This window comes from Protomyctophum parallelum (genome assembly GCF_964188405.1).
Source record: "Protomyctophum parallelum genome assembly, chromosome: 11".
NCBI lineage: Eukaryota > Metazoa > Chordata > Actinopteri > Myctophiformes > Myctophidae > Protomyctophum > Protomyctophum parallelum.
The window spans coordinates 39,664,363-39,808,541 of NC_139707.1; the positions used below are offsets into that span (position 1 = coordinate 39,664,363).

Below are 144,179 nucleotides of genomic sequence, written 5' to 3' on the forward strand. Positions count from 1 at the left end.
TTAGAGGTGTAATTGGCTACTGTCCCCATAGTGTTGATAATGATATAGCTCTCCTACCTAGCTACAGTATGCCTCATATATATATATACCGCCATGGTCCATCTCGCTCACGCTCCCCCGATACCCTCCCCAGCTCCCCACCAGCCTTAGATAACAACAGTATATGTTTTAGATTAGACGTTCAGTATCTTTTTGCTGCATGATGTGTGTGATGCTTTCACGTCCTAGATCATACCAAGACCTCCAATCAAGGATAAAATGTCCATCAAGGTAAGAGACAGTCGGCCCCCAGAGCAAAATAAAGACGTCGACCAAATAGTCAGTGTTACTGTAAAACGGCACTGATGGATGTCCCAATCAATGTTGTGCGCCAAACCATTCTACGGCCATATCGTCCCAGATCACACGCAGGGTAGAGGAAACCAGAAAGTGACAGTGTGGTGCGTTAAAGCAAGGGAAATGTACTGTATGTTGTTTTTGAAGTCGCAGAACGCACAAAACAATGCCTGTGCCATAATTACCAGTGTGTGTTCAGAGGCTCACTAATAGCCCAGCTGTGTCTGAGAGCATCTCGTGGGACACAGTCTCTGCCTTGGAAACGGTTCTCTAACCTGGCAACCGTGCAACGACGCCCCCTCCAACAGGCCTCCTCCATCCCAGAGTTCTGTTCGTACGTTATAGTCATTGCATCAGCTCTATAGCGCTCGCCATACCCCCACAGGACCTACACCATCCACCACATCCCATCTCGCTCTGTCTTTCTCGCTCTCGCCGAAACGACCCTTCCCGTACTCCCTCCCTCTCCCTCCTGACCACCGTGTCCGCCTTCTCCTCCCCTCCTGACCGCAGATTTACGTGAGGGCTCAGTTCGAGTACGATCCCTCCCGGGACGAGCTCATCCCTTGCAAGGAAGCCGGCATTCGCTTCCAGGTGGGTGACATCATTCAGATCATCTCCAAGGACGACCACAACTGGTGGCAGGGCAAGCTGGAGAACACGAAGAACGGCACGGCGGGTCTCATCCCCTCCCCAGAGCTCCAAGAGTGGCAAGTGAACACACACACACACACACGCACACGCACACAGAGAGAGAGAGAGATAACAAGCTGGTTGTGAAACACATCTTGTAGGTCCATAACGACTGCAACCGATGCCAGATTGCCTCCCCTGATCACTTGACAATGAAAATGACAAAAAATGATTTAGGTCAATAACTCTTCTGGAATGCTCTGCCCCAAAAAAACATCTTATCTACAATACATAACAAAATTACTCTAAAAGAAATTGCCAAGTACATTAAACTGTGATTTGTGAATTTGTTCTTTTGATGTTATAATGTAGATTTTTTTGTTCTTTGTTTTCTCAGGCGTGTGGCTTGTATAGCCATGGAGAAGACCAAACAGGAACAGCAGGCCAGCTGTACCTGGTTTGGCAAGAAGAAGAAGCAGTATAAAGACAAGTATCTGGCCAAGCACAACGCAGGTACACCACATGCACATACACACACATGCATGTATGCATGGGGTAGCACAGTAAACAGGTACACCACATGCACATACACAGTAAACCTGGCTTATGACCAGATATCTCTCATAGCTAAAGGGAGGATTCACCTTTGGTTGAGCGGCAGATATTTTGGTTTCTCAGACCTGGTAGTTCCACATGCATGTAAAAAAACAGTTTGTTCCAAAGGTTTCAGTGATGTCTCATCATGGCATCCATGATTTGACACAAACTTGTCCATGCATGCATGAAGGCATGCAGACAAGGGTGGGTACTGGCATTGTGCGTGCGTGTGTGCGTAACAGGACCTAATGCCATACATACAGCTAGCCCAATAGCAGTTCCACCTTCACGCCAGGAATAACTGACACACGTGTGCAGTGTGCACAGGAGCACATGGAGAGTAGCAGGGATGTCATCCAGGGACAAACAGTAAATATGGATGCTTAGGGCACATAACACATGGGCTCTAATTCCTGACAGCGAGTCCCTGGTTCAATTCCTGCCTGGCCAGAAGGACCTCCCTTACTCTTCAATAAAGGCTCAGAAAAGCCCCGAAAATGGCCCAGGCTGGCCTATAGGGGCCTAGGGGCACCTAGCCTGGCAGCGTCTCGTGGGTTTGAGTCCCGATCCCGACGACCCTTGCTGCGTTGCGTGTCTTCTCCCCATCTCTCTCCCCGTTTCCTGTCAACCTAATATATATATCTATCAACTAAGGCAAAAAGCCCCAAAAGTATCTTTAATTATTTTTTAGAAAAGCCCCCAAAATGTACAAATACAAAAAATAACAGTAATATAGCAATACTGAATAATAATAATAATAATAATAATAAGAAAGAAGATTCATTGAGACCACATCTGTTTGTGCAGTACATGCAGGCACATGAAATGCGTGTGCGTGTGTGTGCGTGCGTGTGTGTGTGCGCGCGTGTGCGCGCATTGCCATGTTTGCCAAAATACTTTTATCTCAAGGTATACCCATCACTAAGTGAAACGTGAGGCTTGAAATAGAGGCCCAGGCCAGCTTAAGTAATAGGTACCAGCTGTGGACAGTACGTTCTTTCTGTGACTGCAGTATCCATGTTTGGCCGTAGATGGCAGCACCTAGCACATCACCACGTCGTGAACACCACTGCTGCCCTTCTGTGTGAGCAGGGGAGGCCAAAGCAATGTGTCGGTCTGTCGGAGAGACCTGGACAGTCACTGCTGGTCTGTGGCAGCAGCTCAAATGACCACAGGCGGTCAGGGAAAGATAATTAGGGGGTGGGGGGGAGGGGGTGTAAGGTTTAAAAGAAGTTCAGGGGTGTGTGAGAGACGTAGGCTTGGACGTGGTTGCCGTTGGTAAGCAACAAGCAAGAGGAATGAGGGGTGAGAGGGAGGGGGGGTGTGGTTTATGGCGAGGGCTTCTGAGTTTGGCTACTCAGGCCTGTGTGCACTGACTGGAACACTCCTGATCCATACCATGTGCAACCTTGTGTGTTTTTGTGTGTTGTATTAGCTGGGAAAGCTTCTACACACTATACACTACAGCGTGTTGGCAGTACAGCCTGTCTGCATATCACTAGACTTTCCACACTCTTTAAGTTTCAGGCGGCCTTCGGCACTTGTTCTAAGATTAGCACCCTGAGTGACCAGCAGCCCAGGGGGCAAGGTTTCTTCACAGGAGTGACCATAAACTTAAAACAGCCCACTTAGACACTTAGAGCTGTCTTCGTGCCTGCCTGCACATAACCTATTAGTATGGCGTTCACACACACTACAGGACCTTTACAGGCCCTTATTCAGCAGAAAGAAAGAAAGGGGGAATGTTTGGTATCAATTGTTTTTCCCACTGGATTTCCTATATTATTTAATTGTATAAAGATGTTGTGCACATGCAGCTTTTCTTTCCCCCCTCCAAGGGATTATGGGAATTGAGTGTTGCACTGAGCACAGCTGGATTGGGGGGTTTACGGTATTTTAAGACCTCTCCTGCTCCCCAATCGATATGCGGGCGTTGAGGGGTCGGGGGGGTCGGGGGGATTGTGTGTCTGTGCATGCACGACGTGTGTGCATGTATAATATTAGCATGCCTAATATCAGGTTTGTATGCATGTCAACTGTTTGCTCAGCAGGCCATAGAGAGCCTTCACATCCGTCAATGGACATTTAAAGCTATACTTTACTATTTAGCATGTAATAATATAACGTGCATCTCTGCATCTAGCCATTGGTGATTAATAGTAGCACTGTAACTCAATATCACATCTATATCGAAGCTGTTGGGTGGAGGCCTTGTCCAAAACTGTAACTTTTCAGGAAATGATCAAATCAAATAAAGAATAACCTTTGTTCCAATGGATCCAAAGTAATTCCTATTTAGTCACAAGCTCTTGTTAATATCGGTACTTTAATTAGTTAAATTGGCTGCTTTTGGTTGACAGACAGTCTTGTACAATGAAGTAGGACACTAATTTGAGGGAAAAAAACATAAAAAGTTGAAAATATGCATTATGGAGATAGGTTTCTGCCCAAAAGCAATGATATAATCTATTTTGCAAGCATGTGTTTGTTCACTGTAGTTGATCTAGTTTCATCTGATAAACTGCATAGATAAACCGAACATTTATGTGTCTCACTTCCTGTCCACATGGGGTGACACAGTCCATGTCATGAGACATTCTGACACAGAGGTCCCATCATCCCACCTTCATACGCTCACAATCTATCAACGGAACAACGTGGTCTATTATTTAAGCGGGTTCACTCGTACATGCTCAGATCTCTCACCGCTACAACAGATGCTAGTTTACGTCCACGACTAAACTCCCCCCAGCCTCCTAGTAGCATGTACAGTACGTACAGTAGGCCTTCACTATGTCAGCATGTCACGCTGCGCAGGTTCATACAGTAGTAGGAACGGCCTTCAGTCTCTCCAGACTGAAGTATGACTGTGTTAGGCTCAGTCTTATAGTGGTTGTGTGTGTTATGCTTGCATAGGCGTGTTCTGGGAGCAGAGCCACGCTATCACATAAAGGAAAGGAAAGGTACTATGTTTACCCAGGGTAACTGGACTAAGCTCAAGAACTAGTTTACAGCCAGGCCCTGCTCATAGAACATTTCATGGTAGAGGTTCAATGCCTTAACATACCAATGCATAATATCACTGCAATATTTGTTTGTTTGTTTTGTTTAATTGCACTGAGTGTCCCGACTGAACCATTGTCGGTGTTGTGGAGTGTCGCATGGCCACTCACACTAATGTATGTTTGCTGTGTTTGTGCAATTAATGTATGGTAATTCTGCTGTTGTAACTGGACCATGTTATGACCCCTCCCCCTGTCCATCTCTCTCGCTTTCCTATCAAACGGCCTCTCTGCATGTAAGTAACAAACTGTGATGGGACTCTAATGCTTATTTGCTTCTTCCTTCTTTATCTAAACACATGTAACAGATAACACACTTCGCATCATGCATTGTCTCACACTTCTATTCTAGCCTATCACTCTCTTTCTCTTTCTATCTCATTCCATTTTGTTTAACACCCTCTAGGCCTTTCAGCTGTCACTGCCACCGTTTCAGTTTTGTTCTGTTGTCATTTACCCAGAATAACTAACTGAAACCATATGGCAGTTTGCAGTATGTGTTTGTTCATAAATCATAATACTTGTGTGTTGTCATCCTCCTAATGTGATTAATTCTAATTTGTCTGGTCAATTGCGCTCAGTAATTCCCCAAAATGGACAGTATTACAAACGGCAGTAGCAATGACAACTCTTCAGTTGTGATATTACTGTAATTAGTCAAATGGCAGCCATTTTTGTCTTGCCTCATAATCGCAAAATGTGCACGTGTCCTCTTGAGTATGACATAAGAGCAAGATGGCTACTGTGGATGGTCAATGGCATTCGCTGACGTGCTCAATTTAGTATATGAACTGAATACAGAGCGCAAACTTTGTAAAAGCCACTTGAACGTCACATTGCATTTACTGTATGCTTTAGCGACGGCCAGATGGTCAGTAAGCCGGCTATCACTGATAGCGTCGACTGTTACACGAGAGAACACAGTGACTTGTGGGTATTGTATTTCACATGTCAGCCCCCTTCATCCTAGCCAGACTCTTATCTGGGGTTCATGTTACGGGGGCTGAGCACACATTGTGCAGACATCCAAGGGCCGAAGGGAGTGTAGTATTCTTGCTCCCTAAATTGACCTCTTGGCTTGCTTTACACCTGCGCTCCATGTGCACCGCAGCCACCATTCATTCTCTCCTCTCCCACCTTACCTTACTGAATGGATCTCTATAATGAATTCAACTTGCACTTTACACATAGTATTTATACGTATTCTTTGTTGAAGGTTTGTTTGTTGCAGCGGCTACTAATGGAATTATACTTTTGATCAAATACCTCAAATACCTCCTGCACAGGAATGTATGTATTCATGCCATGGACTGAACTCTCGGTCCTTCGCTTGGTTGGATTACTCCCTATCGTGGCCCATATCGGCTCAGTCGAAGAAATCAAGTCTTCTGAACTGTACAGCCACATTTCACTTTGTCACAGACATTACGGCCCTTTACCAACTGTCCGTATGATACAGAAACCATTCAAAGTTTTGACGATAAACCTGACATCCGTCAGTTCATCTAAGCTAGTCTCGCGTAACCAGACGATCAGAAAAGAAATGTAAATGTAATAAAACAGCAGGGAGAGAATGGTTGCTTTCAAACCCAATGTCCACTGCTTTGAAAACGAATCATAATATCACAAATATGAGGGAATGCCATGAGGTCTTTGCATTAGTTCTGCAATGCAGTTTTGTTTTCTTTTTCCCATTCGGCCCCTACGGTGAATTTAGATGTCACAGTAGGCTGAGATCTCCAATTGTCTCTGCTACACAAGCCTATTGTCACCCAGGTGTGTCTGACACTCCTCTAGTAGACCATGTAATACTTTGTCATACGACCTTTTCGTTCACCTAATCAGTTATGTTTGGTGATCGATATGGTCATACAACAACGTATACATTTGTCTTTAGCGATTTGTAGAACCACCTCACAGTGCCGTTGTCTTAGCCGTCTCCCCAGGTTGTCTCACTGTCTCTCTCTCTCTCTCTCTCCCCCTGGTCTCTCTCCCTACAGTGTTTGACCAACTAGACCTCGTCACATACGAGGAGGTGGTGAAGCTCCCTGCTTTCAAGAGGAAAACACTAGTCTTATTAGGTGAGTATGAGTACAGGTGAAAGACTAATATCAACCACTAATCTAAAACTGAAGGTCTCCTCATTCATCAAAAGGACTGTCTGTCAGAGACGAAAGCATGTTTTTGATCCCCTCCAATAAATGGCTTTCCGAAATGATGTAATTCGTGCCAGCCAACTATGGACTTTAATGTTTGTTCAGGGTGGTGATTGACATTGTAAGTCTAATGTGAGGTTGAAGTTGAATGGGCTTGCATGGGATGGGCGTTAATGAACATACATACATCTCTGAATATCAAAATGTTTAATCAAGCATCTTAACAACTGCTCTAAATTGAAACACCCCTTTAAGCGGTTAACACGTGGTATGTATTTGCTCATAATGGCACTAGAACAAAGGCTATGCATACATAAAGGGATACCGCCTGAGGAAGAGCTGGAAATATGTTGCACTGTAATATTCCAAGACGTTTTCATGTATATGGCCTTTATACTTGCTTTATTTGTTTTAGTGCTATTGGCAATTAAACAACACTTCTCTGTATTATTCTACCTACGGTATGTGGCATTCTGGTTGCCCTTCCTCCCCACCGTTTGTGGGATACAATGTTAATGGATACACATGGGAACTGGTAGTAGAGTGAAGAGAATACACTATGGACAGTCTGATACTGTCTGTCTGTCTGTCTGTCTGTCTGTCTGTCTGTCTGTCTGTCTGTCTGTCTGTCTGTCTGTCTGTCTGTCTGTCTGTCTGTCTGTCTGTCTGTCTGTCTGTCTGTCTGTCTGTCTGTCTGTCTGATACTTCCTCAGGTGCCCATGGAGTGGGCAGGAGACACATCAAGAACACACTCATCACCAAACACCCTGACAGATTCGCCTACCCCATCCCTCGTAAGACACACAAACACAGATAAACACACTGAAGTCACACTCACACACCTATGAACACGCACAAACCGTACAAAAAGTACTTGGAGATAACTGTATTACCAATGCAAAGACTTTAGGTTGGTGCTTCATATAGGGGACTGGGTTTCCAAAGCAGTGGGCATAGGTTTGTCAGTTGAGGTTTTCTCTGCATTACATTTAAACTTCCCTACAGGTATCGGCATATTAAGCACGCACACACACATGCACACACACACTGCATATAAGTATGCACTATGTCCGCAATGTGCAAGGTGTTATTTCTCCACGCGGAGGATCGCTGAAGTGTTGTTCCTGAGCTGATCCAGGGTCAGTTCAATAGTTCCACTTAACGAAGTGTTGTTCCTGAGCTGATCCAGGGTCAGTTTTTACCTGAATAGTTCCACCACGTTCTCTCTCCTGTCGCTCACCGTTCCTCCCAACTCGCGTGTCTCGTCTCTCTCTCAGACACGACCAGGCCTCCCAAGAAGGACGAGGAGAACGGGAAGAACTACTACTTCGTGTCCCACGACCAGATGATGCAGGACATCAGCAACAACGAGTACCTGGAGTACGGCAGCCACGAGGACGCCATGTACGGCACGCGGCTGGAGACCATCCGCAAGATCCACGAGCAGGGACTCATATCCATCCTGGACGTAGAGCCTCAGGTAGAAATGGTGTTAGCATTACGTTATGCTTTAGCTATTGAAAAATAGCAGATCTACAAGCTCATAGCGCGCCACCGAGTGGCGCGCTACGAGTTTGTAGGTCTGCTATTTTTGAAAAATCGAAGAACGACTGACATGGACGTTTTTAGAATCTGATCTCAGGTCAGAATGGGTTTTTTTTTTTTTTTTAAGATATTTTTTTGCGGCTTACGCCTTTTATTGATTTTTGAAGGGACAGACAGTAGGCTGACAGGAAACGGGAGAGAGATGGGGGGATGACATGCAGTAAAGGCCGTGTCGGGTCCGGGAGTCGAACCCGCGGCACACTGCGACTGGATTACCAGTCCGGTGCCCAGACCGTTACGCTACGGCCTGGGCCATCAGAACCGATATATACCGATATATATATATATATCAATAACCCAAAAAAAATGGAGTTAGGTGGTTTCTTCCGGACAGTAACATTATGTTATTTGTATTTGTAGAATATAGATAAAAGCTATTGTTAACAAAATATTCAATATTAAAAGTGGTTAAAAGATGCACAGCATTTACTCTTTGTGGAGTGCTGTTTATGAACACCTGTGTGTGTGTGTGTGTGTGTGTGTGTGTGTGTGTGTGTGTGTGTGTGTGTGTGTGTGTGTGTGTGTGTGTGTGTGTGTGTGTGTGTGTGTGTGTGTGTGTGTGTGTGTGTGTGTGTGTGTGTGTGTGTGTGTGTGTGTGTGTGTGTGTGTGTGTGTGTGTGGGGTACAGTGGTTCCCAAAGTGGGGTCCGGGTACCCCCACGGGTCCTTGAGGCAGTTCCAGGGGGTCCCCGGCTAAATGATAGTTTAGAACCCTTATAGGTCTGTAAGTTACTGTAACTACGGGGGTCCGTAGACTAATGCATGTCAAACTGGGGGGTCCTTGAAATAAAACGGGTTGAGAATCACTTCTAGAGACGTGAAAATGTTCTCTTATGGGGGGGTCCCTGGCATACCTTTTTCAAATGGAGGTCCGTGGGCTAATTAGTGTCAATTTGGGGGTCCTTGACCTGAACACGTTTGGGCAACCACTGCTGTAGTGTAATGGGGTGCCTTTGCGTCTTGATGTCGCTGTGTTTGCCACACTGAAATATGATAAATATGATCTCCCTCATCAGGCACTGAAGGTTCTGCGGACGGCAGAGTTTGCCCCATACGTCGTGTTCATTGCCGCACCAACCATCACACCAGGCATCAATGAGGTATGATTACGGACACCACAAATACACACGCGCAATACGTTTTTCAATGGTGTACGTCTAACCGCACCAGCAGATGCTTCTTATAGATTTGTGAATAATAAGCAGTCGCACATGCTGTGTACAATCTCTTTCCACTGTACTGCAAGCTCTTTGTTTATTGCAATTTTAAAATATTCAAAGTCATTTACGTGATGTCATCAAGCATGTGTGTGTGCCAGCAGAGCCCGCTCTCTCTCTCTCTCTCTCTCTCTCTCTCTCTCTCTCTCTCTCTCTCTCCCCCCTTGCCTCTCTTATCCATCTCTGTGCTTGTTTACTTTGCATGCTGCATGTGTTTGGTTTTTTTGGCATTCCTCTCAGATGCCCAGGTGGTGTCGAAAGCTGCCAGTGAGTACGAAACAGAATAGACATAATTCCCATTGCTGTCCATTGAATGCACGGTCGTAGTCGTTAGTTAGCGTTGTCTGCTCAGCTTTCCCAGTCGTGTTTCTTATTCACCTCCTTTGGCTGAGGAAGCGTTTCTATTTTAGTCTGAAGCCCCTCAGCCATGCACCACCCTCAGTCCCTCCAGCTCTCTGTCCTTCCCCCAACAGGTTTTCCATCCCAAGGACCCCCAAATAGCCACACAGCCTCATTGTGCATTGTAAACTGGATTCAAATAAAACATAGCCGATCTATAACCTCGCATTGCCTTGCACCGCAATGTGCTTTTGTACTATTTATTTTTAAGTGTTTGGAAAAATTTTGAAGAAATGTATGACAATGGTAATTCTTAGATTGTCCTCTCCAATTGACCACCTGGCGCCCCCCAGTGGCCCCTACTCTGAAAACCACCACCTCCCGCCAACCTTCTTTTCCTGCCTTCTCTTCCCCCACAGGACGAGTCCCTCCAGCGACTGCAGAAGGAGTCTGAGATCCTCCAGAAGACCTACGCCCACTACTTTGACCAGACCATCATCAACAACGAGATCGACGAGACCATCCGGCACCTGGAGGAGGCCATCGATCTGGTGTGCACCACTGGCCAGTGGGTGCCCGTCTCCTGGGTCTACTGAGCTACCGACACCCAGGCCTGCTCCGCTTCAACTTCAACTACCAACACCCAGGCCTGCTCCGCTTCAACTTCCACTCATCCACTCACTACCAACATCCAGGCCTGCTCCGCTTCAACTTCCACTCATCCACTCACTACCAACATCCAGGCCTGCTCCGCTTCAACTTCCACTCATCTGACTACCAACACCCAGGCCTGCTCCGCTTCAACTTCCACTCATCTGAGTTACCAACACCCAGGCCTGCTCCGCTTCAACCTCCACTCATCTGAGTTACCAACACCCAGGCCTGCTCCGCTTCAACTTCCACTCATCTGAGTTACCAACACCCAGGCCTGCTCCGCTTCAACTTCCACTCATCTGAGCTACCAACACCCAGGCCTGCTCCGCTTCAACTTCCACTCATCTGAGTTGTCAAGCTCCAACTTGCCCTCCTTCGAACTTCCCCCCTTTCTCCATTTCCTACTCTCTCCATCCAGAGATACGTTAAAAGAAAATCAATAATAATAATAATAATACCGTGATTACTCTGATAAATGGAGAAGAGAGGAAGAAAAAGCACCTCAACCGATCAGAAACATCTCTCTCACTCTGTCTCGCCCACACTGCACTTGACCTTCAACAGCCAATCAAAACCCTCGGTGTACTGCGCAAAGAACTTGGAGCAGCCATGTCGAAATCTCCTCTGGGAGCTGCGCCAAAAACACCCACAGCGGGCCAATCAAATCTCCTCTGGGCGCTGCGCCAAACACCCGCAGCGGGCCAATCAAGACTCTGCCCTTACAGACTACCTAGACGTAGTGTTATATAAAAACAAAAGTGAAACAAAGCAATGAATATCGTCATGTTTGTGATAGCTAGCAAGGCGACATTTTTGTAGTTGTTTTGTTTTAAAGAGACAGTACTGTGTCCTCCCTTGCGTGTCACCCCCCCCCCCCCCATCCCCCCCTCCACACACACACACACACACACACACACACACACATACACACACATCGCAATGTAGTCCTGTTGGGTGTTGTAGTTCTTAAGCACCTGTAGCTCCCTAGAACAACACTGTTGGTGGGTACTCTCTCTCTCTCTCTCTCTCTCTCTAGCCAGACTGAAGAAAAGCGCACAAACACTGCAGTGTCTCCCGTCACCCTTATTATTTATTGATTCCTTCCCTTTTTGGTAGCAGTCTTATCTGGATGAGCCTATCTTGTTATCCGTTAATTTAATATCTTTCTTATCCCTTGTAATGGTACAGTAACAGTCGCCACAGCTACACACACACACACACACACACACACACACACACACACACACACACACACACACACACACACACAGACACACACTGTTCTACCAGGTACTGTCTCTTCTAATTTCTTAAAACGTTTTAGAGGTTTGAATGAGGTCACCAATATGTGCATGTGAACATTCGCAAGCTTCCATGCCATGTCAGTCAGTGTTGCCCCTCCCTCTCCCTCTGTGAAACCTCCAGAAGAGAAAAGAAAGAAGAAGAAGAAAAATAAAAAACACATTCCACACGTTTGGAAGACTGAACTCGATTGAGGGAAGCTCGGACGCTAACCAACAACTACTACTACTACTACAGCAGCAGCAACAACACAGCCGGACATTGTCTTGACACCTCTATGCACATCCCTTTGCATTTTGGGCGACATTTGTAAACCACCAATTTATATAATGATCGACCATGTAGTGAGATGTGTTTGTAAAAAAGAAAAAAGAAAAAAGAAGAAGAACATTTCTCAAATTCTGAATTGTCATATTCAAAAAAAAAAAAGATGAAGATCAGGGAGAAAGGGATTCCACCTTTTTCCTCATTTGCCATTTCAGAAAATGTTGTTGTCCGAGAGTATTAATGTTTTCAATTCTGTTTAAATCAATGAAAGGTAAAAATGATGATTTTTATTCTGCAACTGTGTAGCTGTTTGGAAAGGGGGTGTGCACACTACATTTTGCAAAGTGATAACTTTGCAAATGAAGAGACAGTTTGTGCATCTGAATAACCGTGTATATGAATCTGACAGATTGACAGACTCCCCTTGTGTAAATGACTCTGCAATGATAAAAGTTATTCAGTATGAACAATTTTTTTAAATATATTTACTTTTATGTGTTGGAAAATTAAACAGGTTGAGGCTCCTTTCTTCCTCCTCTGCACACACGCATGCATGCGCACGCACGCATGCATGCATGCACGCACACACACACACACACACACTGGTGTTCATAAACAGCACTTCACAAAGAGTAAATGCTGTACATCTTTTAACCACTTAATATTGAATATTTTGTTAACAATTGCTTTTATCTATATTCTACAAATACAAATAAGTTGAAATAACATAATGTTACTGTCAGGAATAAACCACCTAACTCCATTATTTTTAGGTTATTGATATAGATCTATATATATATATATATATATATTCCCATAAATTAATGCTATTGAACAACCTTTACGACTGTGTGTCGGTTAAAAAATGTAAATTTGGAACCAATGGAAAGTGTTTCGGCGAAAACCTAATTCCATTTGAGCTGGATGTTTTTTTTTTCATTTCCTGAAAAATGAACATTTTGGAGTTAGGTGGTTTCTAACAGACAGCTTGACAAAACACAGTTTGACTGTGTTTTGTCTGTCTCCGCCCACGACCTGGTAAAAAGGACTAGTTTGGTAAAAATCACACAAGCTCCGTTACGACAAGGTAACAGTCACAAGGGCGTTTTCTTCTCTTCTTTTTTTTAACTAACCGGCATTAAATTTGTAAAGTAAATACTAGGGATGGGGAAACACAAAATAAGATTAATGAATTAGCACAGCGTGTAAGCAACGTTACAAAGTTACTGTGTAACAACTGAAAGTTAACAGTCAGTATGGTGACAAAGTAAAGCATGTGGCGAGGGGAAGCCGAGCCATATAGGCCTACAATTGAAAACACAGGACAACAGGGAGTAACTCTGGCAAAAGAAACATGCAAATAGGTTCTAGCAGGGGGCCCAGGGACATCTGCATGTGCAACTGAGGCCATATCTGATGCACTTGTCTTACACCTTCCAGTACATGCACTTGATGCACTCACATTTGGTCAGCTCCTAACAACTCTCCACAATAGGCACACATATTTGCCTGAAAAGGAATCTTTGAAATGTTTAATCGTTTTAGAAATATAGTGCTTTCAAATTTGAGAAATGTACAATGGGGCTCAATGGCAGACATTGGCAAGTCAAAAACTCACTTTCACCTAAAAACTCCATTCACACTTTTCATAATTCAGCTTACTGTGGAGACACATGCTGGAACTTTTTACTTTTAAATGTTTTGTAGTTTCGGAGTTATTGTGGGCTCGCCACAGCGAGCACACACTAGTTACTCTCAGTTTATATTTATTCTTTATTCCAATTTCCGCCTACTAAGTCTTACTACTTCCACATACTTTATGCTAGAAATGTAGTTCAAACGTCAAACTGTTCAGCTCTTTGCAGTTATTATTGCTCCAATTAGAATTTTTACAAAGTTTTATACTTTTTAACTTTTTTTTACATTCTTTATAATGAGAGTCGATGGAAGAGTTAACTTTTTTGAGCTCTTATTACTCCGTCATACTTTCACTTTGAAACTTCATTCAAACTTTATAATGTTCATCTATCTTTGAACTTTCATTGGTGAAAAAGTTGTTTTGAAAAAGTTTATACTTTTTAAAATATTTAACTTTATTTATAGTTTTTTCCTCCCATTGACAATGTATGGGATTTATCTCTAAATCAACCTCACTTTTGCAGCCTCATTACTCTGGCATACTTTGTCGTAGAAACGTGCTCACACGACTCTGGACCTTCTCGTGGTTCAAAATCAAAAATTCAAAAAACGATGGGCTATAACCCATCGTTTTTTTAAATTTAATTTTTTTTTTAAATCCTCAAAAATGATGAAAAACGGCGTGCTATAGTATGCCCTACGATATAGCCCATGGTCCAAAATGATGAAAAACGAGGATTAAAAAAGAAATTCAAAAAACGATGGGCTATAACCCATCGTTTTTTTTTAATTTTTTTTCAAATCCTCAAAAATGATGAAAAACAGCGTGCTACAGTACTATAGTATGCCGTACGATATAGGCTATAGCTCATATCCTCGTGGTGTATAGCGGTGTATATGAGAATTGGTGTTGCGGAGGATGAGAGCATTCCTCACATCCTCCGCAACACAATGCATTCTCTATGGCAATAGCACAAAATTTGGCATGCTACTAGTCCTACATACTTACACCTAGCAACCCCATTCTAGCCTACTTAGGTTCATCTTACGGTGGACATGTTTGCCTGAAAAGGAATCTTTGAAATGTTTCATAGTTTTAGAAATATAGTGCTTTCAAATTTACAATGGGGCTCAATGGCAAAAATGATGAAAAACGGCGTGCTATAGTATGCCGTACGATATGGTCCAAATTGATGAAAAACGAGGTTAATTTTTTTTTTCAAAAAACGATGGGCTATAACCCATCGTTTTTTTATTATTATTATTTTTCCAAATCCTCAAAAATGATGAAAAACGGCGTGCTATAGTATGCCGTACGTCGTACGATATGGGCTATAGCCCATGGTCCAATATGATGAAAAACGAGGATTAAAAAAAAAAAAAAAAAACGCTGGGCTATAACCCATCGTTTTTCTTTTTTTTTTTTTTTTTTTCAAATCCTCAAAAATGATGAAAAACGGCGTGCTATAGTATGCCGTACGATATGGGCTATAGCCCATGGTCCAAAATGATGAAAAACGAGGATTTCTTTTTTTTTCAAATCCTCAAAAATGATGAAAAACGGCGTGCTATAGTATGCCGTACGATATGGGCTATAGCCCATGGTCCAAAATGATGAAAAACGAGGATTAAAAAAAAAATCAAAAAACGATGGGGTATAACCCATCGTTTTTTTCATTTTTTCATTTTTTTCAAATCCTCAAAAATGATGAAAAACGGCGTGCTATCGTATGATCGTATGGGCTATAGCCCATGGTCCAAAATGATGACGTTCTCTCTACCGCAACATACTTAAAAGTATAGCGGTGTATGAGAATGGGTGTTGCGGAGGATGAGAAACATTAACATTGTGCTATAGGAGCAATGGGACTTGAACATAGAATGTCCGTACAGAGAGACTGATCATTAGACCATTGCACCATCAGTCAGACACACAGTGAACATCTCCTGGTAATTGTGTGTGTTAGCCCTCAGTTGGTAAAGTTGAAACACTCCAGCATTATAAAGCTATAGGAGAACAGGGATTTGAACATTTAGAGATGTATTAACTGAAGGCTCACAGCCTCAGCCTGATAACCTCAAAAGTCTCATATCTCCCCTGAGCCATAGGCAGTTGCTTTGGCTTAGTGGTTAAGATGTTGGCCTTCAGTGCAGGGGACCTGTGTTCGATTCCTGGGTGTTACACTCTGATGAACGTGAGTCTATGTTCAACTCTTGATTCTTTCAACTTTACTATCTGAAGGCTAACATACAAAAGATCGCTTCAACAGTACAAAGAGGCAGATGTTACTGAGTGATGTTGTAGTAGGGGCTATTCAGCACAGAGAGTTCATGTTCAAATCCCACTCTTCCTAAAGTTTAATGCTAGTTATTGAGCTTCATTTACTGCTATTCTAGCAGTGGCTCACAGCCTCAGCCTGACTACCTCAAAACTCTAATTGTCGTAGTGGTTAAGATGTTGGCTTTCGACGTGGGAGACCAGGGTTCGATTCCCGGCTATTACACTATCATACAAAAGAAGACCTCAACAACAGCGCTAAGAAACATCTGATTAATATGAGTCTGTGTTATTTAAACTTTACTGAAGGCTAACGCACAAAAGATCACTTCAAAATTACCAGGAGACTTTGCCTGAGAGTGTCTGACTGATGGTGCAGTGGTCTAATCATCAGGCTTTCAGTACAGACATTCCATGTTCAAGTCCTGTTCCTCCTACAGCTCAATGCTGCAGTAATTTGAACTTTTCAAGGCTTGAATAAAAAATTAAAACTCAAAAGCACCAGGAGACATCTGCTGAATGCCCCAAGGTGCCTTGTGGGGCGGCAGTGGCTCAGGGGTAGAGTGCCTGGATGGTAACCGTAAGGTTGCCAGTTCAAACCCGGGCTCCCCCAGAGTTACTGTCAAAGTGTCCTTGAGCAAGACACTGAACCCCTAATTGCTCCCGATGTGCTAGTTGGTGCCTTGCATGGTTTCCGCTGCCATCGGTGTATGAATGGGTGAATGTAATGCACAATCTCTGTAAAGCACCTTGGATAAAGGCGCGTAGCGCCTTTATCCAAGGTGCTTTACAGAGATTGTGCATGCACCATTTACCATTTATGTTAAATTGGACATTTTCATGGTAAAAGGTTAGCTGGACAGGGTTCTTTCAGACATAAGCCCCAACCATTACATCTCAGGAAACAGGGGGAGAGAGCACCGTCTCCCGATGGTCCTCCAGCACCTTGATGTCATGACATGGGACTTGAACCTGCCAACTGTCTGTAGCAGAGGCAACGGGTCAAGCGCTCCACACCATTGAGCCAAGGCACCTTTGGGCAATCAGTAGATGTCTCCTGGTGCTTTTGAGTTTTTATTTTTTATTCAAGCCTTGAAAAGTTCAAATTACTGCAGCATTGAGCTGTAGGAGGAACAGGACTTGAACATGGAATGTCTGTACTGAAAGCCTGATGATTAGACCACTGCACCATCAGTCAGACACTCTCAGGCAAAGTCTCCTGGTAATTTTGAAGTGATCTTTTGTGCGTTAGCCTTCAGTAAAGTTTAAATAACACAGACTCATATTAATCAGATGTTTCTTAGCGCTGTTGTTGAGGTCTTCTTTTGTATGATAGTGTAACAGCCGGGAATCGAACCCTGGTCTCCCACGTGGAAAGCCAACATCTTAACCACTACGACAATTAGAGTTTTGAGGTAGGCAGGCTGAGGCTGTGAGCCACTGCTAGAATAGCAGTAAATGAAGCTCAATAACTAGCATTACACTTTAGGAAGTGTGGGATTTGAACAACTCTCTGTGCTGAATAGCCCCTACTACACCATCACTCAGTAACATCTGCCTCTTTGTACTGTTGAAGCGATCATTTGTATGTTAGCCTTCAGATAGTAAAGTTGAAAGAATCAAGAGTTGAACATAGACTCACGTTCATCAGAGTGTAACACCCAGTAATCGAACACAGGTCCCCTGCACTGAAGGCCAACATCTTAACCACTAAGCCAAAGCAACTGCCTATGGCTGAGCCATAGGCAGTTGCTTTTTTCATTTTTTCATTTTTTTCAAATCCTCAAAAATGATGAAAAACGGCGTGTTATAGTATGCCGTACGATATGGGCTATAGCCCATTGTCCAAAATGATAAAAAACGAGGATACATTTTTTTTATCAAAAATTAAAAAAACGATGGGCTATAACCCATCGTTTTTTTCATTTTTTCACTTTTTTTCAAATCCTCAAAAATGATGAAAAACGCCGTGCTATAGTATGCCGTACGATGTGGGCTATAGCCCATGGTCCAAAATGATGAAAAACGAGGATAAAAAAATTAATTCAAAAATTCAAAAAACGATGGGCTATAACCCATCGGTTTTTTCATTTTTTCATTTTTTTCAAATCCTCAAAAATGATGAAAAACGGCGTGCTATCGTATGATCGTATGGGCTATAGCCCATGGTCCAAAATGATGACGTTCTCTCTACCGCAACATACTTAAAAGTATAGCGGTGTATGAGAATGGGTGTTGCGGAGGATGAGAAACATTAACATTGTGCTATAGGAGCAATGGGACTTGAACATAGAATGTCCGTACAGAGAGACTGATCATTAGACCATTGCACCATCAGTCAGACACACAGTGAACATCTCCTGGTAATTGTGTGTGTTAGCCCTCAGTTGGTAAAGTTGAAACACTCCAGCATTATAAAGCTATAGGAGAACAGGGATTTGAACATTTAGAGATGTATTAACTGAAGGCTCACAGCCTCAGCCTGATAACCTCAAAAGTCTCATATCTCCCCTGAGCCATAGGCAGTTGCTTTGGCTTAGTGGTTAAGATGTTGGCCTTCAGTGCAGGGGACCTGTGTTCGATTCCTGGGTGTTACACTCTGATGAACGTGAGTCTATGTTCAACTCTTGATTCTTTCAACTTTACTATCTGAAGGCTAACATACAAAAGATCGCTTCAACAGTACAAAGAGGCAGATGTTACTGAGTGATGTTGTAGTAGTGGCTATTCAGCACAGAGAGTTCATGTTCAAATCCCACTCTTCCTAAAGTTTAATGCTAGTTATTGAGCTTCATTTACTGCTATTCTAGCAGTGGCTCACAGCCTCAGCCTGACTACCTCAAAAATCTAATTGTCGTAGTGGTTAAGATGTTGGCTTTCCACGTGGGAGACCAGGGTTCGATTCCCGGCTATTACACTATCATACAAAAGAAGACCTCAACAACAGCGCTAAGAAACATCTGATTAATATGAGTCTGTGTTATTTAAACTTTACTGAAGGCTAACGCACAAAAGATCACTTCAAAATTACCAGGAGACTTTGCCTGAGAGTGTCTGACTGATGGTGCAGTGGTCTAATCATCAGGCTTTCAGTACAGACATTCCATGTTCAAGTCCTGTTCCTCCTACAGCTCAATGCTGCAGTAATTTGAACTTTTCAAGGCTTGAATAAAAAATAAAAACTCAAAAGCACCAGGAGACATCTGCTGAATGCCCCAAGGTGCCTTGTGGGGCGGCAGTGGCTCAGGGGTAGAGTGCCTGGATGGTAACCGTAAGGTTGCCAGTTCAAACCCGGGCTCCCCCAGAGTTACTGTCAAAGTGTCTTTGAGCAAGACACTGAACCCCTAATTGCTCCCGATGTGCTAGTTGGTGCCTTGCATGGTTTCCGCTGCCATCGGTGTATGAATGGGTGAATGTAATGCACAATCTCTGTAAAGCACCTTGGATAAAGGCGCTACGCGCCTTTATCCAAGGTGCTTTACAGAGATTGTGCATGCACCATTTACCATTTATGTTAAATTGGACATTTTCATGGTAAAAGGTTAGCTGGACAGGGTTCTTTCAGACATAAGCCCCAACCATTACATCTCAGGAAACAGGGGGAGAGAGCACCGTCTCCCGATGGTCCTCCAGCACCTTGATGTCATGACATGGGACTTGAACCTGCCAACTGTCTGTAGCAGAGGCAACGGGTCAAGCGCTCCACACCATTGAGCCAAGGCACCTTTGGGCAATCAGTAGATGTCTCCTGGTGCTTTTGAGTTTTTATTTTTTATTCAAGCCTTGAAAAGTTCAAATTACTGCAGCATTGAGCTGTAGGAGGAACAGGACTTGAACATGGAATGTCTGTACTGAAAGCCTGATGATTAGACCACTGCACCATCAGTCAGACACTCTCAGGCAAAGTCTCCTGGTAATTTTGAAGTGATCTTTTGTGCGTTAGCCTTCAGTAAAGTTTAAATAACACAGACTCATATTAATCAGATGTTTCTTAGCGCTGTTGTTGAGGTCTTCTTTTGTATGATAGTGTAACAGCCGGGAATCGAACCCTGGTCTCCCACGTGGAAAGCCAACATCTTAACCACTACGACAATTAGAGTTTTGAGGTAGGCAGGCTGAGGCTGTGAGCCACTGCTAGAATAGCAGTAAATGAAGCTCAATAACTAGCATTACACTTTAGGAAGTGTGGGATTTGAACAACTCTCTGTGCTGAATAGCCCCTACTACACCATCACTCAGTAACATCTGCCTCTTTGTACTGTTGAAGCGATCATTTGTATGTTAGCCTTCAGATAGTAAAGTTGAAAGAATCAAGAGTTGAACATAGACTCACGTTCATCAGAGTGTAACACCCAGTAATCGAACACAGGTCCCCTGCACTGAAGGCCAACATCTTAACCACTAAGCCAAAGCAACTGCCTATGGCTGAGCCATAGGCAGTTGCTTTTTTCATTTTTTCATTTTTTTCAAATCCTCAAAAATGATGAAAAACGGCGTGCTATAGTATGCCGTACGATATGGGCTATAGCCCATTGTCCAAAATGATAAAAAACGAGGATACATTTTTTTTATCAAAAATTTAAAAAACGATGGGCTATAACCCATCGTTTTTTTCATTTTTTCACTTTTTTTCAAATCCTCAAAAATGATGAAAAACGCCGTGCTATAGTATGCCGTACGATGTGGGCTATAGCCCATGGTCCAAAATGATGAAAAACGAGGATAAAAAAATTAATTCAAAAATTCAAAAAACGATGGGCTATAACCCATCGTTTTTTTCATTTTTTCATTTTTTTCAAATCCTCAAAAATGATGAAAAACGGCGTGCTGTCGTATGATCGTATGGGCTATAGCCCATGGTCCAAAATGATGACGTTCTCTCTACCGCAACATACTTAAAAGTATAGCGGTGTATGAGAATGGGTGTTGCGGAGGATGAGAAACATTAACATTGTGCTATAGGAGCAATGGGACTTGAACATAGAATGTCCGTACAGAGAGACTGATCATTAGACCATTGCACCATCAGTCAGACACACAGTGAACATCTCCTGGTAATTGTGTGTGTTAGCCCTCAGTTGGTAAAGTTGAAACACTCCAGCATTATAAAGCTATAGGAGAACAGGGATTTGAACATTTAGAGATGTATTAACTGAAGGCTCACAGCCTCAGCCTGATAACCTCAAAAGTCTCATATCTCCCCTGAGCCATAGGCAGTTGCTTTGGCTTAGTGGTTAAGATGTTGGCCTTCAGTGCAGGGGACCTGTGTTCGATTCCTGGGTGTTACACTCTGATGAACGTGAGTCTATGTTCAACTCTTGATTCTTTCAACTTTACTATCTGAAGGCTAACATACAAAAGATCGCTTCAACAGTACAAAGAGGCAGATGTTACTGAGTGATGTTGTAGTAGGGGCTATTCAGCACAGAGAGTTCATGTTCAAATCCCACTCTTCCTAAAGTTTAATGCTAGTTATTGAGCTTCATTTACTGCTATTCTAGCAGTGGCTCACAGCCTCAGCCTGACTACCTCAAAACTCTAATTGTCGTAGTGGTTAAGATGTTGGCTTTCGACGTGGGAGACCAGGGTTCGATTCCCGGCTATTACACTATCATACAAAAGAAGACCTCAACAACAGCGCTAAGAAACATCTGATTAATATGAGTCTGTGTTATTTAAACTTTACTGAAGGCTAACGCACAAAAGATCACTTCAAAATTACCAGGAGACTTTGCCTGAGAGTGTCTGACTGATGGTGCAGTGGTCTAATCATCAGGCTTTCAGTACAGACATTCCATGTTCAAGTCCTGTTCCTCCTACAGCTCAATGCTGCAGTAATTTGAACTTTTCAAGGCTTGAATAAAAAATAAAAACTCAAAAGCACCAGGAGACATCTGCTGAATGCCCCAAGGTGCCTTGTGGGGCGGCAGTGGCTCAGGGGTAGAGTGCCTGGATGGTAACCGTAAGGTTGCCAGTTCAAACCCGGGCTCCCCCAGAGTTACTGTCAAAGTGTCCTTGAGCAAGACACTGAACCCCTAATTGCTCCCGATGTGCTAGTTGGTGCCTTGCATGGTTTCTGCTGCCATCGGTGTATGAATGGGTGAATGTAATGCACAATCTCTGTAAAGCACCTTGGATAAAGGCGCGTAGCGCCTTTATCCAAGGTGCTTTACAGAGATTGTGCATGCACCATTTACCATTTATGTTAAATTGGACATTTTCATGGTAAAAGGTTAGCTGGACAGGGTTCTTTCAGACATAAGCCCCAACCATTACATCTCAGGAAACAGGGGGAGAGAGCACCGTCTCCCGATGGTCCTCCAGCACCTTGATGTCATGACATGGGACTTGAACCTGCCAACTGTCTGTAGCAGAGGCAACGGGTCAAGCGCTCCACACCATTGAGCCAAGGCACCTTTGGGCAATCAGTAGATGTCTCCTGGTGCTTTTGAGTTTTAATTTTTTATTCAAGCCTTGAAAAGTTCAAATTACTGCAGCATTGAGCTGTAGGAGGAACAGGACTTGAACATGGAATGTCTGTACTGAAAGCCTGATGATTAGACCACTGCACCATCAGTCAGACACTCTCAGGCAAAGTCTCCTGGTAATTTTGAAGTGATCTTTTGTGCGTTAGCCTTCAGTAAAGTTTAAATAACACAGACTCATATTAATCAGATGTTTCTTAGCGCTGTTGTTGAGGTCTTCTTTTGTATGATAGTGTAACAGCCGGGAATCGAACCCTGGTCTCCCACGTGGAAAGCCAACATCTTAACCACTACGACAATTAGAGTTTTGAGGTAGGCAGGCTGAGGCTGTGAGCCACTGCTAGAATAGCAGTAAATGAAGCTCAATAACTAGCATTACACTTTAGGAAGTGTGGGATTTGAACAACTCTCTGTGCTGAATAGCCCCTACTACACCATCACTCAGTAACATCTGCCTCTTTGTACTGTTGAAGCGATCATTTGTATGTTAGCCTTCAGATAGTAAAGTTGAAAGAATCAAGAGTTGAACATAGACTCACGTTCATCAGAGTGTAACACCCAGTAATCGAACACAGGTCCCCTGCACTGAAGGCCAACATCTTAACCACTAAGCCAAAGCAACTGCCTATGGCTGAGCCATAGGCAGTTGCTTTTTTCATTTTTTCATTTTTTTCAAATCCTCAAAAATGATGAAAAACGGCGTGTTATAGTATGCCGTACGATATGGGCTATAGCCCATTGTCCAAAATGATAAAAAACGAGGATACATTTTTTTTATCAAAAATTAAAAAAACGATGGGCTATAACCCATCGTTTTTTTCATTTTTTCACTTTTTTTCAAATCCTCAAAAATGATGAAAAACGGCGTGCTATAGTATGCCGTACGATATGGGCTATAGCCCATGGTCAAAAATGATGAAAAAAGAGGATATTATTTTTTTCAAAAATTAAAAAAACAATGGGCTATAACCCATTGTTTTTTTCATTTTTTTATTTTTTCCAAATCCTCAAAAATGATGAAAAACGGCGTGCTACAGTATAGTATGCCGTACGATATGGGCTATAGCCCATATCCTTGCGGTGTATAGCGGTGTATGAGAATGGGTGTTGCGCAACACAATGCATTCTCTATGGCAATAGCACAAACTTTGGCATGCTACTAGTCCTACATACTTACACCTAGCAACCCCATTCTAGCCTACTTAGGTTCATCTTACGGTGGACATGTTTGCCTGAAAAGGAATCTTTGAAATGTTTCATAGTTTTAGAAATATAGTGCTTTCAAATTTGAGACATTTAACATGGGGCTCAATGGCAGCTCTATAGGCACGTCAAAAGTCACTTTCACCTAGAAACTCCATTCACACTTTTTATTATTCAGCTTACTGTGGAGACACATGCTGGAACTTTTTTTTATTTTTATGTTTTGTAGTTTATGAGTTATTTAACTTAAACGCCCAATGCATTCTCTATGGCAATAGCACAAAATTTGGCATGCTACTAGTCCTACATACTTACACCTAGCAACCCCATTCTAGCCTACTTAGGTTCATCTTACGGTGGACATGTTTGCCTGAAAAGGAATCTTTGAAATGTTTAATAGTTTTAGAAATATAGTGCTTTCAAATTTGAGACATTTAACATGGGGCTCAATGGCAGCTCTATAGGCACGTCAAAAGTCACTTTCACCTAGAAACTCCATTCACACTTTTTATTATTCAGCTTACTGTGGAGACACATGCTGGAACTTTTTTTTATTTTTATGTTTTGTAGTTTATGAGTTATTTAACTTAAACGCCCAATGCATTCTCAATGGCAATAGCACAAGATTTGGCATGCTACTAGTCCTACATACTTACACCTAGCAACCCCATTCTAGCCTACTTAGGTTCATCTTACGGTGGACATGTTTGCCTGAAAAGGAATCTTTGAAATGTTTCATAGTTTTAGAAATATAGTGCTTTCAAATTTGAGACATTTAACATGGGGCTCAATGGCAGCTCTATAGGCACGTCAAAAGTCACTTTCACCTAGAAACTCCATTCACACTTTTTATTATTCAGCTTACTGTGGAGACACATGCTGGAACTTTTTTTTATTTTTATGTTTTGTAGTTTATGAGTTATTTAACTTAAACGCCCAATGCATTCTCTATGGCAATAGCACAACATTTGGCATGCTACTAGTCCTACATACTTACACCTAGCAACCCCATTCTAGCCTACTTAGGTTCATCTTACGGTGGACATGTTTGCCTGAAAAGGAATCTTTGAAATGTTTCATAGTTTTAGAAATATAGTGCTTTCAAATTTGAGACATTTAACATGGGGCTCAATGGCAGCTCTATAGGCACGTCAAAAGTCACTTTCACCTAGAAACTCCATTCACACTTTTTATTATTCAGCTTACTGTGGAGACACATGCTGGAACTTTTTACTTTGAAATGTTTTATAGTTTTTGAGTTATTTAACTTAAACGCCCAATGCATTATAGTCTGTGGCAATAGCACAAACTTTGGCATGCTACTAGTCCTACATAAAAATTATGAAAAATGATGGGCTATAACCCATCGTTTTTTTCATTTTTTTAAAAATCCTCAAAAATGATGAAAAACGGCGTGCTATAGTATGCCGTACGGTATGGGCTATAGCCCATGGTCAAAAATGATGAAAAACGAGGATAAAAAAAATTCAAAAATTCAAAAAACGATGGGCTATATATAACCCATGTTTTTTTTTTTTTTTCATTTTTTTCAAATCCTCAAAAATGATGAAAAACGGCGTGCTATAGTATGCCGTACGATATGGGCTATAGCCCATATCCTCGCGGTGTATAGCGGTGTATGAGAATGGGTGTTGCGGAGGATGAGAGGCATTCCTCTCATCCTCCGCAACACCCATTCTCATACACCCATCCCCAATGCATTCTCTATGGCAATAGCACAAACTTTGGCATGCTACTAGTCCTACATACTTACACCTAGCAACCCCATTCTAGCCTAATTAGGTTCATCTTACGGTGGACATGGTTGCCTGAAAAGGAATCTTTGAAATGTTTCATAGTTTTAGAAATATAGTGCTTTCAAATTTGAGACATTTAACATGGGGCTCAATGGCAGCTCTATAGGCACGTCAAAAGTCACTTTCACCTAGAAACTCCATTCACACTTTTTATTATTCAGCTTACTGTGGAGACACATGCTGGAACTTTTTTTTATTTTTATGTTTTGTAGTTTATGAGTTATTTAACTTAAACGCCCAATGCATTCTCTATGGCAATAGCACAACATTTGGCATGCTACTAGTCCTACATACTTACACCTAGCAACCCCATTCTAGCCTACTTAGGTTCATCTTACGGTGGACATGTTTGCCTGAAAAGGAATCTTTGACATGTTTCATCGTTTTAGAAATATAGTGCTTTAAAATTTGAGAAATGTACAATGGGGCCCAGCTATTGGCACGTCAAAAAATCACTTTCACCTAGAAACTCCATTCACACTTTTTATTATTCAGCTTACTGTGGAGACACATGCTGGAACTTTTTACTTGGAAATGTTTTGTAGTTTCTGAGTTATTATCATTCTCAATGGCAATAGCACAAACTTTGGCATGCTATTAGTCCTACATACTTATACCTAGAAACCCATGGTGTAAGTATAGGACTAGGCTCTTGGAGTAGTAGCATGGACTAGTAGCATGGAGTATGTAGGACTAGTAGCAAGCCAAGTTTGTGCTATTACCATTGAGAATGCATTGGGTGTTTAAGTTAATTAACTCAGAAACTACAAAAGAAATTCAAAGTAAAACGTTCCAGCATGTGTGTCCACATTAAGCTGAATTATAAAAAGTGTGAATGGAGTTTCTAAATGAATGTGATTTTTTTGACGTGCCTAAACCTGCCATTGACCCCATTATACATTTCTCAAATTTGAAAGCACTATATTTCTAAAACTATGAAACATTTCAAAGATTCCTTTTCAGGCAAACATGTCCACCGTAAGATGAACCTAAGTAGGCTAGAATGGGGTTGCTAGGTGTAAGTATGTAGGACTATTAACATGCCAAAGTTTGTGCTATTGCCATTGAGAATGCATTGGGCGTTTAAGTTAAATAAGTCAGAAACTAGAAAACATTTCAAAGTAAAAAGTTCCAGCATGCGTCGAAAATCTAAAACGCCAACGGCATGTCGTCAAAAACCATGAACCATAGTGTCGTTTTCTTCATGATTTTCATCATCTTTTTTAATCGTCGAAAAGCATGAAAAACGACATATATGTCGTCAAAAACCATGAACTATAGTATGTCAAAATCTGCCATTGACCCCCATTCTAATTGTCTCATTTGAAAGCACTATATATTTATAAAACTATGAAACATTTCAAAGATACATTTTCAGTCTTTCTAAAAAATATATTTAGAAAATGGTAGAATACTTCCTTCCATTCCCCTCCAAATCAATAAGGCAAAGATATGATTGCTATAAACTACCATAAAGCAGTGGTTCATGTCAAGGACCTCCAAATTGACACTAATTAGCCCGCAGAGGCGCAGACCCCCATAAGAGATAAGATGTTTGTTCCATTTGCACACTTTCAGAGTTAGACTCATAAGGGTCCATTTGTTTCCAAACTATCGTTTAGCTGGGGACCCCCTGGAACTCCATCAAGGACCACTGGGGGTCCCCAGACCCCACTTTGGGAACCACTGCCATAAAGAGCATAATGTAAAAGCAGGCAAAAAAAAATCAATGTTTTCAGTGGCATTTATAGGTCACCGATGAAGAAGCTCAACATCTCTCCAAAGCCAAAAGGACTCACTTAGCAGTCATGTCAAAGTTCAACAGCAGTCTTTTTATTTAGAAAAATAGATAATGTAAGAAGCTATGAGACCAAGCAACATAGATTCGTGCTCCTCGGAGCACTCCGCCAGGTCAGGTATAGGTTATTGTGGGCCAGCAATGTTCGGAATTCAGTCATTATAAATGTAGGTGGCATCTGTAGAAGTCGAGGGATTAATGTTGATGAAGTTGCACAGACACTCACAATATGTTGATTTGTGGGATGTGGTTGCAATGTTTTCACAGCAACCAGACACTGCATTCATGATTTGCGGTATTCTGTACAAAATGAGCCACTGCCAATCGAGATTGAATATCTGTAAGAGTATGATAAAAAAAAAAGTATTTTGCTAAAATGAGCCTTCTGGTGGCAATATAACAGGCTGATCTGAAAGATCTGGGGCAGATTTCTCTGGCATCCGAGGATGCATGTGCAGTTTCACATCGATCAGGTCAACGGTGCCGGAGATGAGCTGTTCACAGACGGACACAAGGACGGACAGACAGAGGGCAAAACATGGTCTCTGCTAAAGAGTGATTATTAATGTTATTACATTGTTGCTAACAAACATCTTTAGCTAAACAGCATGTCAGTACGGGTTTAGATATACTGCATATACATAATAAGACATAATAATCAAAGTGATGAGAATGATGCAGTTCATACAATGTCTACAAGAGGGCTGAAGTGCTTTGGCACTAATATGGCCACTAATATCCACAACCCCATATGAAAATCACAACTTCACTATAGTGGTAATGACAGATCTATCATTGTGTAGGAAAGGCATTCCATCCATAGGAGGCAAATGCAATGAAAAAGTCCCTCCATTGCATCCCAGCACATACACGCTTTCCATGAGGAGTACACATGAGCTGCATGCAATAAGAAGATTAACGTGTCCATGAGAAGCTGCAGAACCTCCATTTACAGTTGCGTTGAACGAATCCAAACGTGGGGAAGAGACAGACATCTGTTTGGGAGATAATGACCGGTTGCAACCGCTCTTATCCTCTTTGCATTACACATAGATGTGAGTGCAGAAATGAAATACCTTATCAAAGACTACGCAATGCTACATAGTACATACTGTATGTTACATAACATTAATTAAATCTACTTTCATTTGAGGAAAATTTAAGGTACATTTTCATCATATCATCAGTAGTCTATAGCTCAGACCAATGCGTCTATAAATATAGAAACTAATTCTGTCAAACATACCCAGTACTCTATACTGTACAGCTCGGCACAGTGTTTTATGAACCTAGAAGAAAAGTAATAAGTAGCTATGATCTCTCAAATCTATGAATGTTAGGTTCTATAAATACTATGCGTAATTTCCTTGTCTCAATAATTCATTTTTCTATCAGAGTCTTTACATAATAAAATCTTCTCAATTGCCTAACTGAAGTTACATTATAGTTTTTTTTCCCTTGCCTATTCTTTAAAAGAGAAAAAAACCCAAATTCCTCTTTCTTGGCAGGGTAGACTTGCGTCAATAGCCAGATCTTGAATCAGTGCTTATTTGAATCAGATTATCATACATGTTCTGCATCCAGTAGCATTGTAAAAAAGCTAAAAAAAGACAAATTAGCATTAGCCAGCACTGTTTCCACAATAGAGCGTATGCGTGTGACATCATCGTCAAACCAGGAAGTTATGCAGGAACGCCTACTGAGTGGAAAAAAAACTGCTTTCTGGCCTTGACAGCCCAGAAATCCACACAGAGAAGTCCTGTCTGATTGCATTAAACAACGTTAAACACTGTTAAACTCACTTTGCATGTTGCTTTGCCACTCTATTTGCCACTTGATGTGCCATTCACTTTAAGCATGCGCATACACCTCTATTCTCATGTGACAGAAACATAAACAACCATTTCCAAGTGACCAACAAACCCCCAGATGAGCCACACTATAAAGCAGCACAGTAGTGATTGGTTTGCTCGCATTTCCAGCCGTCCAGCCCCTCCAAATAGCTGTCCGTCGAGGTCCAGCAGAGTTCCGTTGCGGAGGCTTTCCGTCCCGTTCCCCAGCTCCTCTCTGAGGAGCTGCTCCTGCTGGAGCAGCTTGGAGATGAGGCTATTGAAGCGGTTCTCTGTGGTGGGGATAATCTCAGAGGAGGGTGTGGTCAGGTTAAGCTCTCCGGGGTCCACGCACGTGCCGTTCCATTTGTTGAAGACGACCTCGGCGAGGTCCAGGCCCGCCACGGAGGAGGGCGAGGCGCAGGGTATGTCCCGCACGAGCTTGTAGTTCTCCATCCAGTCCTTCAGCCACTCGAGAGAACAGTCACACTCCCAGGGGTTCCTGAAGAGATAGAGGCGCCCCAGGAAGTAGATTGGCTGGAAAACCGGGAAGGGAAGGATGGTGAGGTTGTTGCTGTTCAGATGGAGGGTTATCAGGCTGGTCAGGTTCTCGAAAGAGCCCTCCTCGATGAAAAGTATCCGGTTCCTGTCCAGGTAGAGGACCTCCAGCTCCGCCAGGTTACAGAACCAGTGCTTAGACACATTGAGCAGCAGGTTGCCCCCCAGGTTGAGCGTCTTGAGGCGGGTCAGGCCTTGAAAAGCAACCCGTGGCAGGTTAACCAAAACATTGTCATTGAGATAGAATTGCTCTAGCTGCCCCAGGTCTTGGAAGGAATGCTCATGGATGGTCATGATAAGGTTCTCCTGGAGGTTCAGGTACCTGGACAAATGCGAGAAGGGAAATAAAGACACGGGCAGAGTTCAATGGAACTATAAACAAATGAGTTTGACTGTAGAAGAAACATTTTTTTAATGCCGCATTCTGGCTATACACACATTCCATTCTCTGTGTCACCTACTTGAGTCTCATAAGGCCCAATAAGGAGTTGTATGCAACTGCCTCTATCTTGTTCCTCTCCAGGTAGATATGGGTGAGGTTCTCCATTCCCCTGAAAGTCCCAGGGATCCTGCGGAACATGTTCTGGACACTTAATAGCTCCTTGAGTGCAAATTGCTCGAGGAAGAGGCGGTCAGGGAGGCTAAACAGGTTACACTGAGAGAAGTCCACCTTCACAAGCTTCTTCAGCCCTTGGAAGGTGCGTGTGTGGAGGTAGCTGATGTAGTCATTATGGGCAAACGTCAACTCCACCAAATTTGACAGGCCCTGCAAGATAAAAGTTGGGATATTGTGTAATTGCATAGGGCATTTTGAGTCTCACACATAATACCATAATATACCACCTGGAGTGGTAAAAGAAAATTCCCATATATAATTTCCCATTTTTCTCTGGCCATCAAATCTCAACAGAGTGGATATAATGTGGCGAGACAGCAAATGTAGTATTCTTAATCTGGGGCTAATCTATATCTGGTGTAAATTCAGACCTTGAAGGCTCCTGGTGTAATAAAGGAGATGTTGTTGTGGTCCAGGGTGAGTTTCTTGAGCGAGGGCAACGTTCCGAAAGCCCTTTCCGACAGGAACTTGAGACTGTTTTTGTCCAGGTTGATGGAAGAGGCCTCGCAGGGAAACTCTCTGGGCAGTTCACTCAGGCTCAATCGGTCACACAGCACACCGCAGCTCTTCTCCTGGGTGCAGGTGCATGAGGCTGGACACGCACGCACACATGCCCACAGTGTCAACGCAGCCTGGGGCAGCAGGCACAGCAAGGAGACTGAAAGGAAGAGACAAGGGATCAAAGTCATACGATTTGTCACACGTTACCGCAGTGAAATTTGTTCTCCGCATCTGACCCATCTCTTGGAGCGGTGAGCCGCAGCCAAGGAGCGGTGAGCTGCAGCCGTGCCGAGCTCGGGAATAATTTGATTAGTAGATTTGACGCCCCAAACCAACCCTTTGATGCGGAGTGCCAAGCATTTTTACAGTCTTTGGTATGACCCGGCCGGGGATCGAACCCCCGGCCTCCCAGTCTCAGGGCGGACACTCTAACCCAGGGTTCCCCAATACATTTTCCTCAAGGGCCATATTTTGACTAGCGTACCAGGCTGGGGGCCGAGTCTGCACGCGCGAGGTCGAGGTGTTGCCCTGAAAATTCATTTTCAGGGCAAGACACCATTTGAAAAGGATGCCCAGTTTGACATGCATAGGCTACTGACCCCCATTTAATGCCATCATATGGGATGAATTATGTCCTGGCCATATATGGAGCGTGTCTTGAGTGTCCAGGGTTTGATGAGGTCAGATCAACATATGGAATGTCAGAACAGGTCAGCTCCATATATGGAGTTAAGCGTTTGAAGTCAGATGTAGAGTTGCTGGCCTGCTTCATATATGCAGATCTAGTTAGATGAGGTCAGTGTCGTGATCTTCATAATGGGATGGCCATATATGGTGGTGCGACGTGTCACGAGGCATGATGTTACAAGGCGTGACCATATATCGTGATGTGACATATATCGTGATGTGACTGACGGACGGGAGACGCAGGTTTCCATAGTAAATGTGACTACAGTCGCAATAATTACCTGTATACTTCGTCAAGAATCGTCATACAATCTACAAGGTGAAAATGCACTGTGAACTAACTATTTGAGCTATTTTTGAATGATTTTGAAAATATTTCTACTAGCAGCTGGAGGGCATAGTGGAGTAATGATTTGATGTCTGATCACGTTGACTGGCGGGGTTGATGGGCTATTTTCAGGGTCAACGGTCTATTTCCCAGCTGCTAAACGTGGTGAAATGATGGTGTGATTAAGAAAGAACAGCTTACACTAGAGATTAGCCCAACAACAATAGCCATTGTCTGCACCTGGGATTTCATCCTTCAGTCGTTTCATGTTAACACTGGAGTTGGGAGCCCTGCCTTTTAATTTGATCAATCTCTCAATCTCTCTAGACATGAGCCCTCATTTCAGTCACATTTTAATCTTAATATTTTCTTCCAACAGAGACATGTTTATTTGGTTCTGGTCAACGATAACAGTGGTGGGGAAATGGTGCAAACAATTAATTCCAAGGATCAGCGAAGCATTACCATCAGTATATGGAACATAACACTTTATTTTTCATGGGGAACTTTACTTTGCCACATTCCCTGACCCTCAACAAAATGTAAAACCAAACCTTTGTCTCACAGCCTTAAGAACCTTTTCTCCATTTAGGCCTGAGGCAGTCTTGCAGTTGACAAAAGAGCATCTGTTGAAAAGCAGTGTGGATTGATACTAACCAGTGAAAGCAATGAGAGTCATCCCTGTAGCCTCTCATCTGGGACATGCCAGGATTAAAGGAGATCTGGAATGACATAAAGCACAGTGGCACTTCTGATTAACTGTGACAATAATTGTGAATTATCTAAATGTATTAAAAGGGCCTTTTGCTTGGGAATCACAAGTTCTAGCCAAGGCCCATGATGTAGAATTTCAGTAACATGGGAAGTTCGCACTGCCACTTGCTATTGTAAATATTACTAACCCTTTTAATAGTGGTAAATTCATTATGAAACCTTACATTATGCAATAAATGATCTGCGCAATCAAATCAGAATTAAAATTATGTAAACAACTTCTGAAGCTAAAAACATGTATGAACGAGGCTCTACAATACATGGACACAAGAGTGGGCACTACGGAGGAATAGGGCACCCCCACCTCGATTGGCTATTTTGTCCAAAAATGTTAAAAAGATATTTGAAAACTGGTCTAAAATAATAGTATACATGTGAACATGCACATTACATCATTAGCAGACATAATTTTATCCTTCAACTTCTTGTTTATGATGCAAAATGACTGGATATACAGGTTTTATAGCAAATTGTAGAAATATTAGACCTAAATTGTCGAATGTTAAGCATTCTAATCATATATACTTTACTTTCATTATCCAAATATTTTACATTTTGGGAAAACATTGCAAACACATCCTTCCTTAGTGCCCACAATACCTACAGAAAAATATATTATAATATATTGGTTTTTCTACTATGAGTGTAGCACTGAATCTAGTTTTATTTTACGCAGAACCTCTTCTCAGGTTGTTTGATGACAAAACCACCCAGGATCTAATGCTAAACTGAAGTATTGAGGGAAAGCACTGCAAAGCAGAATGCCTGCAACACTGCAGATTAAAAGGGCTTCAAAACAGTTTAATTGTAAAATCACAAAATGAAAGAGAAATTGAGAAACATGCGCTTACCTGTAGATCATACCTGACAATTGTGTCCATGTGTTACAAAAGTCAATGTCCAAATGTGTCCGTCACAACTCACTCTTCACAGCATAACTGAACAAGCTCACTGGATGTGTGATTGACACAATTTTCATGTGCGAGAGAAAAGTGTGCGCTTCAGCTACTGTATGAGCAGTTGGTTTAGGGTCAGGGTCGAGGCTGTTTCATCATTAACACACACACACACACACACACACACTTTCAAAAAAGCCATCTCTTAATGGTAGCCAAATCCCCTGGATGGAGAGATGAAGGGAGATGGGCGGTTGCCGGGATTAAAGGCGTAAAGCAGCACTCGGATCAAGGAAAACACCAGAGGCAGGCCTGGAACTAAAACACACAGTACTCAGATTACTGTGCCATCCAACACACACACACACACACACACACACACACACACACAGTTCTCTTGGAAATGTTTGAGGAGCCAAACAAAAATATTTTTTACTCTTACTGCATACCTGTACACAAAACATAACGATAAAGGCCATACACATTCATTTTGACCCTGACAAACATGGACAGAGGGAACTATGGATCGAGGATCGAAAAGTACATCGACAGTTTGTCAATAACGAGATGAGAGTGGTAGTAGTTGAAAGCAGTATCTAGGCCACGGTTAACATTATTGCAGCCATCATCTCTCTAGATTGACTGAACATATTGGGCTATAATCTTGTTTAAATGCCATGAAATGGACATCTTGGCAACTCTGGGTGTAAAACATTACCATAAGTAAAAAGAAAATACACAAAATAATCACATGTGATTATAGGGTTTTGCAGTGTACAAACAAGTCCAAAATAAATCAGTCAGGAAAGAATGGCCCCACTTTTTGATACAGACACATTAAATTATGCAACTGATGTTAAATGGTTTTCAGGGATTATGAGTCCTACTCAACACAGTGGTGCAAGCAAAAAATAAAAAGATTTGTGTTTACTATAAACCAGGTGGGGGAACACACTGTTGTGGCACACATACCGGGAGAGGCCCGCTCTTCATGCTGAAAAAGAATACTTGCCATGTATATTTTACCAATATATATTTAATGGCCTCTTACAGAACACCCTATTCAATCCCCCTCACACTTCTTCACGGGTTCTCAATCAGCAGTGGTTACATTTAAGCAATTGTTTTACGGCAAAAGGTGCAGAGCATCAATATCAATTGATCATGTGATTTTGCTCCTGGCAAAATAAAACCATAGACAGTTGGGTTTACAAATGAAATCTTTATATATTTTCAAAACAACAAATCTAAGCCAAATTAGATTTTGCTGCCTATCCACCATGCAGCCACAGAAGGCATCAGCGTGCCTGCTACATCAGTGTCCTTTGCACATCTACAGTAAACATGCTTGATTTTTCCAGATACTTTTGCATTCAAACTTTATTTTGGTAAAATCATACAATAAACGCACAGCTGAGTATTTCCCATGCAGTGCATTAGCCTCTAAGCTAGTACAGAAAGCAAAGTCTACATCTACAGAGCTCTGGGTTCTCCTTTTAAGCATGGAGCAAGTCTTGGGCAGAGCTCTGCCTTGCACAGCCTGTGCAGTGCACAGAGCTCACTTCATCCCACACAGCAGTACAGGGCTGCCATATATATATCACCATTGCAGTGGAGACCTGCTCCATACCCAGGGAGAAATCAAGAGATGCCATATATGCAAATGCAACAATAGAGAATAAACCACATGTTTGTTTCTTAAAGATTGCCATGTGCCAGACATTCACTGGAGAAAAATAATTATCAGGTCAAATTAGAGTAAAGAATCATAAACTATGCACACACTTGGAGAATCCGAACACTTCTGCACTGATACGCTTAGGAAATTTGCTCTTTTGACAACTTTATTCCAAACCTTGGCATGTTTGTTCCAACCATTCCAAATTTGACGGCCAATTGGGAATCTAATAGATGCTTGGCCCTGAGGAGGCCTTGAAACAGCTGTGGATATTATTTACTGAGTCCAATGCGTCTTAAACATTAAAAAGCTCACACTACCCCGAAATATATAAATTTCACGCATACAGGTGACATTCAACATTCAAGTGCCAGTGTTTTTGTACTGTCTTTTGGTCAAGTTTCTGAAACTTCCAAAGAATCACTTTGAGGCTTACAAAAATAAATATTTGTCAAAAATGCTTAATAAATTACACAAAACTAGCAGCAAAAGTAGAATCTAGAAATCTGTGTGCAAATGGCTAAATTCCCCAACTGCTAAATCCCCTGGTCCCAAATAAATCCTGGTCTAACGTTGAGAACCCTTCCCCTTTGTAAACAAGCTGCGTTTTTCACAATCTCCTCACACACAATATTTGGAAGCTTAAGGACACATATCCAAGACATCTATATAAAACTCTAGATGTGCAATAAAATAACTTCTGTAAAACTCGATGGGCACGACGTACAAGGGCCTACAGACCTAAATCAAGTAGCACCATTCAATCTCAAAGTTCTCAAACACTGTCAGTGCATCCGCTTTTAGTTCAATTTCTAAAAAAGTTTTCAAGGCACAACACACCTGAGGAGAAACACTGAGCACTCAAGGTTGAAATGCCCAACTCCCTCCTCCTCTCATTGGCTGCTCCTCTTTCAGAGGAAAAGCCTGGTCTGGCTAAATTGAGCCAGAGCAATTTTTTTATACAAGTCTGAGCAGATGAACCCCCAGAGGAGTTGACAGTACTCGTGTCCTCATTAGGAAGTGGACACTCTCGCCTATCTTTGGCCACCTCCACAGTTAGAATGTGCAGCAATAGAACCCAAAGCCACTGACAAATGGTGCACTGTAAACTGCGCCCCACGCCTAGTCCCCCCTCCCCCCACCCCCCTCCCTCCCTCCCTCCCCATAACCCCAGTGGTCGGAGTGCTGATCTGCTCTGCTCCGGCCTTTGCTGTTTGCTGAACTGATAAACCTCAGTGATCATTCTAATGTCTGTCTCTTAAAGATGAACCATGCCTCCAACGCAGCTTGAAAAGAGAAAACGTTTGTAATTAAGTTAAGCCTCAGTTCACGTCTTTTCTCCTTGACCAAAAAACAAAACACTAGCATGCGTAGAATACCGTATGGGCCTTGCGGTTAATGGTAGAATCGGCAAACGCTAACACCCCGCTATGCCCTCCCGATGCCGCCGATGCTGTGGTCCTTATGCAGCCATTTTGAACTTCACTTTCAACATGGCAGGCATTTTTTGTTTTGATACCTATTTGTAAAGAAACATTTCATAAAAATCAAAAAACTGACTCAGTTTTTCAATTGTGCATGTATGCACTTAAAATGTCTCAAGTAAAAATAAAAACAAAAAACACCGCCCACTTAATGTAGCTAGCACTTTGTTAACATACTAGCTGCCGTAACACTGTCAAGTCAATTGGGAAATGTGGAGTAACAAGTTCCAGCATCGATTATTCTTGTTTAAACCTCAGCGAGTGTTGGCACTGAGCTTAATGACTTTGTTGATTAAGATCACAATAGGAATGGCTATTTCAAAGACTACCATGTCCATAAAAGGAGCCTGTCCAGGATAGAGTGAGCGAAAAAACCAAAACAAACAAAAACAAAACAAAACAAAAAAACAGTAAACAAACTCTTTTGTCCCTTAAGTTTAGATTATGGTTTCTTCACTGAGAATTGTCCCCAATGGAATCAGACAGTGATGGCTCCGTTAGCTGTTTGACTGTAGAAAAAGGCTACATGATGTCCCTGCAATAAATTTGAAGTTCAAATGGAATCATGCCTCGCACGAGCCACAACACCCCAGTGTTTGCCAAGGTTTGATTAAGTACAAGCTGATTTTACATTTCTAATGCTTTTCACCAAATAACAAAATAACAATACTACCAAATTCAGAGCTCTTGGCCAAGTTCATTTGGTGAAATGACAACATAGATTTCCTGTTTAAATTCAAAAGGCACAGTACATTAACATACAAGTGATCCTCAGGTTATTCAATTAGTTGTTGGTTTTTTCCCCCCAGAAAGACAAAAAAAAAAAAAAAGTATAGTATTTCTTTTACAATAAGTCCGAGGTTGCTATCGGACAACGCATGTCAGCATCCATGCTCACTCTCTATAATGAGGTGTGCAAATCTCTGCAGTCTCCAGTGGGTTCGCGCGTGCATGTGACGTTCCTTTGCATCGCGCTGCACTTCTGTTTTGTAAGAAGTCATGGGCAGAGAATCAGGGTTGGTAATGTACTGTGTGTCAGTGAAGCTACACAGGGGTAGGGGGGATTGTTATTGTCTGGCTAAAGTTAACATGTGGTTTCCATGGGGTTGGCATAGCAACCTATTCCTATGGCGACTAGTTGCCCCACCAGTCCTGCCCCACACTTCCAGAGTGGCTGTAGTTTCCACCGTAGCCATCATTGCCGTAAAAGTTGCCGCCACCACCACCAAAGCCACCTCCACCTGAGAAGAAAAGGGACAGAAGTCAGTCGTCAACCCAGGAAGTGATGGGGTTGTTAGACCCTCAAAAAATGCAGGCAAAAATCATTGATTGAGAGTGTTAAAATGCTTATGTGATGAAATATGCAGGGTTTTTATGTGATGTGTGGTGAAATTGCTAAATATGCGCAAACAATATCGCATAATCACGGTTTTCTAGAGGGTCTAGTTAAATGAGTAGATTGAACCGATGCCTCTCTCTCTTTGGGCAGCTGACTGGACTGTGTGAACCGAACAATTCGGACATCTGGTTCAAGTCTTACCTCCACCAAATCCTCCACGGCTTCCTCCATGGCCACTGGATGGGCGCGCGCCGCCACGCCCACCACCGCCACCAAAGCTACTGGGACCTCCTCCAGACGTCTGACGGTAGTCTCTGGCTCCGAAACCACCCGAGAATCTACTATAAAATAAAAAAATACAATTTTATATATAAATATATACCAATGCTTCTCCAGGCAGGCACACATATCTATGTGCCAGTAATTACAAGTAAAAACATTAACAGGCAGGTACCTCTTGGAGCGCCCACGGGTGGTGCACTTATGCTGGTGCTCGTAGGCGAGACTCTCAAGCCACGAGGGAACCTCCTGCTTAGCCTCAACCAGGATGTCCAGCAAATCTTTGGTTATGTTGCTGTTTTTGTCGTTAAAGAACGACGTGGCCAGACCTACAGACATCAATAATTGGGCAATAGTAATGAGACTTTAACAGAAGGACAAAAAAATAGTTTCAAAAGTTGTCAAATCTATTAATAAAGCTATGCTTAAGACTAAATACAAAGAAAGGTGTTCCTTACCAAGGTTGCCCACACGTCCCGTACGGCCGATACGGTGAACGTACTCCTCAATGTCACTGGGCAGGTCGAAGTTAATAACATGTTTCACATTGGAGATGTCCAGACCTCTGGCAGCCACCTAGACAAGGAGATAAAGGAATATATAAAATCATGGTCTGGCTCTGAGACAAGAATGGGAACACTGCTTTTGTGTGGCATTACTTACAGCTGTGGCCACCAGGATGGGGCACCGTCCAGAGCGGAACTGATGCAGAGCCTCCTCTCGGTCTCTCTGGGAGCGGTCTCCATGGATACTGGTGCAGGCATAGCCCTCCCGGTAGAGGAAGTCCTCCAGGGAATCTGCACCCTTCTTGGTTTCCACGAACACCAACGTCAGGGATTCTTTAACTACAGGCAGGCAGAGAGAAGAGCAAGTGTGAACCACTTGAGACGCAGCCACAGCACTGCAAATGCTGCTTGATTACATACAAGAGATGGAAGCAGGAACATAACAAAGTCCTCATACTACAATGCCAGCTGCTGGGAGCCCATGGAGGAAAATAAAATGGCAACTGAAATTGTAGAGTGGGTGCAAAATAAAAAAGCTTTGCATTGACTGACAACCATTAACCTTACTTTAATATACCTTTACAAGCCATTATTTATTATTATATTATATCCATTATAGCAAATATTTGTATATATGAATGACTGTACCCTCACATGGCATCTTTTAAGCTACTTAATCATTAAATATACAGTTAGACATATACATTAATGGCCATCAGAAAAGCTTGAGAAAAAGATGGGAGAGCAGAAGTGGGATGGGCCATTCAAACTTAGTCAAAGCACCCCTGTGACCGCAGCCCAAAACAATGTACATCTCCCAATACATTACAGCAGTGTGGCATAAGTCCCATGGTGTGACTTTGTTTTTTTTTGGCTTTCGCCTTTATTTTATATATTTTTTATAGAGGGACAGACAGTAGGCTGACAGGAAATGGGGAGAGAGATGGGGGAGTGACATGCAGTAAAGGCCGTCGGGATCGGGAGTCGAACCCCCGGCACACTGCCAGACTCGGACTACCGGCCTGGACCGCTGAGCCACAGCCCATGGTGTCACTTTATCTGTGAGCTAGTAATTGGTTGAGACCAGATAGCTCTGGGGGTCGCAGTTTGAGTGGATGTTGAACAGACCCGGTTTTGATGTGGGGAAATTGTGAATGGCGACACTGACAAAGCTAGCCATCTCCAGCAGTCAGTTACCATGGCGATACCTAACGAGTGCTTTAGCCAGGCTGCCCATATCATATCACGTATAAAAAAAAAGGCTGCACCAATATCCGTCTAAATAAAAGCACTGTTGGGAACTGGAGACATCCCAAGCAACTAATGGCAGATTTTCTGAACTTTAAATACGGGTAGCTATGTGGTCCTGAATCTACACTGTTTAATGACAGTATCCTGTTTACTGAGAACTAGCAATATCCATGCCACTATCCAATCTGTAACAGCCATCTAATAGAAACCTGGGCTAAATGGTTTACATTTCAATTTCTGCAAAACAGAAAGCTATATATGCAGACTACATTGATTCACGCGACTGCACTACACCCGTCTTCTCATTTTCAGAACCTCGATGCACAGACTGCCTGACTGAAGCATTTTAAAAATGTGTCAGTCAACAGTCTGTCTCAAGAGACTAGTAATCACTGGTTCTAGGTCCTAATAACGCAAATGAGAAGGTAGAGGGCACAAAACAAAAACTGAGCAGGCATTTTAGTTGGGGAGCAGGGAGTGAATTGTGGAATGTGATATTTCTGTCTTGTGGGTCAGTCATAAGTACAGTATGCTCATACATACCAGGTTTCTCTGGGGCATCTGGAACAGGTTCCGGAACATCAGCGGGAATGACTACCGGTAGATAAAACCAAACAGTCAAGTAAACTTTAGGGGCTACTCAATAAAACTGTAACAGCTTTGATAGATGCAAATGAGAAGAATCCCCTTAAAAACACGACCCAAATGAGAAGAAACCCCTTAAAAAAACTTTGATTAATTATGTCTAGTAAACAGGACAGCTCTTTGCTGTTGGGTTCTAGTCAATTAACCCATTCTTTACCGGGCACCCATTTTGGTGTCAGCATCATGTCATGCTTTAGCTATTTAAAAATAGCAGACCTACAAGCTCATATCGCGCCACCGAGTGGCGCGATACGAGCTAGTAGGTCTGCTATTTTTGAAAAATCAAAGAGCGACTGACATTTTTAGAATCTGATCTCAGGTCAGAATGGGTTCATCAGACCCAGTGTTTGTCTGGCGGAAACCTCGTATGAATCTGATCTCAGGTCAGAATGGGTTAACTTATTTACATTGATGTACATATACACATGTCAATATTAGCTTAGCATAGGCCACACTGACCAAAACTGGATTACATGCTAAGACAAGGTCTTTATTTGTTGAAAGGATTCTGTCATGTTTGTCTCACCTGTGGCATTTAGAAGGTCTAAAAGGAAGGACCTTTTATCACTTTCCTCCACCCAGACCACCTTCTGGGTGATATTTTCAGAAGTGGAGCCAACACGACCTACAGCCAGGAAAATGTAGTCCTCAAGGAAATCACGTGCCAAGATCTAAGTCAACAAACAAAATCAAGGTTTTCAATTAACCCGGTAACGGTGCAATGCATGTCTGTCCGACTGCCTATGTTAAGAAATTGTTAAGAAATTATTCAATTAAACTTAACAGTTAATTCATCAAAAATACTGTGGTTCTATCATGGGGTGGTTTTCTGCGCACGTGTGTGGCCGAGGAACGCATGTGGGCTGGTAAAGAAACCACCCCGGTACCGCACCCCGGTAGCCACAGAAACGCCTATGCTTTTGCATTTGATGTGACGGACTAGTCGGTGCACATTTTAATTTTATTCCTCATAAGATGCCATTGCCTGGCCCTGTATCTCAAATGGTAAATTGTAGATTTTTACTTTACTTTTAAAACATCGATTATCAAGTAACCGGCTAAATGTCCGATAAGGTTATCAATTAATTAATCGATAATCGACATGCCTATTCTCAAGATACACTAGATAATTAATAGAAGGATTATTTGCCCATCTATGTACCTGGATCTCCTTGGGGAAGGTGGCACTGAACATCATGGTCTGGCGCATGCCTTTAGGTGGCATTGTATCCTGCTCCACGATACGTCTGATTTGGGGCTCAAAGCCCATGTCCAACATACGGTCAGCCTCATCCAGCACAAGGTAGCTGCAGGGAATTACACAAACAATATATTAAGACCCAGACACTGGACTACATATTTGATTGCGCAGGTGTAATGTAGACTTAAAAGAAATGCTGAACTGATGGCCTAACTAGCCCCAGACCGATGTGGCTCGTCTCCTAGCAGTATAAGCACATTTTGATGAAAGACCTAGACCCACTTGCAGTAATCCAGACCGATCTTGCCCCTCTCCATCATGTCCACCAGACGCCCTGGTGTAGCCACCAGTAGGTGGCAGCCCCTTTCCAGGTCCCTGATCTGTTGGCCAATATCAGCGCCACCATACACCACACAGGGACGCACCTTGGAGCGATAGGCAAACTAAAGAATGGGGAGGGAAAAGAAACATATTTAGGTTTTAAGCTACACACACCCGTTATGACAAACTGTTTGTGCATAGTGTCAGGCAGCACCCATTCTGAACGGGAACCCATTTTGGTGTTGGCATCATGTTATGCTTTAGCTATTGAAAAATAGCAGATCTACAAGCTCATAGCTACGAGCTTGTAGGTCTGCTATTTTTTGAAAAATCGAAGAACGACTGACATTTTTTAGAATCTGATCTCAGGTCAGAATGGGTTAATCAGACCAGTGTGTGTCCAGTGGAAACCTCGTATGAATCTGATCTCAGGTCAGAATGGGTTAGCTTAGTGTCAGGCAGCAGTATACTTAGCTTACCTTTCTCGCCTCATCGTAGATCTGCAAGGCCAACTCTCTGGTAGGAGCCAGAACCAGGGCGAGGGGGTATTGCTTACGGCGGCCATACTTTCCATTCTCCTGGAGATTAAGAGGGAAAAATTGCGTCAAAACGATATCATCGGAAGACAAATGAAGGATAATGCGTTTAATAACAGATTAATTTCCGTACACCACTGTTCTTCTGCGCGGCTTCTCCAGGCCCATCACAGTAGATCTGACTCAGCACTGGTAGCAGGAACGCAGCAGTCTTACCAGAGCCTGAAATACAGCATGGGATGAGTCCATTAATTATTCAAACACCACCTAAATATAAAACACTAACAAGTAATTACTACGGCACAGGAATTGTTCCAACAGACATATTTTGGTATCCATACAGTGTGTATAGAAAAGCACCTAGAGGCTGAGCTTAATACCATGCCTACTAGCCTGTGACCCAAGCAATGAATCCACATGCCACATGCCACATTTAATATAGCAGGTGAATTAGTACCAGCTAGAGCCCTGCACGGGCCTAAAATATAGGCCCGTGCCCGGCCCGGGGCCCGTGGAGTTAAGGCCCGTCCGGCCCTAAGCCCGTTGGTAAAGTTCAGAAACGGCCCGGGCCCTGCCCGGAAGCCCGACATTTTTATTTAATATTTCAAGCATGCGTGCCGCCGCCGCGGTCGCTCTATTGGTGCACGGACGCAGCAGCTACTGACTCACAGCTGCACTATATCGCTCTGATAAACCCACATTAAGGAACAAGAAGTCAATAACACAGACGTCACACTAAGAAGTAGCCTACTTAAATATAGTTTTATACAGTAGCTGCTGCACGTGCACTGTCAATCAGCGCAAGGCGTTGTGAGCTTGCAGATAGGCTATCGCGGACTCACGCTGCATTATAAAACCCAGAGTAGACGGACAATAATAAGGACAATAATAAGAACACTTACGTTTTGTATCTGCAGTTTCTGCAATGTACAAATCCAACTTTGTTTAGTGTGGTAATAATGCTCCCGCAGTATTTAATGTTTTTTTTGCGGACCTCCTGAGATGAATTCTGCCAGAGAGCCGTAGCCTATAGGCTACTTATACTCGGTGTGTGTGTGTGTGTGTGTGCGTGTGTGTGTGTACAGCTGCGCTGCACAATAATTAGGAGAGAGAGAGGACGAGAGTTTATAAGCGCGGAGCGAGAGAGATATAATGTAAAATACGTTGTTTCAAAGTCTTTATAGTTTTGACCAGATTTTTGTGCGCTTGCCTTGTGGCTTGTGAGTGTGTGCGGACACTGAGGAGGAGTTATTGTCACGTCACTATGGAGCATGTTGCCACGCTGCTGAAGCAAGTCCAGTCTGGGTGAAATTCACATCGGAAAATTAATATAACGGCGCGTGAGCCCGCCCGGCCCTGGGCCCGTTGGGCAGTGACAAAGTCGGCCCGGGCCCGGCCCGTTTTGGTGGGCCGGGCCGGGCCCAGTTGGTACCCGACGGGCTTGCAGGTCTCTAGTACCAGCAAGTGAAAAATCATGAATGTGACAAGAGACTTTCTTGTATCAGGTATACAACGAGAAGGTATGCATCATGTTTACAAGTCTAACTCACCAGTCTGGGCACAAGCCATCAGGTCCCTCTTACTCTTGATGATGGGGATGGCATGTTTCTGGACCGGAGTGGGCCGAGTGTACTTTGTCAGATTTATGTTGCTCATGACGATCTCCCCCATGTCCAGATCATGGAACTAAATCATAAGCACAAACATACATCAGTATAACAGACTTATCGTTCCACGTCAGTGTTCACCCTACATGCACCCAATGCTGCTCCTGAAATAGGACAGTCGCTGTTGGTTTTTATTTATAATTTTACAAAGAAGGAAAGGAGAGGGCTCTGCTTCATATCCAGGTCAATTCACACCTGTAAGTAAAGCATAAACAAGAAACTTTGCACTTACCCGATAAGATTAGAACAATTATAATGAACGCAATGTAGACAAAGATTAAGCAAGCAATGCCGATTAAGTATTAGCATTAGTTAAAGGAAAATAGTCCTGCCTTGTCATGCAAGTATCACACAGTAACACATGATTCCCTCACAGATGTTAACCTATGGTTACTTGGCTAGGGATAGGGTTAAACAAACATCATAAACGTAAGATATTATTAGTGTGGTTGCCTATCTAAATTACATATTGTGATGTCACTGTATATTTTACAATCGTATGAGTGCAAAAAAGTGTATCCTGTGGGATTATATATATAGGCAAGGGGTGTTATCATCGTCCAATCAGAGGAGAGAAAAAAGACCAATAACAATAGTCTTTCGGCAATTACAAAAGTGTACTTTCAGAAATCTTGAGACCACTCATAACGGACATGTGCATTGTGCACTGCTCATTACTGTACTTGGACCTCAAGGGCACTTCTGGTGCTGGCAGAAACCACCCAGAGGGGTGTGCTTCTGCAAGTGTCTGTAAAAAAACAACATGAAAGCTAAACTTCACCTGTGCTGCTACCTACACCTCTATCCTCGATTAAACATTGCACTTAGATCAAACCCACCAAGGAATAAAGCGATAGTACTGGAAATGTATCTTTTCAAAATAATTAGAATGCGCAAGGCTGAGTGCACTAGTGCAGGCAGACTTACACTTTCTATGTGTGGCGGGCAGTTGTTTCCAGTGGCCTCCACAGGAATGTCATCATAATTCTCAAAGTTAATCCCAGTGTTGCTCCCGGTGAACAGCTCACTGGAGGGGGAAATGCATATTCACAAAGAAATGTAAGGCCGAAACGCTGATCAGGAAAATGTGTATATATACCATATAAATATCCTATATATACACATTTTCCTGATCAGCATTTTGGCCGTACTTTTCCAGGCGCTCATTGGGTCCTGTGGGTTTGGACCAATCCTCTTCATCTCTGGAGTCCTCCTGCCAGCGGCTGTTTCCCCCACCACCAAAGCCCCCACGCTGGTAACTACAATGCACACAAAAGAAAACACAGTCAACACATGCAATAAAATAAATAAATACAATCTACAGTTTTTAATCAAGTAATTCGCCATTTGCTCAAAGAGGATTCAATTAATTCATAGGAGTAACCACAATCTTGACTCACCTTCCTCTGTTACTTGTCCCACGGTCACTGAAGAAGGCAGACTTTCCCCTATCGTTTCGTCCCCCAAAGCTGTTATAGGCAGCATCCCTCTGAGCTCCGCCTCCTCCCCAGCCACTTTCACCACCTCCAAACGCTGGTATGGAACAGAGAGACAATCAAGGAGCAGCAAAAGAAAAAGCCAGCCCCAAATTTATATTCTTACCTATGACAGAGCATTGCGGTCCCCCTTCCGAGTAGAACTTCACTTTCGTTCAAATCATCCAGCGGTTATTTCGTCTTAGCTGACAGGCAGCAATTGCAGCGAACTGTCAATGTACATAAATTGTCTAAACTACCCTTAATAAAAGTACAAAATCACAGCCGTGTGAAGGACCTGGGGTGGTCCGTGGAACTTGCCCGGTTTTGGCGAGCCGCCCCGTGTCCGAAACGGTCGAGAAATGATAGTTACCGTGTGGGGGTCCCTCTACTGTACTGTACCACCCCAAATTATCATTTAATATATGTGTGTTAGGCTGCGCAACAGTGACACTTGGTTGTGAAAACTAACCAAATGCTATTTTGTGCTCGGACAGCCAGGCAGGCAGGGACAGACCCGTCTATAGAAAAAATAGCTACTGGGGGGTTAGGGTAAAATAATCCATTGTCCATCTAAATCTATGCTACTACTATGGCTACAGTTACAGAGTGGCACAGAAGGCCTCCCCACCTGCATTTTGCATTGGCTGATTAAACGAGCCGCCGCCCCCGTTACCACGGCCGTTACCTCTATCAGTGCGAGGGGGTCCACCACGCCCATTCGTGCGGTTGTCGTGGAACCCGTTGGCTACTCCATTGCTGCGTCCGTCAAATCCAGGTGAATCTTTGGAAAGAGGAGAGAACATAATGAAAAGGGGAGAAGAGTTGTATGAGAGTGTAGAGCTGGTGTGTCAGAAGAAGGGGATACTTTATTGCCCTCAGGGCTGGATTTAGAATGTATTTATCCGTTGGCTAGTGACTACACACAAGTTGACAACTCTAGAATAAAACTGAAGCTAAAGCTCAGCAGAATGATAAGGTTCCTTCCCTATCAAGACATGAGTGACATGTTTCCCATGTTCTCAATGGATCTTTCACCACAAATTAATAAATGCTGTATAATCCAAAAGGCAGGCAGGCAGACGCACACGCAGACACCTAGTTCCCTTAAAGACAAATTAGAAGAATTTGATGGCCTCGCTTAAAAGTCACCATTCAATCAGAGGTATGGTTATTGTCTCCGCCAGGCCGAAAGCGTGGCCGAGACAGTTTTCGCCCCCGTCTGTCCGTGTGGCCTTCCGTCTGTGAGCAGCTAATCTCCGGCACAATTGGACGTCTTGACACGCAACTTTGAATGTACACTGCCTGGAGGCCATAAGTCATAAATTACACGATTTCTCTGCCTTAGACTCTAAGGCAGAGAAATCGTGGAAAATCGTGTGCACAGCTGGGCAGATCGTTGTGGTAATTGTCCCTCTAAGGCTTAGAGGGACAATTACCACAACGATCTGCCCAGCTGTGCACACTGGCTGTATCATCGTTCCCATCATTGGCCACACTGTTATCAGCATGGGCTGGTAGGGGACAATAGACAGTTAGCATCACCAAGGTGAGGCTTGCCTAGTAACAGACTACGCCACAGCAGCATCAGGGGACATTCCCGGGCAAACACATCTAGGCTTAGTTTTGCCTGAACACTGGTTAAGAGGATGGGACCAGGCAGGCATGATGAGGCTGTTCTCAGGTCTGTGATAAGATGATCTAATGTGATCTGTCGGCTAACACATAGGTGCATTCACTGCAGTGCCGACTACAAGTGCACACACAAACACACACAAAGGAAAACACCTTGTAACAGGCACACAACCCAAATGCTTTAAACTGAGCAATGGCGGATCAAAGGCTAACAGGCATTGATAGGCAGCATCTCAAATGACTCCACAACGAACCAGATCATCAAGATTAGACTAGCTCATTCCGTATTCACACTATGCACTGAGGGGGAATAGTTACAAAAGGCATTCCAGAATCACTGCTTCTGCCGGTTATCAATTGGATTCTAGTACAAGAGAAGGGCTAGTTCTACAGTCCAAGCACTTGAAATCAAGCATTTGACAAATGCTAATGTTTCCTGGTCAGTCTGGTTTTGTGCCAGATTCATTCCAATATTTGTTCAAACCAAATAAAACATCTCCTCCAGCCTCAAATTGTGTCCTGTATGTCTAACATTATGCATCTGCCATGGGCAGATAAAACCCATGGGTGGTTCAGAGTGTAACCTGATAAGTGAGAAATGCCTGTGCTGGCATAGGATACAACCTGGCAACAGTTGTAAAACAGTGCTGTGAATTTCTACATTCCTATGATCTGATCAATTATTTCCACAAATAAAAAATTTGAAGTGGTTGAAGAATGGACATGGCTAATAATCACTAGACCAATACCGTCCAAATGCCGATATTGTGACTAACTGTCATTAGTAAGACAGGCATACTATTGGTGCAATGCAGAACCTTCAAAGCACCATGCATCACAAGCAACTAGAAATGCAAGCTTCAACTATGACTGCATTAGACCAAAGTTCCCATACACAAGTATGTAGCCAGCACAAAGCATTTCGTCTACTCACTCATCTAGGCCCAGCCACTTCTATATACTAGGATGAACTGAATCGGTGGCATGACATGCAGGTACATTAAGGTATACCACTATATCTGTTTGGCCAGCCCCCACTGTAGGCATGGTAAAAGGCAAGCTCCTGAGAGGCCAGTCTTGGGTAACCTAAGTAAAGGTAAGGATACAGGCTATAAAAAAACTGTTGTGATTATTGACTAATGCAGTATGGGTGTTGAGGTCGACTAATAAAGGTTTTTACCGGTCCTACAGTCATCCCGTCCAGGAGTATAGTTATGTCTATATTATCTTTGCTCGTGCTCTACCTGCCATAGCTGTGGGTACTGCTTAGAAACACTTCAGAAACATGAACATTTAGTTGTGTGAAAAACGTTCCTGTTGCGTACAATTAACTCATAGACCTCCAGTGCTGTCCGCTACCGCATACAGCACTGTTTCGAAATTTAACAAAAAAAGCAGGTTTAAAGATGCGCTTATGGCGGTGGACAGTGGGGAAATCCAGAAAACAGCCACGCTGAAGCAAGAAATTGGATAATAGCAAAACGATTCTGAATCAATAAAACCCTCAAAAACACAAACCATGTTCCTGGTGCTCCTGGCTTTCAATAAAAACACGTAAAATAAATATAAGTCCTTCTCTCGGCAGTGAATGAGTTCAATAATTAATCCATATTAAAGTGTCAGAGTCCCCTCCAAAAAAAACAAGTTGTAAATGCATATTAAAACTTCATGCATCAGTAATTACTGGCAAATTTTAAGTGGCCTTTAAAATGTTCTTTTTGTGATGACACTCTGGTAACGCTTACATTTAACTTCCTGTTATGTCTAGCATCCTCGCAAAGATAAGCTCATTAATTAACCATGAGACCGTTGTCAAGCTTACATGTAAAGTGTGTGTGTGTATATAAACTAGTCCTTTCCCAATTCACATTGGCTTTTCTGGTGTGTAAATGGCTATTTCATGCATTTGGGAATGCAGGATGCCCTCGGCGAAAGCAGACAGAAGGGACTTACAGAGGTTTACTGGTGCCACAGAATAACCGCACTGTCTACCAGTGGAATAAGCATTTCCTGCTGTGGAATAAGAAAACAGCAAATGGGGAAAAAAGACAGTGTGTAATAGCACAAAGACAGTCAGTACTATGATATTAAAAGTGAAATTTGTGATTGTCGCCAAAGAATTGTATGATATCTCACGAATACTCACACATCTCACTTTAATCTCGATAAGATCAAAGCAAAACTACTTGGGTGTACAGCGCATGCAACAACCAAGACGGGTGGTTGAATAATTTTGGGTATCCCTATGCCTTTATTAGAGCAACAACCTACCACTTCTTGTCCTCTCAATCGAGCCATCATAACTGCCACTCTGAAATCAATTAAGTCAACATCTCCCAAAGAAATCGAATGTTACACTGCTTTAGGCCAATGAATATTGGCCACCTTTCAAAATTTCATTGGTCAACTGAATGTGAGCAACAAGGCCATATCCGGTTCAAGTCTATGCACCCACCACTTGTCCTACTTTACCTGTGCCTATGCAAGCTATGATGCGCAGGCACAAAAAACAAAAGTGGTTTACGTTCCATGTCTGACACAATAACTCAATTTACTCATTCGGCAGTCTTTAGCTCAACAGCAAAGGCAGTGCATCATCCAAAACATGTCAATATGAAGGCACTTCCATTTGCAAGGACAATTTATTGAGTCAAACAAAATCTCAAACCATTTTCTTGACATGGTCTTACATCTGAAGGAGGAATGCCTGAGCATTCGTTCAAGAACAATGTCAACAATGTGACATTTAATAGTTTCTCTTATTGCTACTTTGCTTCACTGTAGACAGAATATAAAGCTACAAGTTAACTATTGTTGATGGTGTGAATATGGCTGTCTGGCAAGATATTAGAGATAAAGCTCACCATTTCTGGAAGCATCTTTGTTCCTCAAGTGAGGTGGAATGTAACGCCCTGGGTTGAGAAAAGAAAACATTTAGTGTTGCATACTGTTCAGCAATATCAAAACAATTGTGTGTGTGTGTGTGTGTGTGTGTGTGTGTGTACAGAAAACAGAGGGTTATATGCTAGATAAAAAATACAATATAACATGAATAATTTATCAAATTCTGTATTATGTTCTGGTTGACAGAACATTTAAGTTGAGAGCAAATGAGGAGAATGTTTACTGGGCATATTTTAATGTATTCCACTTATATCACTTGTAAAGCAAAGACTAGTTCAATACTTACTGCCAGTTCCTCCACCCTGTCCGTCAGCAGAGTTCAAGTCTAGGACAGCAAGCTAGAGAAAAGGAGCCATTTTAGAAAAGTGTTAATTTATTTTGAGCTGCAATGTGTTGGTTCAGAATGACCACATTAACTCAAAACATTAAACAGTGCCGTTTAAATAGCTGGTTAAATGGTTCTTTCAGCTAAACGTATAGTCATGTTATACATTTTTACCCATCAACCAGTTCCAATCATATATTGTTTTGCTTTATTAGTAGGATCAACCATCGCAGATGAATAGGCTTTTGCTGTCTGCATCAAGTAGGCCTAACTATATTACATCTAATCACGTGCCACCTATTTTCTACTATCCCAGACTTGACAGAATGAGTACAAACAAAATTGTTCACACCGACGGGGGAAAAAAGATCAACCAGCGAGCTAAACATAATAGATACCTTCCATTAGCACAAAAACTGTATAGGCCTAAATATATTACTTATTGTCACGCCGGCATGGGGCCAAAGAGGAACTAAATTCGCCGCAACGTTTTTTTCCTGCGCCACGTTTCATGCTCATATGGGCCTAGTAATACCAGAATCTACCTAGGATAAGTCAGCAACGTCACAAACAGTCGGACGCTACTAGTGTAGCCTGTAGCTGAAGCAGGCCTGACGGGACTGTCTGGAGCTCTTCCAACATGAGAATTACGTTACTGACGAATCCTTGCATATGTACTTTAAGGCCTAGCTAAATTATGCTAAGCGAACGCCGGCCGGTATCCAAATGCTCGCGAACGAGACATTAACCCGCTGTGTTTACTATTATTTATTTTTTGAACGAGATACCAACAAACAAACTTATGTGGGATTCGCTGTTTTTAAGTTAAAATGAATCAAATCGCCCATTTGGTTTTTCGACCCAATATCTAGTAAACCAGCTATAATGAGCTCCGCCATCACAAGCTTTTCGACGGCGACACAAGCGCCACCATTTTACCAGTTTACCTTAAAGGTTAATTTTTAAACTTCGCCGCGTGACAAAAACAAACACAATTAATACAACAATAATTTAAAAAGAAAGTTCAATACGTTTACTGTCCAATTATAATAATGCTTGTGCGACCAAGCAATAAGCCGTTAGCCACCACAGCTAGCGGCTTAGCAGCTAGCAAAGCCTCACGACAAGTCGCCTGAGATATAATTTCTTCCGCCGGTTTAAAATGAGTTGTTTTAAAGAGTTATACAAGTTCATATGCAACAGCAAATATAGATTGGAATAAAGTACTGTACTGTGTCGAGCTGTTGAGCTGAATCCCCCTTCTGGCTGTCTTGACCGAGGTGGAATGAAAGACCCAACGCTTGGTTACCGCGAGATAACCCACGCTACACTAAGTTCCAGGCCAAATATCGCGATAGGTTCGTTTTGCAAGGCCAACCTTTCACAGTACACCTTTCAGGCCAAGTTGGCCAACGCAGAAAATACAAGGACTTTTGCAGCTGTTAGATACTGTCTGTAACTGTATGTTGATTTGAACCCAACTTCATGTTTACATGACACATGGATAAAATGAAAGCTCCACATCACTAACTAAATCCTGAAAACACGTATTTCCAGGCCTGTTCCTGCGGCATTAGATTAGAGCTATGGACCAGAGCAAGGCCATGCAGTAGATTGGACAAAACAAAATCATGTACATTTAAAAAATATACTGTATAACAGTATATCCTAAAGTAATAATAATTAAATACCAGAATAAGGTATTTATCACAGTGAGTGACCTGTCTAGATCTAGAACAGTGCTTCTCAAACCACTGCTGTCAAGGACCCCCACATTGATAATTAGGCTGCAGACCCTGATTTGAAAATATTTTGTGCCAGTGAACCCAAGAGAAGATTTTTGTTTAAATAGATATACATTTTTAGCACAGAATTGCTGGCATTATCCGAATGGCCATTCTTATAGGCTTGGCTACATAATCTCTTCTGGCCTGTCTACAGAAATGTATAACTTATTTTGCTGGGGACCCTATGGAAGTCGAAAAACCACTAGTCTAAAATCATGACACCAAACACACCAGCCCATGCACGCAGCACGTGCACACAATTCCTGCTTCCACTGGGCTGCTTGGAAACTGGACAAGACACCTGGTGTGGCTTCACTGGCTTCTGATCGGTTTCAAATGTCCTTAGCCAAAGCTTTACACAGGCCATGTGTATGCAGTGCATTAAAGTCATTTGGGGGGTGGGGTGGGGGGGATGCTATGGTGACCATATGTCACAGGGATCAAGTATACCAGAGGTAATTGGATGGTGGCTTCGGATGCCAACCAGTCTGTGAGGCTCATAATCTCCTAACTCAATTCAATCCATGTACCATCCTATATCATGCAATTGAAGATACAGTTGTTGCCAAACAATCAAATATGGGTGTGAGGCTGTGAGCGGAAGTCAATGTTTCTGAACTTGAAGATCAAGCCCACAACAGATTCATGAGCAAGACTCATCATGCATGGCCCGGGTTTTTTCCTCTCTCTGACTCACCATGAATCACTGAGCATGCAGTGGGAGTATAGTATATTTTATGACGTCATTACTGATTTGACACTGGTATAGTTACACTGTAGTGTACGTGCTTTCAGTATAGGCTACACACCTACTGTATGGAGCCATATTAACACCTGCCTTCTCCAAGAATGTTGTCCAACTGGTTTCTAGTCCCTCCCTGTCCAGCTAACTGTTATATAAGGTGGAAGAGTGTGCCAATCAGCAGAGAGTGCTGGTACCCACACCGGCAAGGCAACCCATGACATTGGACAATGTTGTCGGTGTGGATCTTCTTGTTGCTGGAGTTTAGTGGGCTTTATTTGGATATTTCTAGTTTTTCTAATGCACAACAACATCTTTTCAATTTATGTCTAATTATTATCATCTGTTGTTTTGTTTTTATAGCTTCATTGATGCTTTTGAGGAATGACTTATGGTCCCACCTGCTGGACAAAACAAGACATAATACAACAGATATGTATTCACTTATATGCTGTCATTATATTTGCTGTATTCATTCAATGCCCTCTGTACATTGACACGCTTTATGTTAAATGCTGATCTTCCTTTTCCAGGAGCACTTGGCACCTGCCCACAGAGCCAAAACTACTAGTAACTGGTGTACTGACCATGGTATTACTGTGCTTAACTGACCAGCCAACTGGCTGTTATCAAAGCAAACCTGGGCCTCCATAACATAACATAACATAACATAACATAACATAACATAACATAACATAACATAACATAACATAACATAACATAACTGCTGATCACCTCCATGCCATGCCATGTCCCATTGATGAAATAATTTTTAGTGGTCTCGTAAAATATTCTAATATTTTGAGATAGGATTTTTTGCTGTAAACCATAATCAACCAGATTAAAACAAAAAAAGGTTTTAAACACTTTATGCACAATGAATTGAGAATATATGAAAGTTTCACCTTTTGAATTATATTACGGAAGAAAATGAACTTTTACGCAAGATTCTAATTAATTGAGATGGAGCATAGCCTAGAGAGGACTTAGAATACACACATCGGCAGGTGGGTGCTGCAGGGCTAAAGAGACTTCAGTTAAAAGATAATGGTATACAAAATGGTATGGTACGAAAACACTTCTTTATTTCTTAGTCTGAATAACAAAGACGTTTTTTTGTACCATTATATCTTTATATGGTGTGCAGGCTCCATCCATCTTCCATCTTTTAACTACTTATAGCTACAGCTAACACAATAAAGGTGGGAGCACTTTGGTATAGGTTGCATTGCACATTAGATAAAGTGCAAACAGAGTATCAAATGTCAGGTTCAACCACAGTCCACAAGGTTAACTTTCCCAGGTAAAATGACAGGTCATGTCTTGTTCAACAGTTGGATAGTAGCCAGGTGGAAGCTGTAAGGAAACATGGTGGTCTTGCCCTTCTTCTTCTTTCATGTATCGACGTTGCTGTCATAAAAAGTGTGGCTTTGCGTCACTGAGCTGGACATATCACATACTAGAGCGGTGTCCGTGGGGCCTCTACAGCGGTGCCCATTGGGCACTGGCCTACTTGGAACGATGCAAATTGGAAATGCATGCCCCACCCAGATATGTGTCCCTTTTATGTCCATATATGGAGTTCTTTGTCAGACATGCCCAAATATGGAGTCAATTATGGTAAGCCTCTTTAAGTTGCCTGGCCGCAGTCGGGTCGGGGTACAGTTTGTGGACAACAGTCCGGCATGAGCGGAAGTTTGCCAAGCTTCCGTGTGCGTCACGGAAGGGGATGTTTGGTAGGCCAATCAGAGGCAATGTAAATATTTGTTTTTTCATGCCAATAAAGCTCCTTTGGATTGATCGATAAGTCCCGGAAAAGACGCGCTATGATTGGCCAGTAGTCACTTGAGCGGCAGCGAGAGACATGGAGGAGAAGCATGAGTGACGTCACTTGGGCAGCGACGCAGCGTGCCTTCCGCACTTCCGCTTGACTTCCGCCTTCGTTGGAGACATAGTCACTGTGTTTAACACAAACATTGAATGCCACTGACAATGAGCTTTGAGTGTTTGTGTAAACACAAACATTGAAGACGAAGGTGAGGACACAAATTGTGATTGGCCGGAATGAGATGATGTATGATAATAAGAGCGCCCCTCACTTCACAGTTCACACAGGTGTGATTATTTTAATATCTATGGGGTGGTGCCTGTGTCTTGATGATGCGCTGAGCTGGAGGTGGGAGGGTCACATTATGGAGTGAGACATTCATGGGTCATTGACTGTGAGGTGGGGTTGAAAAACTGAAGAGGTGTTACCAGCAACCTTTTTAAACAATGCCAATGTCAACCCACCACTGAGAGCTCAGCAGCAGGACCCCCCTTTCTCAATCCAGACCCCTGTTATCCGAATACACAAGTCTGACTGGTTTGAAAAAGGTGTCACTAAAGAGAAGGCAAAAGGCACGCATATCCTGTCCTGCTGGGCTGGGTGCATTTTGGTACAAAAAGAATACAAAATAAATAGGCCTACTATGAGAGCAGCATTCTGGTGTGCAGATTTTCTTGTTATTTCTCAGCAGTTTCTCAACTCTGTGAATCCAGCTTGCCTTACAACTTGCAAAATGTTAAAGTGAAAGTATAGTATCGGTGGAACTTATTTATCTATCTATCTGTAAATACACCATGTCTCTGTCTGTCTGACCCACGGTTATCCAGAACCGCCACAAAAAGGCCTCTGCCCGGGATCTGGACATGGGCTCCGCCGGCATATATATATACTGTATATGGAGCTGGCCTTACCTGTCTGTCTGTGTGTAATCCACGTAACTCGAGAACCGTTCGCCCCACCGACTTCAAATTCGACACACGCGTGCCATACCACCGCAGGAGGTGCATTGCCCAGTGTCAAGTCGGTCGAACCCACGGTTGTCCAGAACTGCACCAAAAAGGCCTCTGTTCAGGCTCTGGACAGGGCCCCTGCCCAGGGTCCATATATGGAGCTGGCCTGTTTTGACATAATTCTGACGTCTGCATTGCTCTGGTCTGCATATACTCCATATTTGGGCATGCCTGACAAAGAAACTCCATATATGGGCATAAAAGGGACAGGGAGGGGCATTCTTTTCCAACTTGCATCGTTCCAAGTATGCCAGTGCCCAACATGCATCGCTGTAGAGGCTCCAATGCATAATATCTGGGTGGGGCATTCATTTCCAACTTGCATCGTTCCAAGTTGGCCAGTGCTCAACGGGCACCGCTGTAGAGGCCCAACGGGCATCGCCCTAGTTTATTTAAAATAAGGTGTATTATTTAGTTATCAAAAGTAGGCTATTCAGTATTCAGGGGTTATTAAACTAACTAGTGACTACATATCCGTAAATCATCTGTCAAGAATGTCATAGATCTAGATTTAACAGCAAATTGGACAAAATGTCAAAATCCTTTTTAGCATTATGCCATGTACCGTCTGTAGTCTGTACTGTTTGCAACTGTCAAGTAATAAACAGACAGAGTATACTCTTGCCTACATTTCCCATGACACCCCTGGCGTGTTCCCCCGGAAGAAAACAGACGCTTGTTCCTTACACTTCCTCTTTCCGTCAACGGATTTTAGGTATGGGAGCTTCGGCCTAATTCTCTTTACAATATCTCATCTAAATCATGTTAATTTAAGGTCCATCCATCCAAAATCACCACTAGATCATACAAAACAAAGTCAGAAGAGTACGGCTCAATTACTATTTAAAGATCACGTTCTTGTTTTGATATCTATAATTTGTGTGGAACTCCGTGATGATGACATGGCGTAGTACGATCAGTGTGAACTTTGTGAAGTGATCGCAACAAGACCGGCAGTAGGGCTATTCATGATAAACCTTTCCCTTCAAACGTATCTTATATATGTTTTGACAATATCCGATATTAATGCTTTAAAGCGATTACTTTAAATGTGTGCCCTTTATTAGCCAGATTTGCTGCGGCAATGCTAACATTAGCATGCTAATCAAGCAGTGAATCACGCTTCATGCCAGTTCTTCTCACCGGCTTTATTTTTATTAACATAATTACGTAAAGGTAGGTAGATAGTCTTATCTGTCTTAAGGAAACAAAATGTAATAAAAAGGAGGCCACTGAGAGTTGGTGTGATTCGCAGCCTGACTAGCATAGTGCCAATGTTGGCGTCGGTATAAGTGCATCGGATGTTGGTCAACTAAACCAATGTATATGTCTGATAGACAATAGATTTGACACCACCGTGACGAATTATGATGTCAGGATTGAGTGATGCAGTCTTATCTTATACTGTGACATACTTAAACTAACTTACATGTCTTTTGCTTTAGGACACAATGGGTCGTGTGATCAGGGGACAGAGAAAAGGTGCAGGCTCTGTATTCAGAGCTCACGTGAAGCACAGAAAAGGTGCTGCTAAACTCCGTCACATTGACTTTGCTGAACGTCATGGATACATCAAGGGGATCGTGAAGGTAACACTAAATGCACACAGAAACAACTTAATTTAACTCATGCAGACAGACCTGAGCTTGTCTTCATGCCAGTATCGTAGGGTATTTATCCTTGTTATTTATCTGCCCCTCCCACAGGATATCATCCATGACCCTGGCCGTGGCGCTCCCCTAGCCAAGGTGACGTTCCGTGACCCCTACCGCTTCAAGAAGAGGACAGAGCTCTTCATTGCGGCCGAGGGCATCCACACTGGACAGTTCATTTACTGTGGCAAGAAGGGTAAGGGCCTAAACCGCAGACAGACATTGTTTCACTAGGTTTGTGTATGCTCAAAGATGGCATCTATCCTAGTCAATGTTTTCCCTGTCATCTCAAAGAAACACCAAATATGTTTGATTTAGAAGGATTAGAGTGACAATTAGACCATCCCATTTGGCACTACGAGAGGCAAAATGGTACACCATTCCTACAAATGTGGGCGCCGCTGCCGTCTGATGGCAAATTTAGCAAATGTCCTATGTTTACTGGTGCTATAGACCGTGAGGGAGTGATTTGTCTCCCTGGGAAGCAAACAAATAAATCTTGAGAAGATTGTGTCTCTTGTAATGAATAACGATTAGGTTAGATTTAGTATAGTGACAATGGGGCATGAATAGACTCCAACCTGCTGCTGGTCTCATCCCACTTGTTCATCCCACAGCTCAGCTTAACATTGGCAATGTCCTGCCTGTTGGTGTGATGCCTGAGGGTACCATCGTCTGCTGCCTGGAGGAGAAGCCAGGTGACAGGGGCAAGCTGGCAAGGGCATCCGGAAACTACGCCACAGTCATCTCCCACAACCCAGAGACCAAGAAATCCAGGGTCAAGCTTCCCTCTGGCTCCAAGAAAGTCATTGGCTCTGCCAACAGAGCTGTTGTTGGTAAGGACCATTACTTTGAATTTTATTTGAATTGTCATCGGCATGGGTGGGCTGAGCGATATGAAATAATCGTGATATTGATTTAATGTCAAACTTCTCATTCACCTCGATTACGATTAATGAACAATAAAAAACAAAGGAAAATGGAAGATCGATCTACAAATACAGGATTATGTGGTGAATCATACTGATTTAGTAAATTATGAAAAATCTATTAAAACAATTGACAATTCTGTGTGTGTAAGATGAGTGAAAACGGCTTATCGATTAACCTAGATCAGAAAGATTAGTTTCTGTTTAATATTTATATATTTTCGGTATAGTAGTGTAGTAATGCTACCTAAATGACAGGATGGTGAAGGGCTGGAGTGGCATATGTCAGTGGTGCATAGTCCTGTTGTGTGCTTTGTGAGTAATGGTTGTGCCTCGTCTTCACCAGGTGTGGTTGCTGGCGGTGGACGTATTGACAAGCCCATCCTGAAGGCTGGTCGTGCTTACCACAAGTACAAGGCCAAGAGGAACTGCTGGCCTCGTGTCCGTGGTGTGGCCATGAACGTAAGTGGACATACATTTCTAGTGTACATGTCAATGAGTACAATAAAAACGAATTATGCAACATTACTGCAATTCTCAGGCTAAACATGGAATTAGACTTTTCTTCATTTGAGGATGTTCAGTCCAAGTACATTAGTTTGTTATAGAATTCCCTTTAACTAACCTTGTGCATCATGATGTGCTCTTCCCTGTGCAGCCTGTTGAGCATCCCTTCGGTGGTGGTAACCATCAACATATTGGTAAGCCCTCAACCATCAGGAGGGACGCACCTGCTGGTCGCAAGGTCGGTCTTATTGCTGCCCGTCGTACAGGCAGACTGCGTGGAACAAAGACTGTCCAGGATAAGGAGAACTAATTGTGATTCTAAGAACTATTTGTGTTTCTTGTTAATAAAAAGTTCTAAAAGAACCTGAAGTGTTGGGCTCTTCTGTTCCACCACATACATCAAGGTCATGTGAGGAAATGTTACCCTTTAACCATAGCAGTTTAACCAGTGTCAATGTGGCATAGTTTTTCTTTTTATAATGACCTGTGTGAAGTGAGGGGTGCTCTTATCATACATCTCGTTCTGGCCAATCACAATTTGTGTGTTTACACAAACCCGGAAAGCTGGGCATAGGAGGGGCTAGCACCCCTCAAAAATGAAATGCAAATTTGATTTTCTAATGTAAGGATACATGTCTAAGTTAATGTTGGTTCAGTAGCTTTTCATTACACACTGAATATCCATGCTTCAACGGTGGTGTTTTGGCTGGGTTCCAACTTTTATGTGGAGAGATTTCAGGAGTCAACATACATTGTTCAATCTCATTAGTAGCATTTTCCAGAGCAACATCCTGCTGAAATTAGCCAGAATGTAAAATTATTGCCACAGGGCTCCTGTGGTCATGACATTCCTGGAAATATTTTGCAGTTTGGGGGGGGGGGGGGGACTATTTCCAGTCGTGGAAAAGGTTTGGAATTTATCTGGGAAGGATATTAGGATATAGTCCACTTGCCAGAATGTTGAACCCATGTTAGAAATGTCGAGTTTGGGTCCCCAGCATTTAGAAACTGCCGGATGCTAACTTGCATATGTTGGGCAATTTTCATGACTGGCATGTGACTACGGCAAAATTTAATCATGCTTTAAGTAGCATGTGATGTGTCAAACTAGGGGGTTTTCATGATTCTGAATCTAAGCATTAGTTTTGCACAAAAAACACTTGTTGGGCTAAAAACAGCTATAGACATTTAGTTAACATTTTCCAAAACGGCATACACAAAATATGTAAAGTCATTCTCTGCCAAATGTGCACTGGATGTGACAGATCTACAAGCTCACAAGGTGGTGGAATGGAATTATACCATGCTTTATTTGCTACACTGCCTGTCTGGGCATTGCACATAGTAAGGGACTCATTGCACTTAATGATTGTTATATAGGCCTGGAAATTGGATTAAATATTCTGGAAATTCATTGGTAATGTGTGGGAACTCTGTTGCCAGTTTATCTGTTGTAATAAAGCCCTGGCAGCAGTACACCAGACCATCCAGAATGTGGCTGGCCTACAACTGCCACCGCACACATCATGGAACAGTATCTTACTGGAACTACACATGATTACACAATCAAGGCCTAGTATCCTATTGCATCTTACTAATGGTAATTACATTGATTTACATGTTTACTGCTTAGGAAAAGTATGTTGGGCAGAGACCATGAATCTCTAGTTTTTGAGTGGTGCAACCACTCCTACAACCAGGAATGTCCGTGTGTATCATGTGTGTATCAGTCAAGAGCACGAGTGGTGTGCGCATGCATGAAATTGGAACGACAGAAGTATGTGACATGGCTGCCACCTGCTGGACGCAAATCCAACTGCTGACTGTCTAGGTTCATTGATATCCATAATAAAGCTAATCTGACGGAGCAGAGAGAGAGAGGAGGGGGGGGGGGGGGGGTAGGGGAGTTGCAACACTCGGTTCACACAGGTGTGATTTTTCATTTACAAGCTCAACCTGTCCATTTTATAAATACAGACTAAATTTGATCTAATGGAGCTCGTTTCCAGCCGACAGCAACGATGGTGTGGTTTATAGAATACAGGAAAGGACAAATCACATTGCATGTATCCATCCCAAGTGACCCTTAAACAAATGACACATGATCACATGGTGTCCATTGACTTTAATTTAAAAGTATATTGATGCATATCCCTTTGCCAGCCCATATCATGAACTTCACAGTCCTCAATCCATTATAAAACAGCACCTCACAGCAACTCATACTTCACCCTGTTACCATGTCAACGTAATATGAATGCACTTTGTGATGAAATATGATTAGAAACTAAAAAATGAGATTCTGCAAATGGAAACCTGCTCTGATTTGCTGCATGCATCGGTACAAATGAGACGCAGTCAAGATTCCATGTTCTTTATTTGCTAAGGGCGCAATGCTTTTTTTTTTGTTATATTTCTGTGCACAAAAAAACCTCACAAAGTGAAAGTTCACATCGCGACTGTAGCTCCAGAATTCAACGTCACACCATGGCCAAAACAAAAGTCGGCAAAAAACAGGGCGCAGAACTCTGTACAGTCAATATCTTCTTTAAAAATAACACAAGGACAAAAATGTTCCTCTTAAATCAAATTCTATTTTTTTTAGTGAAATACAACAAAATAAATTCTATAAAATAAGAGCAAAATATTTAAATATAATACGGTGGGCAGAATATTTTCATTTGCAGGAGTATTTGGTATGTTTTTTGACAAAAAATAATAAAATGAAATCCAAAAAATACACGCATTCAAGTTACCAATTAAATACAGTATTTACTGATGGTTACCTTTTTACTCCTACAGAATTACACGTCAGCTCAAGTTGCAACATGACTAACCAGCCGCTATTCTTATGGTACAACCCTGCTGTGTAACCAATTCTCCATTGAGGGAGAGGGAGTCTCGAGACACTGTAACCCTGGGTTAAAGTTGAGACGCCCTGACTGGCCAGCTCCATGGCAGAATGGAAGACGACGGGCAAGAAGTCTGTCTAAGACTAGGGCCTATGGGAGACAGAAAAGCAAACCACACAGTCTATTCATACACCAGGTAGTCTGGTGTAGCAATTCTGTTGCATAATGTGTTTTTCATTTTTCAGAATTCCTATCAATGAAAACGAAGCTGTCTAGCCCACCAAAAACTGACTGCCGAATGTGAAGTTGTAGGATCATAATAATGTGCAATTGAAAAGCCACTTAGTCATACATTGGTTCAAAGTATCGCCCTCAATGTTCAAGGGGTAGATGAATTTAAATAATAATAAAAAAAAAGATTAAGTCCCCTCTGGAGCTGTGGATTAGGAACGACAGCTGTAGGTTGTTATGAACACAAGTCTTCCCTTGGGCTACACTATTCTGGTGAGAAGCCATGCTAAATGTTACAGCATATTAACTAGAGCTTCAAAAGGATTGAATTACCAGAAAAAAAAAAAAAAGGAAAAAAAGAGAAAGGCAATGAGTTTCAGAACAATGTTGCATCACCGCTTTTTCACATCAACCAAACACCATAAAAGTTCACCCAACCATTCCACGTCTCACACTAAAACCAACCACAGCGCTGTGAGTTGATTTGGCATGGGTCATAAGGTTGCCAAGGAGTTTAATAATATTATAATTATGATAATAACAATGCGTCCTCCTACAGTTGAATGACCAGTAACCGTCCAATGGCAGACCAAACCTCACTGCTGAGCATGGGTGATAAACAAAAGGGAGTTTTTTGTCTTCTTACATTTTTTTTCTTTTTTGTTTGTTTGTTTATAGTATCCATTTTGTTTTTCCATCAGATCTGCTAGATCTCCCAACAGCAAACCAGACACAGTTATGCTACTGGGGATTTGAATAGTCAAAGACATTAACATACTATGTACACCTTTTCATCATGTAGACAAGCGCATCAGCATCGTCAGGTCTGGGTAAAATTGTTCTCGTTCGCTCTTATCCACTCCCCCGCCTCTGCAGACACCAACAGGCCCCAGTCAGAAGGGCTAGGCATCCCCAGGCCAGGGAAGAGCGCCTCCCCAGGTTGACTAGCAGGCTGATGGAGGAGAGACTCCCAGAGGTGGCCTAGAGAGGGGCTGGGAGGCATAGCTCTGCCCTGCCCTGGGGGGCCAGCGAGAGAAAGCAAGTGTCCCGATGAGGAGCTCTGTCAACCGGAGGATAAGGAGGGAGAGCAGGACGATGGAGGCTCGAGGCACAGCAGAGGAGTGGGGGTGGGACAGGGACGTTTACTCCTTAGGTGGGCCAGGCGCTGGGGTGGAGGTGGAGGTGGAGGCAGGGGCAGGGGCGACCTCCTCGGTGCTCTCCCAGTTCTCTTGTGCTCGTGGGCCTGGTCCAGGAGTAGGGCCAGGGCCTGGGGTCTGGGTCTGGGTCGGGCCTGGCGCTGGCGCAGTAGCAGGCCCAGGGCGCTGAGGGTTGTTCATGTGCTGGGCAGCAGGCCCCGTGTAAGGCTGCCCATGGGGGTGGTTGTTCTGCTGAGGAGAATAAAAACAAACGAGAATCAGCCAAAGACTAAATTTAATTTTTATTCTCATTTATTTATTTTTGTAATTCTCTGCATCGAACTGGGAACCCAGATTATCCCATGTCTGTACACTACAAAGAGGCTCATCACACCAATCCAAGCTCTTTAAACATTATTGCTATAGAAATCATCCCTAAAACGGTGAGAGGCGGCGACAGACAGAGAGAGAAAACTTCTGGATTAAAGCCACAAACTTCCCAGGTCTCGATGACAAAATCAAAATTTCTCCTTTTCTCTAAAGGGGTTTCCTCTTCCTCACACACTTTTCACTTCTGTGGTGTTACATCTCAGGGGATCTGTCTCTTACATTTTATTTATTTTTTATTTTATATTTTGTATTGGTATTTTGGTCATGTTTCATGAATTTTGAAAATATTGTGCACATAATTATGTTATGATGCATGTATGACATTTGATTGTTCTGACATTGATTGTTCTCCAAGTGTTTTCAATCATGATCGTTAACCTGTGGTCGCTATATAATGACGTCATGACATTGTACGCGTAGGTCTTTTTTTAATGCTCTTTGCCGAGCTTATGCAGTTTAAATAAAAGCTTTTTTACTTGACTGTAACAGAGTGCCTTCGACCTCTCTTTGTATTACCATCTGCATCTTCTTTGTAAACTTTGTATAGCACCTTTCATGACATTGACAGCAATGAAGGAAAAATAAAATGTTTTGAGTCTACCTGCTGAAACGGAGTGGTTCCTCCAGGAGAGTGTGGGTAGAGAGAGGTGTCCTCTGGTGGGGAGGAGTCCTGGTCTTCAGGTGCTTCTTGGTCATCAGGCTCCTGGGAGTTGTACGAGATTGGTTATCCACTACATATTATGAAAATCGACTTTACAATCCTTTACACACACACACACACACACACAAAAAATGACCACTGTGAATGATGTGGAAGTGTGTCTCTAGTCTGAAATGCATTGTGACTTTGTGAGTGCTTTCACGTTTTATTTTATTTACCTGTGCAAGTGTGAAAAGTCATATCAAATTAACGAGGTATTGTTTTGTGTTGGTGTATTTTTTAATGATGGAGATGGATATCCACATTGGTTCTACATAGACAGGAACAGTAGAATGCAATACAATGTTCTCTGTTCAAATCAAACATCCTCTACAGACTATGTGGGCTCAGGTCTCGATGTCATATTGCTAAGTCTTTCTGGGTAATTATGTATGCTGCTGTCACACATTTCAGTATCTAGTAATGAACACCGTACAACATGGCATAAAGACAAATGGAAAAAGGTTTACCACATTTGACTGGGACAAGCTGACATTACGTTCTGCAAGATGTAATGGTCAACCATTGACTCTAATGACTAAGCACCATCCTTTTTCTGCCTTCTCTGCTGCTTTCTGTTCTAGCTCATTGCAATCAATTGGATATAGTTTGAAGTTCATTGGCAAGGAATTTTCAATTAATATTTAACATTACAGACAAGAAGAACTTAAGCATAACCAACCAACCTAGTAAAAAGTGGTTAAAATCTTGTCGTCTATCTTGAGATCCCTCAAAACTCATACGTGAAGTCGTGAACATTATTCTTAGGTAGTCAATTTCAAGGTGATCACATCAGCGGTTTACTTGTTGACAGATCGACAAAGAAGCATTTCAAGAGTGTGCAGTATTATATTACCGGTAAGTGAATGTGAAGATATTAGCTAGCATAAAAGACTCCAGAACAAAACTCCTGCAGTATTTCTAGCTTCAATTTGAAATAAAGATGAATTGATCCTAGCTCATCTTTAGCTATAGCCAAGGCTTCGAGTTTTCGATCAGTTGTGCAGGTTGTTGGCTACACTGGTTTGAGTGTGTTGGGGAGGCAGAACAATCAACATGGATTCTTTGGACCACAATAGGACATGAAATAAACTAAAAAGTCTCCTCACTTGTCCCGAGCTTTAGAAATACTACTTCTTATGGCGCTTAAAATAAATTGTACATTAGCCATCATGTTTATCAGAGTTAGGGGAACAATGACTGGCTATCTTTCTTTCATGTTGCTATACTAGTGGACAAGGAGAGAGGACGTAGGATGGCAGAACAGTGGCAGAGGAAGCTTGCTGCTGGGGTATATGAGTCTTACAGTGTGATGCTGCTGTCCTGTCCTCTCCCCTGGCAAAAGCTGCTGTGGCAAGGATGATTTCTGCATCGCGGCACCTTCTTCAGACACCACCTCGTGCTTCGTTAAGTGACACTATTTTTGAAATGGCAGTTAATATTGCATATCCACAGGTGTCAATTAGACGCTACAAGTCTGTCTGGTTTAGTTATCAAATTTTTACGTCGACCAATATTATGAATAGCGGCAATTATACTGTCAATTACGAGCAGAATCAATCAGGTTACAAACAATATCAGAGCTTTGCAACAAAAAACAAGGTCAACCTAAAATTATAAGACTAAGTAAAACTTATCAATTGTACACATCTAGGGGGGCCAATAAACTGTAAATAAAAGTGTCGAAAACTCAAAGCCCTATCTATAGCAAAAAGTACTTAATTTAGGAAATCAATGTTTCTAGACGTAACCTCAACTCATTCATTTTGTTACTTAGCTGTTCAACACTCCAATCACAAGACTCATTATGATGATAAAAGACAACACATTAGAGAAAGCGGGGGGAAATAAATCAATCAAAATATGTCTACTCAAAATATGTCGGGACTATATTGGCGAGAAATAAATGCGAACAAACTCAATTTATTGTTATGCATGCAATAGTGACATGCAAGAATAAAGTTCCGTATTGCTTTGAATGCATCTTTATAATCATAATCAGGTTAAAGGTTAATCTTGGATGTCACTGTAAAATAGGTGGCGTGGGAGCACACACTGTGTCTGTGTTCGATGGTGTGGCCTCAGACAAGACCATTACCTCCTCAGGACAGAGCTCGCAGGCCTTGGCCAGTGTCATGCGCGCGCTGTGGGAACGCTCCAGGAAGTAGCCATTGGACGTCTCGTTGCTCTGGACGGGAGGGGACCAGTTGTTGTAGGTGTACTGGGGGTTCCCCGTGTATGGCCTCCTTTCCAACTCGTCCCCTAGCCACTCCACTGCCCATGTCCACTTGCGCTTCAGGTCGCCATTACTCTGCAGATCAACAGACACAGACACAGACACACACACACGTTATTGCAAATCCTATCACTTTGGAAAGGCTGCAACCAGAAAGTAAGTAAACCTGGTGCTGCTAGCATTGCCGGTGCATAACAAATAAAAAGGATTGTCAATATTTATTCACACAATGTTCATTTTGCCCTTAACCCATTTTGGGGCGGTAACCCCTTTAGGTGTTTTAAACATTACGTTGTAATTTAGCTATTGAAAAATAACAGATCTACAAGCTCATAGCTTGTAGGTCTGCTATTTTAGAAAAATCGTGAAAATATTTATTTCAGAAAACTGGAGGATTTAGAAGAATTTTTAAAAACTTCGAGGTCAGGCCTAAATGGGTCAAGTCATAATCAGGAGTGGAAAACCCCACTCCAGCTCGATGCAAGAGCAATATGGCCGACACGTGAACATGGACAACTTGCTGCCTCTGTGAAGAGTTATGTGCACCTGTAGGATCTGGTAGGCCACAGAACAGTTGCTGAAGAGAGCCACCATGCACTTTATACACTGGTAGGCCCGCTTCTGGTAGTGGTTCTTGGAGCGCTGTATGGTGTCGAAAAGCCCATCTCGGTCATCGGGGATACCCTTGAGGACATTGTGTATTCTGCACAAGCAGAGAGAGAGAGAGAGAGAGAAAGGAGAGATTAATAATGAATCACAGTCAGGACTGTGGACATTTGACGACGGCACCTGATGAACCACTGATCCACCAAACAAGCACACACGCATATATACACACCTGTGTGTCTGCCAGGAGTCCTCTATGAGCAAAATCTGTAGCAGCAGGTCCAGGTAAGGCCTCAGCTCATAGGTGTAGGAGTATGCCACCTGAACCAAAAACATACCATGTCACAAGGTCTTGCGGGCAATAAAGACGGTATGCACTGACTATGCACTACACAGGGTCAAAGTTTTACTGTGTATTATTATTTGTTTGCATACTGTGTCCAATATTTGATTAATGTCTTCTATTATGTCTAGTATATTTGTATGTGCCTTTTATTTCATTGTTAATGGTACAAGATACCGGGGTTGTGGCTCTTTCAGATCGGGAACTCTGGGGGGAGGGAGGGGTAAAAAAAAAAAGTTCAAAAAATGTTGTATGCTATTTTCATATGTGACTTGAAAAATGTATAAATAAACTGATAAAAGTGTAGAATAGAGGCATTCAACATAATGTAACCTTTATTTTACATTCTAGGTTAAGGTGGCAGAGTAGGACATGGCCAGTGTAGGACATTTACAGTTTTTCTGTAATTTAATTTATGAATTTGACATGATTTACAGTAATCTACAATATTATATATGGTTTTGCTTACAGAACTACTCAGTTTATAATCTCAGTCAAGATGACATCCAGACAGTGTATTACTAGTTTTAAACTTAATCATCACGCTAAAATATGTATCTGAAAACATTATACCGTAGGTTAGAAATAAGCCACAAGCTTTGCTGCCCGTCTCTCTGTGACTTGTAAACTAACAAATTCAATGCACGCGTCGCACACGTTGCAGGACTACGTCCCATACCCTAAAAAACACACAGCTTTCCGTTTCAGAGTGAAACGTCAAAATAAAATGCTCCAAAAACCCCATTGCACCCCGTCTTTAAAATGTAATAACTCGAGTCGTCACTATACCTGCCAGAGCAGTTCACTGAGAACGGTGGAAGAGAACTGTGGGTTCTCCCAGCAGCTGAAACGCAGCAGCTTGACCGTCTCCTCGGAGTTACTGCAGTCCTCAATGATCTTCTTTACATAGCTGGTCCTCACAAACAGGATCTCTGCTACCAGCTGCTGAACGGGCATCACCGGCGCCGCTAGGTTGGTGTCACCGTATGGATTGGGGAGTGGGGGGTTACCTAGAGAGAGATAGATAAGACAAGTGCAGAGGAAAGGGAGTAGAGAGTGGACAGCATGAGTGGTTTTCGTGCAGTTTATTCGACCCATAAATAAAAGTCTTGGTCGCAACTCTGGAAGCCCTCAGCTCCAAGCTCTGCCTACATGGCAGTACAAGCTCAGAGTGGCTGGTTTTGTCAGTCACTTGGATCCTGAGCAAGGATGGAAATCCTCATTGGGCGTTCCTTGATCTATGCACTCCTTTTCCAAAATGTCTAGGGCAGAGATACCCACACTTCTTTTGACTTGAGAGCTGCTACTTTCAAAATGACAAGCTCAACTAGATTTACCCACCCAAAAAATATTATCCAATTGCTGAAAATAGTTAAACAATGTCCCCGAGTGGCTTTGGAATAGTGGCAATGGCATTACATACAGTATAAGACTAATGCACTTGAAATTGGAAATACAGAGGGAACATTTTTAATTGGTAGGGTTTTCTTGCATACAACTTTGTAATGCAACTGACGTTTGTGATACAATACTTGAAAACAAAGTATTGCGTTGTGGGTTTGAGCCAACAGGCCCTGTACTTAATACAAGTTGCAGATTATTTATTAATTTTTACATTTAAATAATATATTTTTAGGGCATGATCTACCTGCACAGCCTTTGTGATCTACTGGTAGATCACGACCTTTTGGGCACCCCTGGTCTAGGGCAACTAACATTAGCTCCAGTTTGTGTCAAATTTCATAATGGACCAAAAACAGACAACGGAATTATACCATTGATGGAGGACTGCATGCGCGAGGAGACGTCACAGCAGCGCACTAGCTGGGAGACCACAGTGTAGAGTTTGCCCAGCTCCGCGTACTGGTACTTAATGGGAGGACCGGGGCCCTCGTCCAGAGCCACCAACATGAACGTGGCAGGAACACTCAACTTAAGAAGCTGCGTCTTCTCGGCCAGGCCTGTATGAGGGAAGATAGTGAAACACAAAGCAAATCATTGAGTGTGGAAAGTCTGTTCTGGTTCTAACGATTTCTCATACACCGTAGACCAAGGGGAGAACGAGGCCGACTAAGATGAAGAGCAGATGAGCGTGACAGGCGAGAGTGTGTGTGTACACGTTTGTGGAGCCCTTACCCAGATTGGCATACATGACAAAGAGGTTGAAGTACTGCTGCAGGTGACGTCCGTGCTCCGACACCTCTCTCCTGAGAAGGTTGAGTACCGCTCTCAACAGGTGGTCACTCAGACTCAGGTTATCGCAGCCCTGATACACAAACACATGAGAAACATGCATCACAAACATAGCCCAAATGGGCTGACCTCATCACAATTGTGATGACGGCAATGGCTGTTTTTTAGCCCAAGGAGTGTTTATTTGTGCAAAACTAATGCTTGGAATGGATTCAGAATCATGAAAACCCCCTAGTTTGACATGCAACGTGCTACTTAAAGCAGAATGAATTAGGTCATTTTGCCTTAACAGGTTGTTGATGGTGGCCATATGGATTTGGGGCTCATGAATTTTGCCCACATTTTTGCGAGGTACATGGGGGCTCAATTTGTTTCTCAGTGGTGGCTCTCCGCAGTCACGGAAGTATCAGATACGACCCCACTAACATGGCATACGAGTCGACATTCAAATGCATATTCTAATTTTATTCCAAGCCATATGAGTCATAATTGCAAGATGCAGCACGGAAACGGCCTTATAGCAACAGCTGTAACCAATAAGCTCAAGAGTTATTATTGGCAATGTGACGAATGCCATTTATAGATGATGAAATATGTGCGTTATGTTAGGTGATGTGCTCTGATCTCAGTCCCATATCCACAAGCGTCATCCAAACTGTCAACATTGTAATTAGACATCACCACAGATCAGAGCACGGGGATTTGAGTTTAACCAAACCCGCAATAATAATCTAGGTGCAATCGGAAGGAACCTGGAACAAACCTGAGCCGCGGGTCCGGGCGAGGCAGTGGGGGAGGGACAGGGGCCGTCTTGCAGGGAGAAGTGTGCGATGAAGACGATGAGCTTGGCAAACGCGCCCCGAACCTCAGCACTGGGGCACTCCAGCAGGTACTCTGAGAAGCGGTTGGCGTAGGCAAACAGGACGTTGTGTGCAAACCAGTAGCGTACATTCTTACTGTGTCTCAGCAGGACGCAGAGGGCATCATACCTAGAAGACCACAGATGGGAGTGTCACAAAGACATTTACAACCAAGTCTAAAGTATAGTGACAAAAACGCCTCAACCGGTTAGATATAACTCACCAGTCACTGGCGGGACCCCGCACTACTTTCTTGGTGTGAAAGCCTGTGCTGAAGAGGAACCTAGCAGCCAGCTGAACACTTATCATAGCTATCTCCTCTGCCTCTGGCAGAAGATGGTCTTGTCCTAATGAAAACAAGACACCGACAACACACGTTATTCAGCGACACATATAGTGGGATGCTCCCCCTCTTAATAAACTGTTAAAAATGAAACCATTAGCACCATTAGCATCAAAAAATGTCAGCTCTTCTTCTCACTCTCCCCTGTCAATCATCACTTGTATCTATCAGTATCAATGAAGGCAGAAAAGCCTAAAACAAATCTTAAAAAATAAATAAAAAGAGAATAAAGTTTTCACTTTACAGTTTATATCCAGCATAATTCTAGCACTGAAATTATCATTTCACACAATATGTCTGTGGCCACATTCAAAAGCCCATTTGAGCATTTTCCCCAAGACACATTGTCCTCCTCAACGCTTGCGATGTCCTACCAAAACAATTTTTTGTAGGGAATAAACTGGGCTAAATTAAAGCGGAAAACACAGAATGCACTTCACAGCAATATTTTAACTAGCACAAATCCAAGTAAGGAAATTAAGGAATGTCTCCTTTCCGAAATGCAACCAAGCCAAACTCTTATAACAGCTCATGGACATTTCTCTGTTTTCTACATTAACCAGTGAATCTCTACAAGGATGAAGCTTCCTTCTAATTTGACTCGGAGAAAGATGAATCGGTTGGCTCTGGAGGGAAACCAATCCACATCGTCAAATGTAATGTTTCAGACATACAGTGGAACAGGGTTTTACAATCTCATCCTCTGGAAAGGTGGGACATTTTTACTTAATTTCGCTGCTTCTAAATTAAGAGGCATTTGTATACGCTACATACTGGAGAGAGAGAGAATAAAAAGAAATGCGGGCAGATTGTATATTTCTCACGATCCACTGTGAACCGATTGTTCAGAATTACTCACACTTCCAGGGGTAGATTTTAGAGTTCTCAAACTACGCCCGAACCCGACCAGACGTTTTCGGGCCGGGGCGGTCCTAAAATCTATGCTAATTAATTAGGGCCGGGCCTTAATTTTCAGGCCCATTGAGAACTCCAGTAGATCTTCCTTGTACATCTATACTATATTTACAATACCCATTAATGCCACCGTTGATACACCTTTAATGCACTTTGAATATATTTAAACTACACCCGTTAATAGTTCACCTACCACACAAATCCTAGACAGTCTACCTCAATCTCCTTTCTGGTACTTTATTCCATGCATTGCTACCTGCTAACTCCTCATTGTTCTTTACATGCAGCTGTATTATTTGCGTTTCATAACCGCAGACAAATTAATCTCTTGTGGGAACAATAAAGGTCTTTCTATCTAGGCGTTTACAGGAGCACCATGTTTGTCTATAAGGCCCTGGTGATAACAGGCTTTTTCCACACACTACATTTTTGATGAGCTTACACATTTAATCCCAACCCGAGAGCTTTTACACGATTACAGCGCCCCATCGTTTATTTCCCTGTGAAGCACCGTAGGTTCGTGGCTCCATTAATAATGTACGGGCACATATTAACGATAAACGCAGATGTAGGGGAAAAGTGCAGTGCACAGAAGCTTGTGTTTACCATGGCTCTCTTCCAGGTCCCTGCCTAAGCAGGTTACTTCGGCTAGCAACTCTATGAAACATTACTCCATCACCCAGGCAAATAACAGCGGTCCCAGATTGACAACACAATGATGAATTGACGTTGGGGCTACTGAAATATCTATCAAATAATCCCATAAATTCAAGAAGGGTCTGTTGGTTATTATAAGAGGTATAAATGAGTGTGAATGGGTCATATATGCACACACACACACACACACGCACACACACACACACACACACACACACACACACACACACACACACACACACACACACACACAGCTCTATGTACCTGGAGGGGGGTTTAAATAGACACTGTTACAGGTCAGGAGTTTCTTAATGAACTGGAAATATTCCAGGCTGTATTGCATTCGGTTGTGCATGAACTGGACGTTCTGCTTGCGCACGCTGCACTCGATGACACACGGCATCTTGACTTGGTGCGGCTTGCTGGACGAGATGGTCAGCTCCTTGATGTACTTGATCATTTCGATGTCCAGGGAGTCCATTCGCTCATAGAACAGGATGTAAGCGTTCCACCAGCGCTTCTGGCGGCGGTACGACATGCGCTTCATCATGTGGTCGAACACCTCGCCCATGTACTCGCCGCCGAAGCACTGGTTCTTCATCTCCTCCTCGTCGTCCATCTTGCACTCCGTCACGTCGCCGTCGTCGAACTTGTACCAGCGGTTGCGCTCGCCGTCGCCGCCGTTGCGCTGGATGATGTACGAGTAGTAGTGGCCGCCGCTGGCCTGGCCCGAGTGCACCAGCACACCCACCAGGCGGTACTTGGAACTGCCGGGCGGCGTGGGCTCCGACGGCTCGTTCTGCTGGATCACCTGGTTCTCCGGGTGAACGTCGTCGCCCTCCAGCTTGGCCACGCCGGCCACCGTGTACGGCTCCATGTCCAGCTCACGCGGGAACTCGAAATAGTCGTTGAATTTAATGGCGCACTCTCGCTCCCAGTCGTAGTCGAAGCGCTTGAGCTGGATGGCCAGCACGGGTGGAAGCTTCTTGATCAGCAGTCGCTTCACCGTGTCCACCTTGAGGAAAAGAAAAAAGAAAGAAAAAAAGCGTTACATTCCAGACAAGACTTTGCAGTGGGTCCCCATGAATAAATCACCTAAAACAAGTTGACTGAAACATGGGATAGTGCTTAATGGCTTTTCTACCCTTTATTAGTTTTCCTTTGTGGCAGTTTGTGTTTGTCAATTTTCTCCCTCTGTGCTTTATGGCTATACCTAATGTTTTATGCATTGTCAATTTTTATTATAAACTCGAATGACATATCACCTAGCCATAAAATGTGACACATCTTTTCTTCCTTTAATCACCAGACTACAGGATAAAACAGTACGGACAAGAAATGCAGTTGAGGTTTCTATCCTGGTCTCAGGAGGACTGGCACTGGGTGGGACCCAAAGAGGACGTGGTGCTTCGAGTTCTCACCTTCTTGTTGCACTTCTCACAGTGGTAAGCGTTGGCTCCCTCCAGAAGGTCACCTTTGACGTACTGCTCCATAGAGTCCAGCAGATTCTGGTGGTTTCTGATGTCTACATTCAGAGTGGTGAATGACTCTTCACACTCGTACCTGGGCAAACAAAATATTTGAGTTATATCCGTTACCTTTTAAGCTGTCTGTCTGCCACGATTCTTTTCCACCCTAAAACATGATCATCAGGTTATAATATAATGAGGAAGAACTTTTTCCAAAAAGTGTACAGTATTTGTTAAAAACATGCTTTTATGTGGACACGCCCACCAGTTCATTAAGTATGTCTGGTTTGCCTGGTGGGTGGTGATGTGTGGTGATCCACCTGAACTGAAGCCGCACCCACAGCTGTAGTTGTATGATAAAGGGGGAGGGGTTAGGGGAGGGGCTGATAGTGTTATGTCACTATATTACTGTTTACTTCATTGGACCGTTTGACTGTCAAGGGTTCAGCCTCCAGGAAGAAACCCTAAATACAAAGTTAATACACCATTGCACATAAAAACAACTCCAGGGTGTCTAATGAAGTACTGTCACCTCATAGACACATGAAAAACTGGAAAAATACAAAAATTGTGGCACTCCATCTTTAACTCTGAATGTGAGACGGTGACTGGCAGTGTGGTGTTCGGGGGGTCTCTCACCTATGGGGGCAACCCTGACAGATCTTCTGGTCGGCGAAGGAGCCTCCCAGGACCTTGCTGAGCATGGCGGGGTGACCCAGGGCCTTCAGGGCCTCGTCCAGACTGTCCACCAGGGAGTTGAAGAACTCCAGGGCGTCGTGCTGCTCCCTCAGGTTCACCGGCTCACCCCATAACCTGGAGGGGCATCAAAGTAGAAAATATAGCATTGCTGTTAGAGATGTCCCAATACTGTATCGGTATCGGAAAAGTATCGGATCGGCTCTTATTTGGTCATATCGGTATCTGCAAATATGCCAGTGTAACCACAGATCCGACACAGGGGTAAGCGGTTGACACTATGGCATGGCAAGTAAATAAAGTGTTGGGTCATGTGGAGTTTGCTTTCGAGTTGCCCAAACTGCTTGTGCACATTTTAACTGTATAACACAACACGACATTTTAGCTAGATAGCTATAAACACTATTCCCAGTCGGTGGACTTCAAAAGAAGATATTTCTTTATTATTATATATATTATTCTCTGGTATCGGTATCGGTATCAGTTAACACAGAAATTGTGGTATCGGGATCGGATCGTAAAGGGAAAAAAGTGTATCGGGACATCCCTAATTGCTGTGTGCCGTAATCTAATAAAGTATTTTAAAAACAGTGACCCAATTCAGAACAGATCCCAGAGTAGTCCCTCAAATACCTGAACTGTTTCCAGAATCCTCTCGGGACATAGTACTGCAGCCTGGAGGCAGCTAGGTGGCCAAAGATGACCTGTAGGTGTCGCAGGACGCCAATGTTGTACTCCTTTCTGTCCTCCGACTTGCCGGAGGGTTTGTCGTCAAACTGATGGTGGTAGCTGAACACCTCGTCGCGGGGGTCCACGTTACTCTGTGGAGGTTAACGCGCATGGAGAGATTTAGTCGAGCTGCGGTTACCTAATATAGACCATATCTATTTCATAATCATGTAGCTCTAAGTGGGAATTTAGCCAAAGAATGGTAATGGTTCTTGGCAAACACAGCTGGAGTCAGTCTGAAAATGGATGATTGTTTGTTGTCTTAACCACATGTATGAATTCCTACACACACACACACACTCTACCTCATTCTCCTGCTTCTCGTCACCAGACATTTCATCGTCCACATCGGTGCCCGTGCCCTCGATGGCCAGGATGCCATTGCGGATGGGAGGGATCATGTACAGCTGCTGGATGACAGAGTTCATGTAGCACGTGGCCCCGGCGTTCTTCAGACCTACAAAGCCTTTGTTGGGCCGCGGCCCCACTGGGGGCAAGTACTCCCACTCCGTTAGTGTCTCACAGCCTGCAAGCAGGGCAGGGGGAAAGGAAGGAAACAAAGTTAAGATGCAGAGGCGCAAAATCACTGCAGTGTGACCTTTTTTAAATCACAGCACTCCGTGGCAATACAGTTGACATGTAGCTTATAGCCAGGGAGATTAACGTCAGCTACCAGATAAATTCCTACTCACTACTGGTCTACTCAACCAGCTGACTTTGGCAGGTAACTAAACACCGTTCAAAAGCCATGCTTCCTTTTTTAAAGTCCCATTTGGACTTGTGAAAACCAGCCACTAGTGAATTAAGTGCCTGTGCAGATAAAAATATAATAATAATAAATAATAAAAATATAATAATAGTCAAAGCAATCTAGGGAAAGAAATGGATAAGTGGCACAATGCCTAAGTACCTAATTATTCAATTAAAACCATACCTAAGTAGTACATGTCTGTGAGGGTGTCGACAATCTGCTTGAGGTTGCGGACACAGCCTACAGCCAGGGCCACCAGCAGCTCGAAGCCAGCGTTGATGGAGGCGGGACTGCTGCACACGGGTATGGCCTGCTCAGTAGGGAACTCTCCACTCTTCATGTACTGAAGGTAGACGTTAGACGCCGGGAAGATGAAGTCATCAATCAGCTCCTGGAAAGAGGTAAAGACACAAGACACACAGGATGAGTCTAAACATAAAAGGAGTCATAGGTGCCGTCACAATATTTGACATTAAATTTTTGGGCCTTTCTCGGCCCCACCTCTCTTCCTGTGTTTTAGGATTCAAGATGGCCGCAGCACCAGGAGGGGGTGGGGCAGAGGTGAGCGGGCGGGGTCGACATATGACCTTACTGGGCTGCATTCATGACACCTGACTTGTGTCTGAACACAGCTTTGATGGATGTGTTCTGCCCCCCTCCACCCCATCAAACTAAATGTTTGGTCAAACCATATGGGGTTCCATTGGAAATGCATTGGAGCGGCCATTAAACACAGACACAAGACAAACGCAAGACGGGTGTCTTGAATTTGTGCATGCAGCCCAGTAAGGACACCCCCTCCTGGTGCTGCGGCCATCTTGGATCCTAAAACACAGGGAGAGAGGTGGGGCCGAGAAAGGCCCTTATTATACATATTTCTTCCTTTAATAACCAGACTACTGGATGAAACGGTACGGACAAGAAATGCAGTTGGGTTTTCTATCCTGGTCTCAGGAGGATTTGTTACTACTTGTACAATACCTTGATGAGGTTAGCTCCTCCCTTCTCACACCCGATGTAGTACTTCTTCTCTGGGGTCTGGAAGGCCAGCAGCTCCTTGGTGACGCCGATGTGGCCCTCCAGAATGGTGTCCTCCACGCCCGTCTCCCCTGTCCTTTTCACCTCATCCTGTGTGACATTAATCAACGTCAATATCCGTCACCACAGAGTGGCATTAGCCAAATCATTGCCGGTGTGATCCGGAGAAACGTCATTAGAGATTAGGAGAGGTATTGACCGTGGCCCATCCAGGTTTCTTGCACCATTTAGAAAGTAAAATTTAAGACACAAATAAATGACGCAACTTGCAAAACAATGTCTTCCTATATTGAAATTGGCTAATGGGTGGGTGGGCCGGCGAAAAGAAAGCAGGGGCTCGCAACTCACTTTATGATGCGGGTGGGCCGGCGAGCCAGTGGGGAGGCCAGAGACCACCGTGGCCCATGGCCATCACCATTACTCAGAATTGGATGCACAATAGTTTTATTTTTTTAACCTTCTCAGGGTTCTCAACGATACCTGATAATACAACAAATATATACGTATACATAAATCTGTATGAGCACACCTGAAGGTAACAAACACTAGTAGTGGGAAAAGATGGATTTAACATAGCTTTGACCTCAGTACTGTATATCATGACATTAATTGAAGTTTTTCCATGAGCAGAACTAAAAAGCCTATGGGTGCTTTGTCACTTGTCAAGAAAAGAAAATACAAATATAATATAGCCTGCAGATATAAAGTAATAGGAATGCCCCAATACTATACTAGGGACTTTCTGAGAAGGGCACTTCTCATTGAGTGAGGTTTTTAGTGTGTAAAAAGTTAAAAACCTCAGTAAAATTAACTACTGAGGTAGCCATGGTTCACATGACGCTCGTACTTTTGATTATTCATGAATCATGACAAAGCAAAGTTCTTTGTTTACCCAGGGAAGTGGACTAAGCCAAGGACTTGTTCACAGCTCATAGAACATTTCATGGTAGGGGTTCAATGCCTTGCTCAAGGGCACTTCAGCGGTGGTAATTTTAACGTGCCGGTCCGGGGATGCGAACTGGCGACCTTCCGGTATCAAGACCGCTCCGCAAACCGTTCGGCCACCGCTGCCCCAGAAACATGACAGTCATGTTTCAGGGCTACTACTGAGGTTGCAGAGTGTATGGGACGCGAGTATTGTTTTACTACGGAGAGGAGAGGGGTGGCAGTGTGCACCGTGCGCGGACGCTGTTGTAAATCACAAATGAAGAGACTCTCTTTGAAAATGTTTTTATGACATAATGACTTGATGACTCTCAGCCGTTCACAGTCACTCGATCTGTCCCAGACAGTAGCTACCAGTCAGGGGGCAGAAAAGGGCAAGGGGCAACAGTCTGTTATGATGCGTTAGCATGAAGCTAACAGCTACCGCATCATAACCAGAGCCTTATATATAGCATAACAGACTGTTGCAACATTTTCTTCAGAGGAAAATCAAATGTCTTCATCTAAAACTTTAAAATAAAAGTCCACGAGTAGGGCTACACCACACCATGAAAAGACACCACTGTGTCCATTTCTGTTAACCGGTACTTCACTGTGCTCTGTGCGCGCTGCTGCATGCAGGGCAGTGCAGCGCAGACACCCATCACGGGCAGGAGCAGGGAGCGCTTGATTTGTTCATAAACTATTCTTTTGCCCACCCACCCCCAGCATACCCATAGTATGGGCTTTATAGCCTACTGACAAAACGGGCGGAGCCGAGAACAAAACAAACAAATGCCCATCCTTGTAATGCTGCTCGCTGCGGCTTCTAGACAGAAAACCTTTATTATTAGCGGTCTCTCAGTGTCGAATATTATAAACTGATAAAATTATTATGCACAGAATGTTTATGGCTTTCATTTCCCCATGAGCCTTAAAAACCTCATCAAATTTAATACCTACGGTCAGATTTGGTCAAAGTTAAGACAAATTAAGACCTTAAATTCACTATCCTTTATTTAAGACTTTTAAAGGACCCGCGGGGACCCTGCCATCTTACCCGGATTCGCTTGAGCCAGTCGATCTCGTTGTTGAGCAGCACCTCTGCATTAGGCAGGTTGATGTTGCTGTTGTAGGCGTAGTTCAGAAGATGTCGGAGCAAGGTGAAGTAGTCACCTGCATGCTTGGCACGCTCCTTTGCTGTGCTCTAGACGGACAGACACACACACACACACACACACACACACACACACACACACAGAGAAGACAAAAATACATTCAGTTGTGTAGTGCTGGAAGCAGTGGAAAAACTTTAAAATGTGGATGTTTAGAGGACATGTCTCCATGCCTAAGACAACTAAAAAGAGTGTGGAAATGCAGTACCCTAAAAACACAGGCAAAGCCCCAGCAGCTCTACAGCAACTCACCCCTAGCACAGTGAAGAGGAGTGTGATGAAGAAAAGGAGGGGTCGGTGTCCCATACAACACCTGGTGGCCATGAGGAAGAACTGTTCCTGGGCCATCTGACGCACAGACCTGGTGGTGAATGCACACACGGTACCAAACGTCACTCAAATCCGAGCTAAGTGGGTCTACACAGAGGACGAGGAATTCATTTTGCCTGTTGCAGCGGCTGGTAGAGAAAGAAAAACAAAACACGCCGCTATTCTTGTACATACTTGCTGTGGCAGTGCAGCAGCAGGTCTATGATGAAGGTTTGCCAGGCCTTCTCCTTGCTGAGCGTGTCCAGAGCCGTGGGCATGAGGGCGAAGCAGAGTGTCATCACCTCCAGGGCCTCGCAACACACCTGCTCGTCCTCGCCATCTGGCTCCTTAGCCGCATTCGTCTGAAAAGGAGGCGCACAAGAGACTCTTAATAACACGTTGTTGCCAATCAATCTGCGGAACCCAGGGTGACAAGAGGAACAGGAGCGGCGTGTTCCATTTTGTTGCCTTTCATCCAGTGAATGGCGGTAAATGAAAATCACAGGTCAACACATTAAACCATGTGTGATTCCACTGGCTCAGGTGCTAATTAGTCATCTCGGCATGCTTACAATCAAAGCGCTTTATTCTGCACACATAATTACCACTTCAGAATGAGCCGATGGCAGGCAACAAAACATATATGGAAAGGGTACCATGCCACAATGTTCTTAAATGTAATTTGCACGTCTAATTCTATCACTTATAATAACAGTAATACACGTTTGTGTCATCTGTATATAGGTACTTAGTTGGTTTCATTGGCAGATGAAAGCAATAATAGATGCGTTTGAATTCTTACCTTCTCATAGATTTTGCTGATTTCTTCATTGGAGCTGAATACAAGTTGTACTGTACCACAGCCCGACGCCCATACTATCTTCTGTACCGCCCGGATCACACAGATGTCTGGGATGTACTTCGACGCCTGGAAGAAGTTCTAGAGGACAGAACAGCCACATGAAAGCTATGCCATTGTACTGTCTATGTAACCTCTTAACCACTAAGCCAAAGGGAATCCTGGGTAGCAACTCTGCTCTACACAAATACGTTTTCGTGAACTCGTATTGTACTTTCCTTACCAATACTCCAAGCATTGCCATGTTCCTATTCTGATATGAAAGCATTTTACATGAATTTATGTTGACATACTGTTTCAATAGATATGAAATAGATTCTGAACCCTAACCAGGCTTCGAGTCCTCACCCACTTATTTTCACTCTGGACTGATATTAAGTGCTGAGCATGTAAGTGGCTCTAAAGTGGCTTCTCCCACTTGTGCAGTTTCGCAACATTACAATGTAGTTTTCCATTTCATCCATGTATGAAAGAAGCTATTTAGCTCACATATTTACTTGTACAGGATACACACATTATCCTACATAAAGGTTTATCCTTCTAGAATAACTTGTCAATGCTATCAGCGTTCAATATGCTAGGTTAAGCTCTACAATAACCGTGGCTTCCAGATTGCCCTCTATAAAACACATCGGGTACCCTCTCTCTCGTCTCACCTCGTCAGAGATCTGTTGGGCTAGGCGGATGGCTACGTTGCGCAGCATGCATTCTGAGGCGGGGTTGGGGATGTTCTGCAGGGCACTCTGGAGGACCAGGGCCTGGTCGTGAGTGGCCTGGTTAATCTAGGAGATAATAGGAGAGAGCATGCAAACTTGTCAACAAGAAGTCCGTCTAAAAGAGTCTGTCAGTCAGTCGGTCCATCTCAAACAACATATCTCAAGAAGAAGGCTGGATTGTCATTCTCAAAATGTAATGGCCTGATTGCCACAAAAAGTACTGTGAGTGCACTTGCATCCAGTGTCTGTAGCCAAAATATCAAATTAACAATTTTCCATGTAGCCCAACACAACAGAGAGCACAGCACAGTAGGTTTGCAATGGTTCAACCTGAGTTTGGGGTAAGGAGCCTCTAGAGCAGTGGTTCCCAAGCTGTGATGCGTGCACCGGTTGTGGTGCACGGACGCCTTCTAGGGGTGCGTGACATGAAAAGGCTAAATGGTGGCGTTATGGTTTTATTTTAAATATATTAATTTAACATATTATGCCAATATATGGCAAGCATATGCAGAATATAGCCTATGCTGCGATATATGCCATATATGTGGATAAATAGGAAATGTATGTCTCTGTATAGCTTATGCAATTTATATTTCCATGCGTGGGGGTACGTCAGCTAGGTCAGGAGGTAACAGGGGGTGCATGGCCAAAAAGGTTAGGGAACCACTGTTCTAGAGCAAGGGTAAACCATGTATTTGTACCACCCGCCCATACGCCTTTAGCCTAAATATGTAATATTTTGTACATGTATGTAATATATGGTTCGGGAATTTCTTGATCCAGCTCTCGATTGCATCTTTGGCCACCGACCGTGGTGTTTTTCTTTGGTAACTGGTCTGGTTTGTCCGTCCGTGAGAATGATCTTCCCCGCTACGAGAGAGCTGCTCGGTAAGGTTACATCGCAATCTAAATGTAACTCTGCGTCCGCAAGGGTACAGATGGAAGTCATGGAACCAAATGGACCCGTGGTCCATGTATTTGTACCGCCCACTCGTAGTGTACTATTAAAGTAAACCGTTAATGAACAGGCACAACAGCTCAAATCAGTTTGGGTGCCTCAGCCTCTGCATGCAAGGGCTTGTGTGATATGTGTTGTCTTGTACTGCTGCTTGTTGGAGGCGGACCTGTCAGCTTTGTCTGTGCGTGAGAGAGAGAGAGAGAGAGAGAGAGAGAGAGAGAGAGAGAGAGAGAGAGAGAGAGAGAAGTGTAATGGCCGTCCTCTTCACGTTGGTCGCGACAACCTCCCTTTTTATTTTTCTTGGTTGCCAATGTGTGACTCCAATGGCACCTTCCCACATTGGGTCGCGACCCATAGTTTGAGAACTATGCCATCAGGGCTTTTCACCTCCTTTTTTGTTTTACATTTCAGATAACAACAACATGATTTATGAGGGACTCAAACCGGTTCTACAAGGTATGCGTCTGCAACGAATTGTGTATGTGGTCTAACCGGTGAGACGGGGACGTTGCCCTCGGCGTTGGGCTGGCAGGCCTCGGCCACGGCCTTCACGTGACCGAAGCCGACGGCGGTGAGCAGCAGCTTGGCGATCTTCAGCGCGTTGAGGTAGGCGCCGCGCCGCGTCTCCATGTCGGCAGACGGCAGGAAGTTGTTCCTGGTGAGCATGCTCAGCACCAGGGGCAGCCCGCCGCTCTTCAGGAAGTTGTACTGGAAGTCGCTGGCCTCCTCGCCCAGCGTGGAGCTGGCAGGCATCAGCAGGGCATACACAACCTGGGAGAAACAGTAGTTGGGGGAGGGGTTATTGAGAAGTCCATTTTCAGGACATAAACGACACAGGAGGTTGATAGTTGAATTGTGTAACCCGCATTTTAATCAAATATCCTACGCTGCCGAGATTGTTGTATTACCTTTAGAGCATACGCTGAATTATTTGGGCTTTTGATCCGTGAAAATCCGGCGAAAAAAGTTCTTTGTTTGTTATGAACCGATCGCACCACAAGACCCTCCTCCATGAGGAGTTGTAGTCCGTTCATTTGCATTGGCCTCAATTTCCCAGAAGCCCTAGCAGCCCACAGCATGTGTTGATTTCCGGTTTCGTTGTCAAAACGAAACCATCTAGTCTCTAGCTCCGCGGCAAAGACAGTTTCTTTTTATTTATTACAATACGGCGGATTAAACACATAAAACAAAAGGCAGGAATGGTGTAAAAAGCACACGCATCGTACCCTGGATTAAACAATTTGCGGCAGTCAAACTGTTAAGGAAGTTTAGAAAGGCAGAACCAACCTGACAATCAATATTGATGTTTTTGGGCCACAAATGTTCTTTTTGGTTCTTTATTTTCTTTTAGACATATTGTTTAATGAACTAAACTGACGTGAAGACACACTGAGACCCACCTCGATGAGGTAGAGCACTTGTGAGGGCGAGGGGCCAAAAAAGCGGGAGTCCAGTGTTGGGCTGAGGCTGTTCTCTCCCAGCTTGGCATGATCCAGACACACTGCACGCAGGTTCTCCACTGTAGTATTATCTGCACACACACACACACACACACACACACAATTATAATGAATTGCATTTTTATAGCGCTTTTCCAACTGCTCAAAGCGCTTCACAATGGTTTATTGATTCACACATTGGGAGGTGAAGCGGCGAACAGTCACTTCCCACATTCACACACCAATGGTGGCGAGCTCACACCGACAAACTCATTGGAGGCAATGTAGGGTTCATTGTCTTGCCCAAGGACACTTCGACATGTGGACAGGAGGAGCCGGGATACGGAACCACCGACCCAGGGATCAATGGACGACCTGCTCTACCTCCTGAGCCACAGCCACCCCAACATACACATAGATAGTGAGCTTCACAAAGTATTTGTGTGTGGGTGGTGCTTAGTATAACCGAGTGCATGAGTGCGTACCAGGGGGCATGAGCTTCATGAGTACCCGAGCTCCGTCTCGGAGCAGAGGCATGTTGAGGTTACAGCCCAGGTCAGCCACCTGCCACAGGAAGGAGATGTAGCGCAGGTGCAGCGACATGATCTGGAAAATATGGCAGGGTTATGCCACTGCTGTTCACACCCCACTCTCCCCCCACCACGCCCCTCCCCGAACCCAGACAAAAGCACTACTAACACACTGCTAACTCAGATACGTGTTTATCCGCATGCGCGTTTAACACATTCTGGGTGGGAACCCCTGTTTTAAGGATTATGTTTTACTTCTATTGAAAAATAGCAGATCTACGAGATTGTAGGTCTGCTATTTTAGAAAAGTCGTGAAAATGTGGGGCATTTCTTCTTTCACAGCGAACGTTTTTTAACTCAAATCTTTGCTTCCGGGTGGTCACTGGAACTACATATTCTCAGATGGGGGTCGGTGAGCAATCACATACATACATACATTTCTGGGGTCCTTGACATGAAATATTGAGCACCACTGATATAGACACATAGGTATTTCAGAAAACTGTCAAGATTTCTTTTAATTTCGACACCAGGGCCTAAATGGGTTTAAACTTACCACACCGGGCAGGCAGCTCTCGACCTCAGGGTTGGGTCCATCGCTGTAGTGGTTGCCGTGGTTGCCAGGAGAGCCAGTGGAGGAATCGGAGGAGCTGTCCGGGCTGGAGGGCATGTTGGCGCTCACCTGGGTCAGCTTGGCTGTGATCAACTACACACAAACAGGACTACCATCACTCTGTGTGTCAACTTGCATTCGAGCTGGATCAAGTACTGTATGTGCATTTTTTTTTTACAGTTTTCTGCATTATTTGTTTGCAGCGACCAGGAGAAGTCTGTAAAACCTCGAACAGCACTGTGTTTGCGATCACTTTTCACCCATTTCTAGCCATCATCATGTATTTACAAAATACGATAAGAAAAACGTAACTCTTACAATGTAATGCCCAATCAAGTCACCTTCATTTGTTCCTTCACACACACAGTTAAAATGTGTAGAGAACACGTGTCATTACATCAGTCTCACCGTTTTATCCTTCAAATTGAGCTGTCCAATCAACTTCCTGTCGTCGGCTGGATCAACCACCTCCCCGCCAATGAAGAGCTCTATCTTGGTGTGCGTGGCGTTGGCCTTGATCCGGGTGAGGATGCCGCGTCTCACCGAGCCAATGGTGTCGTTGGTGTGAGACCAGATGTCCAGGTCGTCCACCTGACGTCCCTGGTTGGGGAAACGCACAATCAATGTGATGTGCTTCCCCCGGAAAGCCCTGGAAGAAGAGAGAGGGGACAGAAAACAGTGGGATTAACGTTTGTTTGGAGAGGAATCGCATGAATTTACCAACTACAATATATATGAACAACAGTTGTTGTCTTGGTGCTATTGGCAGAAAGTAGTGATGCACCGAATATTCGTCTGCAGAAAATATTCGGCAGAAAATGGCTAAAAAAGCATTTTCGGCCTATTCGGTTTCGGCCCAAATAGGCAGAAAATATATCACCGAATAGTGTATGCAATTAATGTATTCAAAAGAGCTGAATAAATGTTTTATGGACCCATAATAGTGATTATTATTTAAGTTAAGTTAAGTTTTACCATAACTAATAATTTATTTCCCCATAAATCAGGTAGCTTTAAGGTACGGCCATGACAGCAATGGTAGGAAAAAAGATATAAAATATTAATCATATTCGGTATTCGGCCAACTGTTTCCTATACTCGGTATTCGGTTTCGGCCAAGAATTTCCCTTTCGGTGCATTCCTAGCAGAAAGACATACATATTTGCATGAAATAATTAGTATGTCACATAAAGTCGGGGTGGTAAAATATTGTTTTTGAGTAAAATGGCATCAGTCTTGCCCTTATACCTGGACATGGGCAGTATCGTCCTCTCCTCGTGGTAGTCGCTGTCACACTCGTTGATGTACTCCTTGAGCACGGTGAGCACTCGGACCATGCGGATGGCCTCCTGGCGTGCACAGTTGATGCTGTCCTTGTCCCCGTCCAGAACACACAGGGTGTCATAGGATGCCTTCAGACGGTCAAAACACGACTGGATGAAGTCCTCATGGATCTCCACCTGCGGGGCAAATAAATGCATCATTCGAGACAGGAATTATTTCATTATGTCAAATGAGTGGAGACATCTTTTTATCTGCCTAATTTTGAACCCAGTGGATAACAGGGCAAGAGGACAAAAAGGGAAGAAGCTGATTATCTAAAAGAGACAAATTAGTCTCTCCCACCTGATTGACTTGTAGTTTTGGTCCCAGGTTGGTGTAGATCTCTTTCAGCAGGTCTATGGCTCGGCTGGCGATGTCGTCGCTTCCTTGAATGACCACCTGGGGGTGTGCAGATGGAATAACAGTAGATATTAATAATGGTGCTTTGGCCCTAGTCTGCATTATCGTCTGTCTGTGGAGTGTATGCGTGTGGCTCTGGAGCAATGACTCATCATCCATATCCTTATTATAAGCCACTCAGGACACAAGAGGGAGAACACCGAGGCAGAAGACAATGTGTTTCACAATATAGGCCAGCAACAACACAGGCCTCGGCATAGTGAGAGAGAGCACCGAGGCACTGAACAGCTTAATAGATTATGGAATATATCACTGAAATTAATGATAGCTAAAGCTAAACTTGTATTTACAGCAACGGCAAAAAAATAAATAAAAAACAGTTGCAGGAGATGGAACAGATTCAAAGATATCAAATATACATCTGGAGTAGGCCCTGTATAACCACCGTGTTACATGGTTGGCCACAGTACAGCTCATTTGATTCCGTTCTTTATTCAAGCACATGCACACAAGAGGGGGAGATAATCTCTCATTTTGCTTCCAGCGGAGATCATGATAATTCGGACATATTTGAAAACCCTCAGTCAGTCACTATGGCACACCAAAAGCCAGGAGGACAGAAGAGACAACGTTATCGGCCTTGTAGGGCACCACAGCCACCATGTAGGACACGAGCCAGCAACAGAAAAGTCTCCAACAGCGCTATTGATTACCTTTTCAATTAATTGACCAATTGAAAAAAGTGCATTATTATTTTGACGTTAAAAAAAACATATACATATATATCAACAAATGAATTAAAGGACCACTTCACCACTTTTCAACCTATCTTCATATACTAGGTCCTCACTAATCATGAAAAAAATGGCGCAATTTTTTTCTACTCTGTCTGTGTCTCATAGGAGGGCTGTGGGCATTTCAGAAACCATCTTCCAGTGACATCATCGATGGGGAATACAAGCTAATAGAAACTGCAGGCCTTCTAGGCCTGAAAAGTTGCAATGCAAAAAAAAAATTGTTTAAAAAAGAAATCTGCCTAATGTCACTGGAAGACGGTTTCTAAACTGCCCACAGCCCTCCTATGAGACTGAGTAGAAAAGAATCGTGCCATTTTATCATGATTATTAGTGAGGACCTATTATATGAAGATAGGTTGAAAAGTGGTGAAGTGGTCCTTTAACCACTTAATGTACACTAGGTAATAAAATCAAGTGTAAAGTACAGACAACCAGCAGGAGAGGAAATGGCAACATCGGCCATTAAGGAGAACTGCAGGGGAAATGGCTCTTCCTTACTGGCCTCATCATTTAAAAAAACAGATGCTTGCTGCCTGGTTTCTACACGTACAAGAACGGCGAATATGTAGGTCAGAGAGAAACATCAAACAGAAATTCTCAACAAGCATAGCAGCTCTCCTTCTCCGTTGCATAGTATACTGTATATTACAGTACATGCCAAATATAAAACCATTACTTCCAGCAGCTCCCGAGATGATGAGGCAAGCATGTGATCAGTAGCAGGATGACTCTAAATGCCTCATCTGTGGTGTTAAAGCTTGATCTTTTGGCTTCATGAAAAACGTGAAACATTTCAGTCCCTTACCCTCCAGAGATAGTCCAGGCCTATTAGTTCCAGGTCATCCATCATGTAGGCCCTGCGCTTGGCCACCAGCTTGCCCTCCCTGCAGTTGACGGCTTTGAAGAACCTCTCGAAGCACTTCATGCCATTCTCCGTTAGCAGAGACGGGTCGAGCTGCAGAACGTTGTTCTCAAAGAAGTCCTTGTTGATATCCGGATCGAGGTCTGGCTCGTCGCCCATCAGCTTAGAGTACCTGTCGGGGGAAAAATCGGAAAACCTTACGTCAGGACAGGGATTGACCAACTAGATCAATTGATCGATGTTTTAAGGGCCTTGCAAACGTGAAGCGAGGAACGCAGGCGTTGTTGCCTGGATCAACACCGGTCTCCTCCAGGTCTGCTGAAGAGAGGCACAACAACGCAAGCATACAAAAAAGCTAAACCGAATCCAGGTCTGGTGAGTCGCGGGCACGTAACGAGCACGCGCGCAAATAATTCACGGGACCGCGCTCACGAAAATACGCTTGCGTTGTCGCACCACGACTACTCCGAGCAAAATCACAGGTCTCATTGAAAATGAACTAAAAGGCCCTTTTGCAAGGCCCTTTGTGATAGCAATTCAAGTGAGCGTTTGGGAGAAGATGGTAGAAGTCGACAGTACCATTTGAAGCAGGCCTCACGGTCACAAAGATACACCGCGTTTTCAGCCAAACATTTCCAGATCTGTTTGGCCTGTGGGGCACACAGCCACAACTGACCGTCCTTCAGTAGGAACCTGTCGAAAAACATACCAAGGACACACATCAACTCACATTCGCAAGCTTAAAAAAAAAAAAAAAAATCAGCAATCTTCTGATATAAGAATGATCAGATGACAAATTAAATAACTTGGTTAACTGGATGGAACAGTGTGTGTGAACTGTGAAGAGAGTAAAAAAAATTCTGTACCTCAGGAAGTTTAGGCGCTCCTGTACTTCCTGGACATGGCTGTAGCGGCTCCCAGTCCTCACCGTCTGAGGATCAAACTCCGCCTGTTCTGCTACATTAACATAGACGGAGAGACCGTTAGGCTAATCGGTCCACTTGGATGTACTGCAAAACCGTAGACATTAGCAATACAACTGTGTGCCTGGTGATCTTTTTATTTTTTTTCACGATTTTGCAACCCAGTTTTTTCACCCAGTGCCAATTATCTAATGTAATCCTGGGCGCTACACTTCCTCTGCCAACCTGGGGGGGCAGCGGACTGACCTCATGCCTCCTTCTATGCATGAGGAGTCTAAGCTGCTTCTTTTCACCTGACAGGGGGGAATTTCCCTGGCCGGATGTAGCGCGTGGAAGGAACACGTTATTCCGACCAGTTCCTTTCCCCTCCATCAGGCGCCCCGGCTGGCCAGGGGGAGGTAGTTTTAGAGACCAGGATTACTGCATGTTTTTGTGCGCCCCCAGCACCCACAGCGTCTCCAGCGGGAATCGAACCCAGGACCTTCTAGCTGTGAGGTGACAGCACTACCGACTGTGCCACCGTGCCCCCAGTACCTGGTGATCTTTGTCGTGCCATGGCGGCCTTACCTTTGGAGAATTGCCTCATAGTCTCCATGTAGGCAGAGAGGTTCTCCGCCACCAGGGTGACCAGAGCGTGGTTATGCTGCAGTTGGTTAATCAGGTCGTGGCGGTAGAAGACGTGAGGACTCCTCTGGGTTTGGCTGGAGAGAGAAAGAGAGAAGAATGGTTGAAGGTGAAAGAAATAAACATGTAGAGGGGAAGTGAGAATCTGTGATGGGTCAAGGCATCTTGCCATTACGTCATATTTTTTTATACAGTTTATGTTAAATTTAAACCAGAGTGGGATTTCTTGTTCTGAATCTGACAAAGCATGAAGAAAGCAGCTTTGGTATTCCATGTGTGCGTGCGCGCGTGTGTGTGAATATATATGTGTGGAGCATGTCTAACAACAAGGGCACAAAGATTTTTTTGTTAATCATGAAAGGACATTTCCTGTTTTATTCCATGTGATATTCATAAAGTATGTTTGGCCTTAGAGTAGTCCAAGAAACAAGACACGTCTCATGACTCATCACTATCAATAAGTGAGAGTCATACCGGGAACAGCTGTTTCAAATGACCCGTGACGATTAGTTTGGTTACTAAATAATGTATTTTTCCTGTTCTTCGAGGGGCGCTAGCCCCTCCTATGATCAGCTTTTGGTGTGTGTGTGTCTGCAGACTTTGTACTACACAAACATGAAATGCCATTGACAATGAATTGTGTAAACACAAACATTTATGACAAAGGTGAGGACGCCAAATTGTGATTAACCGGAATGAGATGATGTATGATGTTGTACGTGCACCTCACTTCACACAGGTGTGATTTCTTTATTATTATCGACAACGGCTACATTGTGCTCCTCAGAAGAGTACTACAAAACACTGAATATCATATGGGGAAAAAGTGAAATATCCTTTAAGCTGCCGAATTAGCAAAATGTCAGTAAGCGTGCTCGAGTAACATTCCCCCAAACTTTGCCTCAGTGATTGGAGCTGAAAGGAGCTGGCATCAAGGAAAATCAGGCTCCATCTCAAAGAGATTATACCATGCAGCGTGGACTGGTAGATCAAATAATCTTGTATGTGCGCTGAACGAGGAGTCAGTGTCATCTGAGATTAAGCCCGAAAGAGGATTGCTAAAGCAGATTCATGATAAAAGGTGGCATGAACACGTTGTGTAAATAAGAGTAGACCCCTGAATTAGCTTACAACTTACCCCACTAAGATCGTTTGTATGTTAATTGGCATTTTCTTTCTGAAAAAACAACAAGTATGTATGCTACATATTTTTGCTATATTGACTAGAAAATCACCAAATCAGTAAAACAAATTTGTAACAGCTGTAACACTGATCAGTCAAAGCCGTTAATTGCTGTTATTTTGCATTGGCGTGAATATGGTAAACGTAGGTCACTACAGACCAGACTATTGACAACAACGCTTATTTATCACGAGTTGACATGCCTCAGCGGCACTCAAAATGTGACTAAAATGGCAGTGATGTCAGTTGGTCAAATATGTGAAAAATGAAGGCCGAGCTGTATTTTTGTTTTCTTTAGGGACGTACAAGCTCTATGTGCAAAGAACATGCCATGCTGAGCTAAATACAATGGTAGTATTATCCTGAACTGTATATACTGTAATGATTATGGTAGAACAACCCCCCCCCCCCCCCCCCCCCACCACAGTTTATACATATCAGAACCCACCTTTCAATGTCTGCTTAAGCAGTCCCCTCTCTCTGCTTTATTCAACCACTCGCTTCTACATACTGAATGAAGTAGGTTCCACTCTAGGACATTTACCTAAGGTTCTGCGGAGCTTCTCCAAACAGGCTGCAGATCTCCCTGATCTGCTTGAGAGCAGGGATCACCCACTTGTCGTTGGTGCGCAACTCCTCTATGAAGCGGTCTATCCATTGGATCTTCTGGGTGTCTCTGTCCTGTTAAGTGAAATTAATAATATCAACACCTCAATTGTCCATATTACCTCGTTTTGAAGAAATAATCCAGCATTTAAGGTGAGAACGTTCTCTGTTCCCAATAAAGACATTTCAACACAAATGTTTGGCTGAAAATCCAATACACATAACGCGCACTACATCGTCAGTTGTGTGTTTTTGACCGGCTCAGACTTAAATAATTATTTATTAAGTATTACTCCTTTTGCACACTGACATGTAATTAATAATTGGGAGCAGGTGAGTAGATTTCAATATAATGCGCATTTTAAATTTATTTATTTAGTCTTAATATACTCATGTGGGATTTGTCCGTTTATTATTGTCAATTAATTTTAATTAATGCATTTTTTTGTGCATTTTTGTTTTAATTAAATAAATAAAACAGAAACATCCCTAAGCATCATCTGTGTGCTGATTTGAAGGCAGCCCTCTGATGTCAGCTTGCCACCCCAAAAAATATACACTGTACCTGTGAGCAGCTGTAGTCCAGAATCTTAATGTGGGCACTGAGAGCCTGGTCCATGATGTCCACAGGCACGTCGTCGCTGTGTGCCAGGTTCCAGAGCAGGTTGAGAACCTTGTGGGCCATCACGCCGTCCTTATCGTCCTCAGCAAGGCGCCGGATCAGCTCCAGTAGCTTCTCGCGCTGCTTTTTGCTGGCGTTGGTCCAGCTCGCCTGCAACCAGAAGAACGGAGGTCAGGGCAAACATAATATGGGAATCGTGTTCTATGAAAGACAGTCTGAGATTATGTCGTAATCTAGAATAATCACTGTTTAATTACAGTGTCTTCCTCACCTTGAAGCAGTCAAAGAGGTGGTCGAGTTGCTCGGGAGCGAAATCCCAAGCGAGCTTGGCCAAGAGGTCATGGACATTTTTCACAATGGCCTCATGCTTGCCGGCCTGGACGAAGGGACAACAGGATAGCTTGGGTCAATAACATCTTAAAAGGACCACTTCATCACTTTTCAACCTACCTTCATATTATAATTGGTATATATTCATATATATTCATAATTGGTCCTCACTAATGTTCATGATAAAATGCCACAAACTTTTCCTACTCGGTCTGTGTCTCATAGGAGGGATGTGGGCAGTTCAGAAACTCGTCCACCAGTGACATCATTGCTTTGCTTTTTACTCCAATATTATATTTTTAGGTCGCATAGAGTAAATGTTAGGCACATTAGCGATCAAAACGGTAGCAATTTTGAGTCATGCCAGAAGGGGGGAGCAGTTAGGGGTTAAGTGTTGCTCAGGGACACCTTACCACATTACCGGACCAGGAATCGGTTTTCTTAAGTCTCGGTCTAAGGAGTTTCCTTCATTTTTTTATACAGTGAGCGAGTCTTTTTCTGTCAATATTTTCTGTCAATAATATACATGCATCATGATGCTTAGGTATATTGACCAACTGTGTGAGACGGTGTGCCTAAACACGACGTACCTGTGCAGCCCAGATGTTATCAAGGTCCTGCATGGTAAGAGCTTTCTCTTTGATGACGAAGCGAAGGATCTTCTCCAGTTTCTCCACATACTGTGGCTGGTGCAGACTGTCCCTCAGAACAATGGACAAGATGTGGTTCTGTTGGATCCACTCCTGAGACAGTCGAGATAGAAAATTCAATGAGGGAATACAAGATACATTTTAGTGACATATAGTGACTCCAATATTTTCAGTTGATAACATCAGCAAATACTTCTGCGTGGCCTATTATGAATCAATTTACAATGTCAAGAATTTAAATATACTATTATATTGACGGAAGGGGTAAAAAGGCGGAGACAATTAAACCAATTAAAAGGCCACAGTGGCGTCAGATGAGAGGCAAAAAGTTGTTGAAACTCACCGCCATGCGCTCTGCTGTGAGCCACTCCTCCTCCTCAGGGTTATGTCGGTGAGTGTAGTAGGACACACTAGAGATCACCTTGTTTACTTCATTTAGTGCATTCATTTTGCCATTAAAAGAGGAAATTTGCAATAACCTGGGAGGATGAAAAGATGTGCACAACAAAGAAAAGTAATCAGCTACTTATCATGGTCAAAACATGACAATGTTCGTCGCCGTGTTTTGGGATAAAGACCGTAACCTTATGCCGAGGTCAGAAAATGCTCACCTAAGAATCATTTTTAACCTAAAAATCTCTAAATTCTTCACAGTCTCTTCCTGGCCTGGGACTCGTGAAGCCAGGTTCTTCAGAGACTTGATTATCATGGACAGTGCGTCGTTTTTGGCTTCGTTCTTGGCCTCTTTTTTCAGCTCCTCGTCCGTGAGGCTCTCCAGAAACTGGGGGACCATCTCGATGACCGGGAGGAAGTACTTCTTCACTGTGTGCAATGTGAGGAACTCGTAACACTGGCCAAAAGGCCTGGAAAAGAGAGGCAAAACACACAGTCAGGACTTGGAAAGACGAAACCAGTGAGTTACAGTTGGCCCAAAAAGGTCTATCCATAAAGTAGCACATGAACATTGTGTACAATGTTGTCCACGTTGTAATTCACTGAGGCAAACTCACTTGATAAGTGCGGCGATGATCTGGACGTTCAGTGCTTGTCCACTCATGAAGCGATCGTGCAGCATTTGAAACCCGTTTAACGTGCCAAATTTGTTTATTAAGTCCACCAACCAGCCCTGATAAAAGAAAGAGCAGAAGATTTAGAAAAAAAGACACTGTTAAACTGCATCTGTTTTTCCAAAATGCCATCAGAGATTGCCAAAATGTGTTTCTGGTTTTGCCAGTCAATGTATTCTTGTCTAGGGATCGATGATTTCAGAGATAATCGGGACATAAAAATGCCATATAATAAGATTTGGACACTTGCGGGTATGGCAGCACAAATGTTGAAAATCACAATCTCGGTTCAAACATCTGTGTGATCCAATTTCTAAATAACAATGATTCCATTGACGTCACGCCAATCTATTCTAGTTGCCATTGTCAATCATATTTCATCACTTATGGATGCAATATAAAAACTATCAAAAGATCTACAAGTCCACCTCGTTTTGCATCGCAACACATTGTGAGCTTGTAGATACAATACTTTCGGCGAGCAACGCTGCCGTGCAACAAAATATAAGCTACAAACTCACAGTGTGTCACAAGCGCATTAGAGCTTGTAGATATATTGTTTTTAAAATTTTGAACTTTTTCTACCTTTATTATTGACAGGACAGTAGGCTGACAGGAATATGGTGAGAAAGAGATGGGGAGTGACACGCAGCAAAAGGCTGTCGGGATCAGGACTCGAACCCGCAACACGATGTCAGGCTATCGTGGATTGTTTACGTTAGGCGCACATCACTGCTGTAAGAGGGAGCATAAACTCTACAGTATCTACAGTACAGTAGTACCTTACTGAGATACGGTACATCTAGTGCAGTAGCAGACTACTGTATTTTAATAGTCCTAGGCGGCTTTTAATCATTCTTAATTTATATTCGCTCTCACAGAAGGATTCTCTGTTTGACCAAAGCCCAACGCCAGGCTACAGGTCCTGTATACCAGGGGTGCCCAAAAGGTAGATTTCAATCTACCAGTAGATCACAAAGGCTGTGCAAGTACCAAGTAGACACAGAGATTAAAGCCACCTATGTGGCCTTCATCAGGCTATCTTTATCTTGAACGATAAAGATAGCCTGATGAATAGGCCGAAACGTTGCCGTTTCCCTATTAAAAGTTGGTTCACTGCATTTGAAGACAATGTGCGGTTTGTTTGTTCCTTTTTCCATTGTCGGGCACTGTACCCTCTCCTACGCACCCGTCGCCTGTAGGTGTGCAAATTGCAAAAGCTTTGCTTTTTTTGTATGTTTAATTGTAAAATCATTAATTTTAAACAACTGGAATCGGCCGATACCGATGTGTTTACCGATTAATCTCCCATCAACAATTTACATGCCTACTCTGAACCGTGCTCTGAGAGTCTGTGTGCTTCTCTCTCAGAGGGAGGAGGAGGAGGGGCGAGCGGGCCACAGCTGCTCTTAAAGAGACAGGCAGACTACCAAGCCTGCATGCGTTTTGACGGCTTTGGTCATCGCTACACACCGCCTTAGTATTTTTTTTGTTTTTGCATATCTGCACTGGTCTCGTATGCCCTTTATGAAAGACGGAAAACTTTAATCCATGTAGACCACATGACAGATATTCATGTTTAAATATACATTTTGGAATCTGCCACTTGAATTTAGGTGACTTGATTCAGTTGATTGACATAAAAAAAAGGGACTGTAAGCTCAAACCAGGAATGCAACACGTTTTCAATGATGTTGTGCACAAATGACAATAGCAATACTACTAAGTTATATACAACAACAACAAAAACATCAATTCCATTTCACCCTCTATTTCCCATTAAAAATGAGTTTGTCTTGCATGCAACGCCAGCGCTGCTATTCTAAAGAACTACTTTCAGCAATGGGATCATCATTTTTTTGGTGAGTAGATCTTGTTGATCTGGTCATCTTGAAAGTAGCTCTCAAGTCAAAAAAGTGTGAGCACCCCTGCTGTATACTCTATATGGATTCATTCCAAGAAGAAGAAATACAGATCAATTATTGATTTGTAAGATGCAGAAACTGCCCATTGTCCAGAAAGCTGTCCCTATGGCAAAATCTCAGGAGACCGCGGACAATCCAGAAATGCCACTTAATCTTACATAAGCCTAAAGAAAACCATGTTACATGTTGGACTGTGTCTTAATAAGATTCGCCTGAGATGGATGGCAGACATTTGCAAAGCAATTTCAGCTCATACCCAGAATTCTATGTTATTTGAAGACCTATTTCAAGCCTTTCTCCAATTTGAAAAATAAAGCCATTAAAGACCAAAAGCTAACAAATCTATCAACCACGTTCCAAGCAAAGGTTGTCTTTAATCAAAGCAAATATGACGCTGAATTTGGAATGCTTTAAATATAACCATTTAGAATATGCTGACATTTCAGGGATAGTGAACAAACAAAATAATAATAATGATCTTAAAAGTTTGGGGGAGAGGTGTGTACTTTAATGCTTGATTATTATTTTATTATTATTATCATCATCATTATTATTAGTATTTTGTAAGTGCAGATGCTACTGGTCTTTGATTTAGTGTTTTGAGTGGATTGGAGAGCCTCTATGTTTTTTATGTTGTAAGTGTATTGTTGTGTGTTGACATGTACCGTTTTGTCTATGTACTGTATTCATTGTGTTGTGCCTGAGGACGCCCTCTAAAACCAGATGATGCATCACAAGGGGCTTTCCTTTAACCCATTTTGACCTGGGAACGATTCTACAAATGCCTTCTAAATCCTAACAGTTTTCTGAAAACGTTGTGTTTCTATGTCAGTCGTTCTTCGACTTTTCAAAAATAGCAGACCTACAAGCTCGTAGCGCGACACTCGGTGGCGTGCTATGAGCTTGTAGATCTGCTATTTTTCAATAGCTAAAGCATAACATAATGCTGACACCAAAAGGGGTTCCCGCCCCAAAATGGGTTAAATACATTTTAAATAATAAATGCGCCAAAGCTCTGTCTAAGTGTCCGCCTGTAGTTCCCCTATCACGACTCCATGCTCAGTGTGCTTATCGGCAAGGACCCCGAGGACGTGATGTGCCATGTGGAAATTCGGTCGAAATCAGCGGATCTCAAAAATATAGATCAAATCTGCAAATCCCCATATGTACGTATATCCCCATATATAGACGGACGTCATCATCACAGGTTGGCCTAGACTCCATATATGGAGCATGCCTGACACGGAACTCCATATATGGGCAATTGGGCATAAAAGGACACGGACACACAGACAAACAGGTAGTCCGACAACGTGTACAACGGAGTATAAATAGGTGAGGGAAAGCATTTGCTAATTCAATCTTTCCCCAAGTATAACAACACAATAATTGGGGGACTGTGCTGTGCCGCCGAAAACCCAAATGACATTTCTGAACAACAGTTATTGCAGGATATTTTTTTGTTTGAATGTGGGTAAAAATCAAGTGCCTAGCATTACGTCTGTGTGGCAGTAGCCTGGGGTCCACCTATGCTTTCTATGGCATAGGCAGCTCCCGGAGAATAGACACAGCTGCGTGACATGAGACTGATTAATTAGAGCGACAGAGAGAGAGAGAGGAGTGTGTGTGTGTGTACGTGTGTGCTTCAATTTAACAAAGGTGCAGACGATCAGAAATCAGCAGAGAGTGATCGACGTTTGCACTACTCTATGCCGAATTGAAGTGGTCTCGGTCCCAGACTTAATTTTTCTCCCAGGAAATAAAAACGTCTGGGTTTCCAAGGCTAGTGTGGCAGCATCTCACCTTGGGTGAGCGAGGGTCTGGGGGACGGGCAAAGAGCTCATCGTCAGCCAGCTGGGCCCCGGCGGGGACAGTCTCCGAGGGCCGCGTGCCATTATAGATGTGGAACTTGCAGTGGGGGTTGGTGGCCATGGCCAACAGCTCCAATAGAGGGAACCAGTCCTGAGAGAGCTTGGCCACACACAGCTCCACCAGCCGGTGTGTGTTGTTGATGATACACCTCTATGGGGAGAAAGAGGGGGCATTAGCCATGACACCAAATGACCCACCTGATAACATCACTTCACACACACGAAACATCAGTCGAGACTAAAAGAAGACTCTCTTACACGAAGAGAGCACATAAGTTGCCATCCTTTGTCCTAGTCGCCAAGCAACCTAGTACAGCCTTCAACAATCATATTCAACTGAAGAACTAAAATACTCTTTACAGCCCATGTGTTTCCAGTGTTTCCTTTCGCTATGTGTAGGACTAGAACACAGCTCTGGAGGAACCAGATAGGTGAAATCAATATGGCAATGACTCAACATAGCTGTCTGGGGGGCTGGGAAGGCTTCAAACATATAGCTTACTGCATTTTATTGTTTGGGCGTACTAATGAGAACAACTAGAGAAGATCTGGTGCACTAAATGAGAGTGTAGTCGTAGGTATCACATTTGATCAATTACATCCTATTCAAAACAATGGTTTTTGGCGTTTTGTGTCCACAGTCCGACACAGTCTGCTTCACTGCTCAAGTTTTGGCAGGTCAATCTCATGAAGTTAACGGAATAACTCAGCCATGCCTAAATTACTTTTAACAAAAAGATCATTGATCACCCATGGCTATGGCGGGCATCCTTCAGCTCTGAGAAAAGCCAAACAGAAAACCCAATTTGCAGACTCGAGCTGGAGAACCAAATACAATACAACCACTGAGATAACAAAGAAAGGGGATGAATCATCCCAGAGAAAGCAATTAAGTCTGCCAGAAAGTTCTTATTTCCATAATGAACGTCTTTCTTCTTTTCTTTTTGCCAAGTCATGTTTATGTATAAACAAACAAAAACAACAACTCCCAAGACCCTTTGCTATTTTACGCAGAGGAAACATGGTTATCTATAGGCAGGATCAAAGTCTAACGACTCCAGTCAGTTGCCGTTTTGTATAACCCCACCTACATAACATTTGCAACAGTAATCTTTGAAACAATCTTTTCTGCTAAATGTATTCAACAGCTGGCTTTAATTATGCCATGTAATTACAAATAAATGATTGTAAAGCCGATATTCATGAAATTGAATCATTCTCCAATAAAAGGAAGATACGAGTATAGCTCAAAGTACCAGGGCATGGAGTTGAACCGAGAACACTCACATGAATCTCAAACTTCCAACCACTGACTGCCTCATCCGTCAGGATCTTAGTGAAGGAGATGGTCAGACCATCCCGGAAAAACCTCTGGCATGCCTCACACTTTACATCCAGTCCTGCAGAGAAAAATAAACCATTCAGAGATGCCTTCATTAACTGAGGAGCGCTGTACAAAGTGATCTAATAAACATGCACAACATTTGGAAACTTGCTCTAAAGTAACATTAAATAAAACATGCCACATGGTATAAGATTTGTTACAGTTTCCTTTATTTAGCTCTTGGCCAAATGAATCGATGATCAGCATAAAAGGGGGATCTTGTCCATCAATCTGTAACGTTATCCGACCCGTACCTTTTTTACAAAGATCTATAGCAGCTTCCAGGAGGACTTCCAGCTCTCCCTTTGGCAGAACTGGAACAACCCAGCGGGGCCTGCGATAAAAAGCAAAAATGTGAATGTGAATTCATAGGAAGACAGACTCACAACTTAACCCATTTTGGGCGTGAACCCCTTTTGGTGTTAGCATTATGTTATGGTTTAGCTATTGAAAAATAGCAGATCTACAAGCTCATAGCGCACCACCGAGTGGCGCGCTACGAGCTTGTAGGTCTGCTATTTTTGAAAAATCGAAGAGCGACTGACATAGAAGACATTTTTAGAATCTGATCTCAGGTCAGAATGGGTTAAGCAAAGGACACGTTCTAAAGTGCATGTGTGTGTGTGTGTGTGTACCTGTTAATCATGTCATCCAGCTTGGCCAGGTCCGTGTGAGGGAAGGCTGGCTCCTCCTCCTCCAGCTGAGGGGGAGCATCCCCCTGGCCCGCCTGGTCATCTGGAGGGCTCACTGGAGAGTTCTCATTGGACGAGTTTGGAGACGACGTCTGGAGCGTTCGGAACAAGACAATAAAGGCAATATATAAATGTGATGTATATACCTAGTTATTTTCCATTGCATTGTCCCAGCTTTACACACAGGCCTTTGCCTTTCCATCAGAACAAAGTACCTGGTACCAGTTTCTTCCCGGCTCTTTTTAGTACCCCCGACATCCAGGTTCCAAGCGAGCTGAGGCTATATTGACACATTAACACAAGTCCACATTTTATTCTGACCCCTCCACGAAAAGGCCTAGTTGTCCTGACCCCTTATCCATCATTTATACATTATGGATAATTAGTGTGGACTAAAACTGTTTTTCGTCTGTAGTACTCAATTGATCTATGTGTAAGCCTTCTGATTGGTTCCTGTCCGACCAACCAGCAGGCTCCTCCCTCCTAGGCCTGTCACAATCATTACATAATTGCAATTATTTGATAAAATCACAATTATTTTTGCTTAATCGTCATAAGCGTCTTTCCACGTAGAAAAATGTTCATACATTTTCAAACATTTTCCAAAAATTGCAGAACTGACAGCTTACACAATTTCCGCTATTTTTTTTTTGCAGTGGCACATCCGTATGTTTTAGTGGGTTTTATGAGTTGGAGGCCAGAATTGTGTAAAGATAAACAAATAAATACTTGAAATAATTTATGTTGTACGCACTGAATCTATAATCTATGAAAGTTAAACTTTTTGAATGGAATTATGGAATGGCAAGGTGCTACAATAGTGCATGTTGGGTTACAGGTGCATTGATGGGACTCCAAGTTCTTTGTGTAACACACATCTATTTCCGCCTTTTTGGGCGCATTTCCGCATTTGGGCACCAAATTTTGGTGCCCAAATGTGGAAGTGCAACCGAGCGCTCAATGTTAAAGCCCAGCTGCACAGGGTTTCCTCGTCATGAATCCACGGGTCCGCCTGCAGTCCCTCCTCTTACCGCTAGGGCCCAGTCCTTCAACGTTGGAAAGCCTCACTGGCCCCTTGGTGTAACACCAATGTCTTTTCTTTCCATCTTTTTTTGCGTTTCACCCAGAGGACGACAATTATAGTAAGTCAACAACTGTGCTTGACTCCCAAGCCACCGCTCACTTCACATTATTTCTTAGGTATAATGATGAGTCTTTATTTTTAATGTTAAGTTATACCTGCGCTGTAATTTGTGATTATAAATCTTAATAATCTGCTGTAGCCTGCATGGCGGCCAGGAGCGCAGCACACACAAGGTGTCAGGTTTCAAGTGAATGGGGGCAGGGGGGTGGAGCGTCTTTACACGCTAATCCAGCATGCATCATAGCTATGGTCACAGCTATGGAAAAAACATGAAAAATAATGACTCAAGTACGCCCTCAAGTGGTCAAAAACCTGGTTTTACCGTTTGCCGGTTTTCTTTTTTAGCACCTCCTCCTTCACATTCAGTAGATCTACTAGATCCTGTGATCTTTTGTCACCAGATGTAATTTCCTGGGGTCTAGTAGAACTATAGTAAATAAAAATTAAGAAATCGCTTAATATGTAAATATGTTAATAAAACAAAATACATATTTAGCTACTTGTTCGAATACCCCCATCCCGTCAAAAATAGCTAAAATCACTAAAATGAAAGAAAGCAGCGAATGAAAACAAACAACAATCATCTCCAATAACCTAAAACATGAACCTTGGTTGAAAAAAAAGCTGTCCTTTTGAGGCGTGCTATCGTTATTCAGGCTGCCGTGTTAATATTCATTTAATCCCCACTCTCCCTAGAGAATCTCTGGACTGCACAAAGCCAAACGTGTGGGCTACCATGCTTGTGTTAGTGATAAGTATACATGTGGTGGTCTGTGGGCCATGTTGAGGTGTCAACAGAAGACGGTGTGAGGTACCGTATGTGTGCGAGGATGTGCATTTAACCGCCAGTCCTCGACTCCTTTGGTGGTTGAGTTTACTCATCTTCTATGAGCAACGATGGTGGCATCAGCAGCTGTGCACGCACAAGCTAAAGAGACACCCGGAGAGTGAGCTGCATACTGGTAAATGTGGGGGTGTGGAGAAGGCTCCTTCTGCTTGCCTGACCTATATAGGCAGACTGCCTCTCACGTCTCGACATTGCTCATCTCTAACCGACGGCGGCCGTGCACACGCGCAGAGGATGTGCACCGCATGAACACTAACACACGTCCTTTATCTATCACTCAGGAGCCTCTGTTCATTGATGAACAGAGGTCATTGATTGGCTTTGATTGTTCATTGATTGACTTCTCACCCTTTTCCGCTCCATCCCTCTTTATTCCTTTCCTTGCGGGCATCTGTGTGTTTTAGGTATGAGCACTAGCTGTTGGAGGAAGAATTAAAAATCTGTGCTGCAGTGTCTGCAGTCATAGGGAGCCAGATGGGACAAAAACCATTCCTTCTCCTCCCTTTGCAGTTTAATTTAATGACATGTCTGTAGTGCTGCTGACATTGTTCTGCGGTGCAGTGACACACAGCCATGTGAAAATCTAGATGGTGAGAAACGAGCCGGGCAAGAGTAGCGACTGGCAGAGAGGGAAAAAAAACGATAAAAAATAAATAAATATGAGAAACAAAAGTGGGGGGAATATCTACACAAAGGAGATGAGATGGTAGACATTAAAAGAGAAATGACTTATTGGAAAACAGAACATGAGTTCTTAAAGATAGTATAAGTGATGGACAGGTGACTAAAAGGCGAGTAAGGTAATTCGTGTCGACTGTCACACTGACCTGGTTCTGTGGCAGTGGGGGCTGGCTCTGGGCGTCGGGCGCCTGGCCCTGGCCCTGACCCTGACTGTCATTGCCTCCCACTGGAGAGCCACGCGTGGTGGCCGTCATGCTCGCCACGGGGCAGATTTTGGCAATCTTGGCCTCTTACGGAGCACTGGCCAGGAGGGAAATCACAGCCGCCTCAGCCGCAGAGCGGAGGGATGGGAGCCCGAACACGAGAGAGAGGGACACAAGCACCTGGAGGTCTGGATCGGCCGCTGAGACCATTGCATAACCTGTAGCAAGGGAGGAAGGGCAAAGGTCAGTACTGCACAGGCTGGTTTATGTGAAATTCACAAGCCAAGTAAACAAACAGATGGTCAGAAATGCCTCTCAGTCTTCAAAGCTGGATTCCAAATCAAATGCATTTCTAACAGCTGGCCTGGGATTAGGCTATTTGCCATCTTCCCTCCCCAACTACCTGCCGAGTGACCCATGTGCAGTTGGGGGTGGAACCGATGAGTTATGAATTTCATACAGAAGTGGGAGTGATAAGATTTACAAAAGGTGACCAGATAGCCAGCCTAAAAAACCTGTTCCACTAACTCCAGATAGCAGACTATATGGGTCTATTCCCGTCAGATCAGCTGGGAACTTGGCACAGCGTGGCTAAATGTGAGTATAACGATCAGTGAAAGGGTACTGCAACTTTTCCATAATCGGACAAAAAATAATCATGTGTCTTCCCCTCCCAGTCATATTGTGACAGGGGCCGCTTAGCTTTACCGCCAAAGCTAAGTGGCTAAACGTCTCGGATATATCGTGTAGGGGAGAAGATTATTTATCCCTATTGGAACGAAACCCGACTTAAGGGTACTTCCCATTGTCCCAACATTCGGTACGGCGACGCACTCGCTTTAGCCTCTTGTTGCTCAAGTCCACTGCATTCGTCATGCCTAAGGAAACAATCCTAGTAGGCCCCGGAAGCTGGGGAGAAACCGATGAGTCCCATAGCAATAATCTTAATCTTTTTTATTTTTTATTCAGAATGACTTTTGAATCCATTTTCGGACCACTTTGAAGGGAGGCAATGTTCCTTCTAGCGTAGCTGCTAGGGCTAAAATGTGTTTGTTGGCAGTCAGCTGTGAGCAGAGCATTCGCTTTCTACAAGCAGCACTGGGACATCAAAGACTCCCGCGCTTGCTCCGCCTCGGGACTTAAAGGAGCGCACCTCCGCTCTGACTGATTCTCCTCTTGGACTATGACATATTCTAGGCCTCAAGTAGCCATCCTTCATCTGCCTTTGCAATGCATATCGCCCCAGGCAGATTAAGTCTGGCCCCTCACAATTGTGGGAGGGCTTCACGGCCGAAATGGTTACGGTCAATCAGATTCGTCTGGAACCAGGCTATAACCAACCAGGGCCCAGTATTCAAATATGGGGCGAGACATTGCTAAAAATAAATCTAACACTGAGGCGGACGAGACTAATATCCACGTAGTGATATTATCGCTATACGCAAGACATATACAGTAACATACATGCTGTATAGGAGTGCATATTTTAGTAAACGACAAAATTACTTTGATTCAGATTCATTATTCGATTCAAAATAGCTTATACCAGAACCGCCCCAAAAAAGCCTCTGCCTGGGCTCTGGACAGGGCCTCTGCCTATGGTCCATAATAGTGTCTGTACGTACGTGTGTAATCCACATTAACTCGAGAACCGTTCGCCCCACCGACTTCAAATTCGACACACGTGTTCCACACCACCAGCGTGCACTTGTGCAGTGCCCGGTGTCGAGTCGGTCGGACCCACGGTTGTCCAGAACCACCCCAAAAAGTCCTCCGCCCAGCCTCTGGACATGGGCCCCTGTCCAGGGTCCATATATGGAGCTGGCCTCTTCTGACATCACAAATATGACTTGTTCTCTTCTGACATCCCAAATATGTTCTGACATCTGCATAGACTCCATATTTGGGCATGCCTGACAAACTCCATATTTGGGCATGCCTGCCAAATCTGACATTGCATGTTCTGACATCGCATTGTGATGTCATAACGACATAACAGGCCATATATGGAGCTTGCCTGTTCTGACATTACAACACTCCATATTTGGGCATGCTTGAAACAGAACTCCATATATAGGAATAAAGGGACACAGAGCGAGTGGCGACACTAGCGTTGAGTCCCATTGTAACAATGGAAGTGCTCATTCTATCTCAATGGGATAGTTCCAATGTTTGGAACTATAGCCCATAGAGGCACCCACTCACTTTGCGGCGAGATCAAAGCGTTTCGCCAATCTCTTACTATTCCATTCGGCACAGAGCGACAGATACAGAAATCTCCATATATGGGCATAAAAGGGACAGACAGATGGGTGGAACACGGTACAACTTCATCCAACTTCCATCGTTACCGACTCGGTGCTCTACAGATGGGCACCGGTCTAGTAGAGAGAGAAAGTCGGAAACAAATCTGTATTGGTAAGTCAGACATAGAAAGCTAAATTAAATCACCAGGAATATTCTAAATTAATCTGTACATTTTACAATCTCTGTACATACGTGTGTACGTCTGTAATCCATGTAACTTGAGAACTGTTTGCCCGACCGCCTTCAAATACAGTACGATACAAGGTTATACTGTAGGTGCTTTTCCATTAAGCCTTTGTAAAAATAGGAACCCTACTGCATGTTCATTAAGTCGAAAAAAGAAAATAACTGTCTGCCGTTTCCATCCACTGACAAAATGCGACTCATGGGAGATATGAAATAAGTTCATAAAATAAGCAGTAGGTGGGACTATTTTGCCAGTAAAGTGAGAGTGTGAGACGCATGTTATTTGACATTTATTTAACTTTGACATTCTTTTAGGCTATAGAAATATTATACATGCCACGGACTGCCTGGTTGGCGATTGGGCTACAAGTCCTCTATGCTGTGCAGAGGCTGTCTGGGACATCTTTTTGTAACCAATGAGTCCTCCGGCTCTAATTAACTATAAGCACTAGTGCTAGTAAGACTAGATTGTAGCCTAAATATTAAAGTAATGTCCTCACGTTCTATTTAAGAAACATTCAACTTAAGCTCATAGGCCTACTCGTGAAAGTTAGAATTACATGAAACATAGGCTATTGGATTGCATAAACATCACTTAGTAAGAACTTGGAAGTCAGAATAAATAATGAACATATAGACCTATTACTACTATAGATAAATTATATAGGCCTAGTAGTAATAGTATACACAGAAAGTTAATCCAAGAGGCCAATAGCAAGAGGTCCCATCTTTGCTTTACTTCCCGTATCTGCGTGACGTGGGCACACGCTTTTTTAGGAGACGGTAAGCAGGTCGGAGTCTATTCATTTCCAATGGGAGAATGAACGTGAACACAGCTTATGAACCATTCCTTAACTCCATGGTCACTGAACTAAATACTGGACCCAATCACCACAAGGCACACAATATTTCCAATATATTCATACTAAAATCTACTTTGTTATAGACCTCTCTGACTTTATCCCAACAACAAACTCTTGTGAGATTTGAGAGAATTGAGAATATGTGAATATTATAACGTGAAAATGAAAGTGTCTGTTCCAATGCTTAACAATATAATTATCCATAACCGTCTTAGACTGTTGGTTGATGGGGGGCTGATTTGAGAAATGGGAATCATGAAATTTGCCATAATGCTCTCAATGCTCATCCACATGGTGTTGTTGTCAGCCTGGGAGAGGCGAGGGGGAGGGTGATGGGGAGGTCGGGGAGGAGCAAACCATGGTCCATGCCTACAGTACTTAGGAGACCATTTGTAGTAGGAATTGCTCCTCTAGTGGCTCCAATGAAGTTTGTGCATCTTCATATATATAGACAATCTTTGAGTTAATCAATCACGCATTGATACACAGCCTAGAATCAAGGAAGCTCTGAGAAGGAAGAGAAGTGGTCACGTGACTGGGCTGCGCAATGACACTTTCATGGACACTTTCATGGGAGCCAAACTACCCGGAAGTTTGGCATAATGCATTGGAGTCAATGAGAGCTCAGTGACCAGCTCATGAACAAACATTATTTATGAACAATTGAGACCTTTTGTAAAGTAATCACTTCTGGAAAATAACAGAAGACATGTAACACATTATTGTCTGCTGTGTTGTTGTTGTTATTCGATGTGTACACGGTGTCATTTTTATAGAGGTATGGTATCTCTACAAAAGTACATTTCTGAACGCACCAAGTATCGCGAGACTTCCCACCGTTTCCTGTCTGGCAGCCAAATATCGATATAGATACTTCGGAGCCAGAAACCATACCTGCTGCTGTTTAGATCCTCAGATAAAATTATATACTGTGCACATCGAAAAGTAAGTGATTAGAAAACAACCTGTGATATGTCTTCTGTTATTTTCCAGAAGTGATTACTTTACAAAAGGTCTCAATTGTTCATGAATAATGTTTGTTATGAGCTAGTCCAGCCGGCTCCATTCACTGCCATGTATTCATTGCACTTCCTGTGTGAGTTTGGCTCCCATGAAAGTGTCCATGAAAGTGTCATGGCGCAGCCCAGTCACGTGACCAATTCCCTTCCTTCTCAGAGCTTCCTTGCCTAGAATGAGGATGTGGCTCAAATATGAAGGGCTATTACTTCCGGGTCGGGTGGAAGTGGTCTCTTTTTCTGCGTTTTTCGCGCATTACAACGGCCTCATGATCCCGCCTATAGTAACAGGGAGGGAATGTGTTAAAGTCCTGCGTCACCTTGAAATGGGCTCTGAAGCTGCAAATAGCTGGGCACACCGATTTACTGGTGCCAACTGATGGCGGGCAGTCGATGTGATCAATGTAGCCGTTTTCACATCAGATCACATTAGATCGTCATATCAGTGACTGGCAGCATAATGAAAGGACTGAGATAGATTGGTTATATATGGCTCCAAATGATGACGGACAATAAATAATAGTCGGGTATTCGGTTTCTTATATTCGGTTTCTGCCAAGAATTTCCCATTTGGTGCATGATCACTATTCCCAAGTAGGCCGGTGCTCGACGGGTCTAGTCTGTAGTCTATTAAATATCAATCATTCTGGAAATTTAAACGCTTATGGATTTCAGAACCAACTTCAACACATTTGATCCCGTTGACAGGTATACTCGTCCTGATTAATTAATTTTGCGCAATGCGCAGGGTGCTTTTGACGAGTAGGATCGTCTTGAGGAGTTTGATATCGCTATAACATTGCCTTGCTATTTTCCTTTTTTTTAACCGATCCGCGGATCCGGTTGCTGTGCACCATTGCTAGGGCCCCGCCCGCACCGTTTCTGTATGACCAACCACATTAGCTTCTGTTTTAGTCGCGGCCTTTGCACGCTTTTCTCGGAATGGTTTTGAACTAGTCGTCAATGTTCGGAGGTCTTTTCTGATTATCCAGTGAGCGCGACACGAACATTGGCGTTTTCTAGAGCAAGGACGGAACTTATTTTAGCTCGCTGGCATTGATGCTATGCTTTAGCATCCAAGATGGAAGCCAAAAGCGGACATAGTGGAATAGCCTGAAATCAACGGCACCCAAGCGCCATACCACTTTCATCCAGCAGGCCACACATTGTATTAAGCATCAAATATAAAAAACAGCAATACAGTCACTGTAGGAGTTTATCCACTATTGTGGGTAGGTGTGCCTACTATTGGTGTGCAGACCAGTGTTATTGAATTGTAGATTGGCTCAAACTACATCTTGTTAACTCGCTGTGTGCATTAGGCTAGGCTGTCTTGTCAATTAATTGTATGTGTTCTCCAAATATGCTTATTCACTGCACCAAAAGATTTGATCACCTCCCAGTCCAAAAAAGAACCAACATGCTCAAACATGAGCAAATATTCCAAATAAACCAATATTCCAAATTCCAAGTAAACCATTGAATTCTTGCCTTAAATGCGAGCAGAAGTTAATTTCACAATAATAATGATTGGGAGGTGAAGCAGCGAACAGTCGACGCCTCACGCCAGTGTCCTCACTTCCCACATTCAATGTCGGCGAGCTCACACCAACCAACACATTGGAGGCAATGTAGGGTTCAGTGTCTTGACACTTCGACATGTGGACAAAAGGAGCCGGAATTCGAACCGCCGACCCAGGGATCATTGGACGACCAGCTCTACCTCCTGAGTCACAGCCGCCCGGACAATAACGGTTGTTGTATGAAAAAGTACATTTGTAAGATGGCTTTCCTCTTCCTTCACTGTTATGGCAGTGCTGTTTGTTGCTTGAGTGTCTGGTTGCAGTGTCATCACCACAGCTTGATGAATTGCACTGCTTGCTCCTCCCATGTGTTCCCAGAGATAATATTTGTAAATCCTTACAAATAAAGAGATTAAAACCAAAAACTAGTTTTATTGTAAGTGACTTGCGGTTAGTTTTTTCCTTTGAATGAAAGGCAAAGTAATATTCCGTTAATTTCTCCCCTTGAAAATAATGAAAGGCAGACAATGTCACTGGAATGTGAATGGGAAAACTATTGCTAATACGGTAAGCAAAATAAGAGAATTATGGAAATATTTGCTAAATTGTCTTCACTACCTTGCACAGAGTCCATTCCAGGCAGCTAGCTACTGTGACTATTGTTAAAACAATGCTTTTAGAGAAAATGAAGTTGTCATACAAGGAAGTGAGCCATTTTGCCATACTGCACAACTAAGAAAAGCGTTCTCAAAACCAAACCATGTACACAAGCTCAGAATAGCTGCCCATTTTTACCCTCCATGTTTCAAACACTCACAAGGTGTTGTCATTGAGTTCAGACAAAAACAAAGCATACTGACAGAACACTAAACCTAGGCATCACACAGACTACCAAGCGAAACAAAACAGGCACCTATAGATGTGCTGCTATGTGATTGATATGTAATTCACCATTAACTTCTGATAAAGGGTAGCTAGAGTAGCTAGCTACATTCTCGTGTTGTACATTTACAAAAAAATCAAACAGTAGCCAGGAATAAGAACGAATGATTTAGTATTGACCGAATGATTTAGTATTGGCCCACCACACATTAGCAAGAAATTCTAATTCAATGTCACAAGAGGAGGGTAATGAATAAATTGATCTGCAGCGTATCATTATGTTCCACTGTCACCGGCAATTGGCGACACAATGATCCTTTTGGTCTTTTAATCACTGAAGTCAAAACACCCCGTTTAGGATGTATACAATGACAAATACCTCTACTGTTTATCTGTAGTCAATATTACCTATTTCTTACGTATTGCTCTCATAAATTTGCAAACTAATTTCACTTCCAATTAATTTGAACTTAATTCAAATTATTAATTTAACAAAAACCTATGTTTTATGTTGCTGCAATGTAATGCGTAAGAAATGAGCCATGGGACACATACAAAAATAGGTGGGCACTTCCATGAATACATGGCGATATATTCAAAATAGAACTAAACTAGAAAATAACGATATGACTTTTAGTGTGGTCCTTATCCCAGTGGTGATGGGAAGTTGAGGGTGGGGGGCTGCGGTGTAATAATGAACTTACACCCAATAAAACTCCTAGACAGTCCAATGACCACAACCAGTGAAGTACAGGACACCACAAAGTGAAAACACCATGACTTTGTGAGTTTCAGGCAAGATGGGGGTTTTCCAGCAAGAACCATGGAAATGTTGGCAGAGAAGACGGACAGTAATTTGTCATCCTTTTAATTTTCTATTACATACGAGCCTGTGCACTTAAGAACAGGCTAGTCATGCAGATTGACTATAGTTGATGTCAATTTCAATCTTGTTTGTAAAGTAGCCTTTAACCCAAAAAAACCTAAATACAAAAGAAACATTGCTTAAACATACCATCGTCTCGCCAAACGTAACAAGCTCAACAAACATCAAGGTTCAATGTAGTTGACAATCATAATATGCAAGCTGACCCCTTATAAAGTCAAGCCCCAGAGGACACATAAGGCCATGAGCAGCCATAATGATGAGCATTGTTTACTCTTCCTCTCACTGTGCACAGCTAAAAGCCTCACTGTTGTCAGTCCTCTGCTGCCCAGAAATACCCGTTGCTTCCCTACCGTTACACCATATCAATAAATGACTGGAAATAGGCCTACACAACAGAAGCGAGCAACCATGTTTTATAGACTACTAGAGGAAATAAACTTCAGATTGTAAGGATGAAAGGTTTCACATTTGAGTGAGACCTAACAAATTATGACTGTCAAAATAATAAATAACATTAAAAACCACAGCAGCTGCAAGGCTGGTCTCCTACAGGGCAATAGCTGGTTGGGGAAGGCCGAGCTGTGTTAAGTATGGAATACTGGATAATTAGCTAGTTAGTGTTAGCCATAAAAAGTTAGATAGTTAGATTGATCTCATGGGGAAATGCAGGTGTCATAGCAGCACCACAGTAGCTAGGCATAAATCACAGGGCAGGCACATGCAGAGAGTATGGTTGGGTGATCCGATGGTAAAACTGAATACAGTAGGGATAATTTCTTTAACAGCAACGATTTAATTAAAAAACCATCATAATATTGAATACAATACAAACAGCATGTGTTTCCCCCTTATTAGGTTATTTACAATAGGGTCCCGCAAGTCAGGAGCTATGGCTTCAGTTTCAGTCTATAACAGCTGCAAAGCATCAATTATCAACATCATTGCTGAGATACAGGTTGTCTCGTCGATGATGCATATTCATGTCAGTTGTATTTTAAATACAACTGACATATTCATGTCAGTTGTATTGTACATGGTTCAACCTGTTGTTCAACCATCAAGTTGTTAAATACAGCAAGTCTGAAGGAAGAAAACAGGCATATAACCCTGACATATTATGCATCCATATCTAATGTTTTCTTCTATGGAATCAACACTAGAGGACTTTTGAAAGAAAAACATCAGGTCTGTAATTCACTCGTCAACAAGGTTGTTAACAGACATCTGTTGTAACAGGTACTGTATTTTGTTTAATATAAATGCTGTTCAGTAATTTAGTGCTGTGCACTGCACAATCTGAATCTACCGCTACACATACAGGTACATCTATAATCCGAGAATGGAGTTGTCATTTATATCCTGTGGTGAGACCTTAGAGTGAGACCAACAGTTAAGAGTTTTTGTTTGGTGTGTATTACTAAATATTACTTTACAATTTAGTGTTGGAGGTATCCAATGATAGCTGATATCAGCAATCTGAACCTAGTCAATACATGACATAAAACCATAACATCTTAGGCATACCATCTCAAGGAGGACAACTGGAACACGTTGGTTATTATACAAAAAGCAAGCCATTACAACGATGAGCTGAGATATTTAGCTAGCCAGAATTAAGCATCCCACCTAGCCACTTGTTTGTTATATGAAGGGGGCAGGTTAAACACAAAGTAAACCGTATGTATTTAATTAATCACTAATGTGCAATTAACAGGACATGACCTATATCAGCACCAATGATAAGTATGGTTGCTGTTAGAACGGACAGGCATGTGAAGGGGGTAAAATGGAATAATACCGGTCCCCAGCCATCTACATTATGTTAGCTTACAATGCCTTCTGAACAGATAACTGGCCTAAAGAGCATAACGTTAAAAAAATATATAACGTAATATTACATAATAAGCTTACTAAACTAGCAGCTGGCAATTGAGTTAGTTAACGCCTGCTCTTGGATGCGGTAGCCGATGTTGTGCTTGGATTTATAGTTAGTTGCGCGCCGGTGCCGCGCGCCTAAAATATCAGATCTACAAGCCCACATCGCGCCGCGATCCGACCCGCTGTGAGCTTGTAGGTCGGCTATTTTGGGCTTGCAAGGCGATCCGCCCAGACAGACAGCAGAGGAGAGAAGGCCTCGTCCAAAGCCTGTTCCATTGACACAGACACAGGCCACGGTCTGACAGGCCTGACATTACACTTCGTCCAAATGCTGCACAATGATGAATGGCTAACGAGTTGACGGACACACACTTATTGCTTAATGACCGTGAACACCTTATATATATGCGCCAACGTTTGAGCTTATGTCATTGTTAACCAACTGTGGCGTTGTTAACACAATTTTATAACGGGCAACGACCCTGCTGGGTTGGAACCGTCGGGCTTTTAATTTCTCCTCCTTCGCGCGAGCCTCGACAAAATCGACATGTTTTCCACTAAAACAAAGTGTCGACGCGACGTTTTTCATATGAAAATACGTCATTTTTATCGAGCGACACGGTCGCGCGACGAAGTACAAGTTATAAGCCTCAACGTTAGCTAAGATTAGCGTTAGCTTACTAGCGAAACAAAACGTCATAAACCGAATCAAGTAATTATTTCATCAGTATTGGCGTAACATTGGCCAGCTAATGCTGCACCTTTAATAGTGTGCCATCGTATAAAACACTGCTAACTATCACCAATGCGGTTCAATTCAACGCAACTACTACTTGATGCCGTTTTGTCAAGTTATCAAACCAGTTAGCCACATAGCTAACGTCAAATAACCATTGCTATTGACAGACAGGGGGCTTCGTCTACTTCCCGAAATTGAATTGGAAAGTGTTATTCTGTGCGGCAGCAATATTTTTTTGTAATATAAAACAAATAAAGACACAACCATGAAATTAATCATAATTCAATGATCGGGACAAAAAGAGTACAACTTGTATTAAACCTTTCACGGACACAATGCAAACCACACTGACTGCAATATTGCGTGAGACAATTATAAATGTAGACAACTTGTAAACATGGAATTGTCAGTTTGTAGACCGTCCCAGGGTCCATTTACCAGCTAACACAGCTATAGCTAACATACTAGTCTGGCTAGTTCAGATTGTCATCGGGGGAAGCTATAGCCAGCTAACTGAGTCTGACTGGGTTGCGATGTTAAAACAGCACATTACAGTTTAATATAATCGATTCTGACATACTATTGTACATACAATTGCAACATATGTTACCTAATGGAGGAAATGCTGTCATCGACTGGCTGATAACAGTCGGGTCAGTTCTTGCCGTAACGTTTTGCCTTTGCATCCACTACTACCAGCTGACGCTAATATTAGAGCTGTGTGTGAGGGAGCTAGCAACACTAGCCTGCTACAGAGGTTAGGATAAAGATACTAACGGATGACACAGTGACATCACAAACAATCGGAAGTGTGTAGCCGGGGCCCTTGCGGAATTTGTTTTTCGGTAAGGACTTCCGCGTATCGTCGGTGACATGAGTAACAAATCCTTGGTATTCAACATTATAGCTACGCGAGGCTAGTTAGGGCTAATTTATATTTCGCCGCGCCGAGCCTATCACTCGGTAGAAAATGACGTAATATTTCAGAGAAAAAAAGTGTCGACGCTTGTCGCGTCGACACTTTCTTCGGTGAATTGTTGTTACCGTGCATCTGCTGAGTGACATGCCCGTGCGATGAAAGGGCTATCGCGGCTAGTAAAGCTAACAACTCACCATGAATTCGATAGGACTTCCCCCTCTTTATTCACGGGCTATGTTCCAGCCTTGAGCGATGATGGTTTCGTCGTAATATTACATAAAACGTGGCCTATATCATCGGCTGTTTCCTTCTGAGACACAAACGGGTTGCTGGGACGATAATGATTCCTACTGTGTTCCTTTTTCCTCCTCTTTTTTCGGGTGTTTTTCCTGCGTCACCCGGCGCGCTAGCAAGCAAGGCAAGCCCCCCCGACTGTATCTAGTCCGATCTCTGATGGGGCTCCTTGTCACTTCTGTCTCAGGCAGCCAGCAGTCACTACTCAGTCGGTCACACAACTTGAATCACTTCAACATGGCGGAAGCGCAGTGTGATACAAATAGTTAACAAACCCAGACGACTCTCGGATCTCCAATCGTCAACACTGTCAGTGAGCCAGTTTGCACTGCAACCGAAAACAGTCCTGCAAATGGAACGGAACACGGGCTGGGTGGATTGGACAAAAAAAAATCATAGAATTACGACGACTGACTGACTCCGGGTCCAGCAAGGAGTATCGTCTCCGCTGTTTAATTCAAACCTTGAAAGCTTCCCAGACTATTTTGACTTTGCCGCCTCCTATCGTAGGGAATAGGCATTGCAATTGATTTGACTCGACGGTTGATAAAAAGTGCCCTCCTTTATAACTCTGTCTCTAGTCAGGTCAGTTTTCATTTTCAAGACCAAATCATTGGAATCATCATCACATCGCCACAAACCAAAACTTTATTGTTACCCTATTTCGGGAATAACAGCACAGGATGATGTTTTCGACCATCAGAATGATATTACATATATTACCTTGTTCTAAATATCCACAGCCTGACATTGATTGATTCATTCATTCATTCATTCATTCATTTATAGATTTTTTTTATTTCACAGTATGTAATATGGGTACATTTCAAACAAAACATTACAAAAAAGCTGTTGTGTAAGAACCATGATAAAGCATTACACTTGTTTACAACAGGGTCCACCATTTTCAATTCATCAGAACATTTATATGATGATTTCCTGTTTTTTATAGATTTTTATTTACTTTGACTTTTTACAGCTAATTTCTGAACACTTTAATTTATATAACATTCAAACAGTGATAGTGATAGTGATAGTTACACTCACCCAGTCAGCATTAACTAAAATATAATACAATATTTCAATCACTCAGCTATTTGCTTGCACCATATTTGGCCGTTCATACATTTGTTGTAAATATGTTTTCAAATACATGCAAATTGGGAATGAGATAGTTTTTAATCATTCAACTAATAAAGATAAAGGGCTCTTCGTCCATGCTAAACCCCTTATCCCTAAACCCTTTTTTTTTTTTTTACTATTTTGAATTTTAAAATAGCCAATCTACAAGCTCACAACGTGTCGATGTAGTATTTCTATTTTAAATATTCAAAAATGTTTATAAAATTGCTCAACATGCAACTTTTAGCAACCAAGCTGAACATTTGTATCATTAAAGTTTATAGGCTACTAATCACTACTTTTGGGTTCATGGAAATTCCAATAGACTATAAAGCCTGTCATGCACAGCGACTTGTCTGTCTGTCTGTCTCTCTCTCTCTCTCTCTCTCTCTCTCTCTCGGGGGGCTGGGTACCCCAAAATTACACCAAAATACCCTCAATATTTTGCTGTAAAACTGGCAACTGCATTCGTGCACGATTAGTGGCTGTACTCTTTCTTTATTGCTCATCTCTCTTACTGTGATTTTATAGACCACTTTGTGAAATATTTTTAAGTGGTGCAACCACTTCTACATCCAGCATGCAATGTCCATGTACGTGTGTACGTGTGTACCTGTGTGAGCACGAGTGGTGTGCGCATGCATGAAATTGGAACGAGAGAAGTATGTGACATGGCTGCCACCTGCTGGACGCAAACGATACAGAGAAGAAATTGGAACGATACAGAGAAGAAATTGGAACGATACAGAGAACCAATAGACGGGAGTTGCACCACTTGGTTCACACTGGTGTGATTTTTTTAAGGTAAAACTGCATTAGTGCACTACATGGCTACAGTGGCTGCATTAATTCAGTACCCCAAAATTAAAACAAAATACCCCCATTTTATTTTGCGCCGCACAGCCCAGGGAGGGTTAATCTGGCCCTGTGTTCAGCTGTACTGTAGGTAGCCCGGGCCTAGAATGTCTGTGATTGTACAGGTAGGCCTATACATTACATGTATTCCCAAATGCAGAATACATGTAGCCTGGATCCAGCCCAAAGACCCCGCCCACTCTCTGAGTGGACTGCATCTCGAAAGCTACAGTCTGATAATCAGGCTAGAATACATGTACTGTAGTGTACTATATAGGGCTAAACTGGAGGAGCGGTAACTGCTGTTATACGCCCCTACAAACAAAGCCTCTAGACCAGGGGCCCGTTCCACGAAACTTGGATTAGAGATTAAGCCGGGCTTTAACACATATCCTGGTTTAATATATCCTGGATCAGTGATTAACCGGTTTCATGAAAGCTGGTTGATCTTGCCAGATTAACTTAACCAGTTAACCTGGATATGTTGAGGCTTGATTCGGTTTCATGAAAGTGATGCTACATTAGTTACCATGGAAACTAATGCTTTAGACTTAGCCTGCTCCGGACCAGGCTAACAGCCAGGTTTAACCTAATCCTAATGTCTTTACTGTTCATTAAGCAGTCAAACTAATCACAAACCAATTATGTTTTCCAGATATATTCAATTATTATGGGTTTATGTTGCCTTATTTGTATCGGTCTGCATTAAAGGACTAATTTAAGCACTATATCAAATAAAATAACCAAAATATATAGGCTGCACAACATCATGACAGCTTGTGAGCTTGTAGATCAGCTGCTTTTGGTGAATGTTCCCCATGAATAGGTTTGCTGTCGTGCAAGTGCACGGTTAAGAAGAATTATTATATTATATTATTTTTTATTTATTTTTGTAAAAGTGAAAACCACTAAATATTACCATTACTCATTGTTTTACAACATATTTTATTGTAACGTTTCACCCACTACTAGTCCTACATACTTACACCTAGAAACCCCATTCAAACCTATTTAGGTTCATCCTACGGTGGACATGTGTGCCTGAAAAGGAATCTTTGAAATGTTTCATAGTTTTAGAAATATAGTGCTTTCAAATTTGAGACATTTATTTTATAGGCAGATAGTGGCACTTCAAAAAATCACTTTCACCTAGAAACTCCATTCACACTTCAGCTTACTGTGGAGACACATGCTGGAACTTTTTACTTTGAAATGTTTTGTAGTTTCTGAGTTATTTAACTTAAACGCCCAATGCATTCTCAATGGCAATAGCACAAACTTTGGCATGCTACATGAACCCATGACCCTCTGGACAACAACCCCCTTCCCCAAAGGCAGCTCCCTCAGAGGAGGGAGTTATGGCCAAATATCACAATGCGACAATATCATTATGCTTACAATATTAAGAATTCTGTTTTAAGTTAATAGTAGTGGTAAAATGTAAACTATATTTTTGGGGTAGTTAATCATTCAGTCTATCCACTATTGAGAGTATGTTCTCTCTTTAATTACAGCAGCAGTATTTATTTTAGAAGCTTAAGTCCTTGTATCAGTAAGTCTTGAATAGATTAGTAAAGATAATGAGATATACAGAAGGGGGCTGTAATGCAACTATTAAGGATGCAAACTGCCTTAATACCCCATGAAGAAGAAGGATCAGTAAATCTGTGATCCACATAATGGGTCTAGAGACAAAAAGCCAGACTGTCTATTAAGCCAGGCTTGCTGATCCCGGCTCGCCAAATCCGCCAATTCTGAGCCTCGCTTGGCTTTAGTGGAACGGAATAAACCAGGCTGTAAAGATCAGGATTTAAAAAGCCTAGTTTTGGCCTAAATCCTGGAATAGTTAATCCAGGTTTCGTGAAACAGGCCCCAGGGCTCTGTACTCTGTAAGTGTTGTATGTAACATGTACACACAGGTTAGACACAGGTGAACAGCAGCACCTCCCTTGGGGTTCCTCCTCAGCACATCTGACATAGGCCTACTGTGATACTGTGGTGTGGTCTGACTGCTGGTAATTATAGGTAGTCCATAATAATCCAGGCCATGTTCCACCTGCATCACTGAGAGTTTATCAATTAGTGGCTGGATGAACTTGTTGAAACACAGGTGGAGCAGCCAGGAGTTCGCCCCTGTACCCCCCCCCCCCCCTTAAATCTGTTTGTCCTTGGCTGCCCCCAACTCGTTCTTAAACTTCTCAGAGGAAAAACAAATGCATCTTAAATTAATAGATCTGACTCACATGAATGATGTATGATCAGTATAAGAGGTAGCTTTTACCACAGATTTCCTGCTATAAAATGTGGAGTTACAAATAATATATATCCATACATATTAATACGAGATCTCAAAAACAATGAATAGGGGATATAAAAATGTCCTAGTGAGAGTGGTAATAGCATTTGAGATTGGCCGGACAGATTTTGTCTATCATGCGTTATTATGACCTATAATGACGTCTACCTCTACGACCATGCTAAAGTCAGTCAGACTCACTGACAACCCCAGAGAAGAGCAGAGGAGAGAGAGGCAGCGCGTCAGGGGAAGGGACAGGAAGGAGTTGACTTGCAATCGTTCCATGTCCGGGTTTTCCCTTCCACCAGAATTGTGATCATTCTCGGCAGCAAAGATGGCGGCTGGACAGCGTTTTTCGTAATGAGTTACTGAATAGGGTGAATTTAGGTCGTTTTCTATCGAACAAGAAAACAAAAACCAGCGAAACTTATTCAGAATAAGAAATGTTGTAGAATACGTGAACTCTGTTTTCACTGGAAGTTATTACGAGTCGCTAGTTTTCTTTTTTTTATGTGTGCATCGCTTTAGCTCCGTATTGTCATTGTAAAATGGCTCCAGTGCAGATTGGATCAGATGGGCAACTGGTCCCGCTTGGGGGACCAACCTCTGGTCCCCAACCTCCTCAACCCGGGGCCCCGGCCACACAGGGAGTCCGATTGAGCCTGTTGATTGAGTTTCTACTTCAGAGGACCTACCACGAAATTACCCTGCTGGCTGAACTGTAAGTAGCCTAGGCCTAAACGTAAAAGCTAAGATGGGTAACTAAGCTAACCAGCCAACTAACACTTTCTGCTAATCTGTAAAACGTTGTGTTTGCTCTTCCACTAGCACTCTTCTACTACTGCCAGTGTCTCCCCCATGCAGTCACTGTTCTTTTGTTGAGTTATTTTCCCATCCAAGAGTTTGGAATTGGAAGATACAGTCTGTATGTATGTATACGTATATACAGTTTAGCACAGCAGACTTTCTTACACAGAGCAACTTCAGTAAATGGCATGAACCCTAGTCAACAAACGACAGGGTAAGTCACATAAGTAGAGAGAGAGAGAGGACAAGTAGAGCTTCAAATAAACTATGATCCCAGGTAAACCAAGCATCTTATCTCTCTACTCTCTAAAAACATCTAAATAACATTCTTAACATTTGTGGTTATTGTTAAGCAAAACAAATAACATGTGTGAAGAAGTAGTAAAGTACCCTAACCAGTAACCAACTAGCCCCATCGCTGACTGTAGCTTGAGTCCTAGAGCTGCAACAAAAGGGGAGATCACAACCAATGAGCTAGCTAGAATAACTACTATTATAACTTGATGAGATCATGGAATGTGATGTAATCAATGATCAGGGATTTACTGATCCAACATTTAAATTTGTGTTACTGTGGCTGGTAAATGAGTTCTTCTAGAGAAAATGTCATGATATGAATGAAACGGTTGACATAACAGGAGCTCGCCATCTGCTACTTCTCAGGCCGTTTACTGGAAAGCCCTTTAAATATAATTTGTGGTCAACAAGACCGTAGACACCTTTAGGCTGTTACTAAACTTGGCTGAGCATGATGTGATAGTAATGATGATTTGGTGTCCTTACAGACTTCCCAGAAAAACGGACATGGAGAGGTAAGCCTTCTCTACGAACCAAAACACACATTATTGATGACATATTCTGATAAAATATATATTTCTTCGTCATCTAAACCTCCTTTTCCTTGCAGGAAAATTGAGATTGTCCAGTTTGCCAGCCGTACCAGGCAGCTTTTTGTGCGCCTCTTAGCCTTGGTGAAATGGGCAAGCAATGCTGGGAAAGTTGAGAAATGTGCGGTACGTAGAGTAACAATACTTGCCAAAGTTGCCACAGAATATTGTTTCAAATGTGTTACAAATTACAATTACATTAAGTTAAAATGTTATTTGCCACACACAGCTCTTAAAAACTACTGGTAGTGTAATAACCATCCATCCATCTTCAACTGCTAGTTGGGTTGGACGTTACAGCTCCACCAGAGTGTAATATATTTTGATCAACTCCATGGATAGTAAACAAATAAAACAAGACTAAGACTAAAGAGCCTGCGGTATGTAGGTGGCATTTTATTATTAAGCATTTTTATTACAATTTCTGTTTTTAGAACCATATTCCACTCAATCACTTAATTTATTAAATAAAAAAACCTCATTTACAATAACATATACCATACAGAAATAATCATACTATAATTAACCGAATGTCTGAATGAATGAATGTCAGAAACAACACCGTATCTACTACGGTTATTTAACCACTTTGCAATGCAATGTTTGAACGTCACTTCATATTATAACTTCAAACCAAACGCAGGTGACACGCCTGGTCACTGACGACGGGCGTCGCGCAGTTACAGATCTCATCTTTCCTGCACCTAATGTGAAACATTGAACAGCACGGCCACGATCACAACGGAATGATTATCTATCGGGGTGGCTCTGTTGGATCAGAACATATCAATAATTTAAGCCACCACTCGACGGAAGGGAAACACACATCCCGTAAAATACAATGATAAAATACATACAGACAAATGCAATGACTAACGTTTGGCTGCCCTGTCGACACCACTTGAGTACTCAGGAACGAAACATTCCTAAATCACAAAAAACGTCTCATTCTTATCCTGATTAGATAAAGCACAAAAAACTGCAACTTGATTTGAAGCCCAAAAAGCCAACCTCCGACTTTAATACAGTAGATTATATGCATCTCTATGGGCAGCAGACGGTCAGCTGAGCGGTTAGGGACCGTCTACAAAGTGCAACACCGAAAGTGAAAATATTCAATAGCTTTATTTATATGCAGAATATTACCAACAAATATACATCACACATCAATGGTGTACTTATGATTGTACTACAGCATCTATTAGTGAATAAATTTTTCCCATTGACTTGCATAGGAAAATCTACAACTATAACATTATGTCCTACAGTCCACTTGCATCCACAAACATTCAGATCTGTAGTTTAATGATTAAAAATGATCCCGTCCCATTACCAACCTCCCATATTTTTGTTAGAGCCTGCAATGTACAATTTCTAACTGGTATCCATGTATTGGTAACAGATGATCTCCAGCTTCCTGGACCAGCAGGCCTTCCTCTTTGTGGACACCGCTGATAGGCTTGCATCGCTGGCCAGAGATGCTCTGGTACATGCCCGATTGCCCAGCTTTGCCATACCCTTCGCCATTGACGTTCTCACCACAGGATCCTATCCTAGGCTGCCCACGTGCATAAGGGTAAGTTTCTACCTCTTTATGATTCCCCATGCAATTCACTACTAATAGTTAGAGAAAATGAGCGAAATGTGTGGCAAATCTGCAAAAAACCACCACTACCACTAGCTTTCTTCACAAATGTGTTCATAAAGGTGGCTACTATAACATATACATTTGTTCCAACTTCCAACCCAACTCCCTTGTTAAACTTTGTGACAGCTGCTGAAAGTTGGGGTACCATTAATAACCAATACAAGGCAAAATGTCATTATGCTTTAAGTAACATGTGACATGTCAAACTAGGGGGTTTTCATGATGCTGAATCCATTCCAAGCATTAGTTTTGCACGAAAACACTCCTTGGGCTAAATTCGGCCATAGCCACTTGCCCAAATGTACTGACCTCATCACATTTGTGATGACGGCTATGGCCATTTTTAGGCGAAGGAGTGTTTTTTGTGCAAAACTAATGCTTGCAATGGATTCAGAATCATGAAAACCACATGCAAAAGTCACATGCAACTTAAAGTATAATGAAATTTGGAAAATGTTGCCTTATATTGGTTGTTCAATGGTACCCCAACTTTCAGCAGCTGTCACAAAGTTTCCCAAGGCAGTTGGGTTGGAACAAATTTATATGTGATTGTAGACACCTTTTATGAACACATCTGTGAAGAAAGCTAGTGGTAAGCATTTTTATTTGCAGATTTGCCACACATTTCGCTAAATTTCCCTGGAAATGGAAAGAACGGGATGGAGCACACAGTTCTCACCAGACCAGGAAGAAGGCAATATGCTAAAACTGCCAGAATTGGAACTATACCACAAAGAATGACTGGAAAATGTGTTATATCGGGTCTATAGAAGATCATTCCTACCTGTGTACGAATGGAAACTGGTAAAAGTTGGATAAACTGCTGATACAAACAGTCAGGAGTCAATAACCAGACTTCATGTACGTTGTTGTTATGGCAAACTATTATACGTACTGTAACTAGCTTATACTAGTGGTCTAATTGTCAGCTTATTGTTGTGTGTTTTGTGTGCATTTCAATATAGGATAAGATCATTCCTCCAGACCCCATTACTAAGGTTGAGAAACAGACTACACTGAACCAGCTCAATCAGATTCTACGACACCGCCTTGTCACCACAGACCTGCCTCCTCAGCTAGCCAACCTCACAGTGGGTAAGTCGTTTTTGTACACACGACCATCCCCATGATGGTTAATATATATCGATATTGTGTGCTAGAATAGATCATCTGGGATTTAAAGGCTGCATTACAGTAAAGCGATCACATTTTTAGAACTAACTTCACTGTTCTAGTATTTACTTTTGCCCACTTAGTAATTGTGCTATGATAAAATGATGATTATTTAGAAATTAATCTCATTGTTTAAATATATTGTGAAAGCATCAATATTGTGCTTTTAGAGACGGTTAGTTTGGCAAGATGGCAAGTCTGGTTAGTCGGCACACATTTAGGTTAAAACTATGACGAGAACCTCTAATTGGCCTCTGTGTGCGTCTCCAGCTAATGGCCGTGTAAAGTTCCGTGTGGAGGGGGAGTTTGAGGCCACCCTGACGGTAATGGGAGATGACCCAGATATTCCCTGGCGGCTGCTGAAGCTTGAGATCCTGGTGGAGGACAAAGAGACTGGAGGTGAGATGGATACAACTGCTGCACACAGCCCAGAGAGCCGAGGAGAGACTGGGAACGCGGCGTGTGTTTGCGGTGTCTAGACACACCATGGCAAACAAACTTGAACAACCAGATTAACCCTAGCGTCCCTATTTTGTGCATGTCATCATATGGACACGTATCCAAAAGAATTCCCACATTTAAAAAAATTTATTCAAACATTTCTAAAAATGCAGCTCTAGGAGCACGCATTGTGAGCTTGTAGATCAGGTATGTTTTTCTATTCATCATACGACTAAATTCACAGGGCCTATGTGGTTAAAATGTCTGTAATTTCTTCAACCCCTCCATTTCTTCCAAACCCTGTCCCTCTCTACCTCCCTCTTTACTGACAGATGGCCGAGCCTTGGTGCACAGCATGCAGGTGAACTTCATTCACGAGTTGGTGCAAGCACGACTATTTGCAGATGAGAAGCCCCTACAGGACATGTACAACTGCTTACGTATCCTCCTCACAGTGTATGGAGCAATGTTTCCGTTTGCCAGTATAGACGAATCCGTGGAGCGGTGCCCTGTAGGCCACATGTAAGCAATCATTACTGCGTTGTCATGCTGCTCTTAATGTGACACCGCAACTATATAAACATCATGGGCCACCATGGCTCACCAGGAAAATGCTGTTATTAGACTATTTTACAATTGAAGCATACTATTATTATTTGGATAAAGTAACACGACATTGCAATAACGTAGTTTACAACCATAACAACCTGTGGTTTAAGTACCAACAGGCTGCTGTGTGCTGCAGTTATCTGATCGATCAGCCAATCAGTACGATGGTGTTGCACACCGAAACTATCAGAACTACAATCGTGTCGCATCGCATCACACTGCATTGCGAGCTTGTTTATGTCTGCTATATTTCATTATATTACTGTATTTAGTTAACTATAAAAACAGGAACAGTGATAAAGTGGAAAGAATCGCAGCACTAAAATAACAAGGTGTAATGATCAGTTGGGTGCATGTATCTGCAAACAATGTTTGCAGATATTATGGCAGACTAATTTATTCGTTGTCTGGAAAAATGTAATCCTGTAGGTCAAGGTGGCCGATCCAAAAATTGCCTAGCGGAAACCCTGGTATGGTGTATGTACGTGTGTGCATGTGCTTTTGTGCCTGTGGTGTTTGTGTGTATCTTATGCGCTCAGTCACACCCACATGCACAGATACACACAGTTTCTTTGTACCCTGCAGCCTCTTGGATTTGGGCCTAATGTGAACTGCTGCAGTAAGGCCACCCTGTGTATGTCGGAGCTTATAGAGTATTGACTGGTCAAGCACTAACACACGCAGCATCCTAATGAGCCACACAGCTGCAGAGTTCCTTCTGAATTCTCATTTCCATCATTATAGCCCATCAACACAAGTGATTTCTGTTTGATGGCAACTTCAGGAAAATAACAGATGGGAATGTACTTGTGCTACAAAGTACTGCTACCGCCATGGCAACACAGCGCTCATATTATCACGACAATAGTCACGTTTGTCATACTGACATGGCCAGTAATTTACAGGGAGTGTAGTTTCTGCGTGAGACAGTCTCAGACTCAGTGGCTGGCCTCGCAAGTCTGTCTTGTTTTTCACTATTGCTTCATTCAACAGAGCCGGATGAATGCCACGGCATTCTTGGCATATCGGGAATAAACGGAACAAAATAATGGATGCTCTTTTCCAGCAGCAGGCATGGCTCCTCCCCCTTTACCCCGGAAAGTACATGCTTGCATTCAAACTGTGCAGGGCCTTACTAGACCCTCAGGTGCAGGGGCAAACAACAGCTTGTTAGCTTTCATGCTAACATCAAAGTCCTTAATCAAGCATGCAGCAGAGCATGGCCATGCTAATCCCAATACTAATCAGAGCATCTCTGCTCTGCCTCCCCTTCACCAAAGCTAGTCATGCAGCTTACCCTCTCAAAGAGTTTCCTGTGTTCAGCACAAATAGCCCTTTTAATGGGTAGTGTTTATTTATTTAGTAAACGGGGTATTTGTGTGTTTAGGAAATGTGTTTGTCCGTGTTCTGAATATAGAGGGTGCGATGTGTGTGGTACTATATCTTCAGTCCTCCGCTATTGGTGTTTTCCCCTCTGCCTTATATCTTCCTTAACCATGTGTTAAGACTCATTCTGCCTATCTCTTCAACTGGAAGTTCTCCACTCCCAGACCCTAATGTTGGTCAGAGAGCGATGGGGAGACCTGGTGCAGGTGGAAAGATACCTGCCCGCCAAATACCTCACACTCGCCGTCTGGAAGTAAGATGGAACTAAATTATATTGGGGGGGGGGGGGGGGGGGGGTGAGACTATTCTGTTGGTTGTAGTCAATACCGTTACCATCTCATCTTCCTGTCTTAACACCCTCTCTCTTACTCTCTTCTTCAACCTTCCAGCCAACAAGTCTTGGGTAGGAAAACAGGCACTGCTTCAGTGCACAAAGTCACCATCAAGATTGACGAATCGGATGTCTCCAAGCCGCTACAGATATCCCATGAGCCTCCTCTTCCTGCCTGTGACTCCAAGCTCATGGAGAGAGCCATGAAGGTGCATTGCAACAGTGATAAAGATGCGTTTCTCATTGAACATTAAAGGGTCACTTCACCCCTTATGTGGGTAATATGTGTTTGTAGATATTTTATTATCTGTACGTGTCTGTGATGTCACAGACACTGGTCTCACTTCCTTCCTGGACTATGTATCCCACCACCGTTCTAGGAAAGCTGTGATTGACAGTTCTTGTTTTTTGCAACTATGCCTAAACCTAACCTCAGTAAAACTATACCTAAACCTAACCTTGACCCTCAGTAAAACTATGCCTGCCCGGGAGCCGGTCAGATACATGGTAAGGTCTATCCTAGAACGTTGGTGGGATTGGGTCTCAGTAAGACAGTCCTCCCCCTCTCCACAAGGTGGGGTGAGTGCACCAAAGCATTATGGTCATTTTAGTAATCCAGTCAAACACACAGACTACAGTATTATTCTGGCCACAGTGCAAATTTCAAATTGTGCTACTGTTGTCTACTACAAATAACATATATGTTTTGCTTGACTGTCATTTCTTGTCCTGCTCCTGTAGATTGATCACCTGTCCGTTGAGAAGCTATTGATCGACAGTGTACATGCCCGCTCTCATCAGAAGCTGCAGGAACTGAAGGCTATTCTAAAGACCAGCAATCCGAGTGATAACTGTAAGAGTCTACAGTAAACGCCTGTCATTTCTATCGTAAACTCTTGTCCCCCTTGTCTGTGACAACACAGTTGCATATCTAATTGTAACACATTTGTAATACATAAGCTCATGCATAAACTCAGCTTAAATTCCAAGATTTTCTATATGCAGGATTGTTCAGATATTTGCTACACTGCCCCGTCCTCCATAGGCCAGTCAGTATTATCTTGTCCACAGAAGATTGCATTGCCAAGACATTTGGGACCTTCATTTCCCAGATATAATTTATGAATGCACATGGGACACAGAGAGTTGAATGCATGTATATGTTTTCTTTATTGTTTGTCTGTTTTTAAATGTGTTATTTTTCAGCTTTTATTGAGACTGCATTACCGACTCTGGTCATTCCTATTCTGGAGCCCTGCGGTCGCTCGGAGTGCCTGCATATCTTCGTAGACCTTCATTCAGGGATGTTCCAGCCCATGCTGTATGGAATAGGTAGGTAAAGGGCAGATGCAAAATAAGTTAACCCATTCTGACCTGAGATCAGGTTCTAAAAATGTCTTCTGTTTTCAGTTTTCTGAAAAAGCTATGTTTCTGGCAGTCGTTCTTCGATTTTTCAAAAATAGCAGACCTACAAGCTCGTAGCACGCCACTCGGTGGCGCGCTATGAGCTTGTAGATCTGATATTTTTAAATAGCTAAAGCATAACGTAATGCTAACACCAAAACGGGTTCCGCCCAGGAACAACTTAGCATTGGCCTGTGTGTTTTACATCTCTAAACCTAGCAATCTCTACTCAACAGAACAGTCCATGCTGGATGACATCGAGAAGACCATCAACGATGACATGAAGCGTATCATAACTTGGCTACAGCAGCTTAAGTATGTCCACCCCCTGAAATTATACAAGGAATAGGAATTTTGAAATGTGAAATTCTTTTAGAGTCGTAATCTCTTTCTCTCTCTCTGTCCAGGTTGTGGTTGGGTGAACAGCGCTGTCGACAGTCAGTGAAGCACCTCCCCACCGTGTGCACCGACGTCCTCCACCTCGCCAACAGCACGTCTCATCCTGTAGGCAACCTAACCAAACACAAGCTCTTCATCAAGCTCACACGACTACCACAGTACTACATTGTGAGTTCCTCATGCAATGGCAGTCCTTTACAAAAAAATAACACAATCACTCCTTTGCATGGGCTTGTCCATTATTCCTTTACCATCTCTGTCTTCCTTGGTTCAATTATCAAGTCTTATTTTCTTGCCCTCTCTTCTTCCCACTCGTCATCTCTCCTTTACCCATAGGTTGTGGAGATGTTGGATGTGCCTGGTTGTCCTACAGACCTACAGTACAAGTATTACTTCCTCTACGTGTCGCTGGTGGATGGCGACGATGGACAATTGCCATGTGCCCAGCTCCTGCAGCTATTCAAACCCAATGTCGAGCAGCTCGTCCAAGACACCATGTCAGGGAAAGGGGCCCGCCCCGGAACAAAGAGGAAGGTAGATATGTGTAGAAGAGTCTAGGATAAAGTCAGCTTGTACTGGTTTTCCGATTTGTCGGTTGCTTAGTACGAAGTAGATTCTTTTGATATGTTGTATGTATGTTGAGATTGCATTTCTCTGTGGCGTGCATTAGATGTCTGGAGACCAGGGGGCTCTGGAGCCAAAGAAGCCCAAGCGGTCTGGAGAGATGTGTGCCTTCAACAAGGAGCTCGCTCACCTAGTGGCCATGTGTGACACCAACATGCCCTTCATCGGCCTCCGAGCAGAGGTACGGATATGTCCCCGTATGTTAGGGGTTAACCCATTCTGACCTGAGATCAGATTTAAAAAATGTCAGTCGCTCTTCGATTTTTCAAAAATAGCAGACCTACAAGCTCGTAGCGCGCCACTCGGTGGCGCGCTATGAGCTTGATCTAACCATCTTAAGAGTGAGGACACTGTCGTCTTCCTATGAACTATTATTACTGTTATTGTCTGTTCTTGCATCTAATTTTCCCTTCCTCACGGATCACTGGACTAATGTGCGTATCTGTCTGTCGGTGTGTGTGTGTGTGTGTGTGTGTGTGTGTGTGTGTGTGTGTGTGTGTGTGTGTGTGTGTGTGTGTGTGTGTCTCTAGCTGTCAAGCATGGAGATCCCCAACCAAGGAGTCCAGGTGGAGGGAGACGGATGCAGTCATGCTATACGCCTTCTCAAGTTAATAGACACTCGAGCACAACCATCAAATTATTTCAAGAAATGTTGCTGAAAATATGCTGACCGCAAAATGGTTTTAAACATAATCTCTCCCTCTCCCTAGAATCCCTCCCAGTAAAGAGGTAGGAGAGGAGACCCGGAGAGCTCTAGAGCGCTCCCTGCTGGACTGCACCTTCCGCCTGCAGGGCAGGAACAACCGCACCTGGGTGGCTGAACTGGTGCTGGCCAACTGCCCACTAAACAGCACACACAGCAAGGAGCAAGGTGTATACACACACACACACATACAAAGCTATTACCTCTGACTATCAGGACCTGCTGAGTTTCTCTAGTTACTTTTTTCTTTTCCACCACATTGTTTCAGCCTCTAAATGTGTCATCCCTCATTTCGTCCAATCAGCCTCGACGCGGCACGTATACCTGACCTATGAGAACCCTCTGTCGGAGCCAGTGGGCGGGAGAAAGGTGGTGGAGATGTTCCTCAACGATTGGAGCTCCATCAGCCAGCTCTACCAGTGTGTCCTTGACTTTTCACGAGCGCTACCAGGTGTGTGTCCTCTGTAGAATATAGATCACTATCTTTGCTCATTAAATCAAATGGTTATTCGTTCAACTTGGATTGCACACAGCCTTTATATATAGATAGATCAAAACAGCAAATTTCTGTTTTAGTCATAGTCTCTTGAATAGTTTTCACTTAGTTTTAGTCACATTTTAGTCGCCTGGAATGTATTGGTTTTAGTCTAGTTTTAGTCGACTAAATGTCATGCAATTTTAGTCAACTAAATCTACAGGTGATGTGTTTTGGCAGGCCTTGATGCCATCATAATGGCAGATTTTATACTTGCTGAAAATAGCCGATCTACAAGCTTGTAGACATGCAACCATGTGTAAACCATGTGTAAAATGACTTATACTGGATCTCTTGTCCACTAGTCCCTTTATAACATTTTTGTCTCGTTTTTATTTCATGAAGAAATAGTCGATATATTTAGTCTTAGTTGTAGTCATCATAGCTTAGTTTTCATTTAGTTTCCATTTAGTTTTCGTCAGTGAAAAAAGGTAGTCGACGGACATTTTTCGTCTTAGTCGACAAAAACAACACTGGATCAAAACATTATGCACGTTTCCGATTCCAGACATGCCGTCATACCTGAGCCTGTTCTCCGAGATCCGGCTCTACAACTACAGGAAGCTGGTGCTGTCCTACGGCAGCACCAAAGGCAGCTCGGTCACCATCCAGTGGAACTCCGGTACCCACCGCTTCCACCTGGCCCTGGGCACGGTGGGGCCCAACTCCGGCTGTTCCAACTGTCACAACATCATCCTGCACCAGCTGCAGGAGATGTTCAACAAGTGTCCCAATGTCGTGCAGCTGCTGCAGGTATACAGGGCTGTGGTTCTGCTGCTGCAGGGGGATTTTGTTTCCCCATTTTTCACCATGTTTCAGGCTAAATTCCCACATTGTGTCATATCCTCGCCTACTATTATTCAGAAATTTACACACATACAGTACATACATGCAGAGTTAGTTAGTTAGTCCGTTTGCGTTCTCTATTCAGAAATGCCAATGCCATGATCAAAGATTAACCCATTCTGACCTGAGATCAGATTCTACAAAATGTCGGTGGTTCTTCGATTAAAAAAAAATAGCAGACCCTAAGCTCGTAGCGCGCCACTCGGTGGTGTGCTATGAGCTTGTAGATCTGCTATTTTTCAATAGCTAAAGCATAACATGATGCTAACACCAAAAGGGTTCCCGCCCAAAATGGGTTTTAAGCACTGATTGTTACATTTTTGGGATTCTTGGATAGAATTTGTCAAAGAATCCAAAAAAGCAATGAAAAGATGATATTTCATGTCATAGTACCCGAATCATACTGTCTTGCAGAGAAATTACACTGTAAACTGAAGGGAAAAAAGACAAACTACAAGTTACTGTTGACTCAGTCATGACTTGTACTCCTTCTGTCTAGCCCCCCCCCCCCATACCTTTTGTCCGACGTTGCTAGTGGGCTTGACCTTAACCTTCCACTGTGTTCCCCAGGTTCTGTCTGACACACAGGCCCCTCTAAATGCCATCAACAAGCTGCCTACGGTGCCCATGCTGGGTCTGACCCAGCGCACCAACACGGCCTACCAGTGTTTCTCCATCCTGCCCCAGTCACCCACACACATCCGCCTGGCCTTCCGCAACATGTACTGCATCGACATCTACTGCAGGAGCCGAGGGGTGGTGGCCATTCGGGACGGCGCCTACAGCCTCTTCGACAACACCAAGATCGTGGAGGGCTTCTACCCGGCCCCGGGACTCAAGGTATTTGGCATGGTGACGAGGCAGAGTTATGGAGTGCTGCATCTTCTTATCTAGGATAGATAAAGATGCTTCTGCCGAAGCTACCTGGAGATAAATGCCTGTACATACTGGGCCACATGGAGCCTTATGATGCTCAGCGTCTGTTCCTGTTAACCCTAGTTTTTTCCTAGACCGTATTTCCACACAGCAGCCATTGTGTGTTGCAAGCTAAACCTTAAACTTTGTCCTTCCATCGCAGACATTCCTCAACATGTTTGTGGACAGCAACCAGGACGCTCGCAGACGCTCTGTCAATGAAGACGACAATCCGCCCTCGCCGGTGGGCGCAGACATGATGGACACCCTGGTGAACCAATTACAGGCCCAGCAGCAGCAAATGAGAAGTGGTGCCGCGGGGGTGTACCCACCACTCACGTCGCCACCAACACCGTACCACACCAACGTAGCCCCATCACCCTCCATGATGCCCACCCAGTCGCCAGGTAAAGATACCATGTGGAGCCCAGCTTTTGTTATGTTTTTTATGGATGTTGTATGTTTTTTAAGTGTGTGTGTGTGTGTGTGTGTGCGTGTGCGTGTGCGCGCGTATTTAAATGCTTTTCATGTATGTATTTATTGCTGCATGAGCTTGTCAGCACACCATGAATCAAACCATTGTTTCTCAGTCTTTCAGTTCACACTCATCCTGTCTTGCTTAAAGGATAAGGCAGGCATAGGTTTTTTTTCTTATTGTCAAGTTGTCAACACAACCGACTAAATAAAATGAAAAAGTAACAATGCAACGATGGAGTTCTATGATTTGCGGGATATATTTGTTTTAGCAAGATGGGCTGTACTGTAGAAATTAGTGATGCACCGAATATTCGGCCGCAGAAAATATTCGGCAGAAAATGGCTAAATATGCATTTTCGGCCTATTCGGTTTCGGCCCAAATAGGCAGAAAATATATCACCGAATAGTGTATGCAATTAATGCATTCAAAGAGCTGAATAAATGTTTTATGGACCCATATTAGTGATTATTATTTAAGTTAAGTTTTGCCATAACCATTTATTTTGCCATAAATCAGGTAGCTTTAAGGTACGGCTATGACAGCAATGGTAGGAAAAAAGATGTATAATATTAATCATATTCGGATATTCGGTATTCGGTTTCGGCCAACTGTTTCCTATATTCGGTATTCGGTTTCGGCCAAGAATTTCAATTTCGGTGCATCCCTAGTAGAAATGTAGTCACTCTGTCCCAATTATGTGTATACATGTCAAAGCAAAACGTGTGCTTATTAGAGATAATGCATGAGAGTGTGTGTGCCCTTTTTCGATTGTGACATGAGAATCCCTTTTGTTTGTGTCATAAACATTGGAGACACGCCTCATTGCCTCATAGCAGGTAGAAAGCATGCAGCCAGTCCTGATCCTTCCATCCTGCACGGTCTCAGTCCCCCCCCCAGCAAAAGCCACCGCCCGCTGCCCAGCTTTAGTGTGTACATGTTTGCGAGGAACTTGTCAACTTCTTACCAGTAGTCTGACGAGCCCTTTGGTGTGCTGTGCATGTTGTACAGGGACCATCCATACCTCTGGCTCCCCTAGTGGAGCACTGAGGGCACCCTCTCCCTTTGGTCCTACCCCGTCTCCTTCCTCTTTGGGGATAGCCATGGGCCAGACAAGCTTTGCCAGCCCCCACGGTAAGTGGCAGGGTTGTAGAAAGAGCTGACATGGGGTTAATTACTTGCGCAAGGGTTAATTACTTGCAGCTGGGCTGGGCAAGGACTGGCTAAACTAGTGATATTTTTGTCTAGTCACTGCTTGGCCTTTTTTTTGGCAGTGCCACACAGAAGTTAGCTAGCGGCTAGGCCCATAGTAATGGGTCTTATCAAGTGGATCGACAGTGGGGCACACTGTAGTGCATTGTATTTGGATTTTGTTGGGTTGAGTGAAGTCCATGTGGCCTGCTGATGACGGTGTGTCTTTTTTTTGCCCAGGTGCTCTAGATCCCAGTTCTCCGTACGCCATGGTGTCTCCAAGCCAGAGGGGGCAGTGGCCAGGCTCTCCCCAGGTCCCAGGGCCTTCCCCACGTATGCATGGAATGTCCCCTGGAAACCCGTCTCTCCACTCGCCCATCCCTGACCCTCATTCTCCACGTACTGTGACCAGTAAGCATTGCTCTCTCCAGTATTTTTGTCTGTCCTCAGACAAAATCATGAGATTTACCAGCAGCATTTTTACAGTATACTTTTTTTTACTTTGAAGGGAATGGATCATATGAAATCTAACGTTAATGTTTGTGTCGTTTTTGCCCAGATCCCCAGGTCATGCCCAGTAGTATGCCTCCACCCCGTAAGCTACCTCAGCGTCCATGGGCTGCTTCTATCCCCACCATCCTCACCCACAATGCCTTGCACGTGCTCTTGCTCCCCTCGCCCACGCCCTGCCTGGTGCCGGGCCTGGCAGGGAGCTACCTCTGCTCTCCCCTGGAACGCTTCCTGGGCTCTGTCATCATGAGACGCCACCTGCAGAGGATTATCCAGCAAGAGCCCAATGTGAGTGTTGCACAGATGAACAGTGCTTTCACGTAGAGTGTCTTTCTCCTTCTATTCAGCCACTTATTCCCCCCTTCCATTTACAGTAATTCCTCCGAAAATGTTCCATTGTTTATTTTCTAATTAATTCATACCTCGATTCCCACCCTCCTGCAGCTGTCCATCGTGAACTCCAACGAACCGGGTGTCATTATGTTCAAGACGGAGGTGCTCAAGTGTCGCGTGGCTCTGAACCCCAAAAACTACCAGACGCTGCAGCTCAAAGTCACCCCGGAGAACGCTGGCCCCTGGTCACAGGAGGAACTACAGGTGCTGGAGAAGTTCTTTGAGACACGGGTAGGTGCTGCTGGTTCTCCACACCACATGACCAGGCACTCAACACAAACACAAAGGAAACGAGTCCCCAGGACCTTCTTGTGTTATCCTTTTTAGCCTAAATGTTTTACTTCTTTTGTGCTGTTTACATTTGTTTGACAACGTATTCATTCTATCAATCAATGTACAGATACAGTAAATGGTGAACAAGTTGATGCAATATAGTAAAAGGTTAAAACCACATGGGCACATTGCTCGAACAGCAGTTTGATTCCTCATACTGCACATGCAAGTCGCACATGACCTCTGTGCTTAACCCTGTGCGCAAGCTCGTCAGTTGAGCCCCTTGGTCAAAACCGCTTACGCTCTTTCATGTATCTATCTGGCCCCAGCTGTGGTACGTTTTAGTACTAGAATGACTTTCGCGCTTCACTTCTCCCTCTTGGTTTCAGGGGCTTTGGTATATACTGGGAACAGAAACCATTAAAAAGGTACTGGGAACATAAAGCATGTCCAGTACCTTTCTGCAAAAATAAAAACAGATTGTAGCCTAGGTATAAGGGAAGTGGACGGAGAATAGCCTTGAAGGTGTATAAGCACAAGTCTATGGGTGGCCAGAGCCAGATCCTCCTATCTGAGCATATAAGACACAGCAGTGAGTGAGTAGTTAGCGGTTTGTATTAATGAACCTCAGAGAAGCATAATAAGTTGTGTCTAACATATGAAGACACTAAACAAAGTCTCTTGCTTCTATTAATGCATTCATTCTCTTGTGTCTTCTGCTGCAGGTGGCTGGTCCTCCTTTCAAGTACAACACACTGAATGCCTTCACCAAGCTACTAGGGGCTCCCATTAACATTCTGAGGGACTGTGTGCGCATCATGAAGCTTGAGCTGGTCAGTGACGCTATGTGTGATTGTTGCCATGTATGGTCACAACATTCTTTTTTCCTTTTTGTAGATATTTTGTGTGTATAATTCTCTGCTTACCCCCCCCCCCCCCCCCTTGCCATCCCTGTCCGTCCCTGCAGTTCCCAGACCAGGCAAGCCAACTGAAGTGGAATGTCCAGTTCTGTCTGACTATCCCACCCAGTGCACCTCCCATTGCCCCTCCTGGAACCATCGCTGTGGTGCTCAAATCCAAGATGCTCTTCTTCGTACGTTTCAGAAACACTACATTATATTATACATTATATATTATATTATATTTGATTTATTTACAATATTGTATTTTATGTTTTACCTGGAAAGATAAAAGCTGCATCTACCCAGATTTTGTTTAAAGAAGATATTGTACACGCATCATCTTGCATATTGTAATAAGTGAAGAATACAGTGTACCTTCATATCCAGCTGTGAAATTAAATCAGCAGAAAACTGTCAGGCGTTTTAGAAGACATTCTTTTAATTTCGACGTCGGGCCTAAATGGGTTTATTAAGAGCTATTTTCTAAATGTGTTCACCCTGTGTCCTCTGCTGTGTGTGTGTCCCTCAGCTCCAGCTGACCCAGCGGATCCCCGTGCCCCAGGAGCCCGTCAGTATCATCGTACCCATCGTGTACGACATGGCCACCGGCCTGACTCAGCAGGCCGACATCCCCAGACAGCATAGCTCCTCTGGGGCCGCAGCGCTCATGGTGTCCAACATCCTCCGCAGGTTCAACGAGCTGCACCCGGCCAGACAGGGTAAGGCCTCACACACACACACACACACACTGGCATGTGCACAATTCCCTCGCTACAATGCAATTTGCAAAGAAAGAAGAGATTTAGTGTTTTTATGCCCCTTTAAAACACTAGCATGACTGAAGTAAAATCAGACGGTAGTAGCATGTGCTTAAATTCATATTTAGAAAATGTTTCTGAGATGAGATGATGGAATGGGGATGGATGATGATGGTCATGGAAGGGGAACCTTCTGAAAGCTTCATGGGCAAAAATAATAAACTTCAAAATCAAAAAATCAAAACCTGTCAAAATGACCTCAGACATGCTAGTGTTAAAACCCCCCTCTGCTCCCCGGTTGCTGTATTAATGGAACGTGCCCATTGCTCCTAATAGGTAGGATAGCTTAAATACAAATTTCACATAATAAATGTAGTCCATAATGTACTAATTATTATTATAAACGAGATAAACGATAATCTGAGAAGAAGGATGCTGTTCTATATCATACCTCCTGGTCGTCAGAGGGCGGTGTTTTCAACACCTGGATATACATCACGTGCATAGGTCGAACGTTGATACCAAACCAACATTGTCACTCGTGACCTTGTGGGTGTGAGCTACCAATATAGGTGCCCCGCACACCGTCTGGGCACACTTTAGCGGACAGCCGCGGACAGAAGAAGCTGTCTTTTACGTCATTTCCGAGTTTTTAGACAGCTGGTGGATGAAAAAGAAGCTCCACCCCCGCGGCTGACTGCCGCGGAGGAGAGCGTTTCCAGGAATCTGTCCGTCGCGTCTGAGAGAGAACACCCTCATGAAATCTTTTCATCAGGATTCCGAGTGACGATATAAACTCTGGCGGTCATCCAGTATTCATAGAACCTTAAGGTGCATATAACTAATTAGTTATATGCATAACTCTCGTTTTGCACTGACACAACACAAACTTTACTGTTACTCTGATGTCTTGTAGAACAAATCTCTCTCTATATATATTATTTATATATCATTTTTGTTTGTTTTTTCTCAGGTGAATGTACAATATTCGCCTCTGTTCAAGAGCTGATGGCCAACCTCATACTTCCCCCTGGTGGTCGCCAGTAGCAAGAACACCCGAGCCCAGTGGGACAGTCTGCTCCCTCAGACCTCATACAGGGAGATTTCCATTCCCAGGGTCAGATGGAGTAAGAGGACACAAATAACTGGAGTTCCAAGATGTCATAATGCAACATATCCCCCCCTCTCTGCTTCAACCAATGTACAGTTCTTCCTATAATAAAAGCCAGTGAATTATGCAGAATTGTAAAACACATTTATTCTTGATAAAAGCCAACATGTCATTCAAAGAAACAACTGTTGCTACAGAGGTGTATCTTAAAAATGAAACTGATGCAAAAGAATATTCAAAAAAAGAAAGTGTTTTTGTTCCCAGAGAGGATTATATTATTGAAAATATGGTTGTTAACCAAAATATGTATATTGTTGTATATTTGAGTGTTGAACAGAATCCTACGCAGTTGAGTTAGATTTTTGATAGAAATTGTCTTCACATTCTTTTTTTTATAATGCCAGATCAATACCATTGTGGTATTGGATATATTCTTTGGTAGCACACTATTTAAATGTCATCTTCCCTTTACTATGTCAAGACCTCAACCTTTTCAGTTGAAGCTGTCACTTTGAATACTGTAAAACTGTGACAAACTTTATAAACCAGCTGTATTTTATTATGACTGCGTTTGAGTCCTGGATGAATAATCAGAGACTTCTTGTCTTGTCTTTGATTACTATTTAATAAACCATGCCTAAAACTGACTTTTGCCTAAAGTGCTTCTGAAATATTTGATATCAAAATATTTGATGGATGTGAGTGAAAAGTTGTGAGTTGTGACAGCAACAATAACTCGCAACTAACTCTTTGTTCGCAACAATAACAATAACTCTTTGCGAATCCACGATTCTAATGACAAACTAGAAAATTCGCAATTTAAAAAAATTGCAGAGTGTGGTTGCCGCAGTGGCTTACATATGCCCCTCCCACTAGTATTGCCAGCCAATTACAATTTCAAGTCACGCCTTAGATCATGCGTAAGTAATTCGGAGGGGATTTAACCCCCGAAATTCATGTTTTTGCGACAAACGGTTACATTTCTCGCATTTGCGGCGCCCCCTATGGATGAAAATGGAATTGCTTTTAGAACTTGGTTGATTGAACCACCCCGGACATGTGATTGAAATGTGGGATGGATTGGACATTCCGTTCGTGATTTATGACATTTTTTGTGATATAGGCCCCTCCTACTAACTTCGGAAGAGGATTACGGCCGAACGATACGCACTTTCAAAATTCTGCAGTTCAGTTTTAATTGGATGGGTCCAGAGATCACGTGTGCCGATTTCTGTGAGATTTGGACAAAATCTGTAGGAGGAAAAGCAAAAAGTGTGTTTTGGACAAAATTCAAAATGGCGGAAAATCTATCATGGCGGAAATGGGCGTGGCCTATATGGGGAGATGCGTCATGACCCAAGGAATCCAGGGAATTTTTTTATTTTACGACCTACGGTTCAAGAGTTATAAGCCAAAAGGTAAAGTGGGCTGTTATAGCGCCACCATGAGGCCGACCGATAAAATGTTAGGGTTAAATAATTTTAGGGATAATGTTGAATTATCCCTAAAAATTTTGTAACTATAGTGATTACAGTCTCAGAGGAACAAATACTTGAATGTGAATTTTTGCCTTTTCCCATTCATGTCAATGGGGAAATTTAAAAATCACTTTCACCTAGAAACTACATTCACACTTTGTTATTCAGCTTACTGTGGAGACACATGCTGGAACTTTTTAGTATTGAGTTTGTGCTTGAAATGTACTGTAATTCGACAATCAATCAATCAATCACTGACCTTGAGCAGTATAAATGACCTTCATAAGATTAGTAAATGACCTTCACCAGTATATATGACCTTCACCAGTATATATGACCTTGACCAGTATAAATTACCTTGACCAGTATAAATGACCTTGACCAGTATGCGGTCCGTGACCATGGACTATAGCCTTTCTCTTTTCCGCGATTTTCACCTTTTTTTTTTCAAATCCTCCGAAATCGAAAAAAAACGACATACTATACATACATACATACATACATATATACATACTATACTATTGTATGACCTCCGAGACCATGGATTAATGACCTTGACATGTATAAATGACCTTCACCAGTATAAATGACCTTGATCAGTATAAATGACCTTCACCAGTATATATGACCTTCACCAGTACAAATGACCTTGATCAGTATAAATGACCTTGACCAGTATAAATGACCTTGACCAGTATAAATTACCTTGACCAGTATGCAGTCCGACACCATGGACTATAGCCCTTCACTTTTCCGCGATTTTCACCTTTTTTAAAATCCTCAACAATGATGAAGAATCGCGCACTATAGCGCGCCGCTCAATGACCTCTGAGACCATGGACCAATGAACCATGTAAATACAACACATTGAGCAGGGCACTGCAGGGAGTTGAACCCCGTTCAATGAACCATGTAAATACAACACATTGAGCAGGGCACTGCAGGGAGTTGAACCCCGTTCAATGAACCATGTAAATACAACACATTGAGCAGGGCACTGCAGGGAGTTGAACCCCGTTCCGGTAAACCAGAAGTACGACACCAGTGCCTTAGGTTTTGTGTTGTCCTTTACAGGTCCTTTCGTTGAAATGTAAATTTTACATTTTAAACAGTAAAGTAATATATAAAGAAGAGAAACACAAAAGCACAAAAATAACATTTTCGAATTACCTTTGCTTTGATTTTTTAAACTTTCTCTTTTGCCGACCTCCCACATTTCATTCGATGATTAACAAAAAACAGTGTTGGATCTGTAAGGATCCATTTGGTTACACGTGCGTGCGTGTGTACATGCTTCGATAACCAGTGTTGGACCTGTAAGGGTCAATTTGGTTACATGTGTTACACTCTCAGAGTTAAAGACCTGTAAGGGTCTATTTGGTTACATGTGTTACACTCTCAGACTTACAGACATGGACCAAATGGTCCATTTGGTTACACTAGACCTGTACGTGCCCGTCGGCCACCATATATACTCTCAGAGTTAGAGCTGTAAGGGTCCATTTGGTTACATGTGTTACCCTCTCAGAGTTACATTTGGTTAGCGTGTGCATGCACATGTGCGCCCGTGCGTGTGTAGGTGCATGTGTGTGTGTGTGCGTGTGTGCACGCTTCAATGACCACTGTTGGACCCCATGGGGATCAAGGACCTCAGGGAGCCACCCATAATTCACAACGATCACAGCGAACTCTGTTGCGTCACAACTGGTGGCCAACAGTCATAACCAACACCGCCGCCGACCCACAGGAGAATACCATCGCACAGTGGTATCAGACCAACCACAATCAGCCAGCCCTCAAACCAAACCCTTCGACCTAGAAGAACTCGAAACTGCAATGGGAAAGTTGAGCACCTGGGACCTAACGCAAAGACCTGGCTCGTGGGGATACTGAATAAATGCATGGCACAGAAAACCATCCCTTCTGTCTGGAGAAAGGCCAAAGTGGTTGCAATCCCCAAACCTGGCAAAGACCCATCATCCCCAAAGAGCTACCGACCCATTTCCCTCCTCTGCATCACCTACAAGAGAGGCTGCTACTCCAACACCTCATGCCACTCATAGACACCAAGCTGACTAAAGACCAAGCTGGTTTCCGTCCCGGCCGCTCCTGTGCTGGACAGAGCTCAACCTCACCCAACCTCTGGCTGCTCAGCTCGCATTCTGAGCTGGCTGGCTTGCCAGAAAGGCTGGTTCTGTTGCTGCAAGGCAGGGCGGAGCAGACTGGGCCAGGCAGACAGAGAGCCAGGCCTCGAGAGAGGCCTGACTGAGCTGACTGAGCAAGGCTAGTATGGCTGCAGTGGCTGACTGCAAGGGCTGATATGCTCTGGCTTGGCAGCCTGACTTTCTACACTGGCTGACTGGCGGAGCTGACTGGCTGCGTTCGCTGACTGGGCAGGCTTGCTGGCTAGCTGGCTTGCTGAGCTCCCTGAGGGAAGCTTTGGGATGGATCTCTAGGGGCATCGGCTTGTGTTGAGCCTTCCAACGGCGTCTACCTTGATCTCCGTCCTAAGAAAGAAAGACAGAAAAAGAAAGACACGCACAAACCCAACTATGCAGCTTCCACCTGAGGAACCGAGACGCGAAAAAAGAACTGAGCGTCACTTGGGATGGTCACAAACTCTCCAACCATACCCACCCCATGTATCTTGGAGTTACACTGGACAGGACCCTCTTCTTCAAAAAACACCTGGAGAACACAAAAGCCACGGTCAACACCCACAATAACATCCTGTGAAAACTAGTGAACTCCAAGAGGGGCGCAGACCCACAAACAATCCGTGCAACTGCCATGGCCCTGTCTTTCTCTACAGCAGAGTATGCCTGCTCAAGCTGGAGCCGATCACGTCACACCAAATTGGTCGACACAGCCCTAAATGACACCTGTCGCATCAACACGGGATGCGTCAAGACAACACCTGTCCCGTGCCTTTATGCACTAGCCGGCACCTCCCCCCGCACATCAGACAACTGTGTATCGCTCAAGATGAATGGAGAACACAGGAGATAGACAGTGAAGTTGGGAATGAACGAAGGAAAGTCTGGAATTAAATGATAGAGAACACCTCACACACACATAGTTTCCTTTCGTGGCTGTTTACATTCGAGGGTTGCCGGTCCTCTCGAACGGAACAGTTTAACGTCATGCCCAGCTCAGTGGGCTTGTGGTTAAAGTGTCCGCCCTGAGACTGGGAGGTCGGGGTTCGATCCCCGGCCGGGTCATACCAAAGACTCTAAAAATGGGACCCAGTGCCTCCCTGCTTGACACTTGGCATCAAGGGTTGGATTGGGGGTAAGTCCCTGCGACATACTAGCGTCATGTCCAGGGGGTGTACTTGTACATCAAGCTGCCTCACGCTACAGAAACAGGAGATAGGCTCCTGCCCTATGGGCCTCATGGCTCGGCAAGGCTACTTACCAGGACGAAAAGATATAGAGAACACCAACATGACAAATAACAGCAGGAAGGCATGGGCCACAATCCACCGTCTTGGCAAAGACCACACCACCCATAATTCACAACGGTCACAGCAAACTCTATTGCATCACAACTGGTGTAGTTATTGGATGGAGCCCGCACACCACCAAAAAAAGAAAAACAACATACTATAGTATGCCCTCCGTGACCATGGACTTTAGCCTTTCGCTTTTCTGCGATTTAACCTTTTTTCAAATCCTCAACAATGATGAAGAATCGTGCACTATAGCGTGCCACTTAATGACCTTGACCAATATCAATGACCTTGAGCAGTATAAATTACCTTCAATAAGACTAGTAAATGACCTTGACCAGTATAAATGACCTTGACAAGTACAAATGACCTTGACCAGTATAAATGACCTTCACCAGTAGAAATGACCGTGACCAGTATATGACTGTGACCAGTATACATGACCTTCATGAGACTAGTAAATGACCTTGACCAGTATAAATGACCTTTATAAGACTAGTAAATGATCTTCACCAGTATAAATGACCTTGACCAGTATGCGGTCCGTGACCATGGACTATAGCCTTTTGCTTTTCCTTGATTTTCACCTTTAAAAAATCCTCAACAATGATGAAGAATCGCGCACTATAGCGCGCCGCTCAATGACCTGAGACCATGGACCAATGAATGAAATACAACACATTGAGCAGGGCACTGCAGGGAGTTGAACCCCGTTCCGGTAAACCAGAAGTCCGACACCAGTGCCTTAGTTTTTGTGTTGTTGTTCATTTAAAGGTCCAGGTGTGCATACGCATGTGCGCCTGTGCGTGTGTAGGTGCATGTGTGCATGTGTGTGTGCACGCTTCAATGACCACTGTTGGACCCAATGGCGATCAAGGACCTCAGGGAGCCACCCATAATGCACAACGGTCACAGCAAACTCTGTTGCATCACAACTGGTGGCCAACAGTCGTAACCAACACCGCCGCCGACCCACAGGAGAATACCATCGCACAGTGGTATCAGACCAACCACAATCAGCCAGCCCTCAAACCAAACCATTCGACCTAGAAGAACTCGAAACCCGGAAAAGCAGCAGGGATTGATGACATACTGGCAGAAATTATACAGCACCTGGAACCTAACGCAAAGACCTGGCTCGTGGGGATGCTGAACACATGCATGGCACAGAAAACCATCCCTTCTGTCTGGAGAAAGGCCAAAATGGTTGCAATCCCCAAACCTGGCAAAGACCCATCATCCTCAAAGAGCTACCGACCCATTTCCCTCCTCTGCATCACCTACAAGAGAGGCTGCTACTCCAACGCCTCATACCACTCATAGACACCAAGCTGACTAAAGACCAAGCTGGTTTCCGTCCCGTCCTGTGCTGGACAGAGCTCAACCTCACCCAACACATTGAGGATGGGTTTGAGGGAAAACAAATAACTGGAGCAGCAACTGGAGGGCGAAGCAAGCACGCAGGCAGCTTGTGCCTGCCTGCGTGCCTGCCTGCCTTCCTGCCTGCCTTCCTCATGTGGAAGCTGCATAGTTGACTTTGTGTGTGTCTTTCTTTTTCTGTCTGTCTTTCTTAGGATGAAGATCAAGGTAGACGCCGTTGGAAGGCTCAACACAAGCCGATGCCCCTAGAGATCCATCCCAAAGCTTCCCTCAGGGAGCCCAGCAAGCCAGCTAGCCAGCAAGCCCGCCCAGTCAGCCAACGCAGCCAGCAAGCTCTGCCAGTCAGCCAGTGTAGAAAGTCAGGCTGACAAGCCAGAGCATATCAGCCCTTGCAGTCCGCCATTGCAGCCATACCAGCCTTGCTCAGTCAGCTCAGCCAGGCCTCTCTCGAGGCCTGGCTCTCTGTCTGCCTGGCCCGGTCTGCCCTGCCCTGCCTTGCAGCAACAGAACCAGCCTTGCTAGCAAGCCAGCCAGCTCAGAATACGAGCTCAGCAAGCCAACGCAGCTGGCAAGCACGCAGTTAGTCTAAACCAGTTTCAGACAGGCAGGCCAAGGCAGACAGACAGGAAGACCGAGGCGCCTAGGCAGGCAGACAGGCCAGGAAGGCAACAAAGTGCAGGCAGGGGGACTATCCGGCCTAAGGCTGCGCTGCAAGGGTTGGAGCCTGGCCAGCTCCTGCTGG

General features: G+C 43.3%; 6 protein-coding genes across 26 annotated transcripts in view; 3 read left to right on the top strand and 3 right to left on the bottom strand.

Moving 5' to 3' along the window:
* caska (calcium/calmodulin-dependent serine protein kinase a) overlaps positions 1 to 11,085 on the top strand; it is a 134,818-nt gene extending 123,733 nt beyond the window's left edge. For 4 of the 7 annotated variants that reach the window (XM_083775895.1, XM_083775899.1, XM_083775898.1 and 1 more), the window contains 7 exons: positions 850 to 1,046; positions 1,367 to 1,482; positions 6,629 to 6,709; positions 7,498 to 7,578; positions 8,062 to 8,264; positions 9,405 to 9,488; positions 10,364 to 11,085. In XM_083775895.1, the coding sequence (XP_083632021.1) occupies positions 850 to 1,046; positions 1,367 to 1,482; positions 6,629 to 6,709; positions 7,498 to 7,578; positions 8,062 to 8,264; positions 9,405 to 9,488; positions 10,364 to 10,540 (939 nt within the window). In that variant the 3' untranslated portion in view covers positions 10,541 to 11,085. Of the gene's footprint in view, positions 1 to 228; positions 271 to 849; positions 1,047 to 1,366; positions 1,483 to 6,628; positions 6,710 to 7,497; positions 7,579 to 8,061; positions 8,265 to 9,404; positions 9,489 to 10,363 lie in introns of all 7 variants that reach the window. The other 3 variants (XM_083775894.1, XM_083775897.1, XM_083775896.1) reach the window with 1 other exon arrangement.
* Positions 11,086 to 29,263: 18,178 nt separating this feature from the next.
* Positions 29,264 to 32,173, bottom strand: nyx (nyctalopin; the record flags this gene model as incomplete). The annotated part of the gene is made up of 4 exons (XM_083776798.1): positions 29,264 to 30,095; positions 30,235 to 30,539; positions 30,761 to 31,047; positions 32,146 to 32,173. 4 exons carry the CDS (start codon positions 32,171 to 32,173, stop codon positions 29,264 to 29,266), a joined length of 1,452 nt encoding a protein of 483 aa, XP_083632924.1.
* A 2,604-nt stretch (positions 32,174 to 34,777) lies between these two features.
* Positions 34,778 to 53,434, bottom strand: ddx3xa (DEAD-box helicase 3 X-linked a; the record flags this gene model as incomplete). Its single annotated transcript, XM_083776799.1, has 20 exons — positions 34,778 to 37,978; positions 38,278 to 38,417; positions 38,531 to 38,684; positions 38,814 to 38,931; positions 39,019 to 39,200; positions 40,656 to 40,706; positions 41,284 to 41,428; positions 41,920 to 42,064; positions 42,241 to 42,401; positions 42,759 to 42,857; positions 42,949 to 43,037; positions 44,366 to 44,501; positions 45,410 to 45,509; positions 45,634 to 45,741; positions 45,883 to 46,015; positions 46,646 to 46,741; positions 50,457 to 50,504; positions 50,783 to 50,834; positions 52,054 to 52,091; positions 53,422 to 53,434. The coding sequence occupies 20 exons, from the start codon at positions 53,432 to 53,434 to the stop codon at positions 37,872 to 37,874; spliced, it is 2,115 nt and encodes a 704-aa protein (XP_083632925.1). The 3' UTR covers positions 34,778 to 37,871.
* A 4,172-nt stretch (positions 53,435 to 57,606) lies between these two features.
* On the top strand, positions 57,607 to 59,639 carry rpl8 (ribosomal protein L8). Its single transcript, XM_083776188.1, has 5 exons — positions 57,607 to 57,777; positions 57,895 to 58,036; positions 58,458 to 58,676; positions 59,116 to 59,231; positions 59,428 to 59,639. Exons 1-5 carry the CDS (start codon positions 57,640 to 57,642, stop codon positions 59,584 to 59,586), a joined length of 774 nt encoding a protein of 257 aa, XP_083632314.1. The 5' UTR covers positions 57,607 to 57,639; the 3' UTR covers positions 59,587 to 59,639.
* A 1,995-nt stretch (positions 59,640 to 61,634) lies between these two features.
* usp9 (ubiquitin specific peptidase 9) lies at positions 61,635 to 114,953 on the bottom strand. Of its 12 annotated transcripts, none has more exons than XM_083776488.1 (49): positions 114,435 to 114,953; positions 102,982 to 103,256; positions 100,107 to 100,255; positions 99,726 to 99,805; positions 99,375 to 99,487; positions 98,020 to 98,238; positions 94,235 to 94,350; positions 93,836 to 94,087; positions 93,568 to 93,703; positions 93,165 to 93,317; positions 92,516 to 92,620; positions 92,188 to 92,394; positions 91,561 to 91,697; positions 90,972 to 91,010; positions 89,777 to 89,910; positions 89,153 to 89,243; positions 88,866 to 88,979; positions 88,230 to 88,482; positions 86,571 to 86,666; positions 86,193 to 86,404; positions 85,353 to 85,593; positions 84,888 to 85,037; positions 84,287 to 84,407; positions 83,763 to 83,893; positions 82,855 to 83,133; positions 81,345 to 81,470; positions 80,632 to 80,769; positions 80,025 to 80,191; positions 79,773 to 79,881; positions 79,406 to 79,552; positions 77,365 to 77,511; positions 76,567 to 76,774; positions 75,938 to 76,158; positions 75,537 to 75,724; positions 74,847 to 75,020; positions 74,160 to 74,301; positions 73,003 to 73,753; positions 71,047 to 71,170; positions 70,727 to 70,952; positions 69,907 to 70,036; positions 69,546 to 69,731; positions 68,560 to 68,780; positions 67,948 to 67,977; positions 67,660 to 67,748; positions 67,368 to 67,524; positions 66,684 to 66,896; positions 65,892 to 66,002; positions 64,487 to 64,588; positions 61,635 to 63,747 (listed from the first exon to the last, which is right to left on the bottom strand). In XM_083776488.1, the coding sequence occupies exons 2-49, from the start codon at positions 103,087 to 103,089 to the stop codon at positions 63,502 to 63,504; spliced, it is 7,989 nt and encodes a 2,662-aa protein (XP_083632614.1). In that variant the 5' UTR covers positions 103,090 to 103,256; positions 114,435 to 114,953; the 3' UTR covers positions 61,635 to 63,501. The 12 variants fall into 12 exon arrangements, with proteins under 12 accessions (XP_083632614.1, XP_083632619.1, XP_083632618.1 ...); XM_083776493.1 differs by having other exon boundaries at positions 88,230 to 88,458; positions 114,435 to 114,952; XM_083776492.1 differs by lacking the exon at positions 114,435 to 114,953 and adding an exon at positions 113,932 to 114,055.
* Positions 114,954 to 119,109: 4,156 nt separating this feature from the next.
* On the top strand, positions 119,110 to 137,775 carry med14 (mediator complex subunit 14). 4 transcript variants are annotated; one of them, XM_083776427.1, is made up of 29 exons: positions 119,110 to 119,528; positions 120,400 to 120,426; positions 120,522 to 120,627; positions 121,904 to 122,077; positions 123,115 to 123,244; positions 123,593 to 123,721; positions 124,096 to 124,203; positions 125,879 to 126,011; positions 126,148 to 126,298; positions 126,831 to 126,942; positions 127,296 to 127,421; positions 127,730 to 127,808; positions 127,901 to 128,060; positions 128,229 to 128,444; positions 128,578 to 128,697; positions 129,047 to 129,123; positions 129,227 to 129,387; positions 129,524 to 129,670; positions 130,263 to 130,507; positions 131,171 to 131,440; positions 131,679 to 131,922; positions 133,002 to 133,124; positions 133,422 to 133,592; positions 133,741 to 133,979; positions 134,136 to 134,315; positions 135,083 to 135,190; positions 135,325 to 135,450; positions 135,789 to 135,978; positions 136,991 to 137,775. In XM_083776427.1, exons 1-29 carry the CDS (start codon positions 119,356 to 119,358, stop codon positions 137,062 to 137,064), a joined length of 4,299 nt encoding a protein of 1,432 aa, XP_083632553.1. In that variant the 5' UTR covers positions 119,110 to 119,355; the 3' UTR covers positions 137,065 to 137,775. The 4 variants fall into 4 exon arrangements, with proteins under 4 accessions (XP_083632553.1, XP_083632554.1, XP_083632555.1 ...); XM_083776428.1 differs by having other exon boundaries at positions 128,229 to 128,426; positions 128,563 to 128,697; XM_083776429.1 differs by lacking the exon at positions 133,002 to 133,124.
* The last annotated feature ends 6,404 nt before the right edge of the window (positions 137,776 to 144,179 follow it).

Bases quoted from the DNA above. Each gene is read 5' to 3' on its own strand.
- rpl8 (XM_083776188.1), top strand. From the start codon at position 57,640: ATGGGTCGTGTGATCAGGGGACAGAGAAAAGGTGCAGGCTCTGTATTC. The intron at 58,677-59,115 runs GTAAGGACCATT...CGTCTTCACCAG, and splicing joins TGCCAACAGAGCTGTTGTTG to GTGTGGTTGCTGGCGGTGGA. The intron at 59,232-59,427 runs GTAAGTGGACAT...TTCCCTGTGCAG, and splicing joins TCCGTGGTGTGGCCATGAAC to CCTGTTGAGCATCCCTTCGG.
- usp9 (XM_083776488.1), bottom strand. From the start codon at position 103,089: ATGACGGCCACCACGCGTGGCTCTCCAGTGGGAGGCAATGACAGTCAG. The intron at 100,256-102,981 runs GTCAGTGTGACA...CGAACGCTCCAG, and splicing joins CCCCACTGCCACAGAACCAG to ACGTCGTCTCCAAACTCGTC. The intron at 66,003-66,683 runs GTAATGGTCTTG...TTTCAAAAATAG, and splicing joins GCGAGCTCTGTCCTGAGGAG to TGTCACTTAACGAAGCACGA.
- med14 (XM_083776427.1), top strand. From the start codon at position 119,356: ATGGCTCCAGTGCAGATTGGATCAGATGGGCAACTGGTCCCGCTTGGG. The intron at 123,245-123,592 runs GTAAGTCGTTTT...GTGCGTCTCCAG, and splicing joins GCTAGCCAACCTCACAGTGG to CTAATGGCCGTGTAAAGTTC. The intron at 131,923-133,001 runs GTAAAGATACCA...CATGTTGTACAG, and splicing joins GATGCCCACCCAGTCGCCAG to GGACCATCCATACCTCTGGC.